At 37.7% G+C, this 144,179-nt stretch overlaps 1 protein-coding gene across 1 annotated transcript; it reads left to right on the top strand.

The window, feature by feature from the left end:
- The first annotated feature begins 37,981 nt into the window (after positions 1-37,981).
- LOC146002145 (uncharacterized) lies at positions 37,982-99,762 on the top strand. The gene is made up of 9 exons (XM_083139864.1): positions 37,982-38,054; positions 48,177-48,334; positions 51,710-51,863; positions 60,176-60,253; positions 63,082-63,153; positions 88,700-88,823; positions 94,040-94,128; positions 96,767-96,867; positions 99,361-99,762. Exons 1-9 carry the CDS (start codon positions 38,003-38,005, stop codon positions 99,427-99,429), a joined length of 897 nt encoding a protein of 298 aa, XP_082995990.1. The 5' UTR covers positions 37,982-38,002; the 3' UTR covers positions 99,430-99,762.
- Positions 99,763-144,179: the final 44,417 nt, after the last annotated feature.

The raw sequence follows: 144,179 nt of genomic DNA on the forward strand, positions 1-144,179 counted from the left end.
GAAGGGATTCCACTGAGAAGCGCACAACCTCCGCACATGCAGATCGACGGTATGAAGTACAGCGATATCCAGCATCTTCACTCGTACCTTTCACTAAAGGACACTATGTGGTGCTGATAGGGGCTCACACAAACACCGGTATACTCAGAGACGTTGTTGAAAATGTCCGCCATTGACTTCAAGACAAAGATGGCATCGGCGAAGCACTGATTGTCTGGTACGTGCAAATACCTCTGGCATGTCACCAATTGTCCCAGCAGCGGCACTAACACGAGCAACGAGATCCTCAGCACTTTCCACAGGGGTTTCATACACGAGCCTTTTCATTTCTCCCCACACAAAGAAATCCAGTGGTGTGAGGTCGGGGGAACGAGGTGGCCACGGTAAAGGTCCACCCCTGCCAATCCAACGATCGCCGAAAATATCGTTGAGTAAGGCTCTGGCTCCCCGGTCGAAATGTGCGGGGGCGCCGTCGTGTTGAAACCAGATACGTTGTCTACCTGCCAGTGGCACGTTTTCCAAAAGTTCAGGTAATACGTCATGTAGAAACACCCGATAATTCCCACCACACAAAGTAGATGGCAAAATGTACGGGCCTATCAAGTGGTCACCTACTACGCCACACCACACATTCACTGCGAACCTATGTTGATGATAACGCACAATGATTGCATGCGGATTGTCCATATCCCAGACGTGGCTGTTGTGGCTATTGAACATGCCGTCCCTGGTGAACATTGCCTCATCGGTCCACAAAACTATTGTTGGTAACTCTGGAATGGAAAGAGTTTGTTGCACGTACCATTGGCAGAAATCCATGCGTAGGGGAAAGTCCGTGGGCAGTATGTGGTGCACCTTATGCAATTTGTATGGGTGCAATCCCTCCTCTCGAAGAACGCGGAACACATTGCTATGGTGGGTTTGTTGAGTACGAGCAATGACACGTGTGCTGGTGTCAGGACGGTCTCGTATCGCGTCCAACACGTCCTCTTCAAATTGCACAGTGCGCACAGTGCGGGGTCTTCCACAATCCCACCTACGGGGTAGTAGAGATCCAGTTTCACGCAGTCGAGCATCAAGTCTTTGAAAGAGTGCATGTGCTGGTAATCGCCTATTGGGAAAACGTTCGTGATACAAACGACGTGCTTCACGGCTGTTTCGGTTTGCCTCTCCATAAACGAGATGCATATCAGCAAGCTCGTGGGTAGAGTACTCCAATATTGTCTTGTTCGAGAACTGCCCAGAAACAGGGGCACTTTCCCTCCGAGTGACGGATCACAACTACCGTGATTAGCACCCACGTAATGTCACACAGGTGTCCACGCAGTTGTAGCAAACCGAGAAAGAACACGGGAATACGTACTCTACGTACAGTATTCCTTAGCGCAATTCAACCATACACACACGCCAGACTAAACTCCACGCTGCGAGACGCAGAACAAGACAGGAAAAACAACGGTCGACTACAGTCTCTACGTAGTATCCACCAACACTAATACGTAACAGGTGACCTACACTCACAGCGCCTCTAGTGGAGCTTTCTGTACCAATTAGCTGAAATCAATCTGAGCGTAATTTGACGGCATAGCGTCATTTTCGAGTGAATTTCCTATTTCCCGAGTGTGGGACGGTGTCCCAGCAGTAGTGGGACATGTGGACATACGTCGTCATTTTTTACTGCCTACATTCCGATCTCAACATTATGTAGAAAATAGTAGTAAATTTCCTATATTTTCCATCGGGATTCCCCACTTTCTTTGAGAGTCACCTTGCGCAATTTACACTGGGCCTCAATTGCTGCACCATTGTATTCGTCAGGCACGATTTTGTTTGTATTATTTTATTCCGACATTGATATCTTTCTTCCTTCTTGAGTTATTGTACTTTACGCATGGTGTGAGGCGATTTTCGCACGCCTGTCACTCGCAAACGGTGCCGATTTCGACATTTTTTCACATGACATTTTTTCCTCGTTTTTACTTGTCGAACCACCTCCCAAGCGTTGTAACAGGTATTTTGCAACACCCTGTATATATATATATATATATATAGCCACAATCTCACCACTCACTGACATAAATGTTTTCCATGAAGGAAACCCCGGAGGCCAGAAATGCCCGATTACGACCCTCCATGAAATTATCCCAAAAGCCGAGAAAATTTAAAAATCGCTCAATTAGCCCTTCTTTAATGGTGAAAATACCCTTTTTTCACGTCCTTGGCAACCCGTTCCATGATGCCCTTTTCCCTCACATTGTTTGCTTCATTCTTCATTGTCAATCTACATTATATTTCTCACAGATGAATCAACACCTGATTTTGAAAAGGTGGCCCTAACAAGAGTGACATCTACATAATGAGTTGTTTCAGCCCAGATATAAAATTACGTATATATTGGTAAACTAAATACAACAATATTTACATCATGGTTGTTTTAATTAAAAGTTTAGAGGTAACTATTTAGATAGTTCGCGGTGTTCGTTGTTCACCATGGAAACGGACGTTGCTAGGAAACTTCAAGAGAGTTTATTTTCACCACGAAAACTACTGTAAGTGAATTATACTAGACTCTTGGTATTTCAAAATACGAGCATAATAATTTATTACACAGGTGAGGTAGGAATTTTAGGGGAATGACGGAAAGAAATTATTTTGCAATTACATTTAAAAATGTGAAAATGACAAAAGATGTAAATATTGTAGCTTATTGAATTCGTTTATGCAAAACATCCAACTAATAATTCTAAAATGCTTATTACTTACTCAGTTTTTTATTAAAAATATAGACAATAATATTTGAAATATTTGAGTAGTAGTATTTATGATACTATAAACTCAATTTTAAGTGTAGAAAAGGCGAGGCTATTTGATTGAACAATCAGATTTGCTTACACTTAAAACAAAGCCAAGAGAGGCCTATACCCCAATTTTTCAGGTGTGATATGCTCTGATTTTTAAGAAATTCTGAATTTCTAGTGTAGAAAAGGCGAGGGCTCAACAGATAGATTTACCCATACTTAAAACAATGCCAAGAGGGGCCTATACCCCAATTCTTCCAGTGTGATATGCTCTTAATTTTAAGAATTTTGAATTCTAGTGTAGAAAGGGTGAAAGCCTCTCAGACAGATTTGCTTATACTTAAAATTATGCCAAGTTCCCATATGATCTTATTGCTTATAGTGTGTTTTTCTGTCAAAATCCCAGGAATTGAATTTTAGTGTAGAAATGGTGATCCCCCCCCCCTCAGATTGATTCTGCCATGTATATTAATATAAAGCTTATAGTTACTGGGTTCTGAGGCCCAGTGGAGTGTGGTGCATAGCCCCATGGTTTTTATTGCCTTGCAATCAGGAGGCCTCTGGGTTTGAATCCTGATAAAATGTGAAGCCTCTCCTGATGGCAAAATGTTAATATTGTTGCTTTGTAAGCAAAAGGCTCGGGTTTGAGTCCTGATAAAATGTGAAGCCTCTCCTGATGGCAAAATGTTAATATTGTTGTCTTGTAAACAAGGGGCTTTGGGTTCGAGTCCTGATATAAGATTGAAATATATACAACTGCCCACACATAAGATATTCACTGCTAGCTGATAATACAGTTGAGGTTTGTGTGTTGTACAACAGGATAATAGAACAAATATCTTCTAGAATTGCTCCGTGACTCTCTCATTTCTTACATCATAAACATATGATTTTTCCCCTATGAGAATGACACTACATATGGTGTCTTCAGGTAATGCCTCGTGGAATTCACAGATAATTTTAATGTTTGTCCTGTCATTAACCACAACTTGTTTCCTTTTTGAAGCGTTGATGACAAACATGGGTCTCCGTGCTTTGAATTCATCTGGTGTGTAATACATGTCAGTACTGCCAGTAGTGACCCTCTTGAAAGCCGAAAAAGCTTCATATAATTTGAGGAAATCATCCTTGGACATGTCTAAATTGTAATTTTCTCTAGGAAATACCTCATTTCTGCCATTTTTAAGATATATGTTCTTGATGTTGCAGTTATCAAATTTACTTGAATTTTTTTCCTGATTGTTGTGTCTTCCAGTCTGAAACAATACCACTACAAAATCAGGCATGTCATATTGTATACTAGAGAATGAATTTGTAGCATCAAATTCATAATAAGTACCAGCGGCAGGCTTCTGTACGCATTGATATGTATAAAATTGTAGAGGAATCTGTGGATTTTTTAGGATATCAGCTTTGTATTTAAGAGCATAACTGGCCTCATATTCAACAACAGGGATTCTTAACTCCATAGTCTGAATAATGCATTTGCCTGCATCAGGTAAGGTATTAGGCAGAGCTTCCCCTGTAGGGTTTAATGTGCTGTACCTCATCAAAGCATTATTATCATTGGCAGCTCTTCTAAATGTGATTCTTAACCCGCCCTTCCACATAATATCTTTGTAATCTGAGAAGAATCCTGGCAACAGGCGCATGGGGAACAGCACTGTGTGATTTTTGGATAATATCTTATCACCAGCTTCAAATCCGCCTATTTTGTAGTAAGAAGCTTCGGTTTTGGATAATTTTAATGTGGCCAAAGCTGTGGAGGTAATGCCGGGATAATCTATTCTGTTTATAACAACACCATGTTTTCTGATCTCAATTTCAGAGAACAGATGCGGCACAAAATTGTCCACCAATCTTATATTTGAATTTGCCGGATAATCTGTTCCATCCAGCTTTACAACATCAAATTTGATGCATAGATCTGCTCTGTGGGGGTGTATAAAGCCATCCCCTACATCAAGATCAACCTCAATTTCTGTGTTGGGTTGATTTAAATTTGCAAATGTCCTCCTGTTTGGGGGGAATGATTGTAGCTCATAACTCTCAATATTTTCCATTGTATGTATTTTTATTTAAATATTAATCTCTATGATAGCAGTTGTTGTGGCTCCAGCAAAATCAACTAATTCTTCTTTTTCATTAGTGACCATCAATTCAATGTAATCTATTCTGTTGTGACACACAGGAAAATATAATGTTGGGGATGGATTGTAGATGATTGGCTCCATGAATTCGGAATTAGGTTTGAATGTTGCAATGATGCCTGTTTGTTTGTGAGTGCCTATGCCATTTGATTTGGTGATCATACCCTCAGCCACATTACAGTGAATATTCAGAGTCTCTATGGCTAAGAATTTAGGTATATTCATAGCAGTGTGTTTGATGGCCGGTTCAAGTTTTGTGTTGTTCTCAAAGCCTAACAGCTCTCCTATAGTACCCAGATCCACTGTTTCTGTAGCAGATACAATTTCTACTCTGTGAGTGACAGAATTTTGACTTAACACTACACCTCTGGGTAATTGAGCATTTAGAGTTGACAGATTATACTGCCCTGGAGTGATGACAATTTTTTGATCCCCTACTGCAATTGTATTGTTGTGGTGTGTAATATTAGGGATCAAGTACATGCCGTAAAATGCTCTGAGAGCTATTGTTTTGGGATACACTATGTCATCATGCAATTTGAGTTTCAATATTGAATTTTGGCTGGTGAGATGGAATACCCCCATGATGTTTCAGATACCACAGGGCCTTTTGAAAATTTTCAATTGATGGTTTATTTATTTGAGACATATATCTGAGAACAGATAAACACAAATGTCCGCAATTAACATCTTTGAAGTTTTGAACACGGGCATTATTGTAATAAAGATTAGCTGATTTTAGATATTTTATTAAATTTTCAGGTGGAACACCTCCAAATGAATCAAACACAAATGCCATATTGTTTAAATATTTAAGATAACAGATCCAGTGAGTGCCCTGATTTTTGTACTGATCCAAATTAACAATGCCACACTCTTTGCTGAGTGGTTGCTCTGGTAAAGAATCAGACATGTACACACCTCTAAAATGTTTGATGCCCAGTGGCTTGATCAAAGCTTCAATATCTTGGTTTGTAAGCGGCTCTTGTTTTTTTTAAACTTATTCATGGCTCTCTTAACACCTTTGCCTTTTTTCTCCATGGCCAGGTTATGGCGCCTCTGCTCATCTAATTCTGCCCTATTTTTCTTGGCATCTATTACTGTTTTTGCTATGGCGGCTGATCCCCCAGCCAAGCTCCCAACAGCCCCGAGAGCAGCTAAGATGGCCGGGATAGTAAATATGAAACCCCCTGTATGTGATTTTTTTCTAGATTGCTGTAATTTTTTTAATTGGGGGGTACTAAGCAACAATTTCATACCATGTCCCTTTGCAAGACAAGAGCTTTTTTTCTTGCGCTGCTTTTTGGTCAAGAGACTGTCAATAGTTTTAAGAGATTTGAGACCTGCATAAGGTATTTGATACATAACACCCTTGGCCTTCATTCTAGGTTTATTATATACATATTCACAGCCCCCACCCCAGTTTTTGTTTGGTGCTCATAGCTATGGTGGTTCCCAATGCTGCTATTCTCTCACTCAAAGAAGCATCTTTGCTTACAAATCTACCAAATGCAGCCTCTTCTAATTTCTTGTCTGCAACATGTCTCTTGTCAAGATCGGTATGTGTGTTGTATGCTATGTCATGGTCTCTGCAAGCAGCATCTAGGGGATTTAAACCAGGATCCCCTCTGTTTAATCTATGATCCAATTTTGTGCCTGGACCACAATACTGATAGCCTGGAATGTGTAGTTCAAATGGCAGCTTGTTTATAATGTCATTAACAAGGCCCCGACCCTCAGAGATATTCCAAAATTTAGGTGGTAGAGTATTAATAATTTTTATGAGATATCCAATCCCCTTAGGGTCATTCACTATAAAATTAGACAATTTTGTGCTTATCATGTCCATAATTCCAACCTTTTCATTGTAAAAATTGTGGTTCCCAGCATTTTCCTCCCCAGCTATCACCAATAACCTATCTACAAGTTTCCTGACATCATCAACCCACACAAATTCTTTAGGCAGGGTGTTGTATTGTTTGATTCCACTGCCAGTCTTAATTTGTGACCATATGGGCTTGATTAAATTATTGTATTTTGCCCCACTGCTAGACTTAACTCTTTTTTGTGTGGGATCATTGTTCTGGTATAGAGCATCTGATTTTATTAATATTTCTTTGTAATAATCATAATCTTGATCTGTATAGCTGCCAGGCCTTTTCCTAGTCATCAGTTCCCACAATCCAGGTGTTCCGGGGTACTTAACAAAAGCACCTTTTTCTCCGAGACGAGATTCTGAATAAACAATTATATCATCCCCCATAAATGTTACTCTGAAATTGCCAATTCTATGAATGATGCTCCCATCAAGCTCTGTGTCAGCATATAAGCCAAAGACCTCATCTTTGTTGTCTTTAGGTGTAGTTAAATATTTTTGAGCAAGAAGACCCAATTCAATAGGATCCTGAGTAGCTTCAATTCTTCGAGGAGCAACAGGACTAGGTGTATGAATACTGGAAAGTGGGGTGAATGGATAATCTAATATGTTCCTTGCAGCTACAGGTACAAGCTCCGTGATCAAATCTTGATTCTGCTCTGTAACAGTTTTGATATTCTTACCTAAATTATTAATAGCATCAATTACAGGCTGTTCTGTTTGTTTGTGTTTTTCATAAATTCCTCGGTTCTCTGATTTCCATCCCTTAAATCTTTTTACAAGATAATCTCTTAACTTAAGATCATCAATGACTGGTCGTTTCATGGTTATTTATATATGTTTCAACGTCTAGAAAATCGTTGATTTTATTTCTGTATTTGCCGCTATTGGGTGTTCTTGTCATATCAATAGTGACAAACCCATAACTGTCCTGGTTCCAGCACCTGCTGCAAAACTTGGAAAAATCATTGTAGCTCAAGTCCCCACCTACATATTCATCATGTATGTGTTTGAGGTTGGTATGATCTTGATGAAACACACATATAAAATTGCTGTTGTCTCGGATCAGTTGCTTCGGTATTTTTGAAAAAGTCTGTGCCAGGTAGAAGCAATCAATGTTTTTGTGTCGGCCCTGTGTAAAGAAATTTCTAACCTTGTTTTGATTATCCAGTATAACATCATCAAACACAACAACAGAATTATCGAGACATTCGTGAAGTGGCTTAACATCTGGTTCAAAAGTAGCAATATTCAATCCATCATATAGCTTCATCAGCTGCTGATATTTTAATTGTTCCAAGCTCTTAGAGAAGACATACAAGTGCCTGTTTTTCCAGTCTAACCAGTTGGGGGCTAATAAAAAATTATCAACCATTAGTGTAGTTTTACCACAAGCTGATGGCCCAACAATAAGACACCTAATATTTTCAGGCAGCAACTTGCCATTTCTCTTATTCTGCTGTTCAGGTTCTGGCAGCCTTTTTATAACATCCCAGGTGCTCATATTATCACTTTGTCTGCATCGATCCAGCTGTTTTCCGGATGACCCAGCCATTTGACAAATAACTTGTTGCCTTTTCTGCGGATTATTTTTTCTATGAGATATGTGTCAGGCTGTTTAGTTTTGCTGAGTTCTTGTTCATAGAATCTGCCTTTGAGAATTTCTCCTCGGTGATCCTTTATTATATATGTATTAAGGGTCCCGGGTTTAACTTGAACCACTGTAAATAATTCGGTGCTCCAGTTTCTTGTAAAGCCTCTTTTGAATAAGTGCTTATATTTGCTGATTCTTACTTGATCACCCACCCTGTATTTGGCCTTTCTTGTTGTTGGCTGGTATCTAGGATAATAAACAGTCCTGATCAATTTTTGCTCATCAGATGAAGTTACTTCAGAGGGTTTCATGTTGATTGTGGAATGGACAGAATTGTTATATTTATGTAGAAGTTCTGGAAGAATATTAATCCATTTATAATTACCTTGGAGGGTAAATTGTTTATACATAAGATTTTTTAAGGTTCTGTTGAATCTCTCTACAATTGAGGCCTTGAGATCACTGTAACTCGAGTAATGTTTTATTGCCTGGCTTTTAATAAATTGTTGAAACACTGAATTATAAAATTCTTTGCCATTATCTGTTTGCAAATAGCGCGGTGATCTTCCACTCTGATTGATGATTGTCCCGATGGCTTCTGTAACACATTTTCCAGTCTTGGATTTGAGTGGCACAGCCCAGGCAAATTTTGAAAATGTATCTATTACAGTGAGTAGATACTTGTAGCCCTTGTTGATTTTGTCTAAGTTTTTCAACTGTCCACTTGACAACTCAATCAAGTCGCTCTGCCATAAATCATCTATGCCCTTTGTGACTACTGGGAGTCTCTTAAAATGATGTCTGGCTTGTCTGTGTAATTCATCAACGATAATTTGTCTAGACATGGTATGAAAACAAGAATATTGCAACTATGGGGTGTTCAGCAGCTGATACTACAGGATTTTCTAAATATAATTTGTCCCCTATTTGTATTTTAAATTCCAAAGTGCCATCATCTTCAGTATAGGCTGTTTCTAATGTATTGGGGTCTGTAAAATCCTCTTACTCTACACTGGTGATTTTCACTTTGTTCTCAGCATTTGTTATTGATAAGGTGGGGTAGTGGTGTGCCTGTGGTTGAAGCCAATATTTGATCATGATTGGTCTCAGTGTGCCCCCAACAAAAAACTGGTAATAAAATTGTGCAGGGGACAGCATATATATTTTGCCACCTGGTGTAAATGGTGAATCATATTCTTTGTTGGGGATGCTGTACAATTCAAGAATTACTGTATGTTTAGGAATTCTCGATTATGCCTGTTATTTCTTTTTCTGCTCTAAGCAATCTGCTTGTTACAGATTCAAGGTGCTCATTGATGGTCCTAACAACATCATCATGGCCTGGCTTGATTTTTATGTCCACAACAAGTTATTGTATTGTTGCACAATCTCTTGAAGCTGGGTGGCAAAAACAGACAGAGCATTTGCTTGATTGGATTCCATGGTCCCTAGCTGTTGCTTGATATTAGCTACAATTTGTTGCAAATTTTCAACAACTGCCAATTTTGAATTTTGAGCAGTAAGATCATGGACCTGTCTTCTGATATCCTCAAACAGGGCATGCAGTTCATTAATATGTTGATTGGTTGGTAGAGTGGCCACTGTCTGAGTGAGATGTTTGATCTCTGTCTGGATATTCTTGATATCTTCTGATTTCAATATCCTATTCACTGCCCTCTTAATATTTTTAAGTTCCTGTGATGTGGGAAGATTTGATACTGTATTTTGCAAAGATTCAAGTGCCAATTTTACATTGTTTAATTCAGAAGCATCAGCCACATTTTGCATAGCATTTTGGAGCAGGGCTATATCTGCCTGAGAGGGTGTGGATTGTTGTAAAATTTCAAGTTTTGTTTGGATATCATCGATCAAGTGATGAAAATGAGATAGTTCAGATTCAGTGTTGAGGTTTTCAAGCTTTGTGATTTGTTGCTGGACACTGACAAGGGTATCTACAATCCCAGGCAATCGGGATTCTAGTACATTTGCCAAATCACTTTGCACTGCTGCTATTGTACCTTCAAGATGGGTTATGGTACTTTGAATTTTTCCAAAATCTTCATATGTTTCAAGTTGCAGCTTAATATTTGCTACACTCCGAGTTATTGCATTCAAAGCATCAGAAGATGGCAAGTTGTTCATAAAATTTTCAAGTGTCTCAATTTTTTCTTTAACCTCGGCTATGGCATTGTGCAGAGGATCCAGATTAGGTATCTGGAGTGATTGAATCTGTTCTTTTAGAGTGGAAATCACTAGATCAAAATCTTCTTGTGATTTTATGCTTTTGACAATTGTTTGTAGCTGTGCCTGGACATTATTTATCTGCTCTTCCAATTGCTGTTTCAATTGCTCAGAATTGGTGGCCTGGGTCTTAAATTTGGCTTGAAGAGCTGCTACAGCTTCTTCTAAACTTTGAAAATTATCCAATGTTGCCAGATCAGTATATTTTTGAAGCAACAATTTGAGTTCAGAATCAATTTTAAGAAGAGGGTCCATGCATTGTGATTGTAAATTTGTAATTTCTAATTGAAGACTGGCATTGAGTGTGGTTTGTAAAGCTTGTAAATCACTTCTTAATTTCTTGACTCTGACATCAAGCATCAGAATCTCATCACTGTGATCTTCATGTCTTGTATGGCCAAATATATCATTAGGCATTTTTGTTTTAGTGGTTATTTATTATTGAATATCTGATTCTTAATTCTATAAAAAAGGGTATAAGCTTGTCATATGATCCCGGGACCTCAATATATAAGCAGTCACCAGCAGAAACAGTATATACAGTGCCAGAAATCATGTTTGAGTGCTTAATTCTATAAATATTTCTCCCTACTGAAATCTTGACATCACCCTCAGGGGTTGTAATAAATTGCAATTGCCCACCTACAGGTAATTGGTAATGATTTAAATTATTGTTAAATATGTACAATGTTTTGCCTGTTTCATCATTATTATCTGTAAGTATGCTGTTCAGATGAATAATTAACAAGCCACTCAGTTTAGACAGCCTATCAGGAGAGGCTTGTGGTGTCGGCAGGTCCATAATAGCCTGTTTTTTGAACCCAAATAAGTTCATAGGCATGTTTATTTATTTCAAATCATGCTCTGTGTTTGGGCATTGATTCCCATTTTTCAAATCACAATGACCCCATGGTAAAGTATGTATGCCACATGACAAAATGCATCTCTTATCATCATGTGGGTCCAGGGCCACTTTTCTTACAACATTTGAAGTCAACAAGTGATCCTCACTCTGAATTCTATTTTCTGATGTTTTGATTGAATTCTGGGATTTGATGCAATTTTCATAATCTTCAAATTGGAGATCTTTTTCAACAGTAACTCTGCCAATGCCCTTGGCTTTTTTGGCAACAGCACCACTACATGTTTCAAAACTGTACATCTTGGCACTTAACCCAGCAAATTTCACAATAACATCACCAAGTGTCTCATCTTTTAACTTGCCAGGCACCTTTTTGTTGTGGGGTTGAACTAATGTATGTTCACTGGTATCAAAGTATTGAAACAATTCAGGCTGTGACATATCTTGATAAACATCTTCTGTTTGAATATCAAGAATAAAACTATCCGTGTCCATGTACAATAATTTTACACGATCACCATAAAAAGGTTTCAGCACATCATAATACAATATTAACATATGTAATTTGGACAATTCCAATATCACAGCCCCTACATAAATAGGTTTATCAAATTTGATCTTTGTTTTCATCATGTTGAAAAGTGCCATGTGCTCATCATAAATTCTTCTGTAATTGAAGTTGGGCTTTGCAACCAATTTTTTGCTCCGGCTGGGGTCAGTAATTATTTTAACATCGGTATGTTTCCTGACATTTTCAATTGTTTTGCCATACACTGAATTCACCATCAATTTAAACAAGCCCTTATCAAATTGGCTCTTTGCAGATGTTCGAAGCTCTGTATTTGTATCAATATATGGTTTCAACCATTCTGAGTGCCTGAACCTCAAGACTTTGCCAACTTTAGTTACTTGAACACCATGTTTCATCAGGAACTGGAGGTTTTTGTAATATATGACATATCCTTGTTTCGGCTCCAGAGTCATCATGAGCTTCTTCTGTTTAGAGCCAGGTGAGCACTTAACCTCGGGAATTGGGGACAGATCAGAAAATTTATTGTGCGAATCATCAGGAATTGTCAGATCAACCTCTATGAATAGGCCATATTCACTGTCATCAAAGTCCTTAAGATCTTCAATATTGAAATTTTCAACCCATTCAAGCTCTGCATATGGCAGTTTTTGCATCATGGCGTGACCATAGAGGTTGTTCGCATCTACATACAGTATATAATTTGATGGCCGTGCTGGATCATAATCAGGCATATACTTGTTATTTGCTCTGGCATATCTCTGAGAACATTGCACCATGCCTCCTCTTATACATTTCTCCATAAACAGATACTTATCTTGATCGTGGATCAGATCCAATTGCATTTTAGTGTTCAAAAACGTTGCAGCCCATGCTAGGCCCGGGGCACTGAAAAAATATATTGGATCCAGTTTATAATTTTGCATAGAAGATTTTCTGAATGCCTGCAATATATCAGCTAAGAGGGTCACATCAAGTTTTAAATATGCCATGTGATAATCACCAAATGTCTGGCATTTTAAATTGTTCCACATCAATTGGGCATGGTGATAATCTTCATCAGTGATTCCAGATCCTCTGATTCTGCTGTAAAACTCTTCTTGTGGTGGCAGGGAACATTCATCAAATTTAGAAAAATCTGTAACATAATCATATGGATATACACCCTTCCGCCTAATTAATTTCAGGTCCTGATTTGGAAACAATGCACGTGTGATTTTGAATTGTTCATCAGATAATTGAGAGGCCAGTGTGGCCAGGCCAGCAGATAAAAATCTGTAAGAATCAAGAAATCTTATGTGAATAGGAGCACCATCAACTTTAATTATCTTGCTAATAGATATATATTTTTCATCATTTTCAGCTAAAATATTTAAATTCTGCTTGTCAAACCCCTCGTACCTGATCAGATGATGGAAATCATAATTGGATGCTCCATGGCAAAATATGGGGACAAATCTTGGTCTCTTGATCTTAATATTACAGCTATTACACAGGGCCTGTTTATATCGACCATCTGTATGAGAATGGTGATGTACCTTGATATTTGTATCTGAAAATTCAGAATCACATACCGGGCATTTTTCTGCATTGTTGAAATCTTCAATCTGTTCCTCTGTTAAAGGCAACATAGGCTTTGATTTTAATAAGATGTTAGATGCTATGTCACGGCACACATTTTCTATTCTATGTGCAAATATTTTGATGGCATCTGGTCCCATGTATGAGTATGGCTCACTAGCTACACCATCCCGTACAACTACATAACAAAAACTGGAAGGTTCATGTTGCTGGTATGGTGTAGTTGAAGATTCTTCTGGATCTGGATTGCAGAATGCAAGAGGTTTGAGATTCGATTCGAAATCACAGACAATATATGCTGGGTGTTCCAACAAGGCCTCATACTTTTTGAATTTGCAATTTTCACTTGGATTGGGCATCACCATATGAACAGGTTTATGGTTCCCACAGTATTTCAGATGCTCAATTAACTTGTTTTTGGCAATTTCTGCATTACATTCAGGAACCCCCTTCACCATTTTTTGACCATCAAATACAGTTAAACATCTTCTGCACAACTTGAATATTCTATGAGTTTTGTCTAGTTGTGTTCTCACTAAAGCTTGAAGACTGTGTATCAGAGTATAATGATATGTGCTATCTCCTTCAATTAAGAGCAGATCAATCGGAATTGCAGCTTCATCATCAAGTGTACTGATTCTGAGAGGTGCTATCGGGCAATTGCCAGTGGAACAAATAAAAACATTAATAGATAATTGTTTGCCATTGATGTGCCTGGCCTTTTATTCAAATTTATCAATATTCTGAACTGACATTGGGTATTCTAAACCCTCCATTGCATCGTCAAAATCATGTTCATGTTGTTTGTAATAAGTTATTCTCTCAGGATTTCTTGAAACTGGATACAAAGCAGCTAAAATACACCACAGAAAACATTTCTGGTCATTATTTTTTATATTGACCACGGCTCTTTTGTTTTTGATATTGGTAGGTAATGGCACATATGTAGATCCTTGTAATGGGCTGAATTCAGAAATATGAACATATAACTTGTGTGATGAACCGCATAGGCTCCATCCGGACTCTTTTGCTGCAAATTCAGAGTGTTTGATATTCAGTTGATTTATCAAGCTGCTTATTATTGTGTCTGAATTTGCATTTGAATATACCGGTACAGTTTCTGTTATGTGGGGCTGTGTAAATTTTGTGCCATTTGGCTTCTTATATTGTACAAACAATTTGAGGGACAGCTTATAAGAGCCATTTTGTGCATTAAGAATTGCCTGCAGATTAGAATTTTTACTATTCAAAAAATTCTCAATACCACATCTTGGCTCTGATACAAACCGGTAATCCCTAAGTTGGGCATTAAAACTGCTATGTATGGGTGCATAGCATGGCTGCTTTGCAGGTGAAGCATTAACAGGTGCTTCGTGTTTTCTTTTCAGACCAGAAGTAGATGGTTGCGGGGGCAATGCTGATGACTGTACATAAGAATTACACTTATGCCATTTGTAATATGCCTTGCTTAATATTTTATGGCATCTTGGACACATTTTAGTAGCTTTTCTGCATTTCTTAGAGTCACAAATACGGCAATGCCTAGCCCAATGAGAACTAGATATATTTTTATTACACTGATTGCAATATTTTTGACTTGGCATTTTTGTTGTTGTTTATTATATACAATTTCCTGGTCCGAAAAAACAGAACTATGGACAATATGTCAAAACAATTATAACAGCAGTTAATGGCTGAGCTGGTGCTTTTATACCCAAACAACAGCAAAACCTAGGCTCGGGTGATCCCGAAATATAAAATAATTTTGCTTTTTTATGCTGTTGTATAACACTTTTACCAGGTTTCAGATCTGGGGGCTATCAACTAGCAATAATTATTCTCAAAATCTCACATATGAAGATATTATTTTGCCACATATATTTCAATCTCATATTTTATCAGGACTCGAACCCAAAGCCCCTGATTACAATGCAACAATATTAACACTTCTCAATATGGAATATGCCCACATTTTACTAGGTTCTGAGACCTTAATGCAGACAAAATTGGATTTTGAACTGCCATAATATTTTCTAAGTCTTTGCCTAGGCTCATATTATCAGAATAGAATTGCTTTCAGCATGAGGGGGGTGCAGTTCATTGCCACTGTGTGAAAATATGTATTTTTATCTCAATAATCTTTGTTACACTTTTACATGTTGCACAGAAAATGTGTATCTTTATCTCAATCTTTGTTACATTTTTACATGTCACACAGAAAGATTAATGGCCCCTTCAGTGGATCGTACAGAAAAATCATTAATGCTCCCTTCTAGCGTGTAGATTTTATCTCTTGCGTGCCGGCAAGGCATGGAGGCAATTAATTATGCTTACCCGCTCTTCTCCTATTGTATTGAGCGAGTGGTTATAAAACATGAAAAAATAAGAAAACTGAGAAATTCAGTTTTCGTACAATATATTGTTGTAAAACACTTTTTACCAGGTTTTCAGATCTGGGAGTTGTATATCAACTAGGAATAATTATTCTCAAAATCTCACGTGTGGAGATATTATTTTGCCACACATATTTCAATCTATCAGGACTCGAACCCAAAGCCCCTTGTTTACAAGACAACAATATTAACATTTTGCCATCAGGAGAGGCTTCACATTTTATCAGGACTCAAACCCGAGCCTTTTGCTTACAAAGCAACAATATTAACATTTTGCCATCAGGAGAGGCTTCACATTTTATCAGGATTCAAACCCAGAGGCCTCCTGATTGCAAGGCAATAAAAACCATGGGGCTATGCACCACACTCCACTGGGCCTCAGAACCCAGTAACTATAAGCTTTATATTAATATACATGGCAGAATCAATCTGAGGGGGGGGGGGATCACCATTTCTACACTAAAATTCAATTCCTGGGATTTTGACAGAAAAACACACTATAAGCAATAAGATCATATGGGAACTTGGCATAATTTTAAGTATAAGCAAATCTGTCTGAGAGGCTTTCACCCTTTCTACACTAGAATTCAAAATTCTTAAAATTAAGAGCATATCACACTGGAAGAATTGGGGTATAGGCCCCTCTTGGCATTGTTTTAAGTATGGGTAAATCTATCTGTTGAGCCCTCGCCTTTTCTACACTAGAAATTCAGAATTTCTTAAAAATCAGAGCATATCACACCTGAAAAATTGGGGTATAGGCCTCTCTTGGCTTTGTTTTAAGTGTAAGCAAATCTGATTGTTCAATCAAATAGCCTCGCCTTTTCTACACTTAAAATTGAGTTTATAGTATCATAAATACTACTACTTATTTGTAACTTATTAGAGCCCATACACACAAAGTTAATTTCTAAACTTTTCAAATTAGCAAACTTATACACCCGTTTCCCTTCATCCAATACAACACTCAGACATTTTACCCCATCTATAATATGATTACGCCCACACCGTGGGTGAAGGTCACGCATGCGAGCGTACAAGACGTGGCCAAGGACCACGTCGAAAGTACGCGAGTCTTTGCATAAAGTGGAAAAACTTCGTAGTTTGAAGGTGTAATGGAACTGGCATTTGTGGTTAGCACAGCGCGCTAGAAGTCAAGGGTTCGAATCCTGGGCTGGGCGTGGGTGTCCTTTGTGACTGTCCGTTATCATCATTCATCCTCACCTTCGCGATTAGACAAAACTGACAGAAAGGCGAAGTAAAATAAACGAAATCAATCAATCGAATTGGCCTTTCGATAACATCGTGCAAATAAAAGTAAAACAAAGAGCTGTCGCACTCTTCAATTTGGCGTTTACAATTATTCAAAACTTACCTATGAGCTTGGAGCGTGAAAATGGCGATTCCGGACACAACGTGATCACAGGCAGCGACTCGATTGGATCGAGCTGGTACGTGATCTCCGACGAGACGGGATGGGACTTCAAGGTCATGGTGACGATGTAGTAGAGGAGGGCGCTGGTAGCAGCAGACACCGTGAGCGACCAAAATGCCTTGCCGAAAAACGTCGTCCTCGTTGGGATGTGGCTGAACCCGTGAAAGGTTGTCGACTCGCAGAACAGGGTGAAGTTCGAAGTTTGCGATGAATCAGCCGATCCAACCTTTCTTGGCGAGGTCGTTTGTGGTCTCTTTCGAGCTGACTTCCGACCAGGCGACTTCGTGATGTTACGTATTCTCTTCAGAATAACATTTACTTTGTGGTGCTTAGCGCTGGTTGGTTGTATATGCATTGTTCACGAAATCAGTGGACACTGTAGTCAAAATTTCCTTTCTTCGGAGTTTTCACGAAGTTTTTTCAACTTCCTAACACCTTCATCAGCTTTTCGAACTCCGATATCCGTGGAATGGCTAGTGGAAATAAAATACACAATATTAATATATGTAAAGTTGAAGTTCTGATTCGTACGCTAGTTCCAGCACCTGCTTTTCTGAGAAGGGCTGTTGTCACTTTTACCTGCAGGGTTTAGATATTCGACGCGAAGTGCAACGACGTTACACCAGGCCCGTAGCCAGGCAGGGGCCAGGGGTGGTCAGTCCCCCCTGGAACTGCCATCACCCACCCTTTACATTAGGTAAAACTATCTTGTGTAATTTGTTTGCAGTGAAGAGTAAAAATGTAGACAGTTCACAATTTAAGGATAAATCCACAAAACATGAACAACAGATATTACATTCACTCATCTTCTTTATGAGCTAAAATCTAAGTACCTGCAAGTATTTAGAATATTCTCTAGACTTTGTTAGTTCTTACATAAGAGCTTCTGCATCTGTACCTTCGCTGTCCCTGTTGCGATGTCCCGTTTAGACAGAAATCTGTGACTTTCATGTCATCATGCAAATTCCCTTATCATCTGCATCAAAGGTCAACAACTCCCAAGTTTTGGGAACGAATGGCAGTTTTATTACTTCGGCCGGGGTGGATTGTACTGTAGGCACTGGGATTGAATGTTGTGCATTTTTTGTGTGATATAAATAGGCTATCTGTATCATGTAAACTAGTATCGTGTGTGTAAGGGATGATTTCAGTATCTGTCAAATTAACACTTCAAGAGATGGTTTAAAAGATGTAGAAGAATGTAGTATTTGTATGATATTTATAAAGTTTATATAACTTAATGATCCCCCCAACACACATATAATTTACCTTAATTTAATACTGTTCAATTTTTTAAAATGGACTTAGTTTAGAAGGCCCCTCTGATAATCAGTGAGCCTCTCCCTGAAAATAAATTCTAGCTACGGGCCTGCGTTACACTCCCAAGGTCTCCACATTGTACAATAATAATAATAATAACGCAACACAATAACACAACCTTGCATAGATAACCGCAACATCACGTTTGAAATCTCTAAAGAAACTGAATTGGTAACATCTCATTTACCCCACGTGGGCTTGACAAGTATTGTCAGTTGCTAAAACGAATGCTATTGGTGGAAAGGTTTGAGGGGAGGATATACTGGGCTCCACGTAGACTTGACATATGGGTGTCAGAGGGAAAATGATATTTCGGAACGTTCTTTGAATTAAAGTGGCGTTCGAATCAGGACTTCAACTATAACTAAGTATGCTCTGTCCCAGGAGTGTGTGGAGTTAATGAACGAAAGTGAGTCCTCTGACTAGAGAGGGCTCGACCAATCAACACGTGAGAAGAAAGGGGATTGCATGGAGGGGCGACTGAAGCAACCTGCCGTTTGCAGCATTGGGCACTGCTTTGCTCCGCCCACTCGTTTTTTTCCCCTTCTCTATCGTTATGCGCAGCATTCCTTCACAGACTCCTGAATTGTATCAACCCTCTACGTGTATAGTAAACGAAAACTCTATGAAACAATAAAGATTTTTAACACAACAATTTAATACAGATGTTTAACATTTTAAAAAGTTGACCATTACATTGTACAGTAGCTTTTCTATTTATTTAGAAACCATTTAGAAGAGGCATTTGTAATTAAACTAATTAAGCAAACGACAATCTCTATTTTAAACATTCTAAAAATGTATTTCTCCCAAACATAATTGCTACTGCCTGTTTGAATCTCTGATTTCTCTGTATATTCAACATAAATGAAATTCTCGACTTACCCGTCTGTTCTGTTACAATGTCCACAGAATAACTAGAGCATGTGCCTTATATGTGCTTCGGTAAAACGGCAATGCTGTCATAAATATATCATGCTGAATACAAAGATATGAATTTTGTCCGTGTCTCAAATATACGCCATAGTAAAGATTGCTTACGATTAGAGACACATGCAAATTATATATGAGAATATTGGGTATCTGCAGAACGCCACCATATTGGTCATATGTTCGTAATTATCCTAAATGTTTACTTATTCAAGCTCCAGTTCGATACGATCTCTCAACAAGCGGGGTAAAACTGTAATAACAGATGACACGCAATGTGTTTATCTCATAATTTATCATTCAGGAGACGTACCTGTGGCAGTCGACCGTACGACCTGGAAAATGTGTCAATATTTAGTAAATGTAGCATTCTACCCTCATAAGTATAGCTTTTCTTCCTGGCGACTAGCGCACGTACATCGAGCGCAAAAGGAAATTTCATACATCGAGTGCAGACTTTCTGAAGACCTTTAAACAACCATACAACGAGAGCACACATATTTTCTACCTTTATGATTAAATCTCAACCTTCCCTCACACTTTTTTTCCAGACTTGGGACTGGACAATGTGTCATCTAATACACAATGCTGGTTTAAAGTTTGTTGTCTATTAGCAACGGCTTCGTCAGATCTTTAAGGATTAATACTTTCTAATTCAGCACTCAGCTTTGTCAAAACCTTTCACAATAATGTTTTCAATCGGCAATAGCCTCGTCATATGAGGTTAATGGCTTTCAATCGGCAATACCCTCGTCACATAATGTTAATGGCTTTCAATCAAACGTGGACACATACGATAGAGCTCTCAAGCAGTGAAGCAAGTCTTCAGTTTCAGCATATTTTTATAGAATGGCTTGTATGCGTTTGTCCGTTTCAATGTAATTGCGTCTCCTCTTCCTGCTTTGGATTCCCAAGTCTTGAGCCACTATTCTCCAGCTTATCTCTTCCGCTTCTTCTTTCATTTTCTGGAGTAGGTAAACGTTCGGATTCGGTGCTCCAACGATCCTGTTGAACTTGTTGTTCCATCCTTCAACCGGGTTATTTGTCCGGTGTCTTTGGCCGGAAACATTCCATACATTGATTGGTATATTCTCGTTGTTCAACAATCACTGCTCCACAAAATAGTCCAGGAATTTTATTAATGTTAGATACTGTGACGCGCTCTCCATAATCCCGAGACAGGCTTCGTCGACTTTTTCTGTCGGTATCAACGACAAAACAGCACAAGTCCTACATGTTTCCTAATCTGCTTCCACAGACACTGGTTAAAATGATAATTACAACCAGACACGAAAGTCTGTGGAAACACGTCTATAATCGCCTGCATCACCGCTACCTCAAAGTCCAATTTAACGGTTTTCGGAGACCAACCCCAACGTTGTAACGCTTCAAAAGTTGCACGTACGTCGATTTCTTCTTATCCTCCGGTTAGACGTACAGTCAGAGAAAGAATTTACCTGGGCCACGGGACCTAGAATCTCGTAACGTCTTAAAGCCTGTTGTTTATGCAACCCAAATAACAAAATATTCGCTTAAGTTTGCCTGGCGGATCTGTGTTCTCGGGAAGGATTGAGCATTGATAGCAAGAGTCACATGACTCATGTCCAAGCCAAAACAAGCAACAGTTTGGTGCTACATGGCTTTAAGAGGAACATTTCAGCAACTGGTTTCGTAAGGAAATATTCTGTCCATTGATACTAGAGTCATTCTCACGAAGGTTTACTGAAATGATGGTTCTCATCACAGACCACATGATACACGTTAATTGTTTAAGTCTAGTTTATACACTGCACCTACAGATTAAAGTGGGATCCGAACTAAATGTTGCTCTATCAGGTATTGAATTCAGAAGCATTTGATTACATGTCGAAGACGTTACCACTACGCCATCGGAGAAGCGATGGAACGCCTTGAGAAAGAGACGATTGAAACCACATTTTTCGTAAATTTTAAAAATAAGACAATATTTTGTGGTCAGTTTCGAACCGTGGGAGAGGCATAGATTTTCTTGTCCCATCGTCCATGTCACGGGTTTATAATTCTTCCTCACCAACAAGATTAACACGAGTGGTAGAAGAAACAGAAATAAAAGAGAAAAAGCGAAACACATTTTATCCATAATATTCTGCAGTCACTTCAGTCGTATTCACGGAATGCTGCCTTTAAAGAGAGCCGTGGTCTCTAACTTGTCTTTTCCCCTTCCTTTGTGCTCTCGATTGGTCTAAAAGTAATTAATGCGACGTTAATTAAATAATCCAAACAACAAAACAATACACAATCAACTGCACAAAACAACATTCCAATTGTTTTCGAATCGAAAAGCAATAGAGATGCTGTAAAAAGAAGCAAGATCCAGTAATAAATTGAGAATTTGGTACGGTATAGAAATAAATCGGTGAAGATGTTCGATTTGATTGGATGTTTGTTATTTATTATCGCAATTCTTTCACTTTTGGCAAATAGCGACGATGAAGATGGGTAATGAGTGATGATATGATGACATTGATTAAGGGACACTCTCCAAGAACACCCATGGCCAAGCCGAGATTCGAACCAGGGACCCATGCTGTCGTAGCGCGCTGTGCTAACCACTCCGCCACGGAGGTCGGTTAGGAGTGGACATTATACCACATTTTGTGTGTACAATTGGGATCAATAAATGGAATGACGAGGCATATTATATTATTAATATATTCATATCATAATATAAAGTCATATTATTCGGCACGAATAATATGGATTCTGGATTCGATAATATGGACAATAACGGGATTGTGTTGGTTGGTTGATTTGGTGTCTTAAGCCCACTTTATGCACAGTAAGACTAATCGGGAATGCGTTTACAGTTTAAAGTGGGATCCGAACCAATATATGTGCCTACACGTTACTTTTCTACTAGATATTTGCATGCTAAGATGTAGGAAGTGCTACATTTTCAGTGTGTGCAATTGAGAGTTATTTTGGATACGAAGGATCGGACAATGGAGTAGTGGGAAAAGGATCACCTCACATGTTTGAATTATACCCCCCCCCCCCAACACACACACATGGTATCGGCCGTGGTTTATATAACGAAATATAACATGGATAAATTGTGTCAAAAAAAACTGGAGCCTATTCACATCCCTACGGAACTTGGAAGAAAGTCCATGTAGAGATTAGAAACTTCTGTTCCGACAAAATCTGACGTATAGTAAATGAAAAAGCAACGTGCTACCTTGTGCTTTGCACCAAGCCATGAAGCCGTGTAGGGGGGTGTGGATTTAGGGCCCCACACTTTCTTGCTTCGGCCGAAGGTGGGGATAATGTGATCAGCACCACGCCCCTGGCAGCCTTTACCCCTCCCTGAGTTTCCTACAGGTACCCACTTTATACAATACTGGGTGGGCGCCGGAGCTAGTTGAACATGTGGACAAAATTCCAATTCTCCCCAGTCGGGGATCGAACTCAGATCTCTCGCATGGTAATCAACCTCCCTACCTACCGCGACACACATATAGTATAGTATCCTTTTTAATTAAGGCAATAAATAGTTTAGCGGTTCGTTCAACGCTTTTAGGCGAATCATTTACGGACATGTAACGTGTAGCTCTTGTCGGTTCTGTGACCTGGCTTGAGAAAAGGCAATTTTCTGACGAAGAACATTCCACCTGACAAGTCACGTGACTTTCCTACATTTCCTGTGTCTGTTGGCTATTGTATGAAAGACGAGTTGCTCTTGAGACAGACAGAATCACCCGATCACCTAAAGGTGAAATGTGTGTTGCCTACCTTTACGGCATTATTTCCTTTAAGTCTTATGGGGAAGATCTTTTTTCCACCACTGTACACCGCTGGAAAAAATTTTGTTTCTTTTTCTGAACTTCCACAATCAACATGGATTGTATAAATCTGTTGAAACTGTTTAGAACAGCTTTTGAATGTGCCGTCTATGAAGAAGGAGTCTCTGGATTGTAATAACTTTCTGCCACTGTCACTTCCAAATATCATGCATTTCTTTCCATTATCCAGAGATATGTCGAACATAAGGAAGCTCGTCCCGTCTTAAAGTCGTTCCATCACACGCCGCCAGTGGATAATGTTCTCAGTTTGACGGCCAACACGGTACCAATATCCGTCGAGCAGAAGACTAGGTCTACTATTGAAGTGGTTATTACTTCCATTTGAAAAAAACTACACGAAAACAAAGCGCTTTGAACCACGACTATCTCACTACAAATACTTTGCAAGAATGAACCCACTTTACACATTTCAATCTCCTCCTCGCCTGAACCACCTGCACCTTGAATATGCTAGGGTGACTCAGTTATGTGATCTTCACGTGCGCTCGATGAATGGCTTCTCTTCTGTGTGCGCTCCAAATACTGTGCGCTCGATACACGTGCGCTCGCAACACCTAATCGTAATTTTTAGTTCATTAACTTAGTGTGGCTTAGTGTATGAAATTTATTGCAAATTGCCTCTACTTTAACCCCTTTCAGGGAATACATCTAATTACAAGTAACCCTGTATAATTATTTTTTTGTAGTAATTAACATTTTTCGGCGTTATTGCGTTTGTGGAAGTTCAAGGCCCTTATGATTTCGAGAAGGACAATGCGTTCATTCACTTGGAATTTCAAAAACCGGCTTAAGCAAATTATGTTGACATTTGAGTCCGAATGTGTGTAATGATCATTCTTGGAATATACCAACACAAACACGTGTGTTGTACTTTTGAGAAAAATTAAAAGATCAAGAACAGGTAGAGACAGCAATTCAAACAGCCAAGGTGTACAGAGGATACTAAATTAGCAGTTTAGTAACCCATGTGTCAAGAAGACAATATGTTCGTGACGCTATATGCATAATCGATTGTAACGCTATCTTCTGTTGATGCTTATCTTTACATCAGATAATTTGTAACATGCCAGTGGGTGAGCAAACAGTTCGAGTTCCTGTCACATCGCCTCGGAAGGTATCGCGATGACAGCGCATTCTATCGATCAGTTTCGGCATTACTTCGCTCTGTGCGAACGTGTTTAAACATGGTATAAGTTTGTCGGAAAGTTATTTATTCTCCAATATGTTGCGAGAAACAGAATAATTATTTAAGGTGTATATATGCTACAATTGTAAACGTCTCAGAGATAGAAGCTAGAAATTTCTTACTAGGGACTAGAAAGGAACTGTGAAATGGTACGGTGTACTTCAAATTAATGAAAGAAGTTTTATGAAGAACTGAGCTACAATCCATATTTAATTATTGTACCGTGATTGTTAGTAACTTTTTGTACTGTAGCCATTATTAATAACTTTTATTAGAACGAAGAAAGACATTTTGCCTGCACTAAAAATAATTTTTGTGTACGTGTGTGTGTGTTTACAGTTTTAGCCACGAAAATCTTTTAACACTAAACTCTATTGTGCTGCAAGCTTCAAATTTCTAGGAACTAGAAGGAACTGTGAAATAGAACGTGTATTCAAATTAATGAAAGAAGTGAAGAAAATTTATGAAGAATTGAGCTACAATCAGAACAGAGTTTTCAATTATTGTACCGCAATTGTTGATAACTTTTTTATACTGTAGTCATTATATATAGCTTTTATCAGTACGAAGAAGTTCGCCTGCACTAAAATCAACTTGTGTGTGTGTGTTTTGTTTTACTGTTTTAGTCCACGAAACACTAACACTAAACTTTATTGTGTTGCTAGAACGTGTGCGTGTTTATGTACTGTGCTCTTTTTAAGGTGAATAACTTGTTTTTGAAGCAACACGTGGTCGTGTGAATATTATTTGCAATCATGCACAAGAGGAAGGTTGCCCACACACCTAGCGTACTTGTGACAAGACGTAAGTGGTTCTCCAGCCAATCAACGAAGAGAAAACGCCTTCTCAAAGCGATGAAGATTCCGAAAATAAAATACGAGGAGTGTCCAACCTTTGTGTACCTGTGCAGGACAACGACATGCCACGGTTTCAAGCAAATCGACTTGAACAAGACCGCAATCGGGAAATTGTTGTGGGTCGGTATAATTGTTGTCTTTTCGATTGTGCTAGTCTGGCAAGTTTTCAACATTACCTATGTTTTGTTTACTGACCCTCCAATTACTTCTCAGATTGTGTATGAAAGGAGGCTTGCAGACGGCCTACCCATAATCACAATTTGTCCGCAATCACCATTCTTGAAGTCAAGAGTTAAAGGTAAGTAATAATTTAATATTTTCTATTGCATTTAAGAGGAAAATTCAGGAGGGTCTCTCTCAGGATAGGGGCGGACGGAAGATATAAATTGTTTCGGCAATAAACCTTCGTGTTTAGGCATGCCATAGAAAGAGAGAGAGAGAGAGAGAGGGAGGCAGAGATTTATTTTAAAAAAGGCAGTTGAAGTTAAATATATTGGTTGACGATAAAAGACGATAACTGAAAGTTAACGCCTTTCATTCAAAGAAAGATTAATATATTATACAATCCATTTCCCCGCAGCGTGGCCGTGCGGTCTTAAGGCTACGGGATGCGCGCTGGTTCGAGACTCCTGGGGGAAACGTAACAACTTTTCTCTTGAGATTTCGGCTTGTGTATGGGACCGGTGGTCACCTAAAATCGTGAGGAAACTGATAAGCTACGCGAATAGGTGGCGTAACCCGGACATAGTAACCTACAACGACGAATGGGAGTTTGTCGTGCTGACCTTATATCACCCGTAACTGGTTGGAAGATCACCTACCTGTGCTGAATTGGGAGTGAAGGTGGCAGTCGGTAAGTAGACCCTCGCCCTCAAGAGCTATTTATTTACACAATAAATTTCTCAAATCATACACGCATTCTATTTTATACAATCCGCGAATCACGAACGCTTTTTTAAAATTTTAAATCGGAACTTCAAATCCTAGCGTTCAACTGTTTATATATTTTTTTCGATGATGATACAAATTCGGTACAACAATTAAAGCATAGTTTTATAGGATATATAGTATTTTTATAATTGCTAAAACGTTTCCTGATGGAATGACGAAGAAACAGCTTTCAAAGCAATGACCATGGGCGGAGTTTGAGCTTTGGTTTTGGAGGGGTCAGACTATGGGAGATGCATATATGATGTACCTGAGTGTTATTGAATATCCCCTAGTTTACAAGGTTTCCGGAGACTTTCCCCCGGAAATTTAAAAAAAAAAAAACTTAAAAACACTGAGTTTTGGGCCTTTTAGATTTGAAAATTTAAATTTCCTCTCTTAAATAAACAAATATTAATTAGTATATTGGTTGTCAGTTTTAAAAGAAGCAAAACAGTACGATTATTGCATTTTGCATTTCATTATTTTTTTATTGAAAAAAGTTACTGTACAATAGTAATCTTCAGAAATTAAAAAAAATTAAATTGAAAAGTTCTTTTGATGTCGTAACAGTAACTGTTGACTCAACACAAAGTCATTTTAGGTTGTTTTTTTTATTCAAACTGTACACATCAATCAAATCGTCTAATTATTTTTTTCAACAACATCTGATTCAGAGTATCATTAAATTGTTCAATCTCTCTTGACCCATTGTGCAATGCAACCAGTTGTGAATTCGCCTCATAGCAGAAAATATCCTCTCACAAGTGGCAATATTTGCTGGCAGGGTAAGAGCAATTTTTACAGAAGAATTCTAAATTTTTTGTATGTTTCTGTATGTTTACTCAAAACTGTGTCCACTATCTTTGGAACAACATTCTTCAAAGGTGGACTTTCAAACTCAAACCTGAACTTTCCATTACATTTCTTAAAATGGTCATTTCTGCCTTCAACATTGTTGTGTCAATACCAGGAATGGAGTAAATCTCAATGAAACGTTCAGTTCCTTCATCCAGACCAATAAATCTTTCACTGGCTTCAGCAACTTCCAAAGTTTCACCACTAAATCTTCTTTTCAGTTTGCCAATCAATATATCCAGCAATGGCGAAAAAAAATCTCACTTGTATTTTTCTTCCAGTTTTCTTCACTTGGAAATGTAGAAAGTGTTTCAGCAGATGTCTCTTCTCTGGTTGTCTGGCCAACTGAAGAACAAACCAGATAAGCATCTAATTTGTTTGATATCAGTCTAGGTCGTTTTGTATTTGTACCTTCTTTTATCTCACCTCTACCTTCAAAAATGTTTAGACGTAATTCTTTGTCAACACCTTTTATTCCATTCCATTTTCTTTCCCAAGTATTTTAGTTTCGCTGGGACTCAAGCTCCTTAATCACTCTGTTGGCTACACTGGAACTTTGAGCTATTGAGGTATCAGCTTTCTGGAGGGACTGTGATAAAACATTTATGAGGGGGAAATATTCAGAAAATACTGATAAACATGCAATGAAATCCAACGATTTTATAGCTGAAAGCAGGCCTTTGGCTTCAGGTTTTTTTTTAGAATGTCTTAAATCAGACGCTGTCGCAGTGAGTACAACAGCAAGCGCAGGATAATTTCTCTTGACACTTAAAACTGAAATAGCTCTGCAAGACCAGCGAGTTTCGCTCAACTTATGGAGTTCATGAGGTCCAGGGCTAATTATATTTAGCTCTTTTTGCACTTCTTTGAATTCAGCATGGGTGTTAGGATAGCTAAAGTATTGGTACAAACACTGGATGACATTAAAAATGTTGGAGCTTAAATCATTGTCCTTGCACGCTGCAACAAGCACTAAATTGACTTAATGAGCCAAGCAATGAACGTACATTGCATAAGGATTACTTTCCCTAATAATAGATTGTAAACCATTCTTAACTCCAGACATCATGCTGGCTCCATCATATGATTGTCCTACCATCAAAACATTTATATTAAGTTCCTCTAAATGTTGCCGATTTGCGGTATGGTTTCATAACAAAAATGTAGTAACTGAACTTAATCCTATGATATTTTATTTGTCTTTTTTAAGTTGGGGGGCCAGTCCCCCCCCCTGGCCCCTCCAGAACTCCGCCTATGGCAATGACTCAAAACTCTATAAGCTATACAAGTGTAGAATTCAAGCAAATATGGGCCCTCCTCATCAAAAATTAGAAATACTAGAATACGTGGAACAAAATTTAGCACAGAATTCTGGCGTAGTTGGTAGCTTACAGGGTTTGTAGTAAAATCACAGGTCTGCTGTAGGTTCGATCCCCACCACCGGCTAAGATAAATTTGTTCACCTGAAGACGAAATATAGGATTAGAATAATAATAGTTAAAGCACTAAACGCACGCCATGAAAATAGGCAGCTTGGTAGAATTGCGCTGATGACACATGTGGGAAAAGCAAGGCGAGAGCTGGTTCCCACGCACTCTGTGGTAACGTCAACCGGTCTGCGTTGCCTAGTTCGAGTGTCAGACCGACCTCTCTCTGGTGCACTTTTGTGTCATCCCTGACCTTTCGAAAATACTGTCAGTTTGCATCACATGGATTGCAAAGACCAATTCTTGACCAACTTGAATCGAATTTAAATTGTGGGAGAAAAAATGTTCCCGTCCTGTTAAGGAACCAAATAGGATCCATTAGAATGTATGGATTTCTGGATCCTTAATCTAATTTTCTCGATTACCCTATTTTCTTCCTACTAGCCCTTCACCTAAATCAGAGACACCAGCCTCCGGTGATGTAGACGTCCTTTGACATAAGTACAGTAAACCGAAAGAATCTGAATGCCAGTTTTGCAATATATTTTGTATTTTATGATCAATGTCGTCTTTCAGAGTACAATTTGTCCACGAACGCAGTGAGTCTATTGGCAACGCAGCTAAACCCATTATTTGCTTCATTGGAAACACATGTCAGTAAATTGGACAGCGCCGTACAAAAAGCCTTCTTTGAAATAATGATGACGAACTGGCAACCAGTAGACTTCTTGGTGAACCTAGGACCAAGGTATTTTACCTCTCCATATTTGGTTATCTTTACAACAGACATGTTTTTACTAATGATTGTTGTTGTTTTTGCTATTCTCATTTTATTATTACTACTACTGATATTTGCTGTACTATGAAAAGATTAAAAATCAAACATATAGTTTGGTTAATTAATAAGCAAAGATACTACCTACATTGTTGCATGTTGCAAATAAAATAATCTAAGTTTTATCATTAGTTGAACTTTGTATTGAAAATTGTATCTAAAATTATGTCATTTCGCATTAAAATAAACACAGCAGGCTAATAAATATTCGATGTACTTTGTAATTAACTTTTATGGGGAATTAACTAATAATGGAAATAGAAAATATTAATGTGGAACCAGATTGGGGAGGGGGCTTTCTTGTAACTATAGCCAATCTCCGCGGCGGTGTAGTTAGCACAGCGCGCTACGACGCCAGGGGTCCCGGGTTCGAATCCTGGCCTGGGCATGCATGTTCATCGTGAGTGTCCCTTCATCAATTTAATCATATTATCACTCATCATCATCTTCGCGATTAGCAATAAGTGGCAGAAAAGCTAGAAAACCAAATGAATTAACTAATCAAACCCACTAACTAATACCCTTGAAGCATCGGTACATTCAGTGGCAGCGATTTGGTTCCAAAACTAGGGGGGCAAGGACATTTTACTTTCCCTTGGTAGATAAGGTTTAGTATAATGAGGGGGAAAAAGTGGCAACCCTAATCTCCGCCACTGGGTACATTATATAAATTATACATACAGTTTCTCCCCAAGTATAAAAAAATTAGCAACCAGAAGGGATATGCGGAACGTAGAACGGAAATTCCCCGCACGTCCACATCAAATTCCACCCTGTGTGGAACTGTGAAGTAGCGTGCGCACGGGGGGCAAGATAAGACAATTCCCCCCTCTAATCATGGACATCCGCAGATTTTTTCCACGGAGGGACAAGCAAGGTATTTTTCCATGGCGTATATTACCTCGATAATAGTGTTACCCCTTCAAAAAACACCGCTTGCATTTGAAATAATCGCATTAATGTAAATTACTATGACTGAAATCAAATTAAATTATACGTGTGAAATATATACTTTTAGGTTGACATTCGATTTCTAAGGAGGAAGTGCCCCTCCCCTTTCCAGACGTCCATGTTCCTCCTACATTATTGTACTTTCCCCTAGAAATTTAGTGGAGAGGAATCTTATCGCCGTTATTAAATGATATTATGCTCTTAGAGATAATGGAGTATTTTCAAGCCAATTATAGTTCAGAGCTACTACGGGGAAGGGGGGTGCAGTGGCGTAACCACAGGAGGCCAATAGGCATAGCCCCTCCCCAACCTTGAACGGAAATCAAATCTAGGGAGGCAAGCATTGAGGTAAAAGAAAACAAGACTATGGAATCTAAGAGGAACAGGAAAAAAGGATACTCAAAATGGAATTAGTTTTGACGACTTTCCTCTTTAGTTCTTCCAGACGGCCAAGAGCACCTGCAGGGGGTAACAGAGGGACAATGGACCCCCCCTCGATATAAAATTTATACAAATAAAAATACATTTCGTAAAATTTTGTTGCTTGCTTTGCTCGCAATATCTGCTTTTCTTACAGTCTTGTCAAATTCAGAGCCGTAGCTAGGGGGCGGCGGGAGTTGGCCCAGGGCGCCGAACGATCTAAATGAAAAAAAATTGTATATGTACGTATATATATATGTATATACATATACCTATCAATGCAATGAAACTAAAGCAGTGAGATGAATTGAGGTTTTTCTTTCTCGACTGAACTTTCATCAAGGCTTTTGCCCCCCCCCCCCTAATCAGAAGGTCTGCGCACGCCTATGGCCGATGTCGAGATTAACATTAAATAAAGTAAGACGAAAATAAGACAAGATCCTTTGAGGTTCGTGGAAATAAGATTGACATTCTTGTCTGTTTCGAGACTTCGGTAAATTAAAGTGTAAAGTGCATGAAAATTTCGTCAAAACATAAATTTGTTTACTATGAGTCATGTCTTGCTTTCTATCGTATAAAGTCTAAGAGCGGGGATCGTAGATAGGCTATGACAGCCTTTAGCCACTCGCTTGTTAGGCGAGAGGAACGTTGTAAAAGGAAGGGGGTAGCTCTGGAGAGCACGTCGACACTTAACTACAAGGGGACTAGCCCCGTAAGTAAGAACACACGGACATATATTTAAACACTACCTTTGACTGAACAGGCATGGGAAGGAAAGACAAGGAATGTTCGTTACCTGGAGTTCTACGGCGATCTCTTCTCCGCTGGTCCTTGGATCGACGTGGTCCTACTCTGAAACAAAACGGACGAGGGAGCAACTCCGGGCTCCAAACTCTGTACTTTCGCCGACCGATATTCTAACGATAACTTTAACTTCCCGATTGTTCGTTTGCTCCTTTTTCTGAACTTACGATGCCTGTGGAGCTCTCTCGCGTAAACTGCAAACAACTAGCAACGGATTTCTTTTGTAACAACTACTTCATCTGACTGACGGAAGACAACTAAGACTGAGATTTTCTCACGCGACCTATTTATGTGAAATTCGAACTATCGGCCGTTACGACGGTTGCTTCGATCGCGTCCTCTCGCAACGGCAATCCTGAGGAAGAACGCTGATTCCTGATTTCATTTTCTAATGCAATGTCAGCGGAGTTTTTCCAACTCCGCTGAAGGACGCTGCCGCGATGAGCTTTTAAGAAGATATTTTTCAATGCTTCAGCGGGACCCTTTTTATAACGTGATTAGCTTATTTATTTATGATACCCGGGTCCTAGGTTCGATTCACGTCTGCGGCGTGATACGCTATTTTGTTTTAGTAAGTATATTTATCAATTGTTTCTATTATTTCGAGACCCAAGACGAAACGTGGACTTTCCATTCGAAAACGAGACAGACATCTTCAACTCGAGACGAGACTTAGAATGAGACAACTTTCCTCATTCACGACGACACAGGAGTGTCAGTTGCACCGTACGCAAAAAAAAATTACTGCTCATCTGTGTAGCAAGTTGAAACTTTCGCCACAGGAAGAGTACTCCTTGAGGAATAGTTTTCGAGTCGTTGCTAAAAATTATCTCCAACAAAAACAAATTTGTGTACTCAAATTGGCGGACGACTAAATTTAACCGCCATGTATCGGCTACCAAATATGATACGATTTTATTACAAAATATGTATTCTATTCTTAATCCTCTACAGTTTGATCTTGTTTTGTTTTTTTAACGTAAAAGTAATAGTATTTTTTAAGAAAGAAAATATCATTAAGTAGGGTGAACAAGGTTTTCATTATGTATCATGAGGAATGGTGCAAAGTTTATTCTTATCGTTGCGAAAGCACCTTAAAAATCTATAATTTTAAACCAAAATCAATGATATTGATTATAAAATAGGAAAGATATAGGGAATGAGAAGGACATCCTCATTCATGACACGAGACTATTACGTAGCAAGTCTCATCTCGACATCATCCTTATTGCCACCGGCTTACGGAGGGGTAAGCTGATGGGGCTATAGCTCCTCACAAAATGCGAGAAAATCAAAATTTTGAAATTAAAACGGCAAAGAGCTCTGGAAAAAATGGTAAATCCAAATCACCCATAACATGACCCCCGATTACTATTTTAAACTTTCAACAACTTTTAAAACGAAAGTTGAAACTGGAAATAGCACAGTATTTTTTTCTGTATCATTCCCCCAGAACGCAGCTTGACCATTCCAGCATTGCGTGTGTGACATTTACACATTAAATGTAAGGTTCCAGACCTATGATTAGATTAATATTATCATAATGAACTCATCTCATACAATTATGAAGTACTTTGCGGTGTCTTCTATCAAATAAAAAATAACTTGAGTATGATGGCATATCCTGAATGTATGAAAAGCGTTAATGAAATGTGTTACGTGTGTGACGCTTTAAAAATGTAAGAAAGTTTGAATTAATTTGCCTGTGAAGCATATAGACTGAAGATGCTAATATTTTTTGTTGGTGAAATGTGAAATTTAAAGGTGCTCACAAATATTTAATGCAACCTTAATGCAACTAAAAACAATAATAATTTCCAGATTCATTCATTTTGTTATTTACATGAAGTAGGACCACGTTTTATGTAATTCCCCAGCTATGTAAAATCTGCCTTTACAATTCCACCCCCTCTGAAAAAATCTACTTACGCTACTGCTTACTGTAGATGTAAGAATCATATCAATACACATTATATACTATTAGCAGGGCCTTTTCAACCTAAATAACGTTACATAATGTATTTTTACCTATTCATGTAGTAATAATAATAATAATACAGAGTTCATTAATTTACATAGTTTAAATGTTATTTCAATTAATTTATAATTACAACTATTATAATTTTATTATTTTTATTTATTATTAGTATAATTTCCGAGATAACCCCGAAATATACGTGCGTTCATTTCGATCTTCAGCCGAGAGATCGGGAGAAGCGTGGCGGGCGGCACTGACGGAGATACCGACATTTGCGGCCTGTAATGCCCGCTTATTTTTATGGACATATGCAGACATTTATATAAATATTGCAAAACGAGCACTAACCTGTGTTATAAGAGTTGTTCAGAGTGATGTCCACCTACATTCACACATTCCTGTCATCGTTTGATGAAATGTTGATACACACGCAAAAGTTACTCTTCCGTAATTCTTCCAAGTTCTGCCCTTATATTGTCTTTTAGTTCTTCAATGCTATGAGGGTTATTTCGGTAGACTCTATTTTTTAAGGTTCCCCACAAATAATAGTCACGTACGGTAAGATCTGGTGAACGTGAAGGCTATAAACCTCTAGAAATTATTCTGTCATCAAACACTCCCTTATAGCGTCCAAAGAATCAGCGGCGGTATGGGCTGTGACCGAATCTTGTTGAAAATACCCATATTTTCTCTCATTTTCTGATAACAATTGAAAAAACGGGGCGTGTATTTGTGTGCGGTACCTCTCTGAATTTATTGTGTATAGGCCCTATTATTCCTTTTGCACTTACAGCACACCACACACCAATTTTTGCATCATGTAACAGAACTTCGTGTATTATTCGGGGATTTTCAGTGCTCCAGTATCTATTGTTCTGTGAACAAACAAGACCATGCACGTGAAACCATGCCTCATCCGAAAAAAATATTAACTGTGGATCAACAATATCATCTAAGAGTATTCCCTGACATTCGCTCCGAGACTCGGCGGCAAGCGGTCCGGCATCAGCGCTTGTCTTTCCCGGTGAACGGGGTCCACGACAGTCGCTAGAGTCGGCTATTAAAATTACAGTTTTCATATTGTGTACTAACCTTGACTACAGAAGGTGTTGAAAGTTACAGGGGTTGGACAAAAATATGGAAACACCTGGTATAAAACAGGTAGCCATTTCAAACACGATTTGCGTCTGAATGCTAGGTGGCGCTGTGGTCACTGGCACTTCCTGCGAAGTATACAACCTGGCCAACCTGACAGATGGGCCAGTTACAGTTCAGCGACCGGTCCGTGCAGGTTATCGTGAATCATGTCTGAGCTGACAGAGTTTCAAAGAGGGCAAATTGTGGGTGCGCGTATGGTGGGAGCTTCCGTGACGAAAGTAGCGGAAATGTTTGGTGTATCAAGAGGCACAGTCTCAAAGATCATGACTGCCTACGAGACTTCCGGAAAAACAGCATCAGCGAAGCACCAGCGTGGACGCAAGTGTGTGTTGCGTGACAGAGACAGACACACATTGGGTAGGATTGTGAACAAGCATAAGATCACCACGGCTCCAAAAGTCATTGCTGAGCTGAATACAGTGCTTACAAACCCTGTTAGCGTCAAAACAGTCAGAAGAGAACTACACAAGCAGGGTATTCATGGCAGATCTGCAATTCCCAAACCACTCGTGACTGTTGACCATGCTGCTAGACGGAGACAGTGGTGAAACGCCCATAAAAACTGGACAATGGAGCAGTGGAAGACTGTAATCTGGTCGGATGAGTCATCCTTTACATTGTTTCCAACTTCTGGCCGAGTGTACGTGTGGAGAACGCCAACACAAGCGTACGATACAGACTGTCTGTTACCCAGAGTGAAGCATGGCGGTGGTTCAGTGATGATTTGGGAAGCCATCTCCTGGTATTCTGCCGGACCCATCATCACCCTGCATGGACATGTCACTGCCAGGGACTACGTAACCATTTTGAGTGACCAGCTGCATCCCATGGTGCAAACTTTGTTTCCAAATAGTGATGCCGTGTTTCAAGATGACAGAGCCCCTGTTCATACAGCTCACATCGTCCAGGACTGGTTTGATGAGCACGAAGATGAAGCGTCACATCTGCCGTGGCCTCCAAAATTACCAGAATTCAATATTATTGAGTCCCTGTGATCGGTTTTGAAGACCAAGGTGCGAGCCAGCTACCCACCACCATCGTCTCTACAACAACTTCCAGCTGCTTTGGAGGAAGAATGGTACAATATCCCTTTGACAACCATACGCGACCAGTATTTGTCCATTCCACGTCGACTGCAGGCCGTTCTGCGTGCCAAAGGTGGTCCTACTCGATATTAATAAAGGTATTGTGCATTTCTGCAGGTGTTTCCATATTTTCGTCCACCCCCTGTATGTCCCTCTGCTGCAACACATTCCTGGCATCTCCGAAGGAAATTGGCATTTACACGTGCAAGTTCGTCTACTGTAATTCTCCCGATTTCTCGTACAATACTCTCTTTTAATTCAGGGATGGTGTGCGGATTGTCTTTGTATACTTTATATTTTAGATGTTCCCATTTTTCTTTCCACTTTTATTCAGAACTGACCCTGTTACTCTAAACTTTTTTACGAGGTTTAATATAGTGGTATAGTGGTCCTATGTGGAACGGGAACACCAGGAAATTTTGCTGCATAACGTCTTCGCACTTCTCCACAATTCCTCTTTCCGAAGTAACACTCGACAAGATAAATCCTTTGTTGTAATGTAAACTTTTGTGGTGCCATATTAAGCTACAATCTTCAACACACGGACACAACACAACACAACTTCCGAGGGAGGATTATACTGGCGTCAGTCAGCAACGTCAACAGAAGGGGAAAGAGAGCGAAGGCAGGGAGAACGAAAAAACAGACTGTAGCGTGCGACTGTCGCGGACCCGTTCACGGGGAAAGACAAGCTCTGATGCCGGGTCGCTTGCCTGCGAGTCTCGTAGCGAATGTCAGGGAATGCTCTGTACTATATTCTGCAAAACCCAATTACAGAAATTTACTCTACTTACGTTGTCAGGGGGCCGTAATTCTCGCACTATAGAAACTCTGTACGGTTTTAATTTTAGTAGCTGTATGTGCTGATGATTTTGACACGCCCATCTCCTGTGAAACACGGAGTAGAGGTTTGTTTGGAGAACGTTCTAACGCTGCACCAATTTCATCGAGTTTTGCTTCGGTTAGAATCCGTCGTTTTTGCTTAGGTGTTTTAAAATTTAACGATCCAGTTTTTCGTAATTTAAGGACAAGATGTCTAACCGTATCTCTATGTGGCGGTGAAACGCCTGGGAATTTCTGTACAAATTGCCTACACACGTCTCAACACGAGTCTGTTTTCACGTAAGTGTCATACATAAAAATTCTTTGTTCTAACGTGAACCTTGCGGCTGGCATTCCAATCGTCTCATTGACACAACACACATACACACTGCAATAACACAAACAAGTAACGGCAAGTAACCAAGAATAACACTGTTGCGCACAGTACGAAATTAAGATGCTCTTGGTTTACATCTGCTCGCCACTATATTCACAGCTCTCAGTCGCGAAGGAGCAAACAACTCGAGCTCGGAGATTTCGGATTGCAAGCAAGCTCACGAATACCATTGACTTTTAACGGTTTCGTCTGCAGCGTAATCTTGATACAGTGTTGCACATTCGAAACCTCCAAACGACACAAAACTCTTTCAAGGATATAAACTTAAGCAGGACGTTACTGGTCAAAACTATGATTAAAATGTTTTATTATCTGTGGCTCTTAACATCGTTTCTAAAGCGTATTTATTTGTGTATATAAGGGATGAACTTGGATGAATTACAGAAGAACTTTTGCGTGTTATAACACAGGTTAGTGCTCGTTTTGCAATATTTATATTAATGTTTGCATATGTCCATAAAAATAAGTGGGCATTACAGGCCGCAAATGTCGGCATGTCCGTCAGCGCCGCCCGCCACGCTTCTCCTGATCTCTCGGCTGAAGATCGAAATGAACGCACATTATTTCTAAATACGTGACTGTCTGAAATATCCACCTTTGTCCTCAGATGCGAAGATATTATCGTTGGCTGTGTTTATGATCATCGAAGCTTATCGTCGTCCGAGTGTTGCGAAGCTATGATGCCTATTTACGGAAATTATGGCCAGTGTTTTGCTACCAGAAAACCCATACCTAGAAAACACACAATGACACTGGAATTCCAATTTCTATTGAAGTATGATCCTGATGAAATCATCGGTAAGTATTTTACCCATGTGCACAAAATTTAACTAGACATACTCTCAGTGGTTCTCAACATGTGCAATTAGGCTACATCGAAACTTTCGAGATTCTGTCCTATTTCTGGACGATTTTCAGGTCCACTGAAGGTGGATTGATTTTAAATTAGGTTGATTTAAGTCGGGTGATTTTTGAAAAAAAAATTACTGATTTAAATTACTTTAAATAAATAATTTATAGAATTATGTACATAAGGATTTTAAAACTATCAGAATGACTTTTCGTGAAAGTACATTAATCTACTAATCATTTAATGGTGTTTATTAGGCTCTAAGGAAGAAGAAGAAAGGAAACAATATATATGTACTGATGGTGTGAAGCTCATATGTAAGGGAATGTAATATGTAAATTGAAAACACTTGATTTAAAAATTCAATAATTTTTATGGGCAAAAATAGCAAACAGTTTGTGTAGAAAAATATACAAAATACTAATCATGTTAAATCTGAAATAGTGTCATTATCATTAAAGTGTAAATAAACATGTCAGCTGATATTTTTCCAACCATCATTAAAAAAAATCTCCAAATTTCAGCTACAAAAACTATAAAATATGTTAAGTTAATATTTTAAGTTACAATTATAGAGTACATCCAGAATGTTTTATTTTCACTGGAAGATAAGTTACTGAAATTATTATAGTTTCACTAACACACTCAACAAATATTTTCATAGTAGGTTTATATCAGAAATATAAAAAATGTTTGTTTACATATCATTTTTATTAGCTTTAATCCAACTGATCAATTGTTTTACAGGGCTCTTTACTAGAAAAAAAATTCTGTAAAAAACATATACAGTATCTATATGTATGGTGCCAAAAAGCATGCAAGCAAATTTAAGCGTGATTAAAAATATCGATTTAAAAAAAATCGTCAAGAATGTTTTTTTTTTTAAATAAAAACCATCATTTTTATCCACCGTGACTGAATGTAAATCTAAATTTTAGGTAACTATCATGGTACTTACAAACTGTTCCAGTAGATTCCACGACCTTCTGTACACTGGTTTCACAACGCTTACACCTGGAATGGTCTTTTTGTCAGTTTTGTTATTGTTAAGCCTGGTCCACACGTAATATTTCGTCGTCAGTTTGCACGATAAAGTATAAGTTTGACAGACGCTGACGCAAAACTCGCGGCTACATCATTCATGCTTTCCCTCAGTTTTGTCTCATTCTCTCCAAAAACACCATGGAAGAATCATTGTTGACAAGTATAATTTCAGTCTGTGCGGTGAGATTGAAAAAAATTACACATCGCTCACTGTGGTCTCGAGAGTGCTTACTTAAGAAGGGTAAATTCTCATATTTCAATTTTCTCCCTCAATTACGGCAGGAACATGAGGATTGGCATAATTATTAAAGTTACCAGACGTCCAGTTTATTAGCCTTATGTCCGGTGTCCGGGAGAAATTTGAAAAATCATAAATGTCCTGCATTTTGAGCGTCACATAATATTAATTACGAAAATGCGTGTTTCAGTTGAACAAAGATAAATCATGCAAGTTACAAATCTGCGATCCCAAACTCAATAGTGAAATTTATTTTGTTTCAGACATTGTCCAAAATGAAAATACAAGTTAGACCTGCTAGAACAAAAACGGAAGCAAATTTATGAACAAAGTTTTGGAGCCACGATCTGATGATGTCACTGTTCAGTGTCTGAGCAAAATGTATTGCCTTGGGGTTTATACTGATGGAAAAAGGTGTTTCCCGTTCTTATTAAATATAAATATTTGTTTTCATAAAGTCTGTAAAACGTTTGGTACTGGTTTAGTCAGTCTATCATAAATATATTTTCACTAAACCTGAAATTTTGAGACAAATCGGCGCCTCTGAGAAGCACGAGTTAAAACATGTAATAAGAAGCGTTTTGTTTAATATTGGTTACAAGTTTAGAAATTTGACATTTTAGATTTCGTTATGAAATCATATTATTTTATAACTGAAAAGTGTCAATTTTAAATTACTTTCTAACGTGTTATAGAAATGTGTATTATTTATTGCGAATGTTTTGTGTCCTACATTTTGAGACATTATGTCCTACCTTTTCCTAATAGATCTGGTAACACTAATAATTATTTACGTATGGATATGAACACCTACTGCAAATTTTTAACGATATTAAACCCATAAAATGAAAAACAAAACATTACTTGTCCAACATCAACGAGACTCGGCGCAAAATTAAGCGAAGTTTGACCAATCAGACGAATGTGCGTCTACATCATGGGCGTCGGGAGGGGGGGAGGGGGTCGAACGGGTCGTTGGACCCCCCCGTGGAAATTGACATTGTTCATTTAAAGATACAAGAATTTCGAAAGTTTGTTCCTCTTATTGTTAAGAACAGAAATAAAGTTCATTTTGTTAGCATTTGGACAGAATAATCAAAGTAAAAATGTATTGGATCGATAACATTGAATGAAAAATACACGAACAAGGTTATATTCTACCGTTTCATCCATAGAACAAATGGTTCTACAGTTTTCAAAACTCTTAAGAATTACAGTTGTAGGTGAGAGGTAACACAACAAACTTTATGAAAAATTAATCCCCCTAACATTTAAAGCCTTTTCTTGAACGATACGTGCAAAAGTTAATATCAATATGCATTTCAGATACTAACTGCATAAAATGCAAAATAAATAATGGAAATAGTTGTTCTGTTTACTCGTTTTTGGATGGAGTCTCCCCTTTTATATAATAATAATTATTATTATTTCGAATAAAATGTATTTTCGTTAGTTTATAATATTTATTATTGTATAATAACATTTATAACCGTGGTAATAATACTTATTATTTTTCTACTCTTCAACTTCTATCATTTGCCCGACACCCCTTACAAAAATTTCTGGCGACGCCCATGGTCTATATGTAACGACTTGTTTGCCGTTTTGTCAGAAAGCAAAGCTCCAACCCATCCATTTTTCGAGGGGTCGTCAAACCTCATTCAGTTCATGTAAGACGTCAAACTTGACGTCCACACGTAATGTTTTGTTTGATCCGTCTGGTACGACCGTGCAAGACTGATAAAACATCACGTGTGGACCAGGCTTAACAGTCTGTCTCCATCTTCAACTTTTCTTCTGTTAATCATAAACTTATACATGCTGAAGATACTTTTTTATTTAAAAAAAGCGAAAATAGCACAATACTGCATATAGTCAAACGAATTCTCAAACCTGAAAACGCGCCAGAACGTGGACAAAATGACATTACGACTGCAAGCCTAAAAACAATCAGTGTTGCCAAAGGCGTTATTAACAAGGAACTGAAAATGGAGCTACAATCAAATTCAAGGAGCTAGATTTATGACGATGCAAGAACTTGTCTTCGTGTCTTAGGTTCACGTTCTTCTCACACAATTCAATCTTGTTAATATGAAATAAAAAGCTACAAATTTACATACATAAAAATAGAAAGGCGGTTAGATAAGGTGTGGAACCAGATCTTTCCTCAGGGAGTGAAGAAAGCTTCATGGAGCATCTCATGATTTTAGGAACCAATAATATATTATTTTCTACATTCCAATCAAGGAAACCTTATTCTATCAGGATGGACTAATTTTAATTCAAGAATTCAAAATAACTAAATTTTGTTTGGAAAAAGTCTACAAAATGCTTTATGCACTTTTACAAGTAACATGATATTAATAACATTTAGTGTATATATGCATTGAGATGTCAACTTGAGGTTACAGCAGAGACGTCGTTAGGGGGGGCACGCGGGAGCACTGGCCCCGGCAAACGTCCACGTGGCCCCGGGAAACTGTTCTGTATTTGCTGGAAATTTTACTTTGATGACAAATATTGCAAAATAATTCTTCAGTAAATTTTGCTTGCAGTTTGAAACACTTCTTCAATTTTCAGAAGCAAGCAAGGCATTTCTTTCTTATTTGCCTGTTTCTTGCTTGTTGAACGCAAACAGATGTATTCCCGGCCAGGGAAGTCTGAGACCTATTGAAAATGAACTTTTCCTCTCTACTGCACACCAGATCCAGGATCCCCCCCCCCAAAACCCGCACTTTCTCTTCATCTGGCCCTGCACTGGCTCCATGGGGCCCGAAAGGACGACACAAACAGGAAGATTTAGCTACGAGTGGCTAGAACTTTCTGCGTTAATTATTTTATGGTTCAGAAAAGATATCCCCATGCGTTTCAAATTCCAAGAACAGAATTCTATTGCTTGTCCGTTTTTCGGCGCGGGAATGAATGACATAGCGGTTCTTCTCACATACACTCAACCCTCCTACTAATGACCTGCTTTGCAAGGAGGGAAAGGCCACTTTCTGAAAATACGGAGAAACATCCAAGCGGTCGGTTCATCTGTTGATTTGGTGGAGAGTTGATATTTGTCAGTTTGAAGTAGGATTTGTTGTGCGAGCGGTGGTAAACTTCTGTAAACGCGAGAAGATAGCATCACGAAGTGTTTGTGATCTCGTTTTCCTACATCGCGAGTAAAATGTCGAATGAGAAGCTGCCAGATTGTCTTCCTCTGGAAACAATGGATCAGGATCGACTGATCGACCAAATATCCAACATATAGGCATTCTAAAAGAGACTCTGACTACCACACAAGATCCTGGGTTCGACTCCCAGGGTGGTTGATCTCATGTATAATGAAGAATAAACCACGTTTCAATTAAGGAAGGAAACTAGGTATGTAGCAATTTTATTTACAGCCATCTGCATGCTCTATAAGTACTATGTTACAAGTATATCTTTCTTTCTGTGATTTTTCTTCATTTAGCCTCCACCTGCAAATGCGGGGCAAGGTTGGCTAGACATACAAATATAATTAATCCCTAGTCATACATTGAATAATACTTATAATATAATCATGAGTTATGGAGAAGCAAATAACTTATCAAGCATTTTCTGTTTCTATTTGTTGTGCAGTGGTTAACAATGTGCACTACGATGCCAGGGGTCATGGGTTCGAATCCCGGACTGGGAGTGTGTGTTATTTATGATGGTCCTCTCATCAATTTCACATCACTCATTGTCATCTTCATCTTCACGATTAGCCAAAAAGTGTCAGAAAAGCGAAGTAAAATAAACAAAATCAATCATTTATATATTTCTATATTACGCCGCTTTTCTACCTCTTGGGTTAAATGCGACGATGAGGATGAATGATGAGCCGAAGGAATGGCGATGGGACAGACATGATACAACCACACCTGTCCAATGTCCGAACCTTGGACCTCTGGTTTCGTAGCGTGTTATACTCAGTGGAATTCTTAGGAAGAAAAACTGTGAAAGTAGAGCGAAAAGAAGCAAAGTTGTACGATGCATAAGAAGCCATGTTTAGTTCTTCTAAAACCTTCCAATTATAGAGTTCGTGTTTTAAGTCCACTGTATGCACAGTAAGGCTAATCGGGGATCCGAACCACTATGTGCCTGCACCGGGTATCGAACCCGGGACCCCTTGATTGCAAGGCGACGACGCTACCACTGCGTCATCGAGGAGGCCGAGAAAAACTTACGATTAGTCAGTAAAATTAATATTGAGGGACAAGGCCTGCGAAGAGTTCTTTCATTTGGTTGCGCGTGGTCATCTCATCGAGTCTCATAGTTTCGAGAGCAGAATTTGCTTCCATATCGCTTTCGAGTACTTCCCAAATTGTCCTCACTATGTTGGAACAGCACAGAAATTTTGGAACTAATACAAGCAGGCACATACTCAGGGAAGGGGCTCGGGGGCTGCAGTCATTTCCAGAAATCCTACAGATATCTGATTTTAATAATGTGTAGTAGTAATTAAATTTACTTCATTAACAGGATTAAACATCTTATATATGGTAAGTTGCAATATACCAAGAAATTCATCTTCAGCGCATTTACTCTCTCCCCAACCTTTTCGTCTTTAGGTAGCTGCCGATAAGAGATAAGCCCCTTCCGAAATCAAATTCTGGCTACCGGCCTGACCACCAGGGATCGAACCTTGAACCTTTCGATTGATTGATTGATTGATTTAGTTTATTTTACTTCGCGTTTTGGCTAATTTGCGAAGATGGAGATGAGTGATGAAATGATCAAATTGATGAATGGACAATACATTCACAAACAACCAAGGCCGAGCGGGATTCGAACCCAGGACCCTTGGCGTCGCAGCGCGATGTGCTAACCACTCAGCCACAGGGTCCGGCTTGAACCGTTCGATTGATTGATTACTTGAACTGGTGTTTTAAGTCCACTTTATGCACAGTAAGGCTAATCGGGACTGGAGCTACAGTTTAAAGTGAGATCCGAACAAACTATGTGCCTCTATCGGGAATCGAACCCGGGCAGTTGTTGAACCTGCCGAACCAAAGACGAGACCGTAATCATTTGAGCGTGTGGGAACTTTGTTTTATCCAGTGCCATCATATATTGACTTTTCCACACACAAATAAGATTAATTTTAAGAAATTAGACGTGTGCATATAATTTCATCGTCATTTCCCAAGTGAACAATCAGATGCCATAGAAGACTCGGGCCCGCCCTTGAACTAAGAGATACCGGATTCGATTCCAGTATGAATTGTATACATGAGATGCCTAGCTTGAACTCATTACGCACACATTTCATATTTGCACTGTTGCCAATACTTGTAAACCTGGTTCCAGCACTTTATATCTAAAACCACGGAAAAGGATTTTATCTAATTCTCAATTTTTTTTTTGCAAATTTACAAATCTAAAGACTAATAACATGGTTCTTGGTGTATCAGCCACTAAGCTAATGAGTTCATTCTGCATTTAGTTTCCCGAATAATGGCTGTGTATTTCGCGAGAGTATATCCGTAGACTGTTGGGGGCTACAGAAGAAAATTATATTCCTTTCCAATTTAATGATTGATTGAGTTGGTGTTTTAAGTCCACTTTATACACAGTAAGGCTAATCGGGACTGGTGCTACAGTGTAAAGTGGGATCCAAATCACTATGAGCATTGAGCATCCACCGGGTATCGAACCCGGAACCCCTTGATTACAAGGCGACGATGCTACCATGCGCCACCGAGGAGGCCCTTGATCCTTTTCTATCCAAGACTATATATAAATATATATAAATATATATATATATATATATATATATATATATATATATATATATATATATACTGGGTGATTTTTTTAACCTGAATCACTTGAATATCTTGAAAAAATCATCCTACAAAAAAATGTTCCAAATAAAAAGTTGATAGTTTGGAGGGGAAAGTTTAGTGGTGCAACAAAAGAACACCCCATACCCCTCTTGTAGGTGGGGCGGGGGGCAACTTTGAAATTTCAAATAGAAACTCCTATTTTTTATTACAGATTCGGATTTTACGGAAAAAATACATAAGTTTTGTCCGAAACATTTTTTTCGATTCGTGATAGATGGCCCTATAATCAACAAATTTTCATTTCTTATATGTTTACACTTTAAAACCAATGTATTTCATTTCGCAATTCATTTAAATTCAAAAAATAAAACATTCTCGTGCATGAACTTTGTACTAATTCTTGACAAATCTTTTGAGATTTCAGTAAACTCGTAATTCGCCTATTTACAACATTTAAAAGTTATATTCGATATTTTTTTTATTGTTGTGTCAAAGATGCTTAACAAAGCTACAACAGAAAAAAATAAAAATAAAACAATGTCAAGAAACAGTTCCTTTTTAGACTTTTCCTGTTAAATCATTGTTTGTTTATCATTGTTTTTTAGATCACAGGAATGCTCCAAGCGATTAATTTGACTAAGCTGTTGATACTTTTTAATATCAATGGATGTATTAACTGTAGAAGAGAAAATTGAAATGGTTCTCGTGTATGGAGAATCTGGCAGGAATCTCCGTCAAGCTGTCATTGTTTATGCTCAGCGTTTTCCAGACAGGGTGCGTTCTTTCGCTTCGTTTCAACGTACAGTCAATCAATTTACTACTGAAGGAAGTGTTAAACCTAAACAAAGGACCCGTCGAAGAACAGTTACTGGAGAAGAAAATGAAATTAATGTGTTAGCTGCTGTGGCCCATGATCCTCATGTCAGCTCGCGAGAAGTAGTTCGAAATTCCGGATTGTCCCAGAGCAGTGTTTTGAAGATTTTACGGCGTCATAAATATCATCCATATCATGTGTCATTGTATCAAGAACTTCATGGCGATTATTTTCAAAATCTAGTGACGTTTTGTCAGTGTGCATGTGAACAAATACAAATAAACCCAAATTTATTTCATCTGGTATTGTTCTCTGATGAGTCATCTTTTACAAACCAGGGAACGGTCAATCAGCATAATATGTTACTGGAGTGTCGAAAATCCGCACTGGTTGCGCCAAGTTGAGCATCAGCGTCCATGGACTGTAAACGTGTGGTGTGGAATTATTGATGACAAACTCATCGGTCCCTACTTTATTGATGGAAATTTGAATGGTCAACAGTACCGCGACATTCTTCAAAATGAACTGCCAATATTACTTGAAGATCTTAACCTGGAACTGAGACAGAACATGAGGTTTCAGCAGGATGGATGTCCAGCGCACTATTCGAGAGCAGCACGTGAAGTACTCGGTCCTGACTTCAATGGCCGATGGATCGGCAGAGCTGGTCCTGTAAATTGGCCTACCAGATCACCAGATCTTACTTCACAAGATTTCTTTTTGTGGGGCTACGTAAAAGATAAAGTGTATCGAGAATTGCCAACTACTCGTGAAAATATGATAAGAGCGAATCCAAAACGCTTGGGCCATAATTGAACCAGAGATACTTTTGAGTTGTGTACATTCATTCGAAGTGCCAATAATAAATGTATTGAAGTTGAAGATCACCATTTTGAACACTTAATGTAATTGAGAAGTGAATGTAGTTTACTAGCCATCGAGATATCTAGAGCTAAGAATTGTCGAGTAATTTTGAATTTTAAAAATAAATTTATTTGTTTTACAACAATTTCAAGTCCTGGAACAAAAATGTTTTATTTTTTGAATTTAAATGAATTGCGAAATGAAATACATTGGTTTTAAAGTGTAAACATTCAAGAAATGAAAATTTGTCGATTATAGCGCCATCTATCACGAATCGAAAAAAATGTTTCAGACAAAACTTATGTATTTTTTTCCGTAAAATCCGAATCTGTAATAAAAAATAGGAGTTTCTATTTGAAATTTCAAAGTTACCCCCTCCCCACCTACATGAGGGGGAGGGGGTGTTCTTTTGTTGCATCACTAAACTTCCCCCTCCAAACTATCAACTTTATATTTGGAACATTTTTTTGTAGGATGATTTTTTTTCAAGATATTCAAGTGATTCAGGTTAAAAAAATCACCCAGTATATATATATATATATATATATATATACATACATACATATATAATGTATGTATACAGCATAGGCCTATATGGTGTATAAATAGTTTGTTAATTTATAATAGTTTGATAGAAAAAATCTTACGTTTGGCCCCCCCCCCCCAAACTGATCAACCTAGCTACGTCCCTGGGTTACAGCTTTAAAGCAAGATGGGATCGAACTCAAAACCTCTTGATTACAAGGCGTTTACCACTACTCCATTGGGAATATCCATCTAATGCAAGATTCACTGTGTAAATGCTTTATTATTGAATTTTCACTGTTATTATGTTAAATGTGATAATGATTATTTCTATTCAAATGTGAATGGCGAAGTTGGCACGTTTTCTATGGTAAAATAACAATCAAAGTATATTTACATGTTTCTAACAACCGTGAGAAATAAATAAATAATTCAATGAAGGCAAACTGTATAGTCACGTACATTTCTGAGTTGAAATAACCACATTCAAAACCATGGTATTGTTTCATCAAGAAGTGCCTATGACTGTACAGTCGCCGTCAATTGAAATGAGACACCTAGATCCTGATATGCAAGGCGTTACGTGCGTTGCCTAACTTTACGGCGCTTGTAGAAGTTGCCACTTACAAGTTGCTATTAAAATGCACTTATCGCCGTAGGTCAGGCAACGCACATAAAGCCTTGCATATCACGATCTAGGTCTCTCATTTTTATTGCCGCTGACTGTACATATGAGAAGCAATATTTTTACAGTTTCTCTAATTTTGGCGTTCTTCAATTTCAGCCTACAACCGCACAATTGCTCCTTCCGTTGGCACCAATGCAGGATTTCAGTATTACCTCACAGACGTCTTATCCCTGTCTGAAATCACTTTGATGATGGTAAAGCCACACTCGGTGTTCCCTAACTTCAAACTGAGCTCAAAAATCTCAATGGAAGTGGTAAGTGAACTTTTCATTTGTTTATCTAAACTGGAATTTAAGATCAACACAAAAGTACGAGGCGTATTCGTAAAGTAAGTACCGTTTGGAAATATTGCCGCTGTAGCGCTGCAGTCGCGACCGTGTGAGTTCTCGCTGACGTCCTTCATCCGTTAGTTAGCCACAGGCACGCGTGGGAGCAGGTAATGCTTTTTCTTCGTAGTTTTCTGAAGGTTTGAAATGTTCAAGAAAATCAATCGGCCCGCCGACTGTGAAGTCCGGTCTGTGATTTGTTTTCTCAATACAAGAATTGTTGAATTCTTGCCTAGAGGACAGACCCCCAACAAAGATGCCTGCTGTGACACATTAATCCGGCTGCTTCGTGCAATTCAAAACAAAAGACGCGGAATGCTTAGCGAAGGCATTGTGTTGCTTTACGACAATGCTCGTCCGCATACGACCCAACAAACTCAAAATGTCATCACGTCATTCGGCTGGGAACAATTTGTTCATCCGCCAACAGCCCTGACTTGGCCCCAAGTGACTACCATCTCTTTCTCCATCTGAAGAAGAAGTTTCTTGCTGGTCAGCGTTTCGACGAGGATGACGACGTCGAAGCAGCAGTGCATGGATGGCTTTCGTCACAGGCGGGAACAGTCTATGATGATGGGAAACAAAAACTAGTGCCACGGTACGACAAATGCTTGAACAATGGTGGAAACTACGTGGAAGAGTAGTTTAAGGTCTGTAGAATGCAATGCAAATAAAAAAGGTACGAAACTATTTTACTTTATTTTTTTACACCATTTCGGTACTTACTTTCCGAATACGCCTCGTACTATATTTTACGGCTGGTTGTCGAACATAATTTATCAAATTTCTCACTGCTGTAGAAATATACATTACTGTTGTTATATAATAGCGATTAAATAAACATAAAGGGTGTCCAATCGAGTCTTGGGCCTAGCTGGGGGAATGCTCAATGGTTTAACATGGTGACAATGAAACTGTTAGGGGAAAGTCTTGAGAAAAAAATGCTGGTTGGGGGTGTCATCCTCTCACTTTGAGCACTGCCCATAAGGTCCCACAGTGTATTTTTAATTATGGACAGATTTGGCAAACGTTTCTTTAACATTACGGGTGATTCTACTTAGGTTATTTTAAACGTTTTTCTACCTCTTGGTAGAAAACGCGACGCGACGATGGGGATAAATGATGATACACGCAGTTTGCAAATTAACGGGGGTGATGCCAGGAATTCCCCTCCCACAAAAAAAAATATACCCGGCAAAATTTATCAGGGATGTTTTCATCGCCCTCAAAGAAATTGAAACTATACCATTATACTGAAAAATAATTAGTGTCCATTAATGGTCCTGTAATCAAAGATATCCATGCCTTGTGGATTGAGGAACACCATTTTGCAACAGACCAACCTCACAGAGCTGGGACAACAGCAGGCTGTTTTCTACGTACTTACGTTTTCATGGCATAGTTCTGATACTTTAATGTATTAAAGTGATCACCAGAAACTTGAAGGTAGGTTACAACTTGGAAATAGAACTGTGGTCAAGTTTTTAGTGTTACTAGTTCAATAGCATTTTTGTGTATGAGTTTGGGATTTCTTAAAATAAAAATATACTAAGTGTTTCTAAATTGCGTCTAAATGTTATCATGAGATTTAATGACCTAGATTACAGCCAATATTCTAAGGTACTTGGAACTGCAAGGTAATAAGAATAGTTTGCTGACTTGTAAGGCAAACAAATTTGCATTTGCACTCAAGACATCTGTTACACTAACCAAGGAGGCCTGCTGCATTGTAGATATGTAAACGCTTATTCTGCTTACAATGCAAAAATAATTATTAACGTATGGATAAAGTAGCAAATCATCTTACGTGAATGTTACCAATTCATTATCTCATTAGACTTCGAATTAAAATTTCAACACTCCTTGGTTTTGAAAGGGTATAAATTTAATTCCAAAAGTAGTATTCTACAGAAATGTTCACAGGAGTTGTAAAAACTTATAAAGTTTTCGTGGTGTTCATTGGAATTACAAATGCTCAATGTGCGCGCCACCTGTTACGCGGTAAACATCGAGACGATAATCCAGCTCCAACCACACACACCTTCTCAAGCGTATCCGGTGTGATGAAGTTGACAGCTGTACTGATGCGTTCCTGAAGATGATTCAAGGTTGTGGGTAGTGGAGGTACATAGACCTGGTCCTTCACGAACCCTCAAAGAAAAAAGTCACAAAATGTCATATCCGGTGATCGTGGGGGCCACTTGCATAGATTTTTATCATTGCATCCAGCTCATCCTATCGAACGGTGTGGGAGGTTGTCATTCAGAAAGCTGCATACAGATTGATGCCAGTGTGGGGGCGCTCCATCTTGTTGTAGAATGTAGTCACCTCTCTCTGCAGCAAGTTGAGGAATTAACCAGTCACGTAGCATTGTTAAGTAGCTTTCACCTGTGATTGTTGGTCCCTCAAAGAAGAACGGACCGTACACTCGACGTTCTGACACTGCACAAAAAGCATTCACCTTGGGTGAGTCACGTTCCACATCAAGAGTGGCATGCGGATGCTCGCTTCCCCAGATCTTAACATTATGCCTGTTCACTTTTCCACTCAAGTGGAAGGTCGCCTCATCACTAAAAATGATCTTTGTCAGAAAGGTTTCATCGTGTCTCGCAAAACTCACGTCGCTTTACCTTGTCTTGTGGATATAACTTTAGAACCAATTGCAGCCGGTACGGGTGAAAACGCAAACGCTTCCGTAAAATCTTGCTTACGGTAGTTTGTGGCACCTGCAACTGCCTGCTGGCTTGACGTGTTGATTTTCTGGAACTGCGTACAAAGGCTTCTCGCACACGCTCCACAATTTCCACAGAGATGGACGGTCAGCCACAATATTCTTTTCTTTAATCACAAATGCATCCTCTATCAACAAATGTTTTATGCCACTGCAGAATGGATTTGTGTGTAGGTGGATCAACATTAAACTTCCGTTGAAATGCACGCTGAATTCTCACAACACTGCTTGTTTTGGCAAATTCTAACACCAGCTTCTTTGCTGCGGAGTGAACACCATTTTCGATGTTACTGCCCTCTAGCTACCGAATTCACAACTAGCGATTCTGAAAAGAAAGATATTAAAATATTTTGAGTTAATTGAGCTTTGGATATCAAGTTTATCAAAATATTCAAGTAACTATTAATTTTATGACATCTTGATACCAGGGAGTGTTTTTGTACTCACGCTATATTTATGTCTCGATGACAACAGCTGAAATTAAAGACAGATATAGAGTGCAAGTGTACAATTTTTAGCTTATTATGAACTGGAGACATCTACTGTTAAAAATACAAACTATCTACTTACAGATCGACAGCACGGAGTTGGCAGAAAGTGAATGGCTGCCTTTTAAAAGATGTTCTAAGAAACTGGAAACTTCCAGAGATGTTTGTTGGGTGCTTAGAGCGCAGAACATTACGGAGACCAAATGCAAGTGCTCGAACGTATTTCTTCCTTTCGACAGTAAGTTCTTTTTGTTATCATTCTCATCTTCTATTTTCCCCAGTTTGCAGCTTCATCAGATCAGAGAACAGGTTCCTTCATTTTATTTTCTCTGCACCCCTTTCTTCCTCTTTTCGTTTGTTTTATGCTCGTGTTTCAGTTTTCTCTCTTCCTTCCATTCCATCTTTATTCCATAAGCATGTTCTCTTCTTTCTCAATCTCGTTCTTTCCTCTCTTCTCATTTCTTCTATTCCTTTTCCACTCTCGCTATCTTTAATCTCTTTCTCTCTTCCTTCTCGTTATTTTTTTTCATTATATTTTTCTATTTTCTTCCTCTTCTTTCTCGATATCTTTACTTTCATTTTTATTCTCATTCTTCTCTTCTTTTTGTCTCGTTTCATTATATTTATATTTATTCTCTTCCTGTTCTTCACTATCTTATTCTACCTCAGGGGTAACTCAATCCCACCTTGTGGGGGCGCCAAACCGGGATGTCCTCCTTGAGTAGCGCCAAAATCTTAATTTTGATTATATAAACATGGGCATTTATTTTTGAAAGTTGTTACAAACCAGGTATTTCATATTGGAAACAATAACACGAGATGGAAAGGAAAGTTTTGGCAAAGACAAATAGATGGCAGCACACACTTAAAAAAATATAACTAAATTGTTGGAGGATAAATATTGATTTAGAACAGTATAAATTTGGTAGATACGTGTAGAAATAATGAAGTCTAGGTACAAAAATAAATAATAGATGGAAAGAAGAGCAGAAGTAATTCTCATCGTTCAACAAGTTCAAGCCTGTAGTCAATTGTTAGGAATGCATAAACAAGTATGAGGTAAACAGGAATTTTAGAAGTACAGCTCAATACATCCGCGTTGTCTTAATCTCCAAAAGAGAATTTTTTTTAATTTACTGCTTCATAACACACTATATATCATGTAGCAATTCTAGTTAAGAAATTAATGCTATTTTGATATCATTATGTAGGTATTAAGTAAATGTATACCTACAATAAAAGTAACAGTAATAGTTAAAGTGTTTAAAAATAAGACTATTATTTTCTTATTTAAAACCGTAAATATGTAACACGGTAAAGGTTTTTATTGGGGGTGGAAAGTACGGGGGAGGGCAGAAATCGACCTCTACCGGTCTACCTCCCCCCCCCTCTCTCTCTCTCTTTCTCTCACTCTCTCTCTTTCTTTCTGCCTCTCCCTTTTACTCTGTCGCTTATCTCCCTCTCTAGTTACGGGTCCACATGCATACTATTCTTCACTTTAAATGTTATTTATCAGTTGGGAATGAATCCACATGCAAATACATAACTTCATATGATGCTAAACCCAATTTAATTTTGTAGTATCTTTGCAAATCGTGTTGTGTAGGCTCGAAGAAATGTTATTCCTATTTTCCATAGAAATATTTTCGTTTTTGAACCCGCCCTCTGGGGCAATTCGCACATTACGGAGAAATGGGATAGATCGCAAACGCTTGGCAATATTGTTAATATTTAGTTGCCATGGAGCGCTTTACGGGGCAGCAACGTGCTTTTTGTGTTCGTTCGTTTTATAAAAATAATGATTCTTATGTTGCTGTGCGTCGTTTGTATCGGCATCATTATAACCTGGCAGTAATGAGAGACGTCCCAAGCGCAAATGTAATTAAATATAGGGTGAGAAAGTTTGAAAACACTGGAAGCACTATGACGAGTAAACAGCCGGGACGTCCAAGGTCATTAAGATCGAACAGAAACGTTGACCGTGTGCGCCAGTCTGTCTGTTAGTGAGGATTCTCGCCAATCGTTAAGACTGCGTGCGTTACATGAACGGTCACCATTTGTCCAATACTCTTTTCCACAAATAAGCTTTCTTTTGGTAATAAATTTATCTTTATACAAAAAATATTTCTGAGACACCCTTTATAATGATTTTTACATAAAATTTTCAATATTTTCCGGCATATATACCATATTCATGCCATTATTACATTTTCCCTTCTTGCGTTACCAAACGTTTTTCATTCATCTGTATTCTGTTTCTTTGTACTCTCCGTCTATTTTTAGATCTTGAAAATAGACAATGTATCTGTTATTGTAACATTCTTGTCAACAATAGAGCTCAAGATTTCGTGATGAAATCCATTGATATTTTATTAGCATTACTTTATGCTATATTGAACGCAGTTTGAGTCAAGGTCAAAGGGAAACTGGAAATTCTATGAGCTCACATTTTAAATTCATTTCTTTCCAAATATGAGAACTACTTGCAGGTGTGTTTCACCTACGTCATAAATTGTTACATTGTGGCTTCAAGCAGTTATTATGAAGGCCAGTTCTTGTAAACATACGGAATTCAAGATGGCACATTGTGTAGTATCCGGTTGTTCAAACAAGTTATTTCACGATATTTCCTTGCACACGGCAAACGAAATTGACCACGAACATGGCTGCTGTGCGAATCCTGACACCTATTCTTATTTTTCTTTCAGTGCAGAAATAAGTAAAAAGGAACCGTAATTTAAAATTCGATTTCAAATGAGAAAATCGATTGATTGATTTGTTTTATTTTACTTCGCTTTTTGTGCCACTTTTGGCTAATTTTGCGAAGATGGGGATGAGTGATGACATGGTGAAATTGATTAATTAATGGATACGCACAAACATCAATGCCCAAGCCCGGATTCGAACACAGGACCCCTGGCAATTTGAATTGAGAAAATCAAATTAACATTATGCCAATAACACAAGTAGTATTTAAAATAGAGACTTAAATATTAGAGATTAACTTTAAATGTAATGGTAACTGTCACTGAGTTATGCACTTTATAAAATAAGTATCTGTAACATTGGGTGAGTTACTTTTTGCGTAAAATAACTGTAACCCAGTGACAGTTAAAAAGTAATTTAGCCCCGAAAATAATGACATTTCATCAACTTCCGATCACTGGACATTACAAGTCTACTGTTTAATTTTTGATGAATGTTCTCATGTAGTGTTATGATAAAAAGGATATACTTGGCAACATTGGTGGACTCTTTCACCTCGATGGCCATCGAGCTATGTGGGAGGACAAACGTAACCTATGGTTATGGCAAGATAACAAATGTTCGTGACGACGTGAGTTTGACAGGAAACTAATTACCTCCTGGATTCCTAGAATTCTAGTCAATTTCTCTAGGGAGATATTTGCTCTAGAAATGGTTTCCTAATGATGGTACTGAAATGACGCATTCGGTCAAAGAACTCACTCAGAAAATTCCTGCTTATGTTTATCTTTCTTTGCATATTTATTTTATCTCTCCTTAATTGTGTCTATCTCCATTTATTTTTCTCCCGGTTGTTTTGTGCTTCTTTAATACTTTCTCTCTTATTCATGTTTCTCTATCCTTTTCTATCTTTATTCCTTTTTTGTGTGCTTTGCTCTGTTGTATCCAAACTAGGGATGGCCAAGTCCGGGAAAAAATATCCGGATGTCGGATAATTTTCTATCCGGATTTCAAATATCCGGATATCGGATAATTTTCTATCCGGATTTCAAATATCCGGATATCGGATAATTTTCTATCCGGATTTCAAATATCCGGATATCGGATATTCTGTTGGATATCCGAATTGTCCGGATTATCCGGATATTCGGATTATCCGAAATGTCCGGATAATCGAATGCGTGCATTATCCGGACAGTTTCATTGTTTATCCGTTTTACGGACTATCCATATAGGCCTATTCATTTATTCGTCATGCTTGTATTTCACAGTACTGATTTTCTAAAAATCCTTCATCAAATATGTACTATCTGATATCCGAATGATCCGTATGTTCGAACGGATGTCGGATAATTTGAAATGCGGAAATCCATTATCCGGATTTTGTGGCAATTCCTAACGCAAACACGCAGATTGCGCCTCAGGTGTCCAGTGTGTTTTAAAATACATGCACGGCATAATCCTACATTATTGATTCCTCAAACATAAAGTGCCACTAAATATTCATAAAAAACTCCATAACACAATATTATTGTAAGTAGCTTTCCATTTTTCTCATGTATCTTATATCGTACTGCCAATTTACACGCTTGACCAACGTCAGTGCCAAACACATACTGTATTAATAAATTATTCTGAATTGTTTCCATGTAATCTGTTTGGTTGACAGAACGGTGAGCTTTCAAGGAAAGCTCCTCACGAGAATCGCCATGAAACTTGTGGATTAGGAGCATAATGGGACTGAAGTTACACGAGCGTGACATTTCGCAACTGGCCGCAAGCCCTCGGACTTGGCCAATACCTATATTTATAGGGTGCGCCTATAATGTATAAACACATATATAACAGTTGGGCTGAAAAGTTCGTAGGCTAACATAGTAAAAAATATTTTTTTGACAAAATTCGATTTTATTATTCAATATAGTTACCTTCGAGGGCGATACAACGATTATAGCGGTCATACAATTTTTCGATGCCATTTTTATAGTACGATTTCTCTTTAGCCTCAAAATAGGCCTCAGTTTCGGCGATTACCTCTTCATCAGTGCTAAATTTCTTTCCAGCGAGCATTCTTTTAAGGTCTGCAAACAGGAAAAAGTCACTGGGGGCCAGATCTGGAGAATATGGTGGATGGGGAAGCAATTCGTAGTCTAATTCATATAATTTTGCCATCGTTTTCATTGATTTGTGACACGGTGCATTGTCTTGATGAAACAGCACTTTTTTATTCTTCAAATGGGGCCGTTTTTTCGTGATTTCATCCTTTAAACGCTCCAACAACGCTATGTAATAATCGCTGTTGATGGTCTGGCCCTTTTTTAGGTAATCGATGAATATAATACCATGCGCATCCCAGAATACTGATTCCATAACCTTGCCAGCCGACTGTTGCGTCTTTCCACGCTTTGGATTCGGTTCATCACGTGCAGTCCACTCGGCTGACTGTCGATTGGACCCTGGAGTGTAGTTATGGAGCCATGTTTCATCCATTGTAATATATCGACGGAAAAATTCGTGTTTATTAAGGTTGAATATCGCTAAACATTGCTCCGAATCATCAAGACGTTGTTGCTTTTGATCGATTGTGAGCACGCGCGGCACCCATTTTGCACACAGCTTTCGCATGTTCAAATATTCATGCACAATATGTCCAACACGTTCATTTGATATTTTTAAAGTCTCAGCTATCTCGATCAACTTCACTTTACGATCATTTAAAATTATTTTGTGGACTTTTTTGATGTTTTCGTCGGTAACAGCCTCTTTGGGGCGTCCACTGCGTGCATCGTCTTCGATGCTCATTTCGCCTCGTTTAAATTTAGCAAACCACTTCTCAACGGTTGATTTTCCTGGTGCAGAGTCCGAATAATGTTTATCAAGCCAAGCCTTGGCTTCAACAGTATTGTTTTTCGCCAAAAAGCAATGCTTTATTAACACACGAAATTCTTTTTTATCCATTTTTTCACAATAACAAAAGCTGCTTCACTCACAATGCTATACCTCACGAACTAATTATCCGGCAGCTGTGAAATTTATACACGTATCTTTTGAAGGTTAGTACTAAGTAAAAATCACATGGATTTAATTCTAGTAACGCCATCTATGAGTCAGCCTATGAACTTTTCAGCCGACCCAGTACAAGGATAATTACCAGCGAAGTGCATGCAAGCAAATATCTACAGAGATCAACTGGAGCAAACGTACAGGGTGTCACAAAAGTCCAATCTCATAGGGAAAGTCGGAAGTCTTGAAGTCATGAATGTTGAATATTCATAATATAGCCTTTGTTTCAGGTTGGAAAAGCATTACGGCAACAAATGTTGAAATTGATGCCCCTCTTCAGCCCTGCAGGTATGGATATGAGAATGGAAAGCTCTTTGTACAATGCGTAACATTGTTGGTGTGATAGCGTGGCATGCAGCACCAATGCTTTGTTTGAAATATAATCAATTGAACGTGGACGTGTGTTGTACCAAACGGCGAGAGAAACAGTAGGCGAATTGTCCACTCCCATTTCCATTCGGTCTGTATTACACAATGTGATGACAATGAATTGAAATAAAGACGTCGACAAGCAGAGAACAATGCCTGCTTTGAACCAACATGGTTTCATTCCTTAAGACAACAGAGGATGTAGAATAAAAAAGTAACGAAAATAGCGGTGGACAATTTGCTTACCATTATCTTTGCCGTTGACTGTACAAAAGAGATTTAAGGTGCCCCCAAAGAAAAAAAATCTAGGTTTCCGTTTGTTTGGATGACGACGGTGAAATTCATCACACGTTTGCCGTTGGGAAAGACCTGAGGCATGCAGAATCACAATTTCTGCTTTCTCTTGCACAGTGTACTTTCCATCCCTGGCATCCATTTCATCTGCATTACCTTACCTGGAAGAAGTTATCATTACTTCAATTATCCCGACTTTCCCTATGAGACCGGACTTTTGGGACACCCGGTATAATTATGGCACGTGTCGTGAGAAAACTAACAAAGCTATGTACTGACGTCATTCTACTTCATGGTGATGTGTTGCGATAAGACAGTGCTGCAAACACTGCACCAGAAGCAGATAATGACAGCAACGTTGTAAACGCCACACCGTGTAAAATTTTATTTCCAGCACATTACGAAATGGCGACGACAGATCATTTCGTGACGGGAAGCAGACCAGGCAAAAAAACCTTCTGGCATACAAGATAGAGATCACGGAGGAATACTCGTTCCCGTGTCATGACTCAATCTAGAAACCAGGACTTAAATTGTTTTGGTGCCGGAATTCAGTTCCTGCTGCGACATTGGACATTCATTTCATTTATTTATAACCCAATACAAAAAGTTCAACCTTTGTTACTTTAAGTTTTGTAAACGGCAGATGAAGAAGAAATTGTACTAAATTTATATCCTGTCGGTGGGCGGTCCTGAAATTTAGAAAAAAATAATATATTTCTGTCAGTGCTACTTGTTTAAGATGTAAATGAGAACCTAATTTCCTCAAATGAAAGACGTGATATGTCTTGCGTTTATATATTTATATTTTGGGTGCAAAATAAATAATAATAATTGCTTTTCGGCGGTATACAGCTGTACACAGTACCGGCATCTTTTTAGAACTGAGAATAAAACATTTTAATTTGCATTTATTATTATTACATAGTGATTTACCTGGTTGTCAAATCGTGCTCACTAGTTAAATAATAATAATACTTATTATTATATTATTGGTAGTATGAGTAGTAGTAGTAGCGGTAGTACTGGTGTCTTTGATTTGTGGTTGGTGTTCCGGCTACTGACTGAAACCACTGTACTTAAAACTGTAACAATGTGCATTTCGAAGCCGAAACAAATATTTTCTCTTACAGCCTACCTTAAATCATATGAAATGAGGAATCAAATGAGGCGTTGCGGATACGAAGGGCGAACTCAACAAGTGCTGGTTTCGAGAAAAACGCATTGAAGTAATTTTGCACTCGGGCGAACTCAACAAGAAAGGCATTTTACCTATTTTTCCTCTGGGATGTCTAAATTGTGTTAAGAAATATTATGTATAACAAACATTCGAAAGTGAGCAAAGAAAATAAATGTCAAGGAAAAAATTAGGGAAAATCATACTTGTAATGAAAATAACTTTATTGCACAAAAATACTAATGAAAGGAACTGTATTGCACAATATACTAATAACAAAATCAGAACTCACAACTTTTTTTCTCATCGAACTTAAAAACATTATTATAACTTTATTTTAAACTGAACAGTATGTAATTTAGTTATCGTAATCCACTTGGTCGTCTTCTATTTCCTCAGCGTCACCCTCGTTTGGCGTGGAGCTATTTCCAGGTTGATTTTCAAGAATGGGGCAATGGAACGTACGGCAGTAGATCTCGAATATCCTTCAATGTCTTCTCGTTTTTCCCTGGCTTTGTGGAGTATCCCGCAACTTGATTATCCATAATTCACGTGATGAGATCGTGATAACATTCCACCAACGTGCGCAATAGAAGTGACGGGCAAATTAAACTAAATTAAGCGGATTGAATCATCCAAGCCACGTGCCAAGCGGAGGAGTGGGGTGGGCGGGACCGAGTAGCAGGGAGCTAGGGTGTTGAGTTCGCCCTTCGTATCCGGAGCTCTACTGCTCTTAGAAGATAGGAGAGCTTCTGCCAGCCCTAGTTTTATATGGTTAGAGGGGCGTCTTCACAAAAGAGATTATCTACCATATTCACTAATGCCTGACAAACCAAGTTATGGGGGGGAAAATAAATTCGCCCAATTATGAGTTCGCCCTTCGTATCCTCAACGCCTCAAATAACATAACAGGTATAAAATTGTCTCTACCTTTTTTATAGGTTGTGGAAGACCTCTGTTCCCTGGAAGCAATAGAGAACCCTTGCATTCTCAAAAATGCCAATCACAGGAGAAAATCAGTAAGCATGACTTAAAATTTATCTTCCATAACCATGGCTGAAATATTGTTAGAATTTAAGTTATGCCATAAAATAAAAATAATTCAGTGTCACTTGCGAGAAAATACATGGGCTCCAGACATGGGCATATGCAAAGAGGATCAAGGTGTAGATTAACTAAGAAGAATGAGAAAAAAAGCTTGTTTATTTTTACTTTCATCGTTTTATTACTATCACTTTATCGTTTCCTACTTTCATTTCCTTGTATTTTCAGATTTTTCACCTTGTTTTCTGTTTTAGTATCTGCATGATCTTTTTCATCTTTTGTTTTATGTCTGGTTTCTATTTATGTTTGGTTTTTCTTTGAATTGCCCACTTTATACATAGACAACTCTCTCTTTCTCTATCTAGGTTCTTTTAGTTTCTTTCCCCCTCCCTCCCTTCTCTCTCTCTCTCTCTCTCTCTCTCTCTCTCTCTCTCCCTCTCTCTCTTTATGCCACATTGTTGCTCTCTTGACACTTGCATAGGGCTGAGTATACCAGCGGTATTGGTGTAGGTAAGTATCGCTAGAATTTTTTTCCTTGGATACTATTGTTTTTGAGTCGCAATTAGTATTGGGCGATATTGAAAAAAAATATCGTCCAGGCGATATATCGTCACGATATTTTGGCGATATAACGATACGATATTTTGGTGATATAACGTCACGATATTTTAGCGATACATATCGTGTCAGCGATATATTGATTCATTTGTTGTTTTAAGTTCACTTTATGCACAGTAAGGCTAATTGGGACTGGACCTACAGTTTAAAGTGGGATCCGAACATACAACACTTGTTCCTTTGCAAAGGTTTGTTCACCCTTCCTTGTGATAGGTTGGAAGTTTCCAAAAAATGCTAGACAAACTCCTATCCTCCGGGAAGCAGATGATTGACAAGGCATGGGTCGGTCATTTTCAATTCTTCCATTAAAACCGTAATTACTATCATGTTGGGCTGTTTCTGGGCCAGATGATGGCGGAGTTCTTGATGGTTGGGGTTTGAGCTGTAAGAGAACACTTTGTTAGTTAGGTAGAGCCTTAATACTAGGTGGGAAGACCTGTAGGGTGTAGACACAATTAAGCACATAGATAACAATGACAGGGTTTATTATAAGTGATTATACATGGGGATTATCTCGGCCCTTGCGTTAGAGGTAAGGGAGCTACTTGGAAAGAAAGGTAGATTAGTGATACTTAGTGAACTGTTGAGGATGATGCTTGTCCATCTTCTAAGTGCCTGGAGACAGCCTGGACTTGGCTGGGTGGAAAGCCATCCTGGGTTGGAGACAGCACAGCCGAACTTCAGATCTGCTGGTCGACTTCCACACCTCTAGTCCTGCGACTAGGGTTTATATACCTCGGGTGTGCCCATAGCAACCCCAGGCAGGGTTATTTCTGTTGCCTAGTGCCGTTCTCAGATAGTGTAGAAGGTCAGAGTTATGTTGACTGAAGTTTGATCGTATCTGGTGTCCTTGTTATCGATTGATTGAGTTTGCGTTTTAAGTCCACTTTATGCACAGTAAGGCTAATCGGGACTGGACCTACAGTTTAAAGTGGGATCCGAAACACTATGTGCCTCCACCATTTATCGAACCCTTTCATCGAGTCATCAGGGTCGTTCGCATGTGGTGTCCTCACATGTAGGGTTTCTTCCATGTGGGGTGGCTGATCACAATCGGTTCTAAGTAACCAATGCAGTAACCACAGTTTCCTGTCGGTTCTGAGTTTACTTCTCTGAAGGGTACAGAGGGCGCGTGAACCGATGACTGGCGAAGATAAAATCCACAGAGCCTTTAGATCTTCCTGTTGTGAACCGCATCCAAAACCAAGTTTGCAGCAAGATCATGAACATGCGAAAACTTGCACGTTACATCACATATGAACGTATCACACTATCTTGCGTAGTTCTCTTGATGAGCAAACCAACTTGAAGACTACCGGAATCTTTCTACTTTTCTTCCCAGAAAAAAACAGTGTGTATACACCCCCCCCCCCCTTTATACACACATATATATTTATATGTATTGTAGTGTGACGTCGGGTAAGGTACGGGATCGAGTCACGCTGGGATGTAGTTTAGATAAATATAGTAGGTTTTAAGTTTGATTTGGCTAACTATTTTTATTTTTAAGGAGGTTGATGAAGGATTGTTGGGAGTTTGTGTTGTTGAACGCTATTCATTTTTTGCTGTTGGTTTGGCTCTCGGCTTCTGGCGTCGGCGACGGTGACAGGTGTCCGCTGGAGAGATTGAAGATGACGATAAGAGACGGCAGGCAATCCTGCGTGACTCGATCCCGTACCTTACCCGACGTCACGCTACAGTATATACACTCCTCACAAAAGTTTGGAATATTGTTATAATTACTAGGCGATAGGTTTTGATTGATTAATTGATTTGGTGTTTTAAAGTCCAGTTTATACACAGTAAGGCTAATCGGGACTGAACTTGAAGATTAAAGTGAGATCCGAACCTCTATGTGCCTCCACCGGAAATCGAACCCGGGACCCTTTGATTACGGTGACGATTAGATAGGTGATAGGCAGGGTGGCATATGTCAGCGAAAACACGAGAACGTGCAGGGGACAGGTACCAAGTGTTGTTGAATTCCAAGATCTTGCCTATCACGCATTGTCTAATTAATGTAAGAATAGTTCCATACCTTTTGTGAGGAGTGTACGTGTGTGTGTGTCATACGTACAGCCGCGAACCCTCTTGGGTTGTAACTTTATTTCCCAATGGGATCGTTGGGGAACCCAGAAGTGTCCGTGCTTGTACATGCAAACATTCACAAATTAATATTTTTCAGGGATGTGTGGCACAGAAGATAGTCCATGCTTAAGGGAAAATGTCCACCAAATGTTGAGGAGCTTTGAAACAGGTATGTCTTCCAACCTACCAAATTCCACGTTTCTGTCTCTCGTATCGCATGCCCTATCATGTAGAATAATCCCCGATATACGTAGTTGTTCTTGGCACGTAATGGAGGTTATATCTGGGTGAAGAGTGTGTGTGTGTGTGTGAGAGAGAGAGAGAGAGAATGAAGAATGTTGATATTCGTGACCACTTAAAAGTATTTCGTCCACTCACAGGAAATTATCTGACACCATGGGCGTCGGGAGGGGGGTCGAACGGGTCGGTGGACCCCCCGTGGAAATTAACATCGTTAATTTAAAGATACAAGGAAGCCGAAATCTTGTTACTCTTATTGTTCAGAACAGAAATAAAGTTCATTTAGTTAGTATTCGAGCAGAATAATCATCATCAAAGTAAAAATGCATTGGATAGAAAGCATTGAGTGAAAAATACAGGAATAAGGTTATATTGTACCATTTCATCCAAAGAACAAATGGTTCCAGAGTTTTTAAAATTCTAAGAATTACAGTTGTAGGTGAGAGGTCACACAAACTTTATGGAAAAAAAATCCCCCTAACATTTAAAGCCTTTTCTTAACGAAACGTGCAAAAGTTAATATCAAAATGCTTACTAACTGCATAAAATGCAAAATAAATAATGGAAAATAGTTGTGCTGTTATTAATTTGTTTGGTGGATCGAGTCTCCTAATTTACATAATAATAATAATAATTAATAATAATAATTATTATTTCGAAAAAAAATATTTTTATTAGTTTATAATATTTATTATTGTATAATAACATTTATAACCATGGTAATAATACTTATTATTTATCTACTATTAAACTTTTATCATTTGCCCTACCCACCCCCTGCAAAATTTTCTGGCGACGCCCATGTCTGACGCCACTGTCCTGCATTGGAATCACGGTCTTGTTTGTTACCAATGATTGTCAAAAATGAAATTTCACGAAGTTCAGACAAGATCTCTCACTCACCAATCAATTAGTTTCCTTTCATAGTAAAATAGTACAATGTTAGCTAAGGTGCGTTGCAAAATGATAAGAACGGAATGGAATTTGAACATATCGTGGGAACGAAAAGGAAACAGGAAACGAAAGTGATGCAAACTGACAGAGAGAGGAAAGCATGTTATGAGAAACGTAGTACTGTTCAGGGAGATGTGTATTAGGAATGGCCAGATCCGGATCCTTAGGATCCGGATCCGTTTGACCATCCCACATGAGCGCTTCTTTGGAAAGAAAGAATGTGTTTATAACATATTGTTACCTGCTAATATACACATATATATATATATATATATATATATATATATATATATATATATATATATATATATAAAATATACACATATATACCTACATAGTATAATACACACACACACACACACACACACACACACACACACACACACACACACACACACATATATATATATATATATATATATATATATATATATATATAGTGCGTGTGCGCGATATGTAATTAATACACTTACAAGGGAGGTTATCTAAGTGTCCCCCTCTGATTTCCATGAAACTTGGCAGGTGCATAGAGGGGCCCAAAGTAAGAAATACGTGTTTGTTTTTTTTTTGTTTCGGCTAGAAAACTGTTTTAGGGAGCAACCACCCCACGTTCAAATGTCAAGATGAGGAGAAATTGAAGTGGGTATCTGACCCCGAAACCATGTAAATATGGCATAGGAAGAAACAGGGAAACATTTGAGAGGGGTTTTGCCCCCTAAAACAGTTTTTTTAGCTGAAACAAAAAAACATGTATTTCTTCCTTTGGGCCCCTCTATACACCTGCCAAGTTTCATGGAAATCGGAGGGGGACACAGGGGTCAGATCCCCACTTCAATTTGTCCTCATCTTAACATTTGAGGGGGGGTTGCCCCCTAGAACAGTTTTTTAGCCGAAACAAAACAAACACGTATTTCTTCCTTTAGGCCCCTCTGAGCCTTAAAAATGGTACTAAACCTTCAGTTAGAACAATTTTTTTTGCATTTTTCAGCCTTTTTGGCGTTTAGATCAGTTTTCATTACTTTTTGTTTTTTTTTATTGCATTTTTTAGACTTTTGTTTTTCTCCTCTCTTGCTGTTTCTTGATTTTTAAATGCATTTGCTAGCATAACTTACATATTTAAATTTCCTGACATGGTCCTTTTAGCAAGTTCGCCATTAATCAAAAATACAGTCAATGGAAAGGTACAATATTATTTTAAGTGAAGTGTTTGGCAATGCATTAAATAAGTTATTGTGATACATTTATTTTTCCTGCAGCAAACTTAAAACACTTTGTGTGAAGGCTTGCTGGCCTCTATTAACGCATGAATCATGTGTTTTTTAAGTAAAATTAGTCACAATATTTTAAATCAAACATGATCAGAAAGATGTACGCGAAACACTGGCCGACTACTGTATCGTGGAAGGGCCACTCTGAAAGAAGACGTATTTTATGTAACATTAAAGTAGAAATAAAGAAAACTAAATTAGTACTTACAAGACAAACCCAAAAATAAATAAATAAGACTTAAATAATCGTCTTGTGTAGTAGTTGTGGTGCCTAGTGTGTTTGTGTTTATTTTGTGTAGTAGTTATGCTGTCTAATGTGTTTCTGTTTGTCTTGTGTAGTATCGGTGGTGTGTATGTATGTGTCTTGTGTTGTAGTTGTGCTGTCTAGTATGTTTGTGTAGTAGTTGTGCTGTCTAGTATGTTGGTTTTGTCTTGCGTAGTAGTTGTGCTGTCTAATTTGTTTGTGTTTGTCTTGTGTAGTAGTTGTGGTATGTTTGTGTTTATATTTTGTTATAGTTGTGATGTGTTTGTGTGTGTCTTGTGTAGTAGTTGTGCTGTCTAATGATGTGTTTGTGTTCGTCTTGTGTAGTAGTTCCTTCATTCATATTGGGGGTTAGGCGTAGAGCTGACAACTCTGCACTGTAAAAACACATGTCAAGAAACAACAATATAAGGCCATGGATGTTCCCAAGGTAAAATATTCCGGAGGTAAAATAGTCCCCCGTTCGGATCTCCGGGTGGGGACTACTTTGGGAGGTCTCTGGACTAAGGATAAGATCTACATTAGGAATAAGGATATTAAATTAGGCACCTGGAATGTTCTGAGCCTTTACCGGCCTGGGGCATTTCAGTGTACAGTTAATGAGATAGTTAAGTATAAATTAGATGTAGTAGCTGTCCAGGAAGTTAGGTGGCCAGGAGAAGGGAATTGTAAAACTAAAAATTATACTTTTTTCTATGGTGGTACTGAAAATCATAATTTTGGAACAGGCTTTTTTATAAATAATAGAATTATCTCGGCTCTTAAAACAGTAGAATTTATTAATGATAGGATATCATATGCAGTTTTACAGGGTAGGTGGTGTAAAATTATTTTAATAAACATACATGCTCCAACGGAAGATAAAGATGATAATACTAAAGATGATTTTTATACAGAGTTAGAACAGGTCTTTGATAAATTTTCTCAGTATGATATGAAAATTCTGTTAGGTGACTGTAATGCACAAATTGGCAAAGAAGAGACATTTAAACCCACGATTGGTAAAGAAAGTCTTCATGAATTAAGTAATGATAATGGTATAAGATTGATTACTTTTGCAACCTCAAAGAATTTAATTGTGAAAAGTACCACTTTTAAACATAAAGATATCCATAAATATACCTGGTCTTCTCCAGATGGTAAAACCCATAATCAGATAGATCATATTCTCATTGATAAGAGAAGGCATACTAGTATAATTGACGTTCGTACACATAGAGGTGCTGACTGTGCCAGTGACCATTATTTAGTAATTGCTAAATTAAGAGAAAGACTCTCAGTGATAAATCATAAGCAACAAAATCTAAAAGTTATAAAATTTGATACAGGAAAGTTTACTGATGAAAGAATTAAGAAAGATTACCAAATTAAACTGTCAAATAGATTTGATGTTTTGCAGGATTTAAATGATGATGAAAATATAAATGAAACAGACGTAAATAAGAATTGGGAGCACATACGTAATGCAATAGAATCAGCAGCTAAAGAAAGTATAGGATACCATAAACCGAGAAAAAGTAAGCCATGGTTTGATAATGAATGTCATAATCTAATAGAAATAAGAAATCAGGCTAGACTTAGGTGGTTAAATAACTCTGATGATACAAATCTAAACAATTATAATAGAATAAAGCGAGAAGTTAACCGCACGTTTAGAAGTAAAAAAAGAGATTACTTGAAAAGCAAAATTAACGAAATTGAAACAAACAGCAAAAATAAAAATATCAGAGATTTATATAAAGGTGTAAATGAGTTTAGAAAGGGGTGGCAACCTAAAGTAAACTCGATAAAAGATAAAGACGGTGATTTTCTAGCTGACCCAAGTGATATTCTAAATAGATGGAAGAACTACTTTAATGACCTTTTAAATGTCCATTTAGGAGATAAATCAGAAGTGAATGAAGTACACACAGCAGAACCTTTAGTTCCAGAACCTAACTTGACTGAAGTTAAAGATGCTATTAAAAGGCTAAAGAATAACAAAGCACCTGGCATTGATTTAATACCAGCTGAGTTAATTAAATATGGTGGAAATTCATTAATATGTCAAATTCATAAATTAATTTGTTTAATATGGAATAAAGAAGAAATCCCTCAACAGTGGAAAGAATCCATAATTGTTCCTGTGTTTAAAAAAGGTGATAAAATGAACTGCAATAATTACCGTGGAATTTCTCTACTCTCAACAACATATAAAATATTATCTAACATTCTTTTAACAAGACTAACCCCAGTAGTATAATTGGTACTACTATAAACTCAAGAAAGTATGAACCCCCTCTCAAGCAGATTTGCTATACTTAAAACAAGTTTAACATGAGCATATGAGCTTGTTGCTCAAGTGTGGAATCTTGTCTAATTCAAGATTTTTGTAAAAAAGCTCTCATGGATTCCATGAGAAAGTATGACCCCCTCAGATTGATGAGGCTACACTTACAAAAGGCACTTCTGTGAGATTGATGTCTATAATTCTGTCAAAAATATGCCCCTCTTGAGGCCACACTTAAAACTTGGCCAAGACACACACACACACACATATACATATTTATTTCTGGTTTAAGTTCAATTGGGCACCAGGTTCAATTTGTTTATCTAATATTAAAACAATGTAATTCTTCTAGAATTGCTCCGTGACTCTCTCATTTCTTACATCATAAACATATGATTTTTCCCCTATGAGAATGACACTACATATGGTGTCTTCAGGTAATGCCTCGTGGAATTCACAGATAATTTTAATGTTTGTTCTGTCATTAACCACAACTTGTTTCCTTTTTGAAGCATTGATGACAAACATGGGTCTCCGTGCTTTGAATTCATCTGGTGTGTAATACATGTCAGTATTGCCAGTAGTGACCCTTTTGAAAGCTGAAAAAGCTTCATATAATTTAAGAAAATCATCCTTGGAAATGTCTAAATTGTAATTTTCTCTAGGAAAGACTTCATTTCTGCCATTTTTAAGATATATGTTCTTGATGTTGCAGCTATCAAATTTACTCGAATTTTTTTCCTGATTGTTGTGTCTCCCAGTCTGAAACAGAACCACTACAAAATCCGGCATGTCATATTGTATACTGGAGAATGAATTTGTAGCATCAAATTCATAATATGTGCCAGATGCGGGCTTCTGTACACATTGATATGTATAAAATTGCAGAGGAACCTGTGGATTTTTTACTATATCTGCTTTGTATTTAAGAGCATAACTGGCTTCATATTCAACAACTGGGATTCTTAGCTCCATAGTCTGAATAATGCATTTGCCTTCATCAGGTAGGGTATTGGGCAGAGCTTCCCCTGTAGAGTTTAATGTGCTGTACCTCATCAAAGCATTATTATCATTTGCAGCTCTTCTAAATGTAATTCTTAAACCACCCTTCCACATAATATCTTTGTAATCTGAGAAGAATCCTGGCAACAGGCGCATGGGGAACAGCACTGTGTGGTTCTTAGATAATATCTTATCACCAGCTTCAAATCCACCTATTTGGTAGTATGAAGCCTCGGTTTTGGATAATTTTAATGTGGCCAAAGCTGTGGAGGTAATGCCGGGATAATCTATTCTGTTTATAACAACACCATGCTTTCTGATCTCAATTTCAGAGAACAGATGCGGTACAAAATTGTCCACCAATCTTATATTTGAATTTGCCGGATAATCTGTTCCATCGAGCTTTACAACATCAAATTTGATGTATAGATCTGCTCTGTGGGGGTGTATAAAGCCGTCCCCTACATCAAGATCAACCTCAATCTCTGTGTTGGGTTGATTTAAATTTGCAAATGTCCTCCTGTTTGGGGGGAATGATTGTAGCTCATAACTCTCAATATTTTCCATCGTATGTATTTTTATTTAAATGTTAATCTCTATGATAGCAGTTGTTGTGGCTCCAGCAAAATCAACTAATTCTTCTTTTTCATTAGTGACCATCAATTCAATGTAATCTATTCTGTTGTGGCACACAGGAAAATATAATGTTGGGGGTGGATTGTAGATGATTGGCTCCATGAATTCAGAATTAGGTTTGAATGTTGCAATGATGCCAGTTTGTTTGTGAGTGCCTATGCCATTTGATTTGGTGATCATACCCTCAGCCACATTACAGTGAATATTCAGTGTCTCTATGGCTAAGAATTTGGGTATATTCATAGCAGTGTGTTTGATGCCTGCTTCGAGTTTTGTGTTGTTCTCAAAGCCTAACAGCTCTCCTATAGTACCCAGATCCACTGTTTCTGTAGCAGATACAATCTCTACTCTGTGAGTGACAGAATTTTGACTTAACACTACACCTCTGGGTAATTGAGCATTTAGAGTGGATAGATTATATTGCCCTGGAGTGATGACAATTTTTTGATCCCCTATTGCAATTGTGTTGTTGTGGTGCGTAATATTAGGGATCAAGTACATGCCGTAAAATGCTCTGAGAGCTATTGTTTTGGGATACACTATGTCATCATGTAATTTGAGTTTCAATATTGAATTTTGGCTGGTGAGATGGAATACCCCCATGATGTTTCAGATACCACAAGGCCTTTTGAAAATTTTCAATTGATGGTTTATTTATTTGAGACATATATCTAAGAACAGATAAACACAAATGTCCGCAATTAACATCTTTGAAGTTTTGAAGACGGGCATTATTGTAATAAAGATTAGCTGAATTTAGATATTTTACTAAATTTTCAGGTGGAACACCTCCAAATGAATCAAACACAAATGCATCATTTTTTAAATATTTAAGATAACAGATCCAGTGAGTGCCCTGATTTTTGTACTCATCCAAATTAACAATGCCACACTCTTTGTTGAGTGGTTGTTCTGGTAAAGAATCAGACATGTACACACCCCTAAAATTTTTGATGCCCAGTGGCTTGATTAAAGCTTCAATATCTTGGTTTGTAAGCGGCTCTTGTTTTTTTTAAACTTATTCATGGCTCTCTTAACACCTTTGCCTTTTTTCTCCATGGCGAGGTTATGGCGCCTCTGCTCATCTAATTCTGCCCTATTCTTCTTGGCATCTATTACTGTTTTTGCTATGGCGGCTGATCCCCCGGCCAAGCTCCCCACAGCCCCGAGAGCAGCTAAGATGGCAGGGATAGTAAATATGAATCCCCCTGTATGTGATTTTTTTCTTGATTGCTGTAATTTTTTTAATTGGGGGGTACTAAGCAACAATTTCATACCATGGCCCTTTGCAAGACAAGAGCTTTTTTTCTTGCGCTGCTTTTTGGTCAAGAGACTGTCAATAGTTTTAAGAGATTTGAGACCTGCATAAGGTATTTGATACATAACACCCTTGGCCTTCATTGTAGGTTTATTATATATATATTCACAACCCCCACCCCAGTTTTTGTTTGGTGCTCATAGCTATGGTGGTCCCCAATGCTGATATTCTCTCACTCAAAGAAGCATCTTTGCTTACAAATCTACCAAATGCAGCCTCTTCTAATTTCTTGTCTGCAACATGTCTCTTGTCAAGATCGGTATGTGTGTTGTATGCTATGTCATGGTCTCTGCAAGCAGCATCTAGGGGATTAACACCAGGATCACCTCTGTTTAATCTATGATCCAATTTTGTACCTGGACCACAATACTGATAGCCTGGAATGTGTAGTTCAAATGGCAGCTTGTTTATAATGTCATTAACCAACCCCCGGCCCTCAGAAACATTCCAAAATTTAGGTGGTAGAGTATTAATAATTTTTATGAGATATCCAATCCCCTTAGGGTCATTCACTATAAAATTAGACAATTTTGTGCTTATCATGTCCATAATTCCAACCTTTTCATTGTAAAAATTGTGGTTGCCAGCATTTTCCTCCCCAGCTATCACCAATAACCTATCTACAAGTTTCCTGACATCATCAACCCACACAAATTCTTTGGGCAGGGTGTTGTATTGTTTGATTCCACTACCTGTCTTGATCTGTGACCATATGGGCTTGATTAAATTATTGTATTTTGCCCCACTGCTAGACTTGACTCTTTTTTGTGTGGGATCATTGTTCTGGTATAGAGCATCTGATTTTATTAATATTTCTTTGTAATGCTCATAATCTTGATCTGTATAGCTGCCAGGCCTTTTCCTAGTCATCAGTTCCCACAATCCAGGTGTTCCGGGGTACTTAACAAAAGCACCTTTTTCTCCGAGACGAGATTCTGAATAAACAATTATATCATCCCCCATAAATGTTACTCTGAAATTGCCAATTCTATGAATGATGCTCCCATCAAGCTCTGTGTCAGCATATAAGCCAAAGACCTCATCTTTGTTGTCTTTAGGTGTGGTTAAATATTTTTGAGCAAGAAGACCCAATTCAATAGGATCCTGAGTAGCTTCAATTCTTCGAGGAGCAACAGGACTAGGTGTATGAATACTGGAAAGTGGGGTGAATGGATAATCTAATATGTTCCTTGCAGCTACAGGTACAAGCTCCGTGATCAAATCTTGATTCTGCTCTGTAACAGTTTTGATATTCTTACCTAAATTATTAATAGCATCAATTACAGGCTGTTCTGTTTGTTTGTGTTTTTCATAAATTCCTCGGTTCTCTGATTTCCATCCCTTAAATCTTTTTACAAGATAATCTCTTAACTTAAGATCGTCAATGACTGGTCGTTTCATGGTTATTTATATATGTTTCAACGTCTAGAAAATCGTTAATTTTGTTTCTGTATTTTCCAGTATTAGGTGTTCTTGTCATATCAATTGTGACAAAGCCATAACTGTCTTGATTCCAGCACCTGCTGCAAAACTTGGAAAAATCATTGTAGCTCAAGTCCCCACCTACATATTCATCATGTATGTGTTTGAGGTTGGTATGATCTTGATGAAACACACATATAAAATTGCTGTTGTCTCGGATCAGCTGCTTCGGTATTTTAGAAAAAGTCTGTGCCAGGTAGAAGCAATCAATGTTTTTGTGTCGGCCCTGTGTAAAAAAATTTCTAACCTTGTTTTGATTATCCAGTATAATGTCATCAAACACAACAACAGAATTATCGAGACATTCATCAAGTGGCTTAACATCTGATTCAAAAGTGGCTATATCCAATCCATCATATAGCTTCATCAGCTGCTGATATTTTAATTGTTCCAAGCTCTTAGAGAAGACATACAAGTGCCTGTTTTTCCAGTCTAACCAGTTGGGTGCCAATAAAAAATTATCAACCATTAGTGTAGTTTTACCACAAGCAGATGGCCCAACAATAAGACACCTAATATTATCAGGCAGCAACTTGCCATTTCTCTTATTCTGCTGTTCAGGTTCTGGCAGCCTTTTTATAACATCCCAGGTGCTCATATTATCACTTTGTCTGCATCGATCCAGCTGTTTTCCGGATGACCCAGCCATTTGACAAGTAACTTGTTGCCCTTTCTGCGGATTATTTTTTCTATGAGATATGTGTCAGGCTGTTTAGTTTTGCTGAGCTCTTGTTCATAGAACCTGCCTTTGAGAATTTCTCCTCGATGATCCTTTATTATATATGTGTTAAGGGTCCCGGGTTTAACTTGAACCACTGTAAATAATTCTGTGCTCCAGTTTCTTGTAAAGCCTCTCTTGAATAAGTGCTTATATTTGCTTATTCTTACTTGATCCCCCACCCTGAATTTGGCCTTTCTTGTTGTTGGCTGGTATCTAGGATAATAAACAGTCCTGATCAATTTTTGCTCATCAGATGAAGTTACTTCAGAGGGTTTCATGTTGATTGTGGAATGGACAGAATTGTTATATTTATGTAGAAGTTCTGGAAGAATATTAATCCATTTATAATTACCTTGGAGGGTAAATTGTTTATACATAAGATTTTTTAAGGTTCTGTTGAATCTCTCTACAATTGAGGCTTTGAGGTCACTGTAACTCGAGTAATGTTTTATTGCCTGGCTTTTAATAAATTGTTGAAACACTGAATTATAAAATTCTTTGCCATTATCTGTTTGCAAATAGCGCGGTGATCTTCCACTCTGATTGATGATTGTCCTGATAGCTTCTGTAACACATGTTCCAGTCTTGGATTTGAGTGGCACAGCCCAGGCAAATTTTGAAAATGTATCTATTACAGTGAGTAGATACTTGTAGCCCTTGTTGATTTTGTCTAAGTTTTTCAGCTGTCCACTTGCCATCTCAATCAAGTCGCTCTGCCATAAATCATCTATGCCCTTTGTGACTACTGGGAGTCTCTTATAATTATGTCTGGCTTGTCTGTGTAATTCATCAACAATAATTTGTCTAGACATAATATGAAAACAAGAATATTGCAACTATGGGGTGTTCAGCAGCTGAGACTGCAGGATTTTCTAAATATAATTTGTCCCCTATTTGTATTTTAAATTCCAGAGAGCCATCATCTTCAGCATAAGATGTTTCTAATGTATTGGGGTCTGTAAAATCCTCTAATTCTACACTGGTGATTTTCACTTTGTTCTCAGCATTTGTTATTGATAAGGTGGGGTAGTGGTGTGCCTGTGGCTGATGCCAATATTTGATCTTGATTGGTCTCAATGTACCCCCAACAAAAAACTGGTAATAAAATTGTGCAGGGGACAGCATATATATTTTGCCCCCTGGTGTAAATGGTGAATCATATTCTTTGTTGGGGATGCTGTACAATTCAAGAATTACTGTATGTTTTGGATTCTCGATTATGCCTGTTATTTCCTTTTCTGCTGTAAGCAATCTGCTTGTTACAGATTCAAGGTGCTCGTTGATGGTCCTAACAACATCATCGTGGCCTGGCTTGATTTTTATGTCCACAATAAGTTTCTTGTATTGTTGCACAATCTCTTGTAGCTGGGTGGCAAAAACAGACAGAGCATTTGCTTGATTGGATTCCATGGTCCCTAGCTGTTGCTTGATATTAGCTACAATTTGTTGCAAATTTTCAACAACTGCCAATTTTGAATTTTGAGCAGTAAGATCATGGACCTGTCTTCTGATATCCTCAAACAGGGCATGCAGTTCATTAATATGTTGATTTGTTGGTAGAGTGGCCACTGTCTGAGTGAGATGTTTGATCTCTGTTTGGATATTCTTGATATCTTCTGATTTCAATATCCTATTCACTGCTCTCTTAATATTTTTAAGTTCCTGTGATGTGGGAAGATTTGATACTGTATTTTGCAAAGATTCAAGTGCCAATTTCACATTGTTTAATTCAGATGCATCAGCCACATTTTGCATAGCATTTTGGAGCAGGGCTATATCTGCCTGAGAGGGTGTTGATTGTTGTAAAATTTCAAGCTTTGTTTGGATATCATCTATCAAGTGATGAAAATGAGATAGCTCAGATTCAGTGTTGAGGTTTTCAAGCTTTGTGATTTGGTGCTGGACACTGACAAGAGTGTCTACAATCCCGGGCAGGCGAGTTTCTTGTACATTTGCCAAATCACTTTGCACTGCTGCTATTGTACCTTCAAGATGGGTTATGGTACTTTGAATTTTTCCAAAATCTTCATATGTTTCGAGTTGCAGCTTAATGTTTGCTACACTACGCGTTATTGCATTCAAAGCATCAGAAGATGGCAAATTGTTCATAAAATCTTCAAGTGTCTCAATTTTTTCTTTAACCTCGGCTATGGCATTGTGCAGAGGATCCAGATTAGGTATCTGGAGTGATTGAATCTGTTCTTTTAGAGTGGAAATCACTAGATCAAAATCTTCTTGTGATTTTATGCTTTTGACAATTGTTTGGAGCTGTGCCTGGACATTATTTATCTGCTCTTCCAATTGCTGTTTCAATTGCTCAGAGTTGTTAGCCTGGGTCTTAAATTTGGCTTGAAGAGCTGCTACAGCCTCTTCTAAACTTTGAAAATTATCCAATGTGGCCAAATCAGTATATTTCTGAAGCAACAATTTGAGTTCTGAGTCAATTTTAAGAAGAGGGTCCATGCATTGTGATTGTAAATTTGTAATTTCTAATTGAAGACTGGCATTGAGTGTGGTTTGTAAAGCTTGTAAATCACTTCTTAATTTCTTGACTCTGACATCAAGCATCAGAATCTCATCACTGTGATCTTCATGCCTTGTATGGCCAAATATATCATTAGGCATTTTTGTTTTAATGGTTATTTATTATAGAGTATCTGATTCTTAATTCTATAAAAAAGGGTATAAGCTTGTCATATGACCCAGGGACCTCAATATATAAGCAGTCACCAGCAGAAACAGTATATACAGTGCCAGAAATCATGTTTGAGTGCTTAATTCTATAAATATTTCTCCCTACTGAAATCTTGACATCACCCTCAGGGGTTGTAATAAATTGCAATTGCCCACCTACTGGTAATTGGTAATGATTTAAATTATTGTTAAATATGTACAATGTTTTACCTGTTTCTTCATCATTATCTGTAAGTATGCTGTTCAGATGAATAATTAACAAGCCACTCAGTTTAGACAGTATATCAGGAGAGGGTTGTGGTGTGGGCAGGTCCATAATACCTTGTTTCTTGAACCCAAATAAGTTCATAGGCATGTTTATTTATTTCAAATCATGCTCTGTAATTGGGCATTGTTTCCCACTTTTCAAATCACAATGCCCCCAAGGTAAAGTATGTATGTCACATGATAAAATACATCTCTTATCATCATGTGGGTCCAGGGCCACTTTTCTTACAATATTTGAAGTCAATAAGTGATCCTCACTCTGAATTCTATTTTCTGATGTTCTGATTGAATTCTGGGACTTGATGCAATTTTTATAATCTTCAAATTCAAGATCTTTTTCTACAGTAACTCTGCCAACTCCCTTGGCCTTTTTGACAACAGCACTACATGTTTTAAAACTGTATACCTTGGCACTTAACCCAGCAAATTCCACAATAACATCACCAAGTGTCTCATCTTTTAACTTGCCAGGCACCTTTTTGTTGTGGGGTTGAACTAATGTATGTTCACTGGTGTCAAAGTATTGAAACAATTCAGGCTGTGACATATCTTGATAAACATCTTCTGTTTGAATATCAAGAATAAAACTATCCGTGTCCATGTACAATAATTTTACACGATCACCATAAAAAGGTTTCAGCACATCATAATATAATGTTAACATATGTAATTTGGACAATTCCAATATCACAGCCCCTACATAAATAGGTTTATCAAATTTGATTTTTGTTTTCATCATGTTGAAAAGAGCCATGTGCTCATCATAAATTCTTCTATAATTGAAATTAGGCTTTGCAACCAATTTTTTGCTCCGGCTGGGGTCAGTAATTATTTTAACATCGGTATGTTTTCTGACATTTTCAATTGTTTTGCCATACACTGAATTTACCATCAATTTAAACAAGCCCTTATCAAATTCGCTCTTTGCAGATGTTCGAAGCTCTGTATTTGTGTCAATGTATGGTTTCAACCATCTTGAGTGCCTGAACCTTAAGACTTTGCTAACTTTGGTCACTTGGACACCATGTTTCATCAAGAACTGGAGGTTTTTATAATATATGACATAACCCTGTTTCGGCTCCAGAGTCATCATGAGCTTCTTCTGTTTAGAGCCAGGTGAGCACTTAACCTCGGGAATTGGGGACAAATCAGAAAATTTGTTGTGTAAATTATCAGGAATTGTCAGATCAACCTCTATGAATAGGCCATATTCACTGTCATCAAAGTCCTTAAGATCTTCAATATTGAAATTTTCAACCCATTCAAGCTCTGCATATGGCAGTTTTTGCATCATGGCGTGACCATAGAGGTTGTTTGCATCTACATACGTTATATAATTTGATGGCCGTGCTGGATCATAATCAGGCATATGCTTGTTATTTGCTCTGGCATATCTCTGAGAACATTGCACCATCCCTCCTCTTATGCATTCCTCCATAAACAGATACATATCTTGATCGTGGATCAGATCCAATTGCATTTTGGTGTTGAAAAACGTTGCGGCCCATGCTAGGCCCGGGGCACTGTAAAAATATATTGGATCCAGTTTATAATTTTGCATGGAAGATTTTCTGAATGTTTGCAATATATCAGCTAAGAGAGTAACATCAAGTTTCAAATAAGCCATGTGATAATCACCAAATGTCTGGCATTTTAAATTTTTCCACATCAATTTGGCATGGTGATAATCCTCATCAGTGATTCCAGATCCTCTGATTTTGCTGTAAAATGCTTCTTGTGGTGGCAGGGAACACTCATCAAATTTAGAAAAATCTGTAACATAGTCATATGGATATACACCCTTCCGCCTAATTAATTTCAGGTCCAGATTTGGAAACAATGCACGTGTGATTTTCAAGTCATCATCAGATAATTGAGAGGCCAGTATAGCCAGGCTAGCAGGTAAAAATCTGTAAGAATCAAGAAATCTTATGTGAATAGGAACACCTTCAACTTTAATTATCTTGCTAATAGATATATATTTTTCATCATTTTCAGCTAAAATATTTAAATTCTGCTTGTCAAACCCCTCGTACCTGATCAGATGATGGAAATCATAATTGGATGCTCCATGGCAAAATATGGGGATAAATCTTGGTCTCTTGATCTTAATATTACAGCTATTACACAGGGCCTGTTTATATCGACCATCTGTATGAGAATGGTGATGAACCTTAATATTTGTATCTGAAAATTCACAATCACATATCGGGCATTTTTTTGCATTGTTGAAATCCTCAATCTGTTTCTCTGTTAAAGGCAACATAGGTTTTGATATTAATATGTTGTTAGATGCTATGTCACGGCACACATTTTCTATTATATGTGCAAATATTTTGATGGCATTTGGTCCCTTGTATGAATATTCTTTAATAACAACACCATCCCGTATAACCACACAACAAAAGCTGGAAGGCTCATGTTGCTGGTATGGTGTAGTTGAGGATTCTTCTGGATCTGGGCTACAGAATGCAAGAGGTTTGAGGTTCGATTCGAAATCACAGACAATATATGCTGGGTGTTCCAACAAGGCTTCATACTTTTTGAATTTGCAATTTTCACTTGGATTGGGCATCACCATATGAACAGGTTTATGGTTGCCACAGTATTTCAGATGCTCAATTAACTTGTTTTTAGCAATTTCTGCATTTTTTTCACGAGCCCCATTTACCATTTTTCTACCATCAATTACAGTTAAGCATCTTCTGCACAACTTGAATATGTTTTTATATTTATCTAGTTGTGTTCTCACTAAAGCTTGAAGATTATGTATCAGAGTGTAATGGTATGTATCATCTCCTTCAATTAAGAGCAGATCAATCGGAATTGCAGATTCATCATCAATCGTACTGATTCTGAGAGGTGCTATCGGGCAATTGCCAGTGGAACAAATAAATACATTAATAGATAATTGTTTGCCATTGATGTGCCTGGCCCTTTTTTCAAATTTATCAATATTCTGAACTGACATTGGATATTCCAAACCCTCCATTACATCGTCAAAATCATGTTCATGCTGTTTGTAATAAGTTATTCTCTCAGGATTCCTTGAAACTGGAAACAAAGCAGCTAATATACACCACAGAAAACATTTCTGGTCGGTATTTTCTATATTAACCACGGCTCTTCTGTTTTTGATATTTGCAGGTAATGGCACATATGTAGATCCTTGTAATGGAGTGAATTCAGAAATATTAACATATAACTTGTGTGGAGATCCGCATAGGCTCCATCCGGACTCTTTTGCTGCAAATTCAGAGTGTTTGATATTCAGTTGATTTATCAAGCTGCTTATTATTGTGTCTGAATTTGAATTTGAATATACAGGTACAGTTTCTGTTATGTGGGGCTGTGTAAATTTTGTACCGTTTGGTTTCTTATATTGTACAAACAATTTGAGGGAGAGCTTATAAGAGCCATTTTGTGCATTAAGAATTGCCTGCAGATTAGGATTTATACTGTTCAAGAAATTCTCAATGCCACATCTTGGCTCTGATACAAACTGGTGATCTCTTAATTGGCCGTTAAAACTGCTACGGATAGGTTCATGGCGTGGCTGTTTTGCTGCTCTGGCATTAAGAGGTGCTTCGTGCTTTCTTTTCAGACCAGAAGTAGATGGTTGTGCAGAGCAAGTATCTTTATGTTTATATGTGAAATATTGCAGGCTGTATTTTCTATTGCATTTGGGGCAAATTTTTGTGGGAGTTCTGCTTTTGTCTGGATTACAAATTTTTTGATGCTTGGCCCAATTGGGGCTGGATATATTCTTATTGCACTGATTACAATATTTTTGATTCGGCATTTTTGTTGTTGTTTATTATATACAATTTCTTGGGATTCAATTCAAAATTCTATACTGGATAAAAATATCAGTTGGGTTCAACACTGTCCTTTGTGTGTGAGTGTGTGTGTATGTATATATACACTTAATATTTTTGGCTTTGGTATTTATATACAATTTCTTGGGATTCAATTCAAAACTCTATACTGGATCAGTTGAGTTCGGCACTGTGCTTTGTGTGTGTGAGTGTGTGTGTATACACTTAATATTTTTGCTGTTGTTTATTATATACAATTTCCTGGGGTTCAAATCATAACTCTATGCTGGATCAGATGGGTTCAGCACTGTGCTTTGTATGTGTATGTATATATGACCTTACTTGGGCTATTCCGCCAAATTATATGCTTCAAGTCCCCTATACTTTGGCGGAGCCTGTTCAGGTTCTATCCCCCGCGATGTAGTTTCCACTGCCAATCCAGCAATGGTGAAGAATCTGCACTGTACCCTGGCCTATATAGATTTACAGAGCCAATAGAAGCACTGTGGGGGGTGTATTCAGAAACATGAGCTCTTCTCTAACATTTTTGCCGAAGTACTTTCTTCTGAATGTATCCCGTTTTTCTGCTGAGCGTGCATGCAATCGAGATCGCAGCGCCTCCACGCTTAGGGGAGCGGAATTGTCTGGAATTAATTTGTAAAGGATCGCTGCTCCAAATATTGATCGACACGCCGGTGCTGGGCTCGAAATGAACTGATCGCTGTGCAGAAAGTATCGATCCCACCGCTTTGGGGCCGTCATGCGCACATATTGTTCAAGTATTGATTTTATACCCTCTCGGCGCATGATTTTATATATGAACAGATTACAACAAAGAAACTGAATATAACAAATGCAAAATATCCTAGTTTCTATTCAATCCTTTTATCTGAATTGAAGAAACCAACAATTCACATATCCCCATATCGCCATATGCTTGCCCTATTATTTCACTAATAGGCAATGTTCTCGAAGAGTCCTAATAGGCAATGTTCTCGAAGAGGCCTAATAGAACAAGATACAGCGGTATGAGAAATATGTGAATTGAAAATATTTTAGTAATATACGACGTCTAAGAAAAGGAATATTCAGCTCCAAAGTACTTTGTCTAATGCTTGCTACCATTTCCCTATTACTGGCAAAAGAAGTTAAAAATGTTGACATAATGAAAAAGATTGACTTATTCCCAAGTGTTCACCGAGTTCAGGCATTTGCACATAGATGGCTCTGTTGTCACGGAGCAATTCTAGAAGAATTACATTGTTTTAATATTAGATAAACAAATTGAGGCTGGTGCTCAATTGAACTTAAACCAAAAGTAAATATGCGTGTGTGTGTGTGTGTGTGTGTGTGTGTGTGTGTGTGTGTGTGTGTGTGTGTGTGTGTATGTGTGTGGATGGCCTAGTTTTAAGTGTGGCCACAAGAGGGGCATATTTTTAACAAATTTATGGACAACAATCTCACAGAAGTGCCTTTTATAAGTGTAACCTCATCAATCTGAAGAGCTCTTCTTTTCTGAAAAATTCCCGAGGGCATTTTTACAAAAATCTTGGATTAAGCAAGGGTTCCACACTTGAGCAAAAAGCTCATATGGCCATGTTAAGCTTGTTTTAAGTGTAGCAAATCTGCTTGAGGGGATGCTCTTCCTTTCTCGTCCTGTCCGTACCACCAATACTACTACTAACCCCATATGCTAATGAAATTATAGGTGATTATCAATGTGGATTTAAACGTAACAGATCAACTGTAGATCAAATTTTTCACATCAGACAGACACTTGAAAAAAAGTGGGAATATAATCAAAATGTCCATCAGCTATTCATTGATTTCAAAAAAGCATATGATTCAGTCAAAAGAGATAAACTATATAATATATTAGTCGAGTTTGGAATACCTAAGAAGCTTTTTAGTATGATAAAAGTATGCACCAGTGAAACAGAAAGTAAAATTCGTGTGGGTATTAATATGTCTGACAAATTTACAATTCATGATGGGTTAAAACAAGGAGATGCATTATCTCCATTGCTCTTTAATTTTGCCTTGGAATATGCTGTTAGGAAGGTAAAAGAAACTAAAGAAGGACTAAAATTAAATGGTGTGACTCAGTTGTTAGCATATGCAGATGATGTAGACTTACTGGGGGATGATGTGAATACAATTAAGAATAATGCTAAAATATTTTTCAAAACTGCTAAAGAGATAGGTTTGGAAGTTAACAAAGAGAAAACTAAATGTATGCTTACAGGCCGAAACCAAGTGTTAGGTAATAATCAAAATCTAATTATTTAAAGCAAATCGTTTGAACCAGTTTCCAAATTCAAATACTTAGGAGTAATATTAACAAATGAAAATTATATTAAAGAGGAAATAAAAAGTAGGCTTAATTCAGGAAATGCATGTTACTTCTCTCTTCATAAACTATTGTCTTCTCGTTTAATATCTAAGAAACTAAAAGTTAAAATATACAAAACAGTAATTTTGCCTGTAGTATTATGTGGATGTGAAACTTGTTCCCTTACATTGAAAGAGGAACATAAATTGAGAGTATTTGAAAATAAGGTCCTTAGGAAAATCTTTGGACCTAAAAGGGATGAGGAGACAGGTGAGTGGAGAAGGTTACATAATTTAGAACTACATAATTTGTATTCATGTCCAGATATTATTAGAATAATTAAATCAAGAAGACTTAGGTGGGCAGGCCATGTGGCACGAATGGGAGAGGAAAGAGGAGTTTACAGGATTCTTGTTGGGAAACCTGATGGTAAGAGACCTGTAGGAAGGCCAAGACGAAGATGGAGGGACAACGTTAAGATGGACCTAAGGGAAATCGGTAGGGATGGAAAAGAGTATATAGATCTTGCTCAAGATAGGGAAACATGGAAGGCCTGTGTTGCTGCAGCCATGAACCTTCGGGTTTAAGAAGGCTAGAGAGTTAGTTAGTTAGTTAGTTAGTTAGGCCCCTCTATACACCTGCCAAGTTTCATGCAAATCGGAAGGGGACACTTAGATAACCTCCCTTGAAGTCTTACACTTTGTAATTATATAACACTGCATATATTATAATGTTTTATTTTAATTTTTAAAACTGTAACTGTAGAACAATTGTATAATTCTTGTATAACATTTATGTCTTGTTAAATGTGTTAAAGGTTTTATCCTGGAATGAAATGTCTCACATTTATGTGTGTTTCCATTTCCAATACATTCGAATGAATACATATTCGTTTCAATGGAATTTAAAAAATCACCTCTGAAATTTTATGTTAAACAAGTAAGATTATTTTTGTGCACGAGTGTGTTAGCCGATGAGTAGCAAATTATTTTAGGAACAACACTTGAAAAAAATCTTGTAGGACTAACAAATGAAAAATTTCTTTGTAATGGAAGATCATAATACCTTTTAAGGTGTGGTAATATTATAATGGGATTGAGATACGAAACTATCGGATCCGGAACTTTCGGATCCGGGTTTTTCGGATCCGGATCCGTTTGGCCATCCCTAATGTGTATGTGTGACAGCAGGCAAGGTCGAAGTCAAAAGAGCGTTGCAAAATGATAAGAACGGAGTGCGGTTACCCCAGTAGATGTCGTTTCCAGTGGCTACAGAGGGCGGGCGCTGTTGCAGCTAGCGTGCAGATCGCGAGGTATTCATACCCTGTTGAGGAGTACTGCTGAAGGTGCAGAATGGGCCGTAGAGCAGGATTGTCGGAACGTGAAAAGGGCCAGATATTGGCATATATGTAAAGAAGAGGGAGTGTCTTCGAATGATATTGCACGCCGAATTTGTCGCAGCGCCTGTGTGGTGAACAATTTCCTAAAACTTGGAGGCAGGTATGGAATGAAGAAAGCACCGGGAAGGCCTCGGAAATTGACGCCCCGACAGGAACGTGACATCCTGAGGAAGCTGGCTGCTGGTGAAACATCCCTCAGACAGTTGGCTCGTGATCCTCATATTCATGTGCATCAATCAACGCTATCACGGGCTGTGAAACGCAGCAGTCGTCTCCGATATCGCAAGGCCAAACGACAGCCACGCCTCACAGCACAACACAAGGAGCGTCGCGTGTCCTGGGCCAAGATGCACATGGCGTGGAAGGAAGGAATGGCGGCGGGTAATTTTCAGTGATGAAAAGAAATTCGATTTGGATGGTCCCGATGGCTGGGGATACTATTGGCATGATCTCCGCAAAGAGGAAAAGATCTTCTCCAAGAGACAACAAGGAGGACAGTCTCTAATGGTGTGGGGTGGGTTTGGTTAATCATGGGAAAACGAATCTCGCCTTTCCCACAGGCCGTATGAATGCGCCCGGATACCAAAATGTCCTAACGGACAATCTATTGCCATTTTCCAGTGGCATTGGTGGCGATCAGTGGCGTTTTCAGCAAGACAACGCCACTATACACACTGCTGAGTCCGCTATCTTCTGGTTTCTTGACAGGAATGTGCATGTCATTGATTGGCCTGCGATTTCCCCTGACAATAACCCCATGGAAAACCTGTGGGGTCTTCTGTGCCGTTGAGTGTACGCCAATGAAACCCAGTACAACAGCGTTCATGACCTGAGGAATGCTATCGTTGCTGCATGGGATGCCCTTGATGCTAATCTATTGAAAACGCTGGTGGACAGCATGTGTGATCGGGTCTTCAAAATGGTGTACTGCCATGGTTCGTGTATTGGCTATTAAAGCAGGTCTGGGATGCCGTTCTTATCATTTTGCAACAGCAAACATGGTCACTTTGAAGGTTCGTTGTTATGTACCTTCTCCTTGCCTGCACATGACTTCTGGTCAACACGTTTTCTCTTTCTATACATTAGGTGAGCATTGTAATGTGCTGTGTGCCTGTACCTGTAACTTAGTAAACGTGTCACACTTACTTTTTGATTCGTTCTTATCATTTTGCAACGCACTTTACGTAGATTCCATTCGCATTTCTAGTGCAATCGCCTTGTAATCAAGGGGTCCCGGGATCCATACCCGGTGGAGGCACATAGTGGTTCGGATCCAACTTTAAACTGTAGGTCCAGTCCCGATTAGCCTTACTGTGCATAAAGTGGACTTAAAACAGCAAATCAACCAACCAACTATTTCTAGTGCACTGCCAAACTTTTCCGGTGGCGGCGCCAGGATAGATAATTTCGATCGTCATTTGTTTGCCCTAAGCTCTACATCGGAATGCATTGCAGTGTGCTACTCAAACTTTACTTTCGCCGAAGTGAAAAGCTTCTCGTCTCAATCCATAATGATAATATGGTCCATCAGTGGCGTCTCGTCCCTTGGGGCTTCCGGGGCTTAGCCCCTAAAGAAAAACGGACGTATTGACGTAATTATCAATCACCATAACGCATAACTATCACAGTCTTCTAAAAGGCGATTTTTACCCACTTAAATTCATCGTCTGTTGCAATGGATACGACAGCGCTCCTAGCGGCATTGATGCCAATTATCGCTATCCGGGGCACGTCGCAAAGGAAGGCGTGGCCTACACCCACCTACGCTACAGTGAAGGTCACAAGCGCGGATCCAGTATAGCAGAGAGAGAAGGAAAGAGTGCAATGGATTTAAGTGCTGATTCGGGGCTAGCTCAGTTGCGTCGCGTTCGATCTCGCGTGTTGTTCTGTAGTGTTGTGGTGGCTTTCATTCGCTATGTTTGAGTGAGCTTGGCAGGGTTGATGTTCGAACACAAATTGATGAAGGACATAGGCTGTCAATTACAAGACACAATGAATTTCTACGGAAAAATAGGCATATATTAAATAGAATTATCGATTGCTTAAAATTCTGTGGTCGACATGAACTTGCTCTCCGAGGACATAATGAAAGAGAACAATCCTTAAACAGAGGCATCTTCCCAGATTTATTATCCCTTCATAGAAGAGGGAAAACTAAAGAGGGAACTTCGTGTTCTTTATTGTAGTGAAGAGTTGAAAAACATAAACTTTATCAGTAGATTGCATTCATTTTTTATTTAAAATTATTTAGAGGGTACCTTTTCAGAAACAGTAAAAATGACAAACATAGTTTTAATAACTCCAGTGGCAACAGTTGAATCTGAACGATGATTCAGCACTTTGAAGCGTATTAAAACCAGCTTAAGAAATGCAATGGGACAAGACAGACCAAATGCCTTGGCACTTGCTTACAATTGTAATGTTAAAATGTTATCTACCAATACACTTCAACGAGAAATCGACATGCCATCATTAAGGTCAAGGAGAATTTTTATGTAACAGCTATTTTTGTATAAAATAATTAATGGCCTTATTGATAATGCTCAAATTTTAAGCAAAATATCTTTTAATACTACATGTTGTCATCTTCGAAATAGAAACTTGCTGAATTGTCAAATGGCTAAAACTAAGAAGTATCAAAACTCTCCGTTACAGCAAATGTTAGATTTGTACAATAAGTTATCAATGATAGATAATGAGTTAGACTTTTCGTATTCCCTGAATATTTATAGAACAAAGTTGCAATCATTATGTTTTACACAAGAAATTATAGAAATTATTGTCTTATAAGTGCAAATATTTGGGATTTCTGAATATAAATATATGTTATAGGTGAGGTATTTATTTATTTTTTATCATTTACTATGAGTGTATGTAGGGCTTTGTATTGTTTTGTATTCCCTGAATGTTTGCAAGACAAAATTTCAATCATTATGGTTTGCGCAAGAAATTATAGAAATTATTGTCTTGTAAGTGCAGACATTTAGGGATTTCTAAACATGTATATATATCATGGGTGAGGTATATTGTTACCATTTACTATGAGTGTAGGTATGGCTTTGTATTCTTTGTCTTGTAAATATCTATTTGTGTGAAGTATCTCTTTATTTGTGTGTTTTTATATATTATTAATTATGTATGTATATTTAAACTGTATGCAAGTCTCCCATAATTGAAGAAGCTTTCTCTGTTGGAGACAACTACAATTAAATAAATAAATAAATAAATAGAGAAAGAATACATTTCAAACATAGAGGGCTTCAACGAAAAAGTAATAACAAAATTTGCTGAGCAGAAGAACAGGAGTCAACGTTCGTAGAAAGGTATGTTTCACAACAATACCTGTTTCTTTTGTAATCTTGTGAATTGTCATTATATTTTAAATTCTTTAGAAAAGTAAGTCCAGTTTTGTAGTTTAGAATAAGATAAATACCCGTTTTTTTGTAATTCATATAATTTGTCATTACATTTTAAATTCTTTCAAAAAAGTAAGTCCAGTTTTGTAGTCTAGAAGAAAAAAAATACCTATTTTTTGTAATTCATGTGAATTGTCATTATATTTTAAATTCCTTAAAAAATAAGCCCCGGCCAAATTTGAGGCCACGAGACGCCACTGTGTTTCATGAACCTTTTAGATAATGCAGCAAGTCCTAAGTTTCCGAAAATGACAATCTTGTGAAGCTAAGAATTAGTATATTAAAGCGCAACGGCAGGGTAAATAGACCTACAAATAGTGTACGGTTATGAACAAATTAAACTTTGGTGTCCTTTGGTTCGTTCCCAACTGTTGTAGATTGAAAAGTAAAATATTAGATTCGACATTACGTTATTATTTCCTTTTCTGGTTGTGAGTAGAATTTGTAATTCAGCGGCTGATGTGGGAATCGGGGAATCACCCCAAATAATCCTGAAAAATGTATTTAGTGGAGTACGTAAGTGCTATTTATCATCACATACTATGCAATCTCCAATTGCCAGTAGGCAAAATCCCCTTACACTTTTCTCCTTCTTACGAAATTATAATTCCTTTAAGTAAGAACGCTCGAGAGATTGCGAGACGTGAAATGGAAAATAAGATGTTTTTCTTTAATAACAATTCTTCCCGATAAATTTATATATAAAACAGAGAGAGGATCGCTGTTACACATGTCCTAAAGTGTGACATTTTATAAAAAAGTAAATTATTAACGACAACTATGAAAATAAAGGTACAATCGTACGAAATTATTATGCATTATTCTATAACACAACAACTCATAAAGTATTTAAATTGTGGAAATTTCATGTGAAGTAAGTACATTCAGAAGCGTCTCGTGAACGCATGCGGTGCATGCTGCGCATGCGTCAATTGTGGGAAAAAGGACAGCTTCCTCTGCGACGACATTCATAAGCATTTCTACATTATAATTTCTTCATATAGGAGAAGTATTTATTTTACACGAGAGCGTTGAACTAAGCTTATATTACATTTCTTGGATCTGAAGTGACGCATGCGTCAATTGTGGGAAAATAATTATTACTTTCCTTCACTTCAGATCCAAGAAATGTAATACTGTATAAGCTTAGTTGAGCGCTCTCGTGTAAAATAAATACTTCTCCTATATGAAGAAATTAGAATGTGGAAATGCTCATTAATGTCGTCGCAGAGCAACCTGTCCTTTTTCCCACAATTGACGCAAGCGTTCACGAGACGCCTCTAAGTACATTCTATATGGAAGTGTAAACGTTTTTTGAGTTCTGATATCTTTCCTTTAGTCAACTATCATTGTTTTAAAAAATTCTAGTTTTAAAGCACTGATTATAATTGATCTATCGTGTTCCGATCTAATTTCTCAAGTTACAAGAAAATCAAACGTGCAATTTAATATAATAACCGCACGTCGAACATCTGCTTCTCCCATATATTAAATGGGAGAACAGTTGCCTGTGTAAAGCGCAAGGACACAACTATCGTGCTGCCATCTGTAATTTACTTTGCCTGACCAGCCCCATTGTCTCGCAAGAAGGAACACACAATTATGAAGATTCTGTGTTTTATGCTTCTCTTCCACAGTTTACGAGGGTTGCGATGGAAACTGCAGGGAAGTTATGTACACGGAGGACATCGCATATGAGATGTTCGCAGAAGAATCCATCGTCTCCTACAAGGAAATGTTCAACATAAGCAGAAACAACACGTAAGCCGTTTCTATTTCTCACCACTAGGGCAGGATAAAAATTGAGCCCAAGAACGTACATTGTAAAGTACATAAAAGTTCGATCTCCACCGAACACCTCTCACACGTTTATTTCGTCATTTTTAACATTCGTACTTATCTATTCTGCATTGTGAAAGATTCTTTAAGGTGGTAATTTGCTTCTTTCACGAAAATAATTTCAATTTTTCACATTAACAGTAATTATTGTTCTTCCTTTTTTGACCGCCGTAACACACAATATGGCGGGCACAGCTTGAGTCGCGTCGTGGATCATGTGGGTATGCAGTGTTTCCAAACTTCGTAACCGAAAAATACCTGAGTAGCCTCACAAACCATTGACGGATAGCCCCAAAAACCATTCACGGATAGCCCCACGAACTATTTCCGGCAAGGTTAGATTAGGTTAGGTTAGGTTCGGTTAGGTTAGGCAAGCATAGTTAAAATTTTGTTCGTAAAACAATGCGATACAGCTTTTTTTTAAAAAAAAATCACCTTCACTTCTTGCAAAACAACGGCGTGGTTGGAAACACTGGCAGGGGGGTTACGTCATGAAACGTACGGAACATCCGGTTGACGTAGTGGAAGCAAATACAAGCAACGATTCTTGTGCGTCGGAGAGATATTTTTCTTCAAAAATACATGATTTCTCGGTCTAATAGATTCGACGATGGAAGAAAATACCTCCACGAACTTTCAGAATCCTACAGAAACTTATTTCCGTAAGTAGTTTCTTCTGTAAAAATGAAGAAATCCGTTCGGCGGAGATCGCACTGTTACCATACATAAATATATTTACCTTTTTTTTTTGTCATAAGTACAGTCACCGGAAATAAAGAACGAGACTCCTAGTTCGTGAAATACTAGCTTCCCTGAAATAGGTATTGCCTAACTTTTCAGCGATAGAGGAGTGTTAGGCAACACTATATGCACTACAAATATACATTACCAATTAAATTCCTAATACAATTTTGCATAATCACAACACATTTAAAATTGACAGTACTCTGCAAAATTCACATGTATTCAGTTTAATTGTCGAAATGAAATTACAATATTGTCCGTTAGAGTTAATTAATTTTTTTACATGAACGCCTCAACAATGCTTTGTTGCGTCTAGATGTCGTTCGGGCACATATGAATTATTTTAGATGCAAACATAATACATTCCTTGTATGGTTGTATCACGGCCAGCTTTAATCCAGGCCGGAATCCTGAAATTTGGCAACGTCGCTGTCTCGCCGGCTTAAAAATCAAGCTAAAAAGCATGGGCGCGAATAGCAAAATTGGTGTTGACTTTTAAAGAAACAAGGAAGTCTGTGTAAAGTGTTTTTCTTTTTCCAAATCTGGACAGAAGATTGACATTACGATGTAAGTGGAAAACATGCATTAAGAATAGAAATGGAAATTTATCGTTAAATAACTGGAAATGAACAGAAAACACACGGCCAACTTTACATATCAGGAACTTTCCAATAATATGTAGTTTGTGCACAGTTGTTCGACCCTATTTTGTTTGCTAAAATGTCAGAATGACATAAGAAACACTTTAGAAACTAAATATGTAAATGATGGAAGATTTACCACACTGCTTTAAAGTTTTAAATGTAAGACGCAAAAGTGTTGTGAATGCGATGAACCAGTATGGACGAGTATTACAGAGTGTAAAATTTATCTTGTCTACATAATATATCTGTATAGCGTCTTCGTATTAACAGTCTGTGCGTATGAGCAAATATTTGTTTTGTGTACATATACGTGTATGTACAAGGCTAAAATGCCTTCCACGAAATTGATTATCTTAAAATAAATCTTTCCAAACAAGTGGCATTTCGGGTGTCGGTGGCTATGTACTCCCTGAGAGAAAGTGGATAAATTTGCATGGTTTAGAAATTAGTTTTACATTTTCGTTGGTTTTCTCTTGGCATGAGTGGTGTGTTCTACTGTTTTCGTTAGGTTAGGCCTGTTAAGTTTTATGCTCTTAGAGTTTATACGAATTGTTCTTTTGGGTGTAGTTTCGCCCTTGTACTTAATACGAGTAACTTTAAAGCTTAGCGTATGGTGCCTGATGCACACAACTTTTCTCAGCGCGGAATTTGCTTTTTGCGTAAACATGTTTTAAATTAGTCTGCCTGTATGCCATGGTTATAACTTTTCGACGTGGCTGATTTATTTTGCACATGATAATTACAAATCTTAATGACATCAATATTGGATATTTATTATATTTGATGATTCACGATATGTGAAAAGTACGGAATGCTCCGTGAATGCTGGTATGCGGCTCAAAAACTGTACTTTTAATGCATACTTTTAACAACTTAATAACATACTGCTTTACTTATGAAAAAATACGTTGAATACAATAACGAATACAATTTGAGTGAATGAAGTGATTACGGGATGAATAGGCTACAGAAAATTTTTACCTTTTTAAGTCTGGACGTTCATTCTCTAATTTTTCTTCCGAGTAACATCGGCAGGCTGATGTCACGGTTTACAGAGTTGTCAAACTGAAGGCTTCGGCCTCCCCTGGATTAAAGATGGCCGTGGTTGTATGCATTGTTAAATACAGTAAGGTTGTTCGCTTTATATCCGACCACCACCGATCATGTTCTATTGGACCCCCAGCATTGTGAACTATCGCCCAGCATCGAAGTTTCCATTGCAGCAAGCTCCGGCGCAGGACAGGCATGGGAATTCTGACCCACTCCTCCCTGCAAGCTTTACATAGACCATCCAGGTTGAACGGGCGGCGATGTTGAAGACGTCGTTTCAACAGTCCAAATGCGCAAAAATCCATTGGACTGGCATCTGGGCTTTTCACAGGAATATCTTCAAACGGAATGACGCGAATTTCTAATTCCTCTGCCATTTCCTGATAAAAACGTAGTGATGTTCTGGCGGTATGACTCGAAGCCTTGTCCATATGGATCATCACCTGGTTCGCGTCCATTCCATACAATTGTGGGATGTCTCTCCGATAGATAGGTGTCAGAATGGAGTCTTGGAAGTATCTGGCATTCACTTTCACGTTTTTGTCCACCTTGCGTATCATCAACTTACCCTCATATCCGAATCCCGTCACAACCATAAAGCCACGAGGGAAACTTCCCTGCACTGACGAACAAAGTTGCTGCGCCCCTTGCCGTCAATGTCACGGTATGTGAACGCCTGCATATGACCACCAGCAGTGAGATGGACATGTGATTCATCCATTGTGACAACTTTCTTCCATTTGGAACCCGCCAGGTACTTTTCATACAGTTTCCTGCAGTTCGTCTTACGTTCGGCAATGTGACGCGGTAGAAGGCGGTGTACACGGGCCTTCCGCACACACTTCAACCTGAGGCGCTTGCGAATTATTTTGTTCACAGTTGACGGTGCGAGGGGAAATCTGTGGGCCATATCACGTTGAGTTTCTAGTAGGCACGCCAATCGACGGATCCCCCTTCGCACTACGGGTGACACTTTGCTTGCAGCTCTTCTCCTGGTGGTTTTCGTGAGTGAATATTTCGCAAGGAGAGCCTGTTGTGTGTAACGGGCCACAATAGCTTTCGCAGTAGTCACCCCGAGTGTTAACCCATTCTCCCGACACTGTTTCACAATGCGTACGTATGAAAACTTATCATGGAAAAGGGCCATTACGTAACCCTCCCAATACCGGTTGATTTTCGGCACCATTTGATAATATTCACTACCAACACTCACGCACCTACAAGGTCAGACACAACACTGCTCCCGCCAGCAGACCCATAGTTCCAGCTTGATACGCCAGGTGGCAGCACCGAATCGATAATGGTCGGATATAAAGCGAACAACCTCTGTACAAAATTATCAAATTGAATCAGTTAAATATAGGCTAGAAGCTTAATAATTCAAGCATGAATGTGTTTTATGACCAGTGTTCGAAAAATTTACCTCAAAGCTAGGCGCCAGCTCTGAAAATCAGGCGCCAGGAAACCACCTACTAACAATTGTGCATACTACAGTATGTTTCAAAAGTCGCGCAATCCAAACTTTGAAAATCTGCATCAGAAATCGTTAAGAGATATTTTCACCGGGTTTTCTGTACTAAACTACTAAACTAATCCTGTAGGCTATCACTGGGTTCATAAATTTATGTTAGCATTTATCTACATAAAAGCAATTACATTATTAAAAAAAAAACATTGTTAATTTGCTGAAAACATGTGAGAACTGATTTTCAACAATAAATACCAACTCTTGAAAAAATTTGAAGGGATCATTTGTTGGTGTTTGACTGGTTGTAAAACAGTTGCTTTGTGAGGTACAGCAGAAGCAGGGCATTTATTTTTGGAAAATCTCTTGCGCATGAGTGTAAGATTGAGTAGTAAAATACTCTTCAGCAATGCACACGGACTGCTCCAATCAATATGCCATGCTGAATCAATTAATAATACAGGCACAGTAGCGGCGAAAGTGAGTGAAGATAATTCAATGTAACCAGGAGCAGCCTACGATTCTCTCGAGAGTCCAATTTCGGCACAAAATCTTGATTTACGATTTTTGACGTAAATGTATAGACACATGCTGCATGCGACTGTTGGCAATATTTCGACCTGCTAGTGTGCTAGTGGTTCGGATCCCGCTTTAAACTGTAGGTCCAGTCCCGATTAGCCTTACTGTGCATGAAGTGGACTTAAAACAACAAATCAATCAATCAATCAATCATGTACGTAGTGAACTGATAATTTTAAGCATTGATAAATATCTCAATGGAAGAGGCTTTATAATACAGAAAATATCTCTTACGGTTTTCATGATATATATTTCCAAAGTTTGGGTTGTGCGACTTTTGAAACACTCTGTATAAGATGCCGAGCATCACGGTATTCAAAACATCGCTAAATTATTTCAGAAAGCAGAAATTGTTACTGACTCTATGGAATGTTCACAACGTTAATAAAAGAAAAATAATTTGCAAACTGCAATTTGAACTTAGAATCATCAAAATTTCATATATATTACAGCAAAAGATCACAGTCGCCAGGCTGAAATTTGTAGTCTCCATGGCGACCTGGCGATCTGGTGACCGGGATTTTTCGAGCCCTGTTTATGATTATTGTGTAGTGATAGTATAATACATAAAGTGCAGTTAGAAAGTGTAAATGTATTTTTGCTCTATCATAAATTAAGAATTTTGTCGTTAACGACTCATTTTTGTGACCTTCCAGGGCAACAATAGCGGCTCTTCAATTCTACGTATCAACTGATCCATACAAGATAATTGTTCAACATCCGAAAACTATTCTAGAGTGGATAAGTAAGTATTATCATTATAACATATTATGTATGCTAAATTATATGCCTACTGCTAGTTCCTAACGGATTTTTAAGTCTCACTTTTCCAGTGAATTTTAATAAAACATAATGGAGATACCATACACCAAGTTGTTGTTTCTCGACAACATTAACTATTTCGTTTTAGTGAACATTCGAGCAGGAACGGGGGAATACAGCGGTACATTGTACGTACCCACTAATTTTTTGGAGCGAGTACAGTACCCCTAAAATCCGTAGATCAAAGTTGAACCATTAATTTGACAGGACCAATGGGTAAGAATTTACAATATAGAGAGTATCTTCAATTTCGTTAATATTTGGTATACTAACTAATTTTGGCCTTCTAATCACGAATCTGTTGTTAAAATGCGGGGGTCACGTGTAGAAATTGTACATTATGCACGGGTAGCCCCACGAAGCATGCACGGGTAGCCCCACAAACCATTCACGGATAGCCCCACGAACCATTTCCGGTAAGGTTAGGTTAGGTTAGGCAAGCTTAGTTAAAATTTTGTTCGTAAAACAATGCGATAAAAATATATATATACTCCACTTACATCGGCTTTTTTCCCGACTTGCACACGTGACCCCCGCATTTTAACAACAGGTTCGTGATTAGAAGGCCAAAATTAGTTAGTATACCAAATATTAACGAAATTGGAGATACTCTCTATATTGTAAATTCGCTCCGAACAATGTACTGCTGCTAAAATACTTTTTTCTAATAGCTCAACACGTCAAGTTTATATGGTTTCCAAACATTACCTTCCATTCCAAAAGAATTCAAACCACTGTAAACCTATTCTGCTGCATTGTGGTATTTACTACTAGTTTGGTCCTTTGGGAATTAGAGACCTCGTGATTTCTGGGAGTGTAAGTTACATGGCCTGAATGGCTGGCTCAATTTTCTTCAATTTTACACATGTGCTTTTCGGGAGTGGCCCTACAGTGTTATCGTGCTATACGAACCATCAGAATTCTGACATATGAAGTAGGTATAGCACTAGTCCTCAACTTAGAATGTAAAGCTGGTAAAGTATTAGCCACGAGAAGCCATATGTGAAGTTAACCTAATTCCTCTTGTATGTAAGCATTGCTTGCATTGTAGAATTATTTCTCTTGTAGCCTACAGTTGAAAATAAGATTCTTAGGAAAATATTTGGGCCTAAAAGGGATGAGGAGACAGGTGAGTGGAGAAGTTTACATAATTTAGAAGTACATAATTTGTATTCATGTCTAGATATTATTAGAATGATTAAATCAAGAAGACTTAGGTGGGCAGGCCATGTAGCACGAATGGGAGAGGAAAGAAGAGTTTACAGGATTCTTGTTGGGAAACCTGATGGTAAGAGACCTGTAGCAAGGCCAAGACGAAGATGGACGTTGAGATGGACCTAAAGGAAATTGGTAGGAATGGAAAAGAGTGTAAGGATCTTTCTCAGGATAGGGACAGATGGAAGGCCTGTGTTGCTGTAGCCATGAACCTTCGGGTTCAAGAAAGCTAGAGAGTTAGTTAGTAGTCTACAGTTATTACAAGCATAAAAACACAGTTTTTCGTTGTGACGTTTCAGGAGAACGCACGCTCCCTTCATCAGACATTTATCTTTAGTTTGATTAAAGATACAGTTATAACAATGGTTATTTTTTTTAAATCAAAAAAGAGTCAGTTATACAATGGATGTTGTCAATGTTACATTGTTGTAATATAGCAACCTAACTGTGAAAAACAAGCAGTATGTTTCATTTTAATTTCAAATAACAATTTTGATCACATTATTTTTTATTTAAAAATTATAAATCCCAAATATCATCAGCCAATTCAGCATCATCATTGCTTTCACAGGGTTTCTTCATGTTTTCCTTTACATTAAATTTTAAAGATGGTGGTTTACTCCACTTGTGAAAAAGAGAACTCCATAGTGGGTCTATGTTACCATTTTCATTATTTAATTTATTCCAGTGTTCTGCAATGAGCGAAGCTTCCCAGACAATCAAATCTATGTTTCGCGTCACTCTTTTTAATCAAATACTTGTCTTCGATGATGTGAGCTGACAAACCTGTTCTTGGGTTTAAATTTATAATGTCCAAATCGTGTTCGTGCCATCTTATTGCCATTTTCTTTGCTGTTTGTCCTACAAAATCAGTTGCTCATGAACAACTTATATTATATATTCCTGTGGTTTTCACATCTGGTACATTTGGAATGTACATTTAATGAACACAAAATGAGAAAATCTCTACCAGATCGGTCTCTGTAACAGTAGAAAATACCTTTAGTTAAACGGCTGTTGACATGTCTGTGTAGATAAATGCTACACTTACATAGAATATTCTGTGACGGTGTTGTTATTTTATATCAGTAAGAGAAACACAGCGCAGCATTAATCTAACTCTTATGTTTTGAAACAGTGCTGAATGTTAAAGTCTAATGCTAAATATTCACTTAGGACGAGCAACCATTTTTTTGATCCAGGCGATATTCATATTTAATTCAAGTTGTCATCTTCTAAGTAATATACGATTGATAATTATTTGAAACAAATTTAATATTTTAACAATATATTATCACATTACTAAACATATTTCTTGCATACTAATATTCTTATTCGCCCTACAGGTGACGTTGGTGGGCTGATGGGCGTTTTTCTTGGCAGTAGCCTCATAACATTTATAGAGTTCACAATTTTCGGCTGCACTTTGATTAAGAATTACATTTGTGTAAGTATGTGATTGCTTCTACTAGATCAATATTTCTAAAGCTATGACTTTCACTAAAATATTGTGATTCTTCCGAATTTTCTTGGACAGGTGAATTCTTATACTCGTATTGTGATCTTTCCATTTTTGTGTGAGGATTTTGCTCCCCAGGATATTATACTTAATTTGGGTGTGTATTGTCTGTATCCAGGTATATGTCCTCATTTTGCTTGCAGGAGCGTATATTCTAGGCTAGCTAAGCAATTTGTGAAGTCACAAAGCCTACAGACTAGAATGCCAAAGTAGAATCGAGTAGAAAATATGCATAAAGTTTGTTTATTGTAAATGGAAAATTACAGTCCACATACATTTTGGATTGAGTGTGTTAGCGAGTCAAATTTTGTCATGAAAATGCCCGCATTGTCAGGTAGACAATTTCATATCAATAATAATTTTTGTGTCATATTGCTCTTCACTTACCATTCCGTTAGAAATATACTTCAATCTTGCGTTTATTAAATATTATTAATAACAATTATTATTTTATGTTATAACCGATTTAATTTTTTAAGATGAAGAGAAAGTTGGACTTAGTGTCATGTCATTTCAAAAACTCCATAATATGAACGAGAAAGAGACCCCATGGGGGCAACGGTATGGTGAGATAAGCCAGGTCTCGAGCTCCGAATGTGCCACTGTTTGGTTGGTTACATGGCCTGCCTGTAAAAAAGATTAAAAAAGGGTTTTTTATTTTAGTGCCTAACAGAAAAAATACATGCCAGTGGCAACCATGAATGAGTGCTACGTGGTTGCTTATATAGGACACAGAACATATGAGTATTTATGAGAAGAATTATTCGTCTCTTATGCTATCTATACCATGAAGAGTTTGTCGGTGCTGTACGGATAGACCCTACATAAACACGTGCCTTAAAATCTGTAAGTTTTACTTGCATAAGGGCGATTTTGGGATATCGGAATGCGGAAGGCGTGGGAATTCGTACGCTATGACAAGGGCGGATCCTTTATCGGTGCATGAACTCGTATCCACAACAAATTACAGTGTATTGCGGCTGGTAATTATAGTGTATTAACTGCCTCCAAGTCACTGACACTATGGAAAGTTCATCCAGGCCTTTCACCTACAGGACACGCTACTAATGGCACTTACTAGAGATTAATCAATCTTCCGGGTATGTCACAGTAGATGTTATTTCCTCCGTCAATACCATAGATGGGCAAGCTTCCAGGTCTGAAGCTAGACATCGCCAGAAAATTTTGTAGTGGAGGTCAGACCGTTTATGCATAATAGATTATTATTATTGTAAAAATTATCGCTCGATATGCCAGATTAATTAAAATATAGTGGGCTGTTTATCTTCATCTTTGTACACTTCACACCATTAACACGTAGCTGTATTGAAATGTATGGCTATGTTACGTATTTAGTTAATAAATATTACACACTTCGTTCAAGGAAAAGCTTTGAAAGTTATGGGAAAATTTTAGTCAATGAGTTTATGTTCTTGTGACCTTTGAAAACCAAGAGGACAATTCAGGAGCGTCGATTGGCTGCCAAAACTAGGTGGGCAGGGACAGGTTGCTTTTTCTTGGTAGACAAGACTTAGCATTTAGATGCCATAGTTTGGGATAGAAATGAGAGATGGAACCATTAATATTATGAAAACACGCAGTTCTGAAGTTACAACGAAATGAAGACTGAACGAAATGGAGAAATACAGAATAGACAATAAACAGGAATTACAAAGCTGCCACAAAGAAAGCAAATATGAAATGAGGCGTGGCAAATTAACTAAAAGAACTTGAGCCTTAGGATGAGCATCTTAGAAGAATCTTTGACCTGTTAGGACCAGTGTTAATACAAAATATACCTCAAACTATGAAAACGTATGTAACATAAAATACATGTTTACCGTCTTGAACATTGTAATTCACCGATGCTTGTCACTTTTGCCTGGCTACATAGAAAGGAGAAATAAAAAATTACATAAAAATGAGGGCATTAGCAATTATGGTTATTTTTGCTTCCATTGCATCAATTGTTCACTACCATCTTCCTGATTAATCTGCATAGAAGTAATAATTTTAATGAGTCTTGTACCACTTCATACTGCATTTTAGTCTTCTGTCTCGCGTCATACTTTCTTTCAGTCAAAGAAACATAGCAGGGAGTTATTTATATCCTGAAGGATTTTTTGCTCTACAGTATGCAAGATATTGAAAAGTTCATTCTATTTTATCCGAAAAAGGACATTCCAATTAATAATGCTGCCCAGCAAAGTAAAGCATATTATTTGCTGTAAATGATCGTGTCCTACATTTTTGGCCAGTGTGTCCAACTTTCTGCTGCCAGTGATCCAGATTTTGATAATTGTCAGAAGCATTATTTGAAAATTTAGTTATTTTTTTATACCCTTCTTTCAGAGTGTATTGTATTTATTCATTTCAGGCTGAGTTAATTTATGAGTAGCAATAAATATCCTTATTTTTCAGGAGATCATCCAGAAAAGGAAGAAAGTTAAGAAGGTTATTAAGACTCCAGTTATCCCCTTTTATTATTAATAATTTGGAAATGTGAAGTCAGATGGCCAGTTTTTGAAACATTTAATCAGCTTGAGCTTACGGGCATTCTATCAGAAATAAATGTGATGCAAATAATTGTGTAATGGACTAGTTTTTGAAAGTTAAAAATACATACACATGAAATTTATTTACAATTGTAGTCCTACTATTGTTAATTTAACTGAACTTCGATATCTCTGTGTGTTTATGTGTGTCTGTGTGAGGGTGTGCTACTTTTTTTTTCCTCGATGTTTAGATGCTATAATTGCATCTTTTCCAAGAAACTCAACGGTAACATATAAACAACATCCACATGGTTCGCAAACAATAATTATGGAGATAACAGTTGAGAGTTTTGTAAAAATCAGTGAACAAATATAATATTACCTTTAGTGCTAAGTCTCAATTTATTTTTCCTTATCCTTACTTCTCGCTTACATATAGCCTGTATATGAACATAATTATGCAAAATTAATAAGTTATCAGAAGAATTCCGATCTCTCAAATATGAACACAAAAGTTCGAAGTTCATATTCCATGTCTTCGTTTTTTTATGTGTGTGCGTGGACACTAATGTATTTTTATACTTTCCTTCATAATTGAACAAGAGCTACCTAATTGTTGCATACTTGCGCTTTAAACATCAAGTTTTTGTGAAGACAATTGTAACAGTTTGATATAGGCAAAACACATTTCACTCGTCCATTTCGCCATTTTTAACATTTGTATTTACCTATTATGCATTGCGAAACATTATTTAAGGTGGGATTTTGCTTTTTTCACTGAAATAATTGTAATTTTTCAACATTACGAGTATATATTGTTCGTTGCTTTTTCGGTTCCGTTACACGCAATATGGCGGGAAAATCTTGACTAGCGTTGTCTATCATCTGTTCTGTGGATATGCAGTGTTTCAAACCATCTTAACCGAAAAATTCCTACTTTCGTGTTACAGATTTTGTATTTTTTTCCGGGTTCCAACCCCCCCATGAACCATGCACGGATAGCCACACGAACCATGCACGCATAGCCCCACACACCATTTACGGATAGCCCCACAAACCATTCGATTAGCCCCACGAACCATACACGGATAGCCCCACAAACCATTCATAAATACACAAACCATTCATAAATATCCGCACGAACCATTCACGGCAAAATTAGGTTAGGTTCTGTTAGGTTAGGCATAGTTAAAATTGTCATGTTCTGGGAAAACAATGGCGTCGTTGGAAACACTGACCGGGGGTTACGTCATCTAACGCACGGAATTTTTGGTTCACGTAGTCGAAGGTAATGGAGGCAAGAGCTTTTGTGCATCGAAGAGACATTAATGTCGAAAAAGACGTTTTACCGGCCGAATAAATTGAACGAGGGGAGAAAACACTTCCCCGACCTTTCAAAAGTCTGCAGAAACTCAGTTTTGTAAGTACTTTCTCCTGTAAAATTGAAGAAATGTGTTTTGCCTATATCAAACTGTTACCAAGACAATAAATATAATATTTTCGTCATGTCAGTCGGGAATATGTTACTGCGTAAAAAATCCAGCTAGGTCCATCTAGTGGCATTTTTAGTATAATGGCAAAAAAACAATTGGCCGGAGTCGGGGGAGTTAACAGAGACATTCTCCGCGAAAGTCATGTGCACTAATTTGTCTAATTTCATGATATACTTACAGTTCTGTTATGTTGACGTTTAATAATTCGAAACTACTACGCATGCGTTTTTTGTCATAATGAAGTTACAATAATAATCGGTTAAATATTTTATTATAACACTAGTTTACATTTTGTATATTTCCAAGTTTTCATACATGTATCTTAGATTTGAAAATATCTCTGCTCGCAACTCATCTGAAGAAAGAGTTCGAGTCCTGACATAGGCAAGAGCGTTTCTTTGAGTTTACCCTTTATTATTTTTATCATTCATCCTCATCGTAGCGATTAGTCTGAGGAGGAAAGAAGTGGTGTAAAACACGAAAATACAAAAATGAAAACAAATCGATTTACATGTCAGTTTTATGGATGTAGACATTTTGTTCCTCAGTAACTAAAAGGGAAAGGAGCTGAATCAGCCTTGCTTCTTCTTCTTTTCGCAATTAGATCCTGAAATGAAAGAGAACGCGAGAAGTAGTATCTGAAATGTAAATTCTGTTCCAGTATGTTTATTTCCTCAATTTCCCAACTAAATTAACTTGCATGGCAAAAGCTTTGATACAGTTTAAAACATTTCGATTCAGAAAACTTGTAGCCTCAAATCTTTGTTTTCAACATTGTTGTAACAATACAATGCAACGATTCTGTGGTCTTGGTGGTCATGTTATCTCGGTACGGATTCTGGGTTTCAGACACTGCCAAAGCATGTCTGTGTTTTATTATCATCAATTTAAGCTATTCTTCGTCATCAGGGCTAGAAAAGTTGCGTTAAATAAATAAATACAACTACAAAGAGAATACCCCGTTCGTCCTGTCAGAGCGCTGAATGTTGTCTTTCTTTGATTTTCGAGCAAAATGAATGTTTATTTTTGGATAACCCTCGTATATAATTCAACTGGCCGATACACTTTCAATTACAGCGAAACTACTACAATTTTTGACACGTTGAAGATTGACAACGTTACAATTGCGAATATTATCATTTACGCCTATTTCGGATACTTACGACAATGCCGTTCTTCACTATTGTAGAAACCAAAACCAAGAATTCAATGACTGTTATGAGACTGGCCCCCATGAATACTCCCATCACGCCACCGACATCACCTGCAATGGTAATATATATATATATATATATATATATATGTGTGTGTGTGTGTGTGTGTGTGTGTGTGTGTGTGTGTGTGTGTGTGTGTGTGTGTGTGTATAAGGATTGTTTGATAAATAAGTAGGCTGGGCCTTTGTTTTCCGTGTATGTAGAAATAAGGAAAAAATGATTGTGTTTAATGATACGCATGTCTATTGCGGATATTACATGCACATTGTTGGTCATCTGTTTTATTCGCAGGTGGACGTTCGACCCTCACACGTGAAGGAGTGAAGGGATGGGTTCCTCCAGATATGCGTAGCGATGTGTGATTCAGTTCGTGTGTGCTGAAGGTGTGCAGCCAGCAGAGATTGTCCGCCGGTTACAAACAAAGCTTCATCCCCGTGCACCGCATTTAACTGGCGAACAATCTATGCTGGCTGCACACCTTCAGCACACACGAACTGAATCACACATCGCTACGCATATCTGGAGAAACCCATCCCTTCACTCCTTCACGTGTGAGGGTCGAACGTCCACCTGCGAATAAAACAGATGGCCAACAATGTGCATGTTATATGCGCAATAGACATGCGTATCATTAAACACAATCATTTTTTCCTTATTTCTACACACACGGAAACCACAGGCCCAGTCTACTTATTTACCAAACAACTCTTATATATGTATGTATGTATGAATTACGATGAAGCAACTGCATCCTTTCGCACCAAACTGCACGTGCTGCACCACTGTTCAACCGTTTAATACGCACATTGCTCGATTGAATGAATATATGAACTCTGTTAGTAATTTTTTATCCATCAAGAAAGTTCAGCATTAGAACAGTTTAGAAGCTGGGAAAATTGTTCTACTGAAATATCAAATCATTGTGAAAATAATAGAAATCCTGGAACCATATTAAAGAAAAGACATGGTCTGGAATTTTAATAAATATACTTTAAATGGTACACTTTGTTACTGTTCGCATTGTAATGACTGGGGCTCTGAAATTGAAGACTTATAAATTGCCAAAAAAAAGACCTAAAAATATCAAAAAAAGAACCTAAAAACGGGAAAAAGGACGTATAAATGTAATCAAATTAATTAATAATATTTAATGAATAAATAAAAGACAAAATTCTGGTGGTATGGAACACACAGTGCGAAAAACCTATAGGAATTAAATGCATCTTCTTTCAGACATTATATATTTTTTAGATTAACATAATTTGAAAAATCATATTTGAAGAATCATATTTGGCCTAACCACACTAGGGTTACAGAAATAGGGTTACAGAACAAGGTGAAGTCTTCGGACACTAGGGAAGAAAGGGATTTTTCCTCAACTTCCGAGCACTAGTAATGACACAATTCGAATTGACTTTTAACCTGTTCACTTACTGATCCAATCGAGTAGTGTCTCAGGATGTTGAACAATAATCTTGTATGGATCGCTCGAGGCGTAGAACTCGAGTACAGAGAATGTGGACCTACAAAAAGAGACAGAATTTATTTTAGTAAAGGTATCTTAAGATTTATTAACCACCGAGACATCATAACCTTGCCACAAGGTTTTATGTATGAATCCGCGCCTGAACGGAGGATCGCCTTTTTTCTGCCAGTCTTGCATGAACAACCGAGAAAATCAGCAGTGTTGCCAAGCTCTAAACCCATTAAAGCCATATTACCCCTCCTTTAACCTTGTAACAGGGTTCTGTGTGTATTACTCCGCAGGTCAACTGGGCTCAGCTTCTTATTTTCCAGTTTTACATGAACGAAAGCACCATACAAGTCGTAGCTTAGATAATCACCATTCGCCGTGGGAAATAGAGCTAGATTCGCGTGGACTTTTAATTGCTGCTTTCGCGCAACCGACTGATTAGTTGGCGAATCTAAGGTTTCAAGTTCACCTGTAACCGATTAGGTCCATACTCACCACCTCATGTCCACTCACCTCAATTAGTACGGCGGCACTTTATTTCTTTATACAGCATATTTGCAGAAGATAGAATTCAATTTACAAGTGTATCAATATATGTTGAATAAAACAGACCTTATTACTAACTTCGTTGACCCTGTACCATTTTGTTCACGCAGTATGAACTGTTCTTCATCGAAACATCAAACCACGTGATGTCTGAGAAATAGTTTCCTTCGTATGTTCTGGTGTTAATTTGCCCTTGAATACATTGGCCGTAGCAGTACAACTCATAATTTGAGGTTCCACAACTTCAACGTAGCAACTACGTTGAGTGGTATGGCTTTCTCAGATGCACTACATTCTCACGCGCAAGATACCTGCACAGCTGCAATTCGAACAACCAATAGGTTTTGTTATAAACCACGTGCATTTGCTTATATTGACGCGATTCTTATGGCGGATAGAGAATAAATAACTGCATTATTAAAGGTGGGCAATTGTATCCGCTAAAAGGAACTATATTCTGGGCGCACGTACACATCTGCACTTATGAAATATCGCTGCATGGCTAGGGCGACAAGACGTCCTCTTTTATCAGGACATATCCTCCTTTTTAGGTGTCTGTCCGGCGTCCGGGTGGATTTTTTAGAAAGTCGCATCTGGGAGCTGAACTTGATCACTTTCCCGACTGAATCCAGAAAAGTCGGTAAAAAAATTGACGTCTCGATCCCAAATTCAGGAAATGATTTCCAGACATTTCGGGATCCCGAGCAGTTCAGAACTTCCAAATGGTCATTTTAAAAAGTGGTTAATTCTTGATGTTTTCTGCATTGTAAGTGTCTTGACACTTCTCAGAAATGGGAAAAAAGGAAATGACGTAAAATTCGCGATTTCCACAGCATCGGGAAATTTTTATGATTTCCCGTTCCTGAAAATTTCCCAGCTTGGTTGGGAAATTGGGGATTTTACCCGTCCCGAATGTCGGGATTTAAAATAATTCCCCATCCCAACCAAAAAGGTTCTGTCCCGCACATTCCTAGTCATTACTATGTATTATTCTAACTCGTTGCTTCGCAATCTGAGACTTGTAAAACACATTTAATTTGAGCAGTTCCTTTTTGATTGACTGATATGGTTTATTTTAATTCACTTTTTTTCTGCCACTTTTGGCTAGTCGCGAAGATGAGGATGAGCGATGATATGATGGTTTTAATGAAGAGACACTCAGAAAGAACACCCATGCCGAGGCTGGGATTCGAACCTTGGACCTCTGGCGTTGTGACGCGGTGTGCTAACCACTCCGCCACAGAGGTCGGCCAGTTCATTGTCGAGTCATACATACGCGATACAGAAACGCGTAGTGAGAATTTTGAATATTAAGTCACATTTACTTTCATGAAATAATGAACCGAAAGTGTAAATTCATCAATTATGTTGCAAGAAAATATCCAGCATTTAAAGGATGGAAGAAACGAATATTAGGTAAAGTGTAAGGTGGCTGTCACTTTCCCCTGCTGTTGAAAGAGTGATAGAAATGTTTGTGGCATTAAAATCATATTTTTGACCCTATCTAAACTACCTAAAATTTAAATTCTGCTTTTGGAAACAAGTTAAAGCAAAGCTTACTTGTTACATTTGCATTCACTTATGGTGTTATTGCATTCTAATATCCAAGAATTGTAAAAAGATAAAAATTCTGTGCTTCAAACTATAGATATTCTTAGTTATGATTGTCATGTGTTAAATAATAGATTAGGAGATTGCTTTCGTTGCTTACGGGTAAGAGGAAATTATTTAAAAAATCATCAGAATTATATGTGAGCAAAGTCTTGGTAGGGTTTTATATTGATTAAATTATGAGTAATGGCAAATGAGTTGCCATTTCTTTGCGGTGTCCTCTTGTCTATGACTTTGTCCTCCTTTTTCACCATGCTCTGTCCTCTTATTTACCTTTAGCTATGTGTCTGGTCACCCTATGCATGGCTGACTTGTTCAGAGAATAGTTTAGTTCTGGAAACTACATAAAATACGGAACTACTTACTTATTATAATTCCATTAGTAGCTAAAGGCACTCACCTGCCATTCGTGTCCATACGGAGCATTTCCTTGTATGCATTTATAGTTTCGTTTGTGTATCTCTCGTAGTTAGCATCTTGGAAGTATATGTATTCCTTACAGTTTCCGGGGCAATTCTCGTATACTGTAACAATATGATCCATCAACAATTGAATTAACTTAACCTATGGCACTCTTACGTTGACTTGCATATTTGTTTTTTCCCTTTAGATTTCATATTTTTTACGTTCGTAAGTCTTTTTTGAAATTATAATTACTGTTAGGCCTATATTATATCCTTTAATTTATATGTATGTTAAACTATTAATTTCTTATTTAGTGTTTTCGTCATTGCTTCTCTCATGATATAGGTTAGGTGGTGGAGAAGTGTTTTATTAGTAGTTGCCACTGGCGTCCGCAGGGTTGAGCTGATGGGGCTGCAGCCTCTCCAGAAAGTTTGAGGAAATCAAAATTTTCAAATGAAAGAAGTAGAGACCTATCTAAAACCAAATTGGTAAATACAAAACTCACCTTAAAATGACCACAGATTACTAATTTGTCCTTGAACAACTTTAAAACAAAGCTGTTAGAATTCCTAATTATGAAATATTTTGTAGTGTGTTCTGCCCCTCCTATGTGATATCAATTTTTAAAATTCTAGCCCCCTCCGAGAAAAATCCTGCGCATGCTACTGGTTGAAAAGAATGTAAGGAAGGGCCTCCTCAAAAGTCCAATGCACTATTTACAAGTAAAAAACAAAACAGGATCTATTGTTCAGTTGATTGTGATCGACTGTTCATAAAAAGATAAATTTATCGATTCCATATTTATATAGACGCCTTGGTTGTTGAGCGGATTCATCAATTTAATTCATAAGCATTCGTCCTCTTGCCGCGATTAGCCAAAACTGGCAGAACAGCGACATAAAATACAATAAATACAGAAATAAGTACATACGAATATAATTAAATAACGCTAATATATATATATATATATATATATAGGCTATATAATTACCCCCCACAAGCACACACACACATGTTTACATGTATACAGTGCGTTCGTTTTGGCTCTGGGCTGAGAGAGCCCGTGAACCACTTTGAACAACTCTTATAACACAGGTTAGAACTCGTTATGCAATATAAATATGCTAAAGATATGTGCGTAAATAAGCGAAATGTTTACTCCGTTTATATATTCTGTCAAAAAAGTACTGGGAATTGTTAAATAAAACGCACAATTTTCATTTATTCATCACTATTTATTTTGTCGCCTTCAAAGTAGGCCCCATTTGATGCAACACACATATGCCAGCGTTTCTTCCAGTCTTGGAAACACTTTTTATAGGCGCTTTCCGGTATGGCCTTCAGCTCCTTCAACGAATTTTGCTTTATGGCTTCAATCGAGTCGAAACGGGTACACCGGAGCGGCAATTTTAGTTTTGGAAACATAAAGAAGTCACACGGGGCCAGATCTGGTGAATACGGTGGTTGTTTGATGGTATTTATTGTGTTTTTGGCCTTAAATCCGGTCACAACTGTCGCTCTATGCGATAGCGCATTATTGTCGTGTAAAATCCACGAATTGTTCTTCCACAAATCTGGCCGTTTTTCTCACGCAAACGCTTCAATACGGTCAAATAGTATTCTTTGTAGACCGTCTGTCCCTCTGGAACGACACACCAAACCACGAATATCGAAGAAAACAATGAGCATCACCTTGACTTTTGAGCGACTTTGACTTGTTTTTCTCGGTTTCGGCTCGTCTTTTGTCCTCCATTCTGATGACTGTTGACTTGTTTGCATGTCAAACTCGTAGACCCATGTCTCGTCACCAGTTATGATGCGTTCCATGAATGTGGGATCAGAATTGGCGCGATCCAGCATGTCTAAAGAGACCTGCTCACGGTACTGTTTTTGAAGAAAATTCAGCTCTTTTGGAACAAGCCGTGCGGCGACGCTTCTCATGCCCAAAATATCCACCAAAATCGAACGAACAGATTCGTGAGAGATGTTAAGGTCAGTAGCTATCCCTCTAAAGCTGGAATGGCGATTATCGAGCACAATTTCCTTCACTTTTTCGATGTTTTCGTCGGTTGAAGAGGTCGAAGGTCGTCCAGAACGAGGCATGTCTTCGACGATCTCTCGGCCCTCCTTGAACGCTTTGTACCACTCGTAAGCCCGTGTTTTTGATAAAACTGATTCACCATAAGTCTTTTCTAACATTTTTAGCGAGTCAGCACACGAAATTCCGTTCGCAACACAAAATTTAAGGCAAACTCTTTGTTCAATAATTTCGTACATTGTAAAAATCGTGATGCACTACTGAAGTGGACTGTTTCAACCTGCTGCTGTAAACAAACTGGTTGACAGATCTCGCTCATGTTTGGCATAGTAATTAAGTACAGAGCTACCAACTTACGGAAAAAAATATTTTTTAAATATCATTTGCGCGGGCCTTTTAAATTACAAATTCCCGGTACTTTTTTGACAGAAGGTATACACAAAACTTACCTGAGTCTAGATTTCCCATAATGGTTCTGACAAAGTTCATGATGCAATGTGCTTCCATTGGACCACAAACGGGAAGTTCTGGAATAAAGTAAATGTGAAGTGAGTGTGTTCGGACTTACTCTGTATAAAGTTTTCGAGAGAAAAATATATAGAGGAATGAACAGAAAAATATCTATGACCTAAAAATCGTAAGTCTTATCGTAAATCAAGCGTGGTCTCCTTGATACGCTTAATAGCGTCTACGTACAACTTTTTTTTAAACTTGTTTTTTTTTTCAGTTACATTTTGGTATTATGTATTTTTATTTTCATTGATTGATTGATTAATTTGGTGTTTTAAAACCACTTTATGCGCACTAAGGCTGATCGGGACTGGACCTACAGTTTAAAGTTGGATCCGAACCACTGTGTGCCTCAACCGGGTATCGAACCAGGCACTCCTTGATTACAAAGCGGCGACGCTACCACTGCGCCATCGGAGAGGCCCTTCTTTTCATTGAGTGAATTATATCGACTGAGTATTGTATTGGAAACAATAAGGTTATCGACTGCACAGTTCAGAACGTCATATCTGTAAACATGATAATTATTATTATGTCCTGTCTGGGTCGGTCCTTACCACACGGTTGCAAAAGTGCCCTGTCGATAGTTTTACCAAAATCATGATGGATATAGAGCTAAACTTGCAGATTCGGTAGGGTTACTGTTTTTATATCAGATGAAACCATTGTTGCAGATTTCGTTCACCTTTTGCTCTCATTGTTGGCATTGCTGTATGTAAGTGTTGATTGTTATACTTACTATTTCCCTGTTGTGATTTGCAAAAACTAGATAGTATAGGCTCTCTATCACTCTCTGCCAACAAGGGGTGTCCACATCCTAAAATATACAATGGTTAATAATACTCAATGATAAGCGTACATATGTTAATGTAATGTGTTTAGGCTATATACAAAGAGTTTCTGGAAGTTTGTAGCTTCTAAGAATGAATTACCATATCACGACCAAGACAGTTTTTTCTTGTAGTTAAATTATAATTGATAATTTTTAATTTACAATACTGTCTATTGAATATTAAAAATTGAATATCTATCAATAAATGTTCTCTCCCATTCTTTCGATAGACGAGAATAATTACAACAATAATTAAATATTGTTATTGATATTCAAGATCATTGTCAGCGATGAATTATGAGAAGTAAAAGTAAAGTGCTCCCCTGTGCATAGCACCACGCCATGAAGGCGTATAGGGGCGTATAGGGGGTGTGGGGGTAACGCCCCACACTTTCTTGATCCGGTCGTGAGTGGGGGTGATATGATCAGCATCACGCCCCTAACCGCCTTTACCCCCCAGGGTTTCCCCCAGGTACCCATGTTATTCGACACTGGGTGGGCGCCGGGGCCGCTTCCAACGTTAGAAAAGTTCCCGGATTTGAACCGGCCGGGGATAGAACCCGGGACCTTTAGCATGGTAGTCAGACGCGTTACCGACTTTTTTTTTTTTTAATTACATTTTGCAATTTATTACATTACATTTGCAATTTACATTTCAACTCATTGGGCAAGTAAACATTACAGTAAGAAAATTAGCATACAATCTATTTCTTTTACAGTCAGGTATCCTGTGGTATTCTTGATGGAGGTAATTTACAAATTGTATATTAAAATCTGGTTGCCGATATGTCGATAGGAAATAGGCATAGTGTCCTAGGAGCCATTGTACACTTTTACGTTTTGTTTTTGGGTAATATTCAAAAGCTGGATATAAAAGAATATCTACAGAGATGTTATACACTGATGTTCGACAAATAGTACTCACAAGTTTCCTTATATAAAGCCATGATGTTTCTATTATTTGGCATTCACTCAGTCTATGGATTAAACTATCAGATACATTACATTTGGCACACATTGGCGTATTTATTAATTTAAGATCATAGAGTCTCTCTCCAGTGATTAATTTTTGGTGGACAATTATATACCATGCTGATCGGATTCGTGATGTAAGATGGTGAGCCTGAATATTATTCCATATTTCTCTCCACTTCATTCTGGGATTTTGCTCAATAATTTTACATGTTGGTTGTTCTAATTTACATAGTCTGCGATATATTTCCGATGTCACTGGTATTGTTAATATCGGAGATTGTAATAGGGCATAACTAATATCCACTATTGTTGACTTAAAATACCATAAAGTGTCTACCAGTCTAGTAATATCAATAGGAGCCTCTAGTGAAATATAGTCCAAAGCGCTTCTCAAAACTTTACTTGTGAGGCTGAGTGGATGCTGAATCAATGTCTGCGTGTCAGCTTGAATACGTAAGGCCTGGCATTTGAGTTCTATATTCACAAGATTCATTCCTCCCTCGGCAAAAGGCAAACAAAGTAATACATGTTTCACCCTCAATATCTGACCATTCCAAATAAACCAATTTACTGCACTCTTAAGTTTATTTATATCTAACTTCCGTAGTGGAAGGATTTTTGCCATGTACCATACCTTTGACAGTGCATAGACATGTACAAAGGTCACCCTTGACTGTAAACTAAGGCTGCGAAATTTATTTGTTTGTAATATCGCTTTAACCCCAGTTAATACTCTATCATAATTTAATTGGATCATACTTTGGATAGAGTGCGTATATATTATACCTAGTATACGTATCATTTGTACAACCTTAAAATTACCTCGCTGCGAGTGGGAATGAACCAAATTTAAATTCAAAATGGACGATTTTTCTTGGTTTATTTTTAATCCCGACCATTTTCCAAATTTCTGTAATACTTGACATGTTTCCTCAATATCAGACTGTTCATTTATTAATACAGTAACATCGTCAGCATACGCTAACACCTTAATAGTAGTAGAGTGTATGTTAATTCCTTGAACTTTTCGGCCTATTTCACACAGAATGGGTCTCAATGCAATACAAAACGCTAACATCGACAAAGGATCTCCTTGCCTTACACCTTTATAAATATAGAGTTCTTTTGTCAGAAAACCATTTATTTGAATTTTTGCTGTTGCATGACTATAAAGACTTTTAAATACTGAAAGAAAATGTCCACGTATACCGTAGCCCTGCAAAACGTTAAATAGATATTCATGATTTATCGTGTCAAAAGCACGTTCAAAGTCTAATGCTAATATAGCATTTTCAGAGTTTTTGTTCTGTAGTCTATAACATGTAATTATTTCACGCATCGTTTGTAAAACATTTGTAATTTTCTTATTTAAACCAAAAACATATTGATCCTCTCCTACTAATTTGTCGACATAAGGCATAAGTCTGCCAAGCATACATCGCGCCAATATTTTATAATCCGTACAAAGGAGGGTGATGGGTCTATAATGACCAGGTTCGCTTGGTTTTGAACATTTTGGGATTAGAATTATAATACCCGTATTGGAAGATTTACCCATTTGATACTTGCTAAACACTGCATTTATCCAATCCGTTATTGTTTGACCCATCAATTTCCAAAAGGTTTGATAAAACTTATTGGGTATCCCATCCCAACCAGGAGCTGAAAATGATTGCCCTACCTTAACCGCTCGAAACACTTCCTCACTTGTATATTCTTTGTTTAAGTTTTCACTTTCTTCATCTGTAAAAACCTCTGATTCGGATGCCAATTCATCCATTAAAGCTCCATTATGTGACGCTGGTTGGGAATATTGTTGCTCAAAATAATTATAAATGCAATTACGTACTTCAGGGGCTGAATTGATCTTTGTTCCCCCATTATCAAATATTTCACTAATACATTGTCTTTTAGCATTTTTTCTTTCATGAATTACATGGCTGATAGAGGCGACCTCATCGTTGTCAAAATGAGGAAGTCTACTACGAATTTTGACCCCTTGACGCCTTTCTGCAGTCATTTTTAACAATACAGCTTGTATACGTTTGACTTCAGTTTGCACTTTTTTTCCGTCTGTTGCTTGCTGAATTTGTTCACGCAATACCCTGTAGTAAAAATTATATTTATTTGTCCACTCTCTCGACCGTTCCTTACAGTAACTGATACAAAATCTTTTTATACCCGGTTTGAGAATCTCCTCCCACCAGCGGATTATATCTATCCTCCTCAGACGGTGTGTTATCCATCTCGACCATTGGTCATTAAATGCTTGTTGGAAATTTTTCTCATTAAGAATTGAAGCATTTAATTTCCAACAACCGTACCCTCTCGGGACTATTGGAATGTCCACATTTATCATCATAATGACAGCACTGTGATCTGAAAAACATGTAGGTGTTATACTGATGGACTTTACGTTCTGACGTAATGTGGGTGTGACATAAAATCTATCCAAACGGGATGCACAATTGTCACGTATATACGTGAAACCCCTCTGCCCAAAACATTTGTCACTCCAGACATCTGTGAAGTTAAAGCCAGTTACTAATTTTTGCAATGAATTCGACGTGTTAAATCCAGGTCTTTGATCCTGCGGATACAATACACAATTGAAATCTCCCCCACATATTATGTGTTCTCTCCTACCCTGCATTTCAACAGCAACTTCCTGCGCAAAAAACTCATCCCTTTGTTTTCTACACTGTGACCCGGATGGAGCATATATGTTATATATCCATACATTTGCAACTTTTGCTGATATGATTCTATTATTAGGATGACATACCACATTTGTGAGGGGAACCGTATTACGTGTTAACAAAGCTGTTCCTGTCGATTGGAAATTTGCATTATTATGAACTCTTATCGTTGGGGAAAAATTGAAATTCATTTGTCCACATTCTTGGAGAAAGACAATATCTAATGATGCTTGTATAATAAAGTCCTCTAACGCCGCCTGTTTTGTAAGTGATTTCATTTTGTTTATATTTATTGTAGCAAAACGAAGGGTCGTCATCATAAATACTATGAACAAAATTTTTGGGATTGGGTATTCCCAATACTTATACTTCCACCTTTGCCCCATCTAAGAGTAATAATTCTTACACTATTTTTATATGCCCCTAATGTTATACACCAAAAATTAACAAACACACTAACAATATTATTTTAGTAGGGGGGGTGGAAATACCCCTTCCCTTTGTATAGCTTAATCCATAAATATCTACCACCACGCAATACAATATCATTAACTTTCTGACAGTCCATATAAAAATATTCATTCCAAATAATACTATTTTCTAATCTTAAAGTGATTACCTGTATCCAGTATTCACAAACTTTCATGGCCTATCGGACTTGGATCAATAACCATGTCTTGGACATTTGTTTTTACATGTCGCAATGATCGTCTTTTCGTCCGATTGCTGCCTGACACTTTCCTTATACTCTTTGGTCGTTTTTGTGAGCCGGAAACCGAACGACCCGTACTACTTTGGACACTTCCACTTTCACTATCAGTTTCCGAATCTTTTTCCTGTTTAGCTTCTTGTCTGAAGTCCTTTTGCTTGGTCTGATTCTGCTTCCTCTCCTTGTTGCTCTGTAGCACTTCATCACTCGATTCCTCTTGCACTTTAGTTATGTCTTCTTGTCGTCATAGTGGTCCACCCTTCTTCTGCTCCATAGTATCCAGGGACATTTCTTCACTTTGTCGTGTAAGTTGAACATTTAACACAGGTTCTTTTGGTTGATCTTGCATATTTTCTTCAGTTCCTTCCTTGGTCAAAGTTTGTTGATCATTCTTGTGAATATTTTTCTCTTCCTGTATATGTTTTCCCTGTTGAAGCCCTTCTATCACAGTCAGTTGTGCTGATTCTTGACTCACATTTATATCTTCGTGTGTAGATGTAGACGGTGCAATTGCTTTGCTATAGGACCGAACTGCACGACCCATGACTTTGAACACTGTTGGTTTCCGTAAGGTACAATTAAACCGCATGTGATCACTACTACCACAACATTCACAAGTCGGGATTTGACCATTATATACTACATGAGCCGTATATTGGCCTATTTTCACAAAGGAGGGAATTGGCTTCTTAATTGCCATCAAAACCTGACGCACCCCATTATACACTTTGTACCTAAATTTGTCACTCCAAGTTTCTGCTTTCAATTCATCGATTGTCCCATATTCACTCAGTTTTTCACGAATTTGTCGTTCTGGCACTTCCAAAGGAAGATTAAACACTCGAACCGGCTTCAAAATTCGATTCGCATCACTCAGTTTCACTTGTGTCACAGCTCCACTATTATAATAAAAATTCACTTCACCAGTATTTTCTTCTAATATTTTTCTCATTTTTCCCGGACGCACTAATTTCAAAAATACACATTTAATCGTCGTGGGAATTTGTATGGCTGCAATTTCATCCACACTCAGTTTGAATTTATCATGAATAAATTCATGTACTTCCAAAGGACTAGGTTTCAAAGTTCCCGTTTCAAAACTGATTTGTATCGTATTTTCGCGATCCATTCTATATTTTACTTTTGTCCAATTCTTCACTAGCACAGTTCAACAGCACACCCTCTCCCACACGTACGTACCGATATCGCGCTGAACTTTCACTTTTCCTCAAAGCACAGAGCTCGTACAGCACGACCTACCTGTTCCGCGCTAGGCGCGAGACTTGACCGACTGAGCCACCGCGGCCACAATTATGAGAAACAAAATATTATACTAGTAACAATGGTGCCATCTGGGAACTAAATGTAAAATAAATTAAACCAAATACATTTTTTTTTAGATTTTGTTTTAAGTCCAATTTATGCACAGATAGGCGAATCGAGACTGGACCTACAGTTCAAAGTGGGATCCGAACCACTACGTGTCTTCAATGAAACAATATTCTGCTTTAGTGGAAGAAAGCGATAAAATCCTATTCTTACCTCCAGGTTTGATACCAAATGAAGCAAATAATGTCTTGAACGTGGTATACAAGACGCAAAACATGAATGTAAGCAAATTGTCTACTCTTCCATTTTGTTATTTTTTTTATTTCATACGTTTATCAAGAATATTTATCAAATTAGAAAGTTGCAGTTATTTGTATTAATTTTCAGAGTTAACGTAAAGGTTGGTTTCTGGCAGTAATAATTATATAATTATATATGTGAGTGCAATTTCATACCAAAAATTTGTTTGAGGTATGAAGTAATACATAATATGGTTGAAAAAATAGGAAAGCAACAACATTTAAATGGATATATACGGCATATCGTATCGTAAACAAGAAAAATAATAATATAGTTAAGGAAAGCAAGAATTTAACCTAGAAATAAACGATATTTGTAAATTATTGTCAATTAATACATAAACTTACTGTCGTAAGGCAGTATCATGTACGAGCAATTGCATTGCAATTCCATAAATGCTTGAGCCTTCAAATTCCAGCAAGCGTCTCTAGACGTGGACATTTTGTTCGAACACTGCGTGGAATGTAGCCAGCTTTCAGCTAACTCTGTGTTATCAATCTGAAATAATAGATGGATGTCAGATTTAATAGTGATGAGTTCCTCCTATAGAATAAAGAATCAAACTGTAAAGTACGTATATGACATTCGGAATAGGAAAATTTGAGCAGTTTTACGATATATCTAAGAGACACATAGAGAGCTCAGTTGTAGAGCAATGGCACGGTATGCCAGACATCCGTGTTCGAGTCCTGATTGAGCCTGCAATTTTCGCTGAAAGTTCTACGTACGTACATTATTATTGTCTTTAAACAGTTTCTAATTAATATTTCGTCATACCTCACTGTATTTATCTACGAACTGTGCACTAATTATATTAGCAATTACAATATTATGTTTCATTATGCACATTAAAATTTTTAACATAATAAATGTTGATACTGTTATCCTGAAGATATGCAGAATGCAAGATCGTTCATTATATCTGTGGACCACCTCTAAACTATAAGTGATATTTTCAAATATTATATGGCTTTGATCAAATGTTGATTCAAGTAATGCTAAATGTTTACTAAATCAATTGGATGGATTTGGACCCGTTGAACCCTCTCCTTATAGATACACGGCCACGACTCTTACCACCTCCATTGTGATTTTGGATGTCAGCTTATTCGAAGGAAGTACAGCATGTGGCTTCGTCATCAACATGCTGATTTCTGGCAAGGATAGGTTGTCTGATATGTAATACACGTATCCGTCAGTAAGTCCAGTCTCGTGCGAGATAGATCGGTTGAATTCTGGAAATAGTGAGGAGAAAATGTATATATGTAAACTTTTGCAAATAAGCTTGGGTTTGTTGCAAAAATATTCAATGGAAAATGTTGATGAAACGCGTACAGTGTCTCTCAAACGTTTTAGGACAACGACATTTTGAATTAGGCAACCCAATTTACACAAGGCGTTGGTGGGTTGCATGTAGAGTTAGGCTCAATTTCAGGGTTGCCACATGCACAATAGATATTTATAAAATACGCGAAAGAAATAAAAACAAGTATTATTGTATAAAATTATTAAAAAATATCACTATTATATCGCAAGTGACAAAATTCTTTCTCAAAGGAAAAAATAGGTTCTCTAGTATTTCATCGCTGATGAGTCTACAGAAAGGAAAAGAGGTGAGAGAAAACGAGAGGTGACAAAGAACAAGAGAAAGCGAAAGGAGAAGAGGAAAAGTAGAGGAGAGAAGAAAGAGAGGAGATGTAGTGAGGAGAATGGAAGAAGATTATAGGAGAGATGAGGAAAATGGAGCAAAGAAGAGAAAAGAGGAGGAAAATGAGATGAGAGAAGAGGGGAGTGGAGAGTAGAGTAAAGGAGAGAAAAGAGAAGAACGAAAAGAAGAGAAGAAGAGTGCAGTGGAGTCGGAAATCTAAGACAGGAAAAGAGATACGAGGAGTGGAGATGAGTGGGATGGAGATAAGATGCGAGAAAAGCAGGGAAGGCGATATGAGATAAAAGCAGAGCAGAAGGAGGGAAGAGAAGAAGGAGAAGAGAAGAACAGAAGTTACTGAAGAGAAGAGGTAGTTGCAGAAAATATCGTCTCAGCGTCAAGAATTGATGCATTGGTCAAACATGAAACATTCAATAACATTTTGAAATGTATTGGAGAATGTATTAGATCGGTTCGAAATGCCTTCTGGCTTAGTTCAGAGCAAGATAAAATCTTCCATGTAAGATCCTTGATTTTACCTGCGATTATATCACTAAAAACGTGAATGTAATTTTAATATTTATAAGAATTATACAATTTTTCTCCACTACTCGGTCCGTTGAAATGGAGATTTTGTTATTTCCCCTCCCCCCATCATTAATTCCAAACTGAATCATTCCGTTCGTTTCACATGGCGTGGACATTGAACACAATGGGAAAGGTCTAAAACTTACGAAAATTTTCTGCCACCGAAAGGGTTTGAACCTACGACCATCAGATTGATAGTCCTGAACGGTAAACACTACCCTACAAGCTTTCGCGCCTGAAAGTAAAAAAATCAGGTAGACCAAATATTTTTAATCATAAAAATGAACACAGTGCATTAAATTTGGTTGATTTGTGCTTTAGTTTGTACAAATGCACCCCCTATATATATATGCACGTTCTTGTACATATGTACAAGAAGAGTGACTGAAATATTTTGAGCCTGACCATGAAGTTTATTTTTATTTTTTCAAAAATATAATATATTTGCAAACTCACCAACTTCCTCTTCAGGGTCGTATTTCAGTACGATTGCGAATTGCAAGGTGAAGACCAGATGTCGCCGTATGGAGTTTTTTGTGGAGAAACAGACGCCATGGAGGCTGAACATTGGTCTCATGTCTCTGCAGCAGGCAGCACCCGTCATATTATGCAGATCTCTAACGCAGGACAACACAATATCTTGACAACTAAAAAAAAAATGATTAATTTCAAATTTAAATAGACTTTCATTCACATAATTGTCCATTGTCTCTGCTAAAAGTGATTATGAAAATATTTGTGCGCCATGCACTCCGTTTCCAAATAATTTATGAAAAGCTTCGCCGCCATTTTCTAGTAAAGAAGCAATTTGTGTTGCAATTATTTCCATGTGAAATCGTTTATTTCTTCTACCATAAAGGTGTCCCAAAATTGACGCAGGATTTTAATTGTGAGCCATTTTTTTCCGCAGAGTTAGCGACGTTCTGCGAGATCACATGTTGTAGTAAACACGCGTTGCGGTTATAAGCTATTGTCCAGTTTTACGGCGAGCGCCCTACATGCTGGCAATGGAAGTGGGGAGCTGTAGTCAATACAGAGCGCTACACGACGGAGGAGCGAGTGGCGATCGTTAAAATTCATTACAAATACGGAGAATGCGAGAGTAGCGTGTCGAGGTAGCCCGAAACCTCATTGCGCCGTCGGTTACTGCAACTGGACATTTCAAACAGTACAATGCGTCGTGTAGGACATTTGTCAGATATTCTTTTCCATATTTAATGGCAATGTTTACCCTTTCAAATAATGTAAAAACTTTGCCAACTAATAAATAAATACAATGTTATTTTCTTCAATAAAATCCTGCGTTAATTTTGGGGGACCCTTTATATTCATATTTAGGGCAAGGATTTGCAATTTATGACGAATTTGAATCGTTCCTCTCTTCTGGCATGTATCATGGTAAACGGTGATCTGCGAATTTTCTTGTGCCATTGACCAAGAAGCCACCAAGGCTAAATACTCTCGTCTTTGCAGTGCCACTTTTTATGAGTGTCAGTATGTTGTACAGTGTCTCTCAAAAGTTTTAGGACAACGACATTTTAAACTAGGCAACCCAATTTACACAAGCCGTTGGTGGGTTGCGTGCAGAGTTAGGCTCAATTTCAGGGTTGCCACATGCACAATAGGTATTTATAAAATACGCGAAAGAAATATAAACAAGTATTATTGTATAAAATTATTAAAAATATCACTATTATATCGCAAATGACAAAATTCTTTCTGAAAGAAAAAAATAGGTTTTCTAGTATTTCATCGCTGATGAGTCTACAGTAAGGAAAGGAGGTGAGACGAAACGAAAGGTTAGAAAGGAGAAGAGAAAGAGAAAGCGAAAGGAGAAGAGGAAAAGTAGAGGAGAGAAGTAAGAGAGGATAGACGAGGAGAGGAGATGTAGTGAGGAGAATGGAAAAAGATTCGAGGGGAGATGAGGAAAAAAGAACAAAGAAGAGAAAAGAGGAGGAAAACTAGACGAGAAGAGGGAAGTGGAGAGTAGAGTAAAGGAGAGACAAGGAGAAGAACGAAAAAAGATAGAATAGTGCAGTGGAATCGGAAATCTAAGACAGGAAAGGAGATAAGAGGAGTGGAGAAGAGTGGGATGGAGATAAGATGCGAGAAAAGTAGGGAAGGCGATATGAGATAAAAGCATAACAGAAAGAGGGGAGAAGGAACTGGAGAGAAGAGGTAGTTAGTAGTTGTATTTACGGTGGGATAAACCCGAGAAAGTATGAACCCCCCCTCAAGCAGATTTGCTATACTTAAAACTAGCTCAACATGCATACATGAGCTTTTTGCTCAAGTGTGGAACCCCCGTATAATCCAAGATTTTTGTAAAAAAGCCCTCATGGATTCCATGAGAAAGTATGACCCCCTCAGATTGATGAGGCTACACTTATAAAAGGTACTTCTGAGAGATAAATTTGTTAAAAATATGCCCCTCTTGTGGCCACACTTAAAACTAGGCCACACACACACACACACACACACACACACACACACACACACACACACACACACACACACACACACACATATATTTACTTTTGGTTTAAGTTCAATTGAGCACCAGCCTCAATTTGTTTATCTAATATTAAAACAATGTAATTCTTATAACAATGTAATATATATTTGATAAGCAACAACAACAGGCCCATCTATGTGCAAATGTCTGAACTCGGTGAATACTTGGGAACAAGTCAATTTTTTTCAATATATATATTTGATAAGCAACAACAACAGGGGCCATCTATGTGCAAATGTCTGAACTCGGTGAACACTTGGGAACAAGTCCATTTTTTTCATTATGTCGATATTTTTAACTTCTTTTGCCAGTAATAGGGAGTGGTAATAAGCAATAAACAAAGTACTTTGGAGCTGAAAATGCCTTTCTTAAGACGTCGTATATTACTAAAATATCTTTAATTCACATATTTCTCATACCGCCGTATCTTGTTCTATTAGGTTTGTTCAATAAAATTGCCTCTTCAAGAAAATTGCTCAAGGGCAAACGAGGTACCAATGGGGCAAGATACGGCGGTATGGGGATATGTGAATTGTTGGTTTCTTCAATTCAGATAAATGGATTGAATAGAAACTGGGATATTTTGCATTTGTTACATTCAGTTTCTTTGTTGTAATCTGTTCATATATAAAATCAAGCACCGAGAGGATATAAGATCAATACTTGAACAATATGTGCGCATGACGGCCCCAAAGCGGTGGGATCGATACTTTCCCGGTGCACAGTTCTATTGCACGGTGCACAGTCCTATTTGCCTGCATTGAGAGCTCCGGCAGTGTTATTGGCATCGATTAGTTCCAGACAATTCCGCTTCCCTAAGCATGGAGGCGCTGCGGTATGGATTGCATGTACGCTCAGCAGAAAAACGGGATACACTCAGAAGAAAGTACTTCGGCAAAAATGTTAGAGAATAGCTCATGTTTCTGAATGCACCCCCACAGTGTTTCTATTGGCTCTGAAAAACTATAAAAGCCAGGGTACAGTGCAGATTCTTCACCATTGCTGGATTGGAGACTTGAAGCATATAATTTGGCGGAATAACCCAAGTAAGATCATATATACATACACATACAAAGCACAGTGCTGAACCCAACTGATCCAGCATAAAGTTTTGATTTGAATCCCAAGAAATTGTATATAAATACCAAAGCCAAAAATATTAAGTGCATACACACATATATACATATACACATACAAAGCACAGCGCTGAACCCCAACTGATATTTTTTATTCAGTATAAAGTTTTGAATTGAATCCCAGGAAATTGTATATAATAAACAACAACAAAAATGCCGAATCAAAAACATTGTAATCAGTGCAATAAAAATATATCCAGCCCCAATTGGGCCAAGCACCAAAAGATTTGTAACCCAGATAAATACAGAACTCCCACAAAAATTTGCCCCAAATGCAATAGAAAATATAACATGGAATATTTCACATATAAACATAAAGGTACTTGCTCTGCACAACCATCCACATCTGGTCTGAAAAGAAGGCACGAAGTACCTCTTAATGCCAGAGCAGCAAAGCAGCCACGCCATGAACCCATCCGTAGCAGTTTTAACGGCCAATTAAGGGATCACAAGTTTGTATCAGAGCCAAGATGTGGCATTGAGAATTTCTTGAACAGTATAAATTCTAATCTGCAAACAATTCTAAATGAACAAAATGGCTCTTATAAGCTGTCCCTCAAATTGTTTGTACAATATAAGAAACCAAACGGTACAAAATTTACACAGCCCCACATAACAGAAACTGTACCTGTATATTCAAATTCAAATTCAGACACAATAATAGGCAATTTGATAGATCAACTTAACATTAAACACTCTGAATTTGCAGCAAAAGAGTCCGGATGGAGTCTATGCGGTTCATCACACAAGTTATATGTTAATATTTCTGAATTCAGCCCATTGCAAGGTTCCACTTATGTGCCATTACCTGCCAATATTAAAAACAGAAGAGCCGTGGTTAATATAGAAAATACCGACCAGAAATGTTTTCTGTGGTGTATATTAGCTGCTTTGTTTCTAGTTTCAAGGCATCCTGAGAGAATAAGTTATTACAAACAGCATGAACATATTTTTGACGATGCAATGGAGGGTTTAGAATATCCAATGTCTGTTCAGAATATTGATAAATTTGAAAAAAGGGCCAGGCACATCAATGGCAAACAATTATCTATTAATGTATTTACTTGTTCCACTGGCAATTGCTTGATAGATCCTCTCAGAATCAGTACACTTGATGATGAATCTGCAATTCCGATTGATCTGCTCTTAATTGAAAAGGATGGCACATATCATTATACTCTGATACATAATCTTGAAGCTTTAGTCAGAAAACAACTAGACAAATATAAAAAAATATTTAAGTTGTGCAGAAGATGCTTAACTGTATTTGATGGTCAAAAAATGGTGAAGGGGGTTCGGGAAGAGAGTGCAGAAATTGCCAAAAACAAGTTAATTGAGCATCTGAAATACTGTGGCAACCATAAACCTGTTCATATGGTAATGCCCAATCCAAGTGAAAATTGCAAATTCAAAAAGTATGAGGCCTTGTTGGAACACCCAGCATATATTGTCTGTGATTTTGAATCGAATCTCAAATCTCTTGCATTCTGTAGCCCAGATCCAGAAGAATCATCAATTACACCGTACCAGCAACATGAACCTTCCAGCTTTTGTTATGTGGTTGTACAGAATGGTGTTGTTACTAAAAAAGATTCATACATGGGACCAAATGCCATCAAAGAATTTGCACATAGAATAGAAAATGTGTGCCGTGACATAGCATCTAACATCTTATTAATATCAAAACCTATGTTGCCTTTAACAGAGAAACAGATTGAAGATTTCAACAATGCAGAAAAATGCCCGGTATGTGATTCTGAATTTTCAGATACAAATATCAAGGTACATCACCATTCTCATACAGATGGTAAATTCTTAATGGCCCTGTGTAATAGCTGTAATATTCAGATCAAGAGACCAAGATTTGTCCCCATATTTTGCCATGGAGCATCCAATTATGATTTCCATCATCTGATCAGATACGAGGGGTTTGAGAAGCAGAATTTAAATATTTTAGCTGAAAATGATGAAAAATATATATCTATTAGCAAGATAATTAAAGTTGATGGTGTTCCTATTCACATAAGATTTCTTGATTCTTACAGATTTTTATCTGCTAGCCTGGCCACACTGGCCACTCAATTACCTGATGATCAATTAAAAATTACACGTGCCTCGTTTCCAAATCAGGACCTGAAATTAATTAGGCGGAAGGGTGTATATCCATATGATTATGTTACAGATTTTTCTAAATTTGATGAGTGTTCTCTGCCACCACAAGAAGCATTTTATAGCAAAATCAGAGGATCTGGAATCACTGATGAAGATTATCACCATGCTCAGTTGATGTGGAACAATTTAAAATGCAAGACATTTGGTGATTATCACATGGCATATTTAAAACTTGATGTAACCCTCTTAGCTGATGTAATACAGGTATTCAGAAAATCTTCTATGGAAAATTATAAACTGGATCCAATATATTTTTTCAGTGCCCCGGGCCTAGCATGGTCTGCAATGTTTTTAAACACCAAAAATATATTGGATCTAATCCAAGATCAAGATATGTATCTGTTTATGGAGAAATGTATAAGAGGAGGGATGGTGCAATGTTCCCAGAGATATGCCAGAGCAAATAACAAGTATATGCCTGATTATGATCCAGCACGGCCATCAAATTATATACTGTATGTAGATGCGAACAACCTCTATGGTCACGCCATGATGCAAAAACTGCCATATGCAGAGCTTGAATGGGTTGAAAATTTCAATATTGAAGATCTTAAGAATTATGATGACAGTAATTATGGTCTCATCTTAGAGGTTGATCTGATAATTCCAGATTATTTGCACAACAAATTTTCTGATCTGTCCCCAATTCCCGAGGTTAAGTGCTCACCTGGCTCTAAACAGAAGAAGCTCATGATGACTCTGGAGCCGAAACAAGGATATGTCATATATTACAAAAACCTCCAGTTCCTGATGAAACATGGTGTTCAAGTAACTAAAGTTGGCAAAGTCTTGAGGTTCAGGCACTCAGAATGGTTGAAACCATATATTGATACAAATACAGAGCTTCGAACATCTGCAAAGAGCCAATTTGATAAGGGCTTGTTTAAATTGATGGTGAATTCAGTGTATGGCAAAACAATTGAAAATGTCAGGAAACATACCGATGTTAAAATAATTACTGACCCCAGCCGGAGCAAAAAATTGGTTGCAAAGCCCAACTTCAATTACAGAAGAATTTATGATGAGCACATGGCACTTTTCAACATGATGAAAACAAAGATCAAATTTGATAAACCTATTTATGTAGGGGCTGTGATATTGGAATTGTCCAAATTACATATGTTAATATTGTATTATGATGTGCTGAAACCTTTTTATGGTGATCGTGTAAAATTATTGTACATGGACACGGATAGTTTTATTCTTGATATTCAAACAGAAGATGTTTATCAAGATATGTCACAGCCTGAATTGTTTCAATACTTTGATACCAGTGAACATACATTAGTTCAACCCCACAACAAAAAGGTGCCTGGCAAGTTAAAAGATGAGACACTTGGTGATGTTATTGTGGAATTTGCTGGGTTAAGTGCCAAGGTGTACAGTTTTAAAACATGTAGTGCTGTTGTCAAAAAGGCCAAGGGCGTTGGCAGAGTTACTGTGGAAAAAGATCTTGAATTTGAAGATTATAAAAATTGCATCAAGTCCCAGAATTCAATCAGAACATCAGAAAATAGAATTCAGAGTGAGGATCACTTATTGACTAGCAATATTGTAAGAAAAGTGGCCCTGGACCCACATGATGATAAGAGATGTATTTTATCATGTGACATACATACTTTACCTTGGGGGCATTGTGATTTCAAAAGTGGGAAACAATGCCCAATTACAGAGCATGATTTGAAATAAATAAACATGCCTATGAACTTATTTGGGTTCAAAAAACAAGGTATTATGGACCTGCCCACACCACAACCCTCTCCTGATATACTGTCTAAACTGAGTGGCTTGTTAATTATTCATCTGAACAGCATATTTACAGATAATGATGAAGAAACAGGTAAAACATTGTACATATTTAACAATAATTTAAATCATTACCAATTACCTGTAGGTGGGCAATTGCAATTTATTACAACCCCTGAGGGTGATGTCAAGATTTCAGTAGGGAGAAATATTTACAGAATTAAGCACTCAAACATGGTTTCTGGCACTGTTTATACTGTTTCTGCTGGTGACTGCTTATATATTGAGGTCCCTGGATCTTATGACAAGCTTATACCCTTTTTTATAGAATTAAGAATCAGATACTCTATAATAAATAACCACTAAAACAAAATGCCTAATGATATATTTGGCCATACAAGACATGAAGATCACAGTGATGAGATTCTGATGCTTGATGTCAGAGTCAAGAAATTAAGAAGTGATTTACAAGCTTTGCAAACCACACTCAATGCCAGTCTTCAATTAGAAATTACAAATTTGCAATCACAATGCATGGACCCTCTTCTTAAAATTGATTCCGAACTCAAACTGTTGCTTCAGAAATATACTGATCTGGCAACATTAGATAATTTTCAAAGTTTAGAAGAAGCTGTAGCAGCTCTTCAAGCCAAATTTAAGACCCAGGCTAACAACTCTGAGCAATTGAAACAGCAATTGGAGGAGCAGATTAATAATGTCCAGACACAGCTCCAAACAATTGTCAAAAGCATAAAATCACAAGAAGATTTTGATCTAGTGATTTCCACTCTAAAGGAACAGATTCAATCACTCCAGATACCTAATCTGGACCCCTTGAACAATGCCATAGCCGAGGTTAAAGAAAAAATTGAGACACTTGAAAATTTTATGAACAATTTGCCATCTTCTGATGCTTTGAATGCAATAACTCGGAGTGTTGCAAACATTAAGCTGCAACTCGAAACATATGAAGATTTTGGAAAAATTCAAAGTACCATAACCCATCTTGAAGGTACAATAGCAGCAGTGCAAAGTGATTTGGCAAATGTACAAGAATCTCGCCTGCCTGGGATTGTAGATACACTTGTCAGTGTCCAGCACCAAATCACAAAGCTTGAAAACCTCAACACTGAATCTGAACTATCTCATTTTCATCACTTGATCGATGATATCCAAACAAAGCTTGAAATTTTACAACAATCAACACCCTCTCAGGCAGATATAGCCCTGCTCCAAAATGCTATGCAAAATGTGGCTGATGCTTCTGAATTAAACAATGTGAAATTGGCACTAGAATTTTTGCAAAATACAGTATCAAATCTCCCTACATCACAGGAACTTAAAAATATTAAGAGGGCAGTGAATAGGATATTGAAATCAGAAGATATCAAGAATATCCAGACAGAGATCAAACATCTCACTCAGACAGTGGCCACTCTACCAACCAATCAACATATTAATGAACTGCATGCCCTGTTTGAGGATATCAGAAGACAGGTCCATGATCTTACTGGTCAAAATTCAAAATTGGCAGTTGTTGAAAATTTGCAACAAATTGTAGCTAATATCAAGCAACAGCTAGGGACCATGGAATCCAATCAAGCAAATGCTCTGTCTGTTTTTGCCACCCAGCTTCAAGAGATTGTGCAACAATACAAGAAACTTATTGTGGACATAAAAATCAAGCCAGGCCATGATGATGTTGTTAGGACCATCAATGAGCACCTTGAATCTGTAACAAGCAGATTGCTCACAGCAGAAAAGGAAATAACAGGCATAATCGAGAATCCAAAACATACAGTAATTCTTGAATTGTACAGCATCCCCAACAAAGAATATGATTCTCCATTTACACCAGGTGGCAAAATATATATGCTGTCCCCTGCACAATTTTATTACCAGTTTTTTGTTGGGGGCACATTGAGACCAATCAAGATCAAATATTGGCATCAGCCACAGGCACACCACTACCCTACCTTATCAATAACAAATGCTGAGAACAAAGTGAAAATCACCAGTGTAGAATTAGAGGATTTTACAGACCCCAATACATTAGAAACAGCATATGTTGAAGATGATGGCTCTCTGGAATTTAAAATACAAATAGGGGACAAATTATATTTAGAAAATCCTGTAGTATCAGCTGCTGAACACCCCATAGTTGCAATATTCTTGTTTTCATACCATGTCTAGACAAATTATCGTTGATGAATTACACAGACAAGCCAGACATCATTTTAAGAGACTCCCAGTAGTCACAAAGGGCATAGATGATTTATGGCAGAGCGACTTGATTGAGTTGTCAAGTGGACAGTTGAAAAACTTAGACAAAATCAACAAGGGCTACAAGTATCTACTCACTGTAATAGATACATTTTCAAAATTTGCCTGGGCTGTGCCACTCAAATCCAAGACTGGAAAATGTGTTACAGAAGCCATCGGGACAATCATCAATCAGAGTGGAAGATCACCGCGCTATTTGCAAACAGATAATGGCAAAGAATTTTATAATTCAGTGTTTCAACAATTTATTAAAAGCCAGGCAATAAAACATTACTCGAGTTACAGTGATCTCAAGGCCTCAATTGTAGAGAGATTCAACAGAACCTTAAAAAATCTTATGTATAAACAATTTACCCTCCAAGGTAATTATAAATGGATTAATATTCTTCCAGAACTTCTACATAAATATAACAATTCTGTCCATTCCACAATCAACATGAAACCCTCTGAAGTAACTTCATCTGATGAGCAAAAATTGATCAGGACTGTTTATTATCCTAGATACCAGCCAACAACAAGAAAGGCCAAATACAGGGTGGGTGATCAAGTAAGAATCAGCAAATATAAGCACTTATTCAAAAGAGGCTTTACAAGAAACTGGAGCACCGAATTATTTACAGTGGTTCAAGTTAAACCCGGGACCCTTAATACATATATAATAAAGGATCACCGAGGAGAAATTCTCAAAGGCAGGTTCTATGAACAAGAACTCAGCAAAACTAAACAGCCTGACACATATCTCATAGAAAAAATCATCCGCAGAAAAGGCAACAAGTTATTTGTCAAATGGCTGGGTCATCCGGAAAACAGCTGGATCGATGCAAACAAAATAATAATATGAGCACCTGGGATGTTATAAAAAGGCTGCCAGAACCTGAACAGCAGAATAGGAGAAATGGCAACTTGCTGCCTGATAATATTAGGTGTCTTATTGTTGGGCCATCTGCTTGTGGTAAAACTACACTAATGGTTGATAATTTTTTATTAGCCCCCAACTGGTTAGACTGGAAAAACAGGCACTTGTATGTCTTCTCTAAGAGCTTGGAACAATTAAAATATCAGCAGCTGATGAAGCTATATGATGGATTGGGTATAGCCACTTTTGAACCAGATGTTAAGCCACTTCACGAATGTCTCGATAATTCTGTTGTTGTGTTTGATGACATTATACTGGATAATCAAAACAAGGTTAGAAATTTCTTTACACAGGGCCGACACAAAAACATTGATTGCTTCTACCTGGCACAGACTTTTTCAAAAATACCGAAGCAGCTGATCCGAGACAACAGCAATTTTATATGTGTGTTTCATCAAGATCATACCAACCTAAAACACATACATGATGAATATGTAGGTGGGGACTTCAGCTACAATGATTTTTCCAAGTTTTGCAGTAGGTGCTGGAACCAGGACAGCTATGGGTTTGTCACAATTGATATGACAAGAACACCCAATAGCGGCAAATACAGAAATAAAATCAACGATTTTCTAGACGTTGAAACATATATAAATAACCATGAAACGACCAGTCATTGACGATCTTAAATTAAGAGATTATCTTGTAAAAAGATTTAAGGGATGGAAATCAGAGAACCGGGGAATTTATGAAAAACACAAACAAACAGAACAGCCTGTAATTGATGCTATTAATAATTTAGGTAAGAATATCAAAACTGTTACAGAGCAAAATCAAGATTTGATCACAGAGCTTGTACCTGTAGCTGCCAGGAACATATTAGATTATCCATTCACCCCACTTTCCAGTATTCATACACCTAGTCCTATTGCTCCTAGAAGAATTGAAGCTACTCAGGATCCTATTGAATTGGGTCTTCTTGCTCAAAAATATTTAACCACACCTAAAGACAATAAAGATGAGGTTTTTGGCTTATATGCCGACACAGAGCTTGATGGCAGCATCATACATAGAATTGGCAATTTCAGAGTAACATTTATGGGAGATGATCTGATTGTTTATTCAGAATCTCGTCTCGGAGAAAAAGGTGCTTTTGTTAAGTACCCCGGAACACCTGGGTTGTGGGAACTGATGACTAGGAAAAGGCCTGGCAGCTATACAGATCAAGATTATGAATATTACAAAGAAATATTAATAAAATCAGATGCTCTATACCAGAACAATGATCCCACACAAAAAAGGGTTAAGTCTAGCAGTGGAGCAAAATACAACAATTTAATCAAGCCCATATGGTCACAGATCAAGACTGGCAGTGGAATCAAACAATACAACACCCTGCCTAAAGAATTTGTGTGGGTTGATGATGTCAGGAAACTTGTAGATAGGTTATTGGTGATAGCTGGGGAGGAAAATGCTGGGAACCACAATTTTTACAATGAAAAAGTTGGAATTATGGACATGATAAGCACCAAATTATCTAATTTTATAGTGAATGACCCTAAGGGGATTGGATATCTCATAAAAATTATTAATACTCTACCCCCCAAATTTTGGAATATTTCTGAGGGTCGGGGCCTTGTTAATGACATTATAAACAAGCTGCCATTTGAACTACATATTCCAGGCTATCAGTATTGTGGTCCAGGCACAAAACTGGATCATAGATTAAACAGAGGGGATCCTGGTGTAAATCCCCTCGATGCTGCTTGCAGAGACCATGACATAGCATACAACACACATTCTGATCTTGACAAGAGACATGTTGCAGACAAGAAATTAGAAGAGGCTGCATTTGGTAGATTTGTAAGCAAAGATGCTTCTTTAAGTGAAAAAATAGCAGCATTGGGAACCACCATAGCTATGAGCACCAAACAAAAACTGGGGTGGGGGCTGTGAATATGTATATAATAAACCTACAATGAAGGCCAAGGGTGTTATGTATCAAATACCTTATGCAGGTCTCAAATCTCTTAAAACTATTGATAGTCTCTTGACCAAAAAGCAGCGCAAGAAAAAAAGCTCTTGTCTTGCAAAGGGCCATGGTATGAAATTGTTGCTTAGTACCCCCCAATTAAAAAAATTACAGCAATCAAGAAAAAAATCACATGTGGGGGGTTTTATATTTACCATCCCTGCCATCTTAGCAGCACTTGGGGCTGTTGGGATCTTGGCTGGGGGGATCAGCTGCCATAGCAAAAACAGTAATAGATGCCAAGAAAAATAAGGCAGAATTAGATGAGCAGAGGCGCCATAACCTGGCCATGGAGAAAAAAGGCAAAGGTGTTAAGAGAGCCATGAGTAAGTTTAAAAAAAACAAGAGCCGCTTACAAACCAAGATATTGAAGCTTTAATCAAGCCACTGGGCATCAAACATTTTAGGGGTGTGTACATGTCTGATTCTTTGCCAGAACAACCACTCAACAAAGAGTGTGGCATTGTTAATTTGGATGAGTACAAAAATCAGGGCACTCACTGGATCTGTTATCTTAAATATTTAAACAATGAGGCATTTGTGTTTGATTCATTTGGAGGTATTCCTCCTGAAAATTTAGTAAAATATCTAAAATCAGCTAATCTTTATTACAATAATGCCCGTCTTCAAAACTTCAAAGATGTTAATTGCGGACATTTGTGTTTATCTGTTCTTAGATATATGTCTCAAATAAATAAACCATCAATTGAAAATTTTCAAAAAGCCTTGTGGTATCTGAAACATCATGGGGGTATTCCATCTCACCAGCCAAAATTCAATATTGAAACTCAAATTACATGATGACATTGTGTATCCCAAAACAATAGCTCTCAGAGCATTTTACGGCATGTACTTGATCCCTAATATTACGCACCACAACAACAAAATTGCAGTAGGGGATCAAAAAATTGTCATCACTCCAGGGCAATATAATCTATCCACTCTAAATGCTCAATTACCCAGAGGTATAGTATTAACTCAAAATTCTGTCACTCACAGAGTAGAGATTGTATCTGCTACAGAAACAGTGGATCTGGGTACTATAGGAGAGCTGTTAGGCTTTGAGAACAACACAAAACTTGAAGCGGCCATCAAACACACTGCTATGAATATACCCAAATTCTTAGCCATAGAGACACTGAATATTCACTGTAATGTGGCTGAGGGTATGATCACCAAATCAAATGGCATAGGCACTCACAAACAAACTGGCATCATTGCAACATTCAAACCTAATTCTGAATTTATGGAGCCAATCATCTACACTCCATCCCCAACATTATATTTTCCTGTGTGTCATAACAGAATAGATAACATTGAGTTGATGGTCACTAATGAAAAAGAAGAATTAGTTGATTTTGCTGGAGCCACAACAACTGCTATCATAGAGATTAACATTTAAATAAAAATACATACAATGGAAAATATTGAGAGTTATGAGCTACAATCATTCCCTCCAAACAGGAGGACATTTGCAAATTTAAATCAACCCAACACAGAGATTGAGGTTGATCTTGATGTAGGGGATGGCTTTATACACCCCCACAGAGCAGATCTATACATCAAATTTGATGTTGTAAAGCTCGATGGAACAGATTACCCTGCAAATTCAAACATAAGATTGGTAGATAATTTTGTGCCGCATCTGTTCTCTGAAATTGAGATCAGAAAGCATGGTGTTGTTATAAACAGAATAGATTATCCCGGCATTACCTCCACAGCTTTGGCCACACTAAAATTATCCAAAACCGAGGCTTCATACTACCAAATAGGTGGATTTGAGGCTGGTGATAAAATATTAACCAAGAACCATACAGTGCTGTTCCCCATGCGCCTGTTGCCAGGATTCTTCTCGGATTACAAAGATATTATGTGGAAGGGTGGGTTAAGAATTACATTTAGAAGAGCTGCCAATGATAATAATGCTTTGATGAGGTACAGCACATTAAACCCTACAGGAGAAGCTCTGCCCAATACCCTACCTGATGAAGGCAAATGCATTATTCAGACTATGGAGCTAAGAATCCCAGTTGTTGAATATGAAGCCAGTTATGCTCTTAAATACAAAGCAGATATAGTAAAAAATCCACAGGTTCCTCTGCAATTTTATACATATCAATGTGTACAGAAGCCCGCATCTGGCACATATTATGAATTTGATGCTACAAATTCATTCTCCAGTATACAATATGACATGCCGGATTTTGTGGTGGTACTGTTTCAGACTGGAAGACACAATAACCAGGAAAAAAATTCGAGTAGATTTGATAACTGCAACATCAAGAACATATATCTTAAAAATGGCAGAAATGAGGTTTTTCCTAGAGAAAATTACAATTTAGACATTTCCAAGGATGATTTTCTCAAATTATATGAAGCTTTTTCGGCTTTCAAGCGCGTCACTACTGGCAGTACTGACCTGTATTACGCACCAGATGAATTCAAAGCACGGAGACCCATGTTTGTAATTAACACTTCAAAAAGGAAACAAGTTGTGGTTAATGACAGGACAAACATTAAAATTATCTGTGAATTCCACGAGGCATTACCCGACGACACCATTTGTAGCGTCATTCTCATAGGTGAAAAATCATATGTTTATGATGTAAGAAATGAGAGAGTCACGGAGCAATTCTAGAAGAATTACATTGTTTTAATATTAGATAAACAAATTGAGGCTGGTGCTCAATTGAACTTAAACCAAAAGTAAATATGTGTGTGTGTGTGTGTGTGTGTGTGTGTGTGTGTGTGTGTGTGTGTGTGTGGCCTAGTTTTAAGTGTGGCCACAAGAGGGGCATATTTTTAACAAATTTATCTCTCAGAAGTACCTTTTATAAGTGTAGCCTCATCAATCTGAGGGGGTCATACTTTCTCATGGAATCCATGAGGGCTTTTTTACAAAAATCTTGGATTATACGGGGGTTCCACACTTGAGCAAAAAGCTCATGTATGCATGTTGAGCTAGTTTTAAGTATAGCAAATCTGCTTGAGGGGGGGTTCATACTTTCTCGGGTTTATCCCACCGTAAATACAACTACTGTAGTTGCAGAAAATATCGTCTGAGCGTCAAGAATGGATGCATTGGTCAAATTATCGACATGAAACATTCAATAACATTTTGAAATGTATTGGAGAATATGTTAGATCGGTGCGAAATGCCTTTTGGCTGAGTTCAGAGCAAGTTAAAATCTTCCACGTAAGATCTTTCATTTTACCTGCGATTACACCACTAAAAAAATGAACGTAATTTTTAATATTTATAATAATTATTCAATTTTTCTCCACTTCTCGGTTCGTTGAAATGGAGATTTTGTAATTCAATATTTCCCATCCCCCATCGTTAATTCCAAACGGAATCATTCCGTTTCACACGGCGTGGACAATGAACACAATGGGATATGTCTAAAACTTACGAAAATTTTCTGCCACCGGAAGGGTTTGAACCTAAGACCGTCAGATTGACAATCCTAAACGGTAGCCACTACCCTACAAGCTTTCGCTCCTTAAACCAGGTAGAAGAACCACTACACCACGCCTTTACCTTCGAATGAAACAACAATTGTTTTTAAGTATTCTGTCCCTCCAATATTGTAAATGTCGTTTTGTATACGTGTAATTGAACTTTTACTTTAATTTTGATTTGCTTTCTTGTAGTATAACCGATATCTTCGAGAAATAATTTTTCAAGTGATTAAAAACGAGAATATTGGTAGTTGTGAAAATGCGAGTTATTTCATCTAACTTATTATTGTGATTAGACATTATTAATGGAAAATATCTAGAGTCTTGAACATTACAGGACGATATTCTTTTCCTGTGATACTGTAACAGACAAGATGCTTGTTTACTGATGCAAGTCTTGTGTCCAGAACAGTCTTATGAAATGTATTTGCTGTTGCGTAAGGTAACACGAAATAATTACACCGTGTGCGAACTACCAAATCTGCGCAACGTTATACGTAAACAGGCGGAAAATTTTATTCATAAAATCATCTCACATTTGACAGTATGAGTCAAGAGAGACTCGTGGGACACTGTGTTAAGGTGCTGGTTCCAGAGCAGTCTTATGAAATGTATTTGCTGTTGCGTAAGGTAACACGAAATAATTACACCGTGTGCGAACTACCAAATCTGCGCAACGTTATACGTAAACAGGCGGAAAATTTTATTCATAAAATCATCTCACATTTGACAGTATGAGTCAAGAGAGACTCGTGGGACACTGTGTTAAGGTGCTGGACTAAATCCTTCTAATTTTCCTTCCTCGAAGAACAACAATTTCTAAGGGAAAGCAACAGTTATGCTCTTTCTTATTTCTTTTAAATGCTTACACTTTCCTTTATTTGGGTTAAAAATAAATAAGATTATTGCTTGCATTTCTGTCATTGACGTAGACCAGGTCCGTACGCAGGATTTATTTGAGGGAGGGGCCAGACCCAATTATATAGACAGAGACAGAGAGAGACAGAGACAGAGACAGACAGATATTACAAAATAATTCAAATAGTGCGAGCGCCATTAAAATGTCATGATAATTCTATGTTTAGAAAATAAGATATTTATAAATTAAATGTTGCGTACTTAGAATTATTCATAAAATAAAGATCATGTCTAATTGTGAGTTAACAAAAAAAACAATAATAAAGAGACATTTTCGCATCACGATTGCAGTTCGAAAAGGTCGGGACAGAGATTGAAAGTAGCGCACTGTCCTGACTAAATCGGTTAATCGGACGTCTGGTAGCCTTGCATCAATGATTATAAAACTAAAACCACCCAATATTGCAGCTTGAAGACTTTTGCGCAAGAAACAGATTCATTTATGCAAGAGGAAAATTGAAATTTTTACACATTTCAAAAATCGACGATGTTATTTTCGTATTTATTTATTATTAGGTTCACATTTAAATATTTGAGAGTTCGAGGGGGGAGCATGGCCCACATGGCCCTTCCCCTGGGTACTGACCTTACGTAGACAGTGGGAGAGAAATTTTGGAGAACCTTTCTATTAAATTTAGTATTTACATTCACCTTATGCTCAGATAGGTTAAACCGTTTATTGACAATCGTGAACTTTTCGTTTAATAGATAATATTTGGTTTTAAACTACGGGAGAACATTGGTCGAATTTCCTTTCTTGCTCTTTTGAGAGAATATATACTTCTACAATAGCAATCGCGTTCGGAAACCGTGAAACAAATGACTTGGTTTTCAAAGGCAGACAAGCTTGGTAGTCTAGCTTGCTCGCAATCAAAGTGACTCACTCACGCTATTCAAGACCGCTTCTTATCGCAAAACACTGTGCATGCTTCGATGCACAGTGTCTACACCCAGCACGTTACAAGTGACCAGAGTTGAATTTTAAAGAGAATCTGAAGAATGGTAGATTTCATCAGAGGTGGCTAGGTAGGTACCAGCTCAACATGCAATAGATCCAGTGATAATTCCTGACAAACAAAAAACCGTATTGAATAATTATTGGCATAGTAATACGTGTATCCGCTTCTTTTTAACAATGTAAGCTCGAAGATAATCTGTATTCCGTATTTATATTGGCAACTTGGTCAACCGGAGGTTATTTTATCGCCTTCGATAATCGAATGTCTGATCGATTATTTTTTTGTTTACCCAGGAACATGCTCCATAGGAGATTTCCGAGACCGAGTTACGCTACTCACTCGTAGCTCCCCAATTTCTTCACGATGGTGGGTTGCTACCGGTCCCATACACAGGCCGAGAACCTAGAGAGTGAGCATAGGCTGACTCGAATCCATGCCGTCCTGCAGTCGGAGTCCAAAGCACAGCTCCTTAGACCGCACGGTCACGGAGGAGGACTTTTCTTATTTTACCTTTGGCTAATCGCGACGATCAGGATGAATAATGAATATAAAAATAGAGAAGGTCCCGCACAAAGTAGAGGACGATCTTCAACCTCTTAGGTGACGAGTTCAAGCCCTAAATATGAGGATTTCAACCTTAAACGACCTCAAATTCAAAATTATAAACAAAATGCCTACTTACACTAAACTTCTCATCAAGGTCAAAATAGTGTGTAACTGTGAAACTACCCCTGAATACAAATTGACATTTTTTTTCCATGTGAGTAAGAATTAAATGTGTGGCATACAGAGATAGATGATACCTTTTGAGAAACAATTAACTGTATTCTGTCCCAGCATCTCTGGAGCAAAGCCGCGCATAGCGGAAGAGAAGTGGAGAGAGGAGAGAGGGGATCGAGTGGACAGAGCGAATCAGTGCACGCTGCTGGGAAGGCTGGTAACTGAAGTGGGTTTCCTCCCTCCACGCAATCCCGTTCCTCTCACGTGTTCATCGCTGCTCAGATACTTGTCTTCGTTCACTTGCTCCAGAGATAAGTGGGACAGAGTGTAGTTCACATACATGTAGCAAGTAAAGAAACTTATCCCAGAATGAAAATTCCACATAGTTTTAAAACGTTTGTTTAAGCAATGAATGACTGGAAACGGATCACAGATAATTCCCTTGCCAAAATCTAGTGATCGAAATTTAATTTCAAGACATTTCATATCTATTCACCATATTCCAAGTTATAAGGAACTATTTCGTAGATGTTCATGAAACCGTTATAAAATTACAAATAAAATATACGTATTCACAAGCTTAGATATACTAATACGAAGAAAGAAATTCAGAGTTAAATTTCAAATGCATGTGTATAAAGTAATTCTAGAAGTACAGAACCATATCTGAGTATTTAACTTCTTTTTTGCAGATGACGTTTACAATATTGAGGCGACAGAATAATTAGGAACTGTAGCTCCAAGAGAAACAAAGGGCGTAGTGTATTGGTTAGAGTTCTTCAAAGCATTGCGGTCCCACGTTCGATCCTCCATACTAGATGTTCCTTAAAAAATATCCCTTCCATTAAACAAGAGCATGGTAACATTATTTATAATAGCAGTATATAGTGGCTACATTGTTCTGCATATGGAATTTATAAAAAAAAAATAAACAAATAAATGAATTGACACACGTTCAACGGGATATTTTTATTTATAAGATCATGAATTATGATACTCTAACGATAATTGTGTACTGCTTCCAAGACATTGACAAATATTAATGAAATAACTATTTATATGTGTTGCAAATCAGGACATGCTAATTTTACCCCTTTTCCCTATCGGGTTCAATGCAAGGATACCTCCGCAAATATAGAATGAAAAGTTCTCACCATGTGCAATCCTCCATTAAATGTTTTCGCCGAGTCGTACTACTTTCGTTTTCTTAGTTACAAACAATACTTGTTTGCGCGTTACATGCAGGAGAGTTACATCTACATTTCTCATTGGTCAGCTCCTTCTACCTGGCTGAAGGAGCGAAAGCTTGTAGGGTAGTGGCTACAGTTCAGGTTTGTCAATCTGATGGTCGTAGGTTCAAACTCTTCCGGTGGCAGAAAATTTTCGTAAGTTTTAGACATATCCCATTGTGTTCATTGTCCACGCCGTGTGAAACGGAATGATTCCGTTTGGAATTAACGATGGGGGATGGGAAATATTGAATTACAAAATCTCCATTTCAACGAACCGAGAAGTGGAGAAAAATTGAATAATTATTATAAATATTAAAAATTACGTTAATTTTTTTAGTGGTGTAATCGCAGGTAAAATCAAAGATCTTACATGGAAGATTTTAACTTGATCTGAACTCAGCCAAAAGGCATTTCGCACCGATCTAACATATTCTCCAATACATTTCAAAATGTTATTGAATGTTTCATGTCGATAATTTGACCAATGCATCCATTCTTGACGCTCAGACGATATTTTCTGCAACTACCTCTTCTCTCCAGTTCCTTCTCCCCTCTTTCTGTTATGCTTTTATCTCATATCGCCTTCCCTACTTTTCTCGCATCTTATCTCCATCCCACTCTTCTCCACTCCTCTTATCTCCTTTCCTGTCTTAGATTTCCGATTCCACTGCACTATTCTATCTTTTTTCGTTCTTCTCCTTGTCTCTCCTTTACTCTACTCTCCACTTCCCTCTTCTCGTCTAGTTTTCCTCCTCTTTTCTCTTCTTTGTTCTTTTTTCCTCATCTCCCCTCGAATCTTTTTCCATTCTCCTCACTACATCTCCTCTCCTCGTCTATCCTCTCTTACTTCTCTCCTCTACTTTTCCTCTTCTCCTTTCGCGTTCTCTTTCTCTTCTCCTTTCTAACCTTTCGTTTCGTCTCACCTCCTTTCCTTACTGTAGACTCATCAGCGATGAAATACTAGAAAACCTATTTTTTTCTTTCAGAAAGAATTTTGTCATTTGCGATATAATAGTGATATTTTTAATAATTTTATACAATAATACTTGTTTATATTTCTTTCGCGTATTTTATAAATACCTATTGTGCATGTGGCAACCCTGAAATTGAGCCTAACTCTGCACGCAACCCACCAACGGCTTGTGTAAATTGGGTTGCCTAGTTTAAAATGTCCTTGTCCTAAAACTTTTGAGAGACACTGTACAACTGCAGGAAAGATTTCGAGCACATTTTGATAAGAATGGTAACGAGACGAGTCTTGGCTATGTCTCGGTCTCGTCTCAAGTCTGACCTCGTTCCCTGTCTTAAAGGCCAAGTTTCGGCAAATGTCACATAATTTATTGCATCTATGTAAACATATTTTATATGTATGCTTATTATAAAAATTCTGAAGGGATATTTCATGAATCACACACACACCCACACATTGCACGTATATTATCTACGGAGTGATTTTTCTTACATAAGAATCCTTAATTTGGTTATTGTGCGGTTTGAACGTGGCCCGTGTAGCGCCTGGAAGAACGTCGCTTGCTGGCGAAATCGGATGTACGCACCCGACCAGCTTAAGCGCAGAACGCATTTAGTATCTTTCCAAGCCAGGGTCTCATCAAGTTTCCTTCGGTAAACATTCTACGGGACACTGCAATAGAGCTAATGCTCATGAACGACATGTTATATCCATGCCGTGGGAACATGGCATCTCTCTGTCTGCTGTGAATGTCAGTATTTACTTTTAAACTGGCGGATGTGTTTAGTGTTGAAGGATTTATATTAGCTTCTGTATACTTTGCTAAGGTAATAGGTACGTTATATATCGTTAAGTGTTTAACTTTTGTAAAGCGTTATTGGTGTTGTTATAATGCTGTGAGATAAATGCGCCTTAGAACCAATCATTTTTATGTACGATTCTTACGGGAGAACAAACTCGTACTATTTCCTCAGTGGAACTTTCTCAGTGGCGGAGTGATTATCACAGAGTGCTGCAACTCTAGGGGTTAAGGGTTCGAATCCCGGCCTAGACATGTGCGTTCTTTGTGAGTTTCTCTTCATAAATTTCATCATATCGTCACTCGTCCTTATCGTCGCGATTAGCCAAAGTGGAAGAAAACTCTAAAGGCTAAATGGCAAAAATCGAAATAAAATCAATTTTTTCTCAAAAGATGTGAAAAATATGGACCAGTACAAGGACAACATTTCCAACGTTTAATGTGACAAGAGAAGAGTACGTAATTGCTTGTAATTGTGAAAACTTTTAATTAAAAAAAAATATGTGCTTGGGTTGAAGGGTTACGCACATCCGATTTTCCGGTAAGCCGCGAAGGTTACAGTCGCTACAGAGCCGCTTTCAAATGGCACAATAACAAGAAAGCACTCTTATAAGAATGCATGTCTAAATGCTGTTGTATGGTTTAAGTTCTGATTCGAACGCCAGTTCGGTATCTTTGACACATCTCGAGAGGGAGTCGACCGGACGCATACCTTGTTTCGAGCCAACATCTGTTTTTCTGAGAAGCGCTTTTACCTGCAGTGTTTCGACATCGAACACAAACTGCAACTATGCTACATCCCCAAGGTCTCCACATTTTGTGTGTGTGTGTGTGTGTGTGTGTGTGTCACAACCCAATAACAACGTAGCATAGATAACTACAACCTCACGTTATGAAATCTCTAAAGAAACTGAATTGGCAACATCGCATTTACTCCACGTGGAATTGGCAAGAACTGTCAGTTCCTAAAAAGGACACTATTGGTGGGAAAGGTTTGAGGGGAGGATTTGCTGTGCTCCACGTGGACTTGACACATGGTTGCAAGAGGGAAACTGATCTTTCGGAACTATCTTTGAAGTAAATTGGTGTTGGAATCAAGGCTCATCTTTACGTTAAGAATCAGCAAATACAGAACCCACAATATTTTCGCCACTTTGGTGGCTAAAAATGATCAGATTCTGGATTCGAGACCCAACCAGAGGTGTCACCCTCCGGAGGGCCACCTCGTGAGGGCAGACCTCACCCTCCACGGAAGGTGAGGATGGTTGATTCAAAATGAACATCTCTGGTTCCTACATGGTTGTGGATGCTCCCAACATTAATGCCTTCCGTTGCGTTTATCCTAAGCTGGTAGAAAAGCGGAGTAAAACAAGGAAGGACTGTGACTTGCCTTGGGCCTAGGTTTATTAAGAATTCTGCCAGCGACCATTTCTTTGCCAGAAGCTCCCGATAGGCTTTTTCTAGCGCGCTGTCGCGTCTATTCAATAGATTGTTGTAAATAGAACGAGTAGGCTCTAGCTGGGTTGCCAGAAGGCTTGCAGCATTATTCGACAATTTGTGCTCTGTAATACAAAAGTAAAATTAAACTCAAATATTTCAATACAAATTTTCTCTTCAACATTCAAAATACACTTCATTCTGTAATGGAAAAGAACACGAGATATGGTTTAATAAATTAATATACAACTTTGTGAAGATACATCCATAACATAATGTTATGTTTCGGTCAATTTAACTTTTTACGAGTGGTGACCAAACACTAATTCTGTTTTTATTAAATGAAAATGATACAAAGTTCATTAATGCTTCTATGTTCTCCTGAGATTAGTTGAAGGTTTCACACTAAAATGGGGTATTTTATTAAATTTTTAAACGTCGAAACAATGATAGGTTTTCCGATCGTTGAGAAATTTTATCTTTATTTCATTTTATATACGTATATTCATCTGTGAATTTTGAGATGCCAATGAATTTACACCATATTTAATTAACTATGTTGGTATTATATCGATGTTCGGTATTTTGTTATATATTTTCTTACATTTTAATAGCACCTTTAACTTATAGCAAGTTATACTTTTATAGTAAAAGTGTATATAATTTACTTCTGATTTGTCTGCGTTATGTAGATTTAACAATTCATTGAAATAATATTTCTACCCGTTCGAATACGAGTAGCACTTGGATTACTAAAAAAAATCGATTTTTTTTACAACTGACTTAATAAAAGTAAATTCAAATTGAATCATTACAATAATAATAGTAACCAAATTAATATATTAGGTACCTTTAACATAAGCAACGTTTCTCTATATAATATAATTTTATGAAACTTACAATTCCAAGGTTTGATTTTTCGTACAAAGTTTTGATTTATCACTATTTCATCTTACGATTAATTTCCAGTACCAAAGTTAATAACAAATGGTAATAAAAATAGCTATGACAGTGTACATATTGTCAGAGAGAACATTTTATGTTCTTGTTTAGGAAAGAAGATAATTCCTTTAAATTCAACCTTAAAATATGCGAGATTTAACACACCCAGTGGAGGCACACTGCATAGTGGTTCGCATTCCACTTTAAACTGTAGGTCCAGTCGTGATTAGCGTATTTGTGCATATTGTGCACTTTAAACCAAAACTCAAATAAGCTCAGTTATGCATCTAGAGAACTAGCAAGATGACTTACCTATTAGTTTTGAACGTAGAAACGGAGTCTGGGGACATATCGTGATGATAGGAAGGGTATCTGCTGGTTTGTACTGGAACACGATCTCTGAGTTGATAAGTGGACCAGTTACCAGTTTCCTTGTGATGGTAAAGATATGAATGAAGAGGATGACCGCAAAAGTGATGGTGATGAGGAGCCACAGAGTTTTTGATATTCGATTCGTACTAGCCGCAATATGGCTGAAACCGTGACATGTCGTTACTCTGCAGAACTCATTGAATGCACAGTAGAAGCTCTTCTTTTTCGGCAGATCCTGTGTTGTTTGGTTCCACTTCTTGTGAGCTATATTTCTCCTGAATGTGCCGCCACTTACTGTATATATCCTGTGTTCTTTGCCGAAGACAATCCCTTCATAATTCATATTGACAATTTAAGAAATTGTTAATACTTCTTGAATAGTAATTTTCCTGGAAATAATGTCTGTGGACGCGTTGCACCTGAATGTTATATTAAAAATTTACTATATCCTCACACACATTTATGTGTAGCATCTGAAGGAAAGAACATTTTAGACAAAATGTTAAGTAAATTGTACTTATAATTATAATTAGCGATAAATGAAAGTTTGTTGTAGGATCCAGATATTCGAGTAGGACATAGTTTGTTATCATATTTAAGAAAATCTAAGATCCCAGCGGTGTCAGCTTCAAATATTTTTTGGGGGGGGATAAGATTGGTGATAAAGATACACGCATAAATTTATTGTCGTCCCCCTGCAATCAAGAAGACTCGGTGTTACCCGGTGGAGGCCCATAGTGGTTCGAATCCCTTTAAACTCTAGGTCCAGTCCCGATTAGTCTATCTGTGGATAAAGAGGACTTAAAACAACAATTCAACAACGTATATATGTATGTAGGTAAACAAACCTGCCACTCTTGCGAAAGAAATTTGGGGAGGGGAACACAAGATTTCTTGACCCCCAACGTGTGCTACTCCTGTTATTATTGTGGAATATGTGATAAAACGGATGTAAACATATTGTTTTGCTGAATGAAGATGTTCATAACTTGTACAAAAATGAATAAAAATTTGAACGTAGACAGCAAACAGGGCTGTTCAGTCCAAAATAAATGAATGAATGATTGTTTATGTTGCGCCTGAATACCCTGTGTTTAATACAGTATGTAACATTGTTATTCGTACACATAGAATTTCCAAGAAAAAATGTATATTTACTAGTAAATATAATCATTTTCATATGTACCTGGAAATTAATGTAAATGAAGGTTTCACCAACAAATGTCAATAAAATAGTATGTTCAAAGTGTATAAACTGAGCATATAATTTGTGTGGAAATTAATGTAAATGAAGGTTTCACCAACAAATGTCAATAAAAAAGTATGTTAAAAGTGTATAAACTGAGCATATAATTTGTGTGAAAAGTGAAAAACACGCTGTTTCATGCAACATTGTTATTCGTACAGGCAAGAGTTTCAATGTTCCTCGCATACAGCGCCACCACCATTCTGGCGCTTTCGTGCAGTTTGCAACTTCGTAACATGCAGGCACGCTCCCCGTCGAGCGGAATGCTGGCGTAGATATTGTTGTAGGCCTATCGTTCGAAATGGGCAAGGTCAAGGAACGTAGTTCCGATCTGAAGGATGTTATTATAAATTTGGCCCTTAGAGGTTATTCGTTAAGAAAAATTGGACAAACAGTCAATAAATCACACTCCACATTTCAATGCATAGTAAACAAATTTAGAGAGGAAGGTTCAACACAGAATGTGCCGAGAAAACCAACAGAGAGACGGTTGAATAAACGTGATTAACGCTTTATTTTAAAAAGAGTGCAAGAAAACCCCCGACTAAGTGTTCCTCAGTTACGACCGTTAGTAGAAAAT

The sequence above is a fragment of the Lepisma saccharinum genome, chromosome 18 (genome assembly GCF_977018435.1).
Source record: "Lepisma saccharinum chromosome 18, izLepSacc3.1, whole genome shotgun sequence".
NCBI lineage: Eukaryota > Metazoa > Arthropoda > Insecta > Zygentoma > Lepismatidae > Lepisma > Lepisma saccharinum.

Excerpts from the sequence above, each read along its gene's own strand:
- LOC146002145 (XM_083139864.1), top strand. The coding sequence starts at position 38,003 with ATGACACTGGAATTCCAATTTCTATTGAAGTATGATCCTGATGAAATC. Across the intron at positions 48,335-51,709 it reads CAAAAATCTCAATGGAAGTG|ATCGACAGCACGGAGTTGGC; the intron begins GTAAGTGAACTT and ends ATCTACTTACAG. Across the intron at positions 60,254-63,081 it reads CCAATCACAGGAGAAAATCA|GGATGTGTGGCACAGAAGAT; the intron begins GTAAGCATGACT and ends AATATTTTTCAG.